The following is a 144,179-nucleotide window of genomic DNA, read 5'->3' as shown; positions in this document are numbered from 1 at the left end:
TGCCAGGTTGGCTGTGGGGTGGAAATCAGTCCAGGTTGGTGACTGAGTGGCTGACACCAGAAGGGGGCCCTCTCTGTGGGGAGGGGGCTCCCCGGGACCAGATGCGGAGACAGGGAGCCCTGCTGGCTGACAGTGATGCCAAAAGCACACGGGGCTCAGATGAGCAAGGGCTCAAAGGGCTCAGTGCAAAACAGCCCAGGGTTCGTGTATTTGTTGTAAGATGGATCCTCTGGCCAGGCTTAGCGGCGGCACACACCTGTAATCCCTGCAACTCAAGAGGCCGAGAGGCAAGAGGAGTGAAAGTTCGAGGCCAGCCTCAGCAACTTAGGGAGGTCCTGTCTCAAAACAAAATAGAAAGGCCTGGGGATGTGGCTCAGGGGTAGCATGCCCCCTGGGGTTCAGCCCCCCCAGTGCTCACTTTAAAAAAATAAATAAGGATCTTCATCCATGGCATTAATTTTTCCATTTGGGAACCTGAGACATAAAAAGATAAAAGCTCACCCTTCCTCCCCTCCATTCCTTCCCAAGTTCTTTGTTCCTGACACTGAAATGAGCATCAAAAAAAATGTCTTTTTAGTCATCACAACGCAGAGGACACATTAATGAGATGGGGACAGAGATTCTGGGTGGCAACACCGGCCTGCTGCACGCTGCCGCCGCCTCAGCCAGAGCCTCCTGCAGCAGAGGCCCCGGGCAGGGGACCCCCTCCATGGCCAAGAGCTGGACTTTCTGTCACCATCACACTTCACTTCCTGAGGCTGGATTTCAGGGCAGACCCCCCACACCAAAAAAAATGCTCTCACATTCCAACCTGCAGTGTGAACCCTGGCACAGCACTTTACTCTGAATCTCAGTTTCCTTATCTGTGAAATGGACAATGTGATGTGCCATTGAAAGGCCCCAAACAAGGGTGCACCCCACCCTTGGCTCTGCCAAGGGCTCTCTCAGCCATTCTCCTCCATCCCCACCACCATAAGAGTGGAACCAGCTTGTGGTAAAAGCTCACTGAGGTCTTATTCACTCCTTAGCAGGGATGACCATGGATTACCATGCTGGGGTCTACCCCAGTGTGAGGGCCCAGGTCTGAAATAGGTTGAGTTGTAAGTAGCAGGGGACAGCCAGCAGGTCCTCATTGTTTCCTCCTGCAAGGATGATCTGATTCAGCCCCCTGGACAGGGCCCAGGTATAGAGCAGAGAGATGTGTCAAGTTGGAATGAGAGATAACTATGGAGGGAGTTGGCTCTAACCCCAAAATCCTGAATTGCATTTTCCTCTCTGTTAAGCAAGCATTACTCATCCATCTCCCATGCTGGCGATGTTACCTGAGACCTTGAAGGGAGAGATCTGCAGCCCAAGAAACAGAAGGATGTATCTGGTGGCAGCAGGAAGGCCTCAGACTAGAGAGCAGGAACAACTTCCTACTGATGGGAGCTTGATTTTGATACTCAGATGGATGGTGGGGTGCACCCTTGTTTGGGGCCTTTCAGAACTGGTGAGAGTGGACTGAGTTAAGTTGTTCATCCCTCAGGGAGCGATGCCTTCCTATGACCTCCCCATCCAGCCTCCAACAGTGATAGGAGACGTGAGAACAGTGTGGCAGAGGGAAGATCCAAAGCAGAAGACAGGACATGCTGGTTCTCCTTGTGGCCCAGAACCCCAGGGAGGTTAAACCCTCATGGGAGCAGCCCCAGAGGGACCACATCAAGCATAAGAAGGGCCTCCTGCAAGGCACTACGCAGTCAACCCCACCTCTGAGTCTGGCCTGTCTCCTCCCTGAATCCCGAGGTCTGATCTGTGCTGATCAGAAGGGGCAGAGGCAGGTGTGACCGGAACCCTCTTAGCCCTAGACTCCTGAAGTAGGGGAAGAAGACTAGCACACCCTCCGAAGTACACATACTAGCATGCCCCTTCACACATGCAAGGATGAGGCTGTGGGCGTGCATGCGCACGCACGCGCGCATGCACACACACACACACACATACACACCCATCACCCCATCCCCCAGCGCAGACCAAACAGCCCTCTCAAACACATGGCAGCTGGTGGCTGTAATTCCATCCTGGGATCCAATGACATCATTCCTACAGGGTCAGTGACAAAGGAGAGGAGAGGATGAGGTGGTAATGGGGTGGAAAGAAGAGACCAAGGCACTGTCATGGCGGACAGCACTATGGAGGGATGCTGTGGGTGGAGCCAGCTCTGTGGAGCAAACGCTGTAAGGCCTTAGAGTCATTCAAAACCCCAGGCACCCTTCCTCATTTGCATAATCAGGCTGGTCTACAGGGATGCTTTAAATGTCCAGAGTCAGCATCCTACTATCCATCCCAATCATTTTGGTGTGTATGCAATCCCTATGTTTGCTGCTGGCAACCCCTCCAGGTAGTTCCCCAATATTCTAAATGTTGGTCAGTGTAGACATTCCACAAAGAAGACAAATCCAGTCCCCAGAATTATGGACTGTGGGGCTCCCTCCCCAGTAAAGTGCCCCCTGAGAAGGATGCCACTCAGCTCTCTGCACAGAATCCACTTATCTGTAGGGAAGGGTCCCCTTCCACCCCATGGTTCTGAGAGTCAGGGAAACCCAGGAGTCCCACACCTACCAGGAGGGCAGTGTGAAACATCTGATTATACAAACCTGCCATGGTCCCTGCTGAATATTTCATACAGGAGCAACGATCCATTAGTCACCATCAATTATTCATCCCCGTCAGGGCCAGAGCCATGGAGGCAGCAGGGAGCAGCTGAAGCTGGGACCCACCCCCACCCCACCTCCAGGCCCCCTGAGACAGTCAACAGTTTCTCCCATGTTCCACCCACCTTGGGTTTCCTGAGCATCCACTTCTGAAAAGTGTATTCAGGAGTCAGATGGATATCGCTCAACTGAACAGATGGCCCAGACACAGGCCAAGCTGAGACTGCAACCTAGAAGCTCGCAATAAGGATTTCCAAGAAAGGAGAGGCAGACATGCTCTCCTTACCCAGTTTGACGACAGGTTGATGTAGCAGAGGTAGCAGGGCAAAAGGTGCTGCATAGCGTGTCCCTGAGTGAGACACCTATTGCTTGCTCAGCTCTGGCCTCACTCTGAGGTCTCCATTCTTCAAAAGAGGTCACAGAATCATGGAATCTCAAAGCCAAAGAGAAAAGGTCCTCAAGCCATCAATGGTTCCTAAGTCCCTCCAACACCTGGCCTCTGCTTAACTGTGCCCAAGCACAAGTGTCCATATCTGAGGCAGGCCACTGAATCTCTGGACAGTGCTAATTCTACAACATCACAATTATTTACTGAATTTCAATGCACCTGGTTCTGAATGAGGCACCCGCCTGGTTTACAACTGAAACAGGCCAAGTTCTTTCTCTGTTAGAATCGCCTTCCTGACAGAGGGACAAAATCAGTCCCCAGGTTGCTGATGCTTCCCATGCCTGCTCGGAGATGGGGGAGATGTGAATCAGTTCTGCTTATACCTAAAGCCATGAGGTCCCTGCTCTAAGACTGTGGGACTCAGCCTGCTCCCCCAGGCTGGGCTTGTGCCGTGGAACTGCCCTCCTGATCTGGGCAATGGTTTCCAGAGCAGGACCTGAGCATTGGGGAGCCCTGGTTTTAGAGGTTTGAGCCCCCGTCCACCCCCTAGAACACTGTGCCCGCTCCTGTGCACCCCTGATGTCTCTGCCAGCCAAGAGTCTGCCTCCACCTCGCCCAGACCCCTTGACACCTAAGAACTAACTTTGGGTGAGGTATGTAGTGAGCCACCTGGCGGCACGAGCGGTACAGGGAAATCCTGCCTAGAATATGTTCCCCAGCAGCCTTGGCAGTGCCCGGATTCCCAGCCTGCTTACCCAGCCTTTTCTGGGTCACTTCACTGCATAGTCAACATGCAGGTGTCCCTTGGTGTGGGAAGAGAATGGGGGGGGGCGGGGGGACCATGAACCTGGGCCTAGGGCTATAAAATAAAACACACCAGACTGTTCTTCTGGCTGGAGGAGGAAGATGAGGTGAGCCTGCAAGTGACAGCAGGTGTACCTGTTATCTCTGAGGGGAGCTTAACGGCAAGAGCACCAAAAAGGTTGGTGCAGGTAACTACACACTGCCTGGAGTCTCCCCTTTGCTGTTCAGTAGGTCTGGAGGGCTCCGGGTTACCCCTCTCAGCAAACAGGCCTGTGCTGCCTTCTTGTGACTTCTGGGGATGACAATTGTGCCTTCTACCCCAGGCTAAGTGCCCTGGACAGGGGAACCAACAGGGCTTGGATTCCTAGCATGGTGAGAGATGTGGAGGTCAAGGAAAAGACACAGAAGTGGGGAAGATGGGAGGAAGAGCGAGAGGACAGAGGGGAGGGACGTCCCATCCCTGTTGGGTGACCTGAGGGCTGGGAACTGAGGGATGACCCTGTTCAGACTCATCAAGAGGCCAAAGCCTGGTGCAGCCCTGCTCCAGACACATGAGGACACAGCCACAGTCTGGCACTCAATCCTTCCTCCTACTGTCACTCCTACAGCCCCGAGCTCTGGAGAGCTGCCAGTCTCCGCCCAGCCCTGCCCTCGCATCTGGCCCCAGGCCATTCTATCCGGCTGCGCCTCCTCCTCCCTCTGCAGGATCCTCTGCAGTCCAGCCCTGTACTGAGGCAGAGCCACTGCGACAGAGTGAGGGAGGGAGGACCCTGCTCAGATACCTTGCCCCCATCGCCAAGGCAGCAAGGTCTGGATTCTCCCTCCCAATGCCTAGGTAGCCCCCTCCCCCCAGGTGTGTCTACTCTGCTCAGCCCCAGCCTGGATGGAGGCTCTACCCCACATTAAGCTTCACCTGACCCACTGCCACCACAAAGCTTGACTCTCCCAACAACCCAGGACAGGTTTTGCCCATCAGCAGAGTGGGCGGTGGGGGATCTGGAATCATGAATATGGCAGAGAAGATGGCCCTGCCCTACATGTTGGAGAAATATGCATGACACTGATTTGGGGGCCATGGCCAGGATGCAAGACCTGGGATCACATATCCTTCCCCTTACAGGCCAGAGTAGCTCTATCCACGCCTCACAGGTTGAGATCACTCATAAAGACCCTCTGGGAAAGACACTCACAGTCACTCAAGCTCACAGTAATGCAGAGTCCTGGAGTTCAGCCACCTCGTTTTACACATGAAAAAGTGAAGCCCAGAGACAGGAAGTGTCTCTGACAAGGCCTCACCTTGTAAAAAGCAGAACCAATATCCTACAACACCGGTTTTCCCTTGTCCCTGTCTCTACCTCCAATATTGGAGTCAGGATTCAGCTTAGTGGCCTTCCTGTCTAGAGGAGGGAGATGCTCAGCTCTGTCCATGGTCCTGAAACTTTTCCAAGCCTGGCTGCGCAGAGGTGCTGAGGTTTGAAGCACTGAGAAACACCCCCAGCCCTTCTTGTTTTTATTTTGAGACAGGGTCTGTCTCACTAAGTTGCTCAGGCTGGGATGGCCAGTTGAGTAGCTGGGATTAGGTGTACCACCATAGCGGGTACGGACTGCATTTCTAAGCACAGTTGGGGCTTCCAGCTTTGCAAAGGCACTATGCAAGAGACCTGAAGGCTGAGAATAATTCTAAGGGGATTAATAGGCAGACACCAAGATCACAAAGAAAAGTAGTCTAGAGTCCCAACCTCTCACTATCATCTTGAACTTGGCAGGACAACCTGGCCCTAAGACACTGAGAATCAGACCCTTTCCCAGAAGCCAAATGTGATTAAACAACATGATGGATACTAGTTAGCCAAAAGGAACACTTTCTAAAAAGGGGCTGTAGCTTAGTGGTAGAGCGCCCGCCGTGCACATGTGAGGCACTGGGTTCGATCCTCAGCACCACATAAAAAAAAATATATATATATATATATATATATATATATATATATATATATAAACTACTAGAAGGAAGGAAAGGCCAAGAGAAATTTGGAGAACATGTACCTAACAGGATATGGGGTGATTTAGGAAGGTCCTACCCCGAGGCAGGAGATTTGGTACCAGGACATTTCAAGGTCACACTTTCAAAATCCAGAATCATGATTGTGACCCTTCCTGGATTGTGGTCCCAGGAGTCAAGTTGGGAAGATCACTAAAAATATTAATGCACTGGTCATTCAGCCTCTGTGTTGGTAGTAAAGTAACCTGAGATGAGGTTTATGCATTTTCTGGCTGAGACACCCTTAGAAACATCTGGAATGACATCAGAGTTGTATTAGAAAAAGAGCTAAAGCCAGGAGGTGCACACCTGTAATCTCAGCAACTTGGAAGGCTGAGACAGGAGGATCACAGTTCAAGACCAGCCTCAGCAACTTAGGGAGATTTGTACCAAAAATAAATGAACTGGGGATATAGGTCAGTGGTGGCGCAGCCCAGGGCTCAATTCTCAATGCTGCAGAAAGAAAGAGAGACAGAGAGGGGAGGCGGGGAAGCGGAGTCTATCCTGACACCAGGCTGGAGTCCTCCTGAGTGAATCTGGAAACTGTATTCTTCACCAATCCAGGCTCTTCATGCTCCCTTCAATATTGAGGCTCAAGGATCGTGGCTTGCTGGCCGGGTAGATGCTCAGCGTGTGTAAATAGACTACACACAAAGGATGGGACACGCGGTGCCCTGAATTTAAACGGGCAGCGCTGCCAACTCAGCTGGGGCTGGAGAGTCACCTGCAGGTCCTTGTGGCAGGTTTGACTCTCCTAACTCAAGTTTCCTGACTCACACACTCACCCACACAATGTCCCTGAGCCCAGAGATAACACCATGACACTGCTAAAAAAGGGCTTCCACTCTGCTGAGCCCTGTTAGGTCCAGCATTACTCTCCTCCTGCCTCCTCCCTTCCCCCAGCTCCTCTCTCCCCTGACACTAATGCATTCACTGAACACACGTTCATGGACTGACAACTGATCTGTTCTTCCTATCTTGTCTAGACCCACACTCACACAAACCCTGGTATGGGAGAAATCTTGTCAATTTTTCCTTCCCCGATGTCTTTCCCATCTGAGGCTTCTCTTCCTGTTGAAGGATGTCTGTCTCACCACCCGCTTGGTCTTCTGTGACAATGTCTATGTTTAATGTCTGAAAATTCCTCTTTCCATCTACCTGATATTCTTCATGGTAGAGCTAATCCCATTGCCTTTCTAACAATATGAATCATGTTTTTCAGATGCACAGTATGTTCCTCAGTAGAAGCGGAGGACTTTTCAGAATCTGGGTGCAGACATGTGCATAAAGGTAACACAGCCAGGCTCGGTGGTGGTGCATGCAGTAATCCCAGCAGCTAGGGAGGCTGAGGCAGGAGGATCACTAGTTCAAGGTCAATCTCAGCAAATTAGTGAAATCAAACTCAGCAAGACCCTGACTCTAAATAAAACAAAAATGGGCTGGGGATGTGGCTCAGTGGTGAAGTGCCTCAGGTTCAATCCCTGGTACCAAAAAAAAAAAAAAAAAAAAAGTAATAATGACACACGGAGGACCTGTGTCCCTAGACAACAATTTTTTTTAAAGTCCAAGGACACAAAGGACCTTGATAAGACATGGGATCCATCCCCCTTTATCTAGAGACATAACTGCCCTGGTGCCCCCTGAGCAGAAGGCTTTATTGGCTACCCAATGCCACACCCTCGAGGAGTGCATTCTCAGACCTCGTTTCTGGGTCAGAAACATGAAATGCCTCCCAGCCCCCAGGTTGCCAAAAACTAATACACTTTTCAGAAGCCATGTTTCTATTACAGGAGGACACAAGGGCAAAGGTGTAATTGGCCTCCATTTGATTGAGGGTGACAACTGCACAGTTAGCCACATGTGTCATCAAGAGATGTGAATCAGGATAGTTTATGCTCAAAAACTCATTTCCAAGAAGACCTGACATCTTCCTCTCCCAGACACCCGGACAGCACTGACATCAGTGGCAGCGCCAGGAAAGATTCATGGACTTGTCTGAGGAGAGACCTTGTAAGGTCACCCATTGCCCCTGCCTCCACACAACCATCTCCCTCTGAAAAGCTCTTTCTCTGCTTTCTATGAAATAGCTATGACACTCACTCTCCTTCAACCTCTTTGGTCACCTGCCAGATGTCTTAGTATTATAGGCAAGAAAGTACTGCCTAATATCTAACCTAAACCCTGCTTGCTGTAGTTTTCAACCACTGCCCTGGGGTCCCGCCATTAGTACAAATCTCCCTGATTCCAGCCACTGTAGGATGCACCTGTCATACCCACACCCCTCCATTTGTGCTGTCAAAGGACCATGATCTCCTGACTCTGGCTTTTTCTCCTCCCTATCTGTCGTTCTCTGGAGTGAGTGGCTGAAGATCCCATTCCTGAGTTCCTTTCTAGGAAAGAACTATGGTTTGTCCCTTGGAAACTGATGCTTTTCTGAGATTCTGGGAAAGGACATCAGGAAATTTTGAGTAAGATTTCATTTCACAGAAGAAAGAACAGAGGTACAAAGAGAAGCGACAAGCTCAAGGTCACCTGGGGAACTAACTAAAGGCAGAGCCAGAAATTCCAGTTCTCTTTACAAGTCGGAGTGATGCTCCTGCCCATGCCTTCCAGGTGTACACACTCGGGCACTGCCAGAGAGCGGCCTGACACCCCTCAAGAAGGCCCAGGAATGCCCATGAGCTGAGGTGGCCACAAACCCATTCCCCACTATAAACCCTGGAAGCATTAGGCATTTCTCTCTGCATGCCAATGACCACAGCTGCAATTACATGAACAATTTTGTGATTCTCTTGCTTAATGTCTTGCTTCCCTTGGACAATAAGGGCCAGGAGGACAGGGACCTTCTGTCCCATCTTCCTCACCATTGTAGTGGCACACAGAGGGGTTTGCTGATTGTTGGTAGCCTGGAGGAGTGATCCCAGGGAAGGGTGGCCCTGAGGCATGTGATGACCTGGAGGCGTCCATAAGTGAAGGGCTGTGGGGCAGAGGTCCCCGTTCCTCTTCCTGGTTTCAACACTGACAAGAGTTTCCCTTTTCTACAGAATTTCAGGCACAATAAAAAAAAAAGAAAAAAAATCTTCTCACTATAGGGTGAAGCATGGATCAAGCTAGCATCTGGAGTTGGTGAAAGGACCCAAGGAATCTACACACTTTCCTACCTACCTTTCTTCCCTCCCCCTTGCCTTCTCCTCTGCCACCTCTGTCACTCAAGCAGTGACTGGAGCCACGGGCTTTGGTCCCAGATACACTGTCTCATTCACCTTTCTCCTGACTTAAGTCCCTCTCCAGAAAATGCTTCTCCCAACCTCGGTCTAGAGTCTGCAAGCAGGCCACACAACTGCCCAGCACCAAGCAGGACCCAGAGCACTGCTGAGCCAAGCTGGGACAGTGGCATGTGGACTGGGGATGGAGGCCCTGTGTCACCTGAGGAGTCTCCTCCAGAGACAACACAGAGATGAGGCCTCAGGTTGAATTTCATTCTCGATTTCCAAGGAATGAGAGAGGGAGGGCCCCTGCCCACGGGCACCCTGCCAAAACTGGGCCTAGGCGCTCTGGTGAGCTGGTGGGACGTTGTTCATCCTTCCCCCTCAGAACCAAATTTCCCAAGGTGCCATCAACCCCAGATAAGGAGATGCTTTCAGAAAGTGGGGTACAGATGGGACCCTTGCAGGAGCTGCTTTGGGAACCTGTCTCTGTTGTTTTGGAGGGGGAGGTGGCCAGAACCCTGTGCCCCAGAACGGACATGACAGGTGGGTCCTGGGGGCACCCACTTGCCCCCGAAGTCCTCATCCACACTGTGAGAAACAGAAAGTCTCGTGGTCCATTTTCAGAATACAGTATAACGCCTGAACTGGATCCGATTGGAGCCCTTCCCTTTTGCCCGCCCCAACTCTAAAATAAGCCAATCGCGTAGAAGGTAACCCCGAACTCGTTCAATCACAGTGAAGGGCAGAGCTGCGTTAGGATAAAGATAAAAGCAGGCGGGCTGCTCACCCGGGTCACTTGGTAGCCAGGTTCTAGGAGCAAGTCCTCTGCCAGGTGCAAAGATGTGCCTAGCTCACCCACTTGCCACCACGTGTTTGATTTCTTGTGGCACCTTGTTCTATCTAACACGCACACACACAAGGTATTTATGTGTGGTGATGGATGTGTTGATTAATTTTACTATGGTGAATATTACACAGTATGCACATATACCAAACCATCATATTGTATACCTTGAATAGATAGACTTTTTATTTGTCAATTATACCTCAATAGAGCTTGGGAAAAATGATTTAAAACAATTGTAATCCTGCCTAATGAGCTGCCCCAGCCCACCTCTGAGCATTTGCAAATTCAGTGTTGATTTTCCCCTACCTGACGGCTGCCAGCTCAGGGTCCTTCTACAGTGCTGCTCGATGTTGTGGAGAGGAAAGGAAAACACAGCTGGGGTTGCTAGGAGGGTGAAGGCTCAGAGACCCCACTCCTGCCATGGTTGGATAACCTCCGTGGGCAATGTCTCCCCCTCCAAAGCAATGTCCAAGGAAAGTTCAAGTGACCCTTCTCTCCCACCCGGCCCCCCATCTTTTACTATGTCTTGGTCTTTCCCATTCCTGGTCTAAAATGGGCAGTGGAAGCAGCCCTGCAGAGGCACTCAAAAGCTGGGCAGCCAGGGATGCTCATGCAGAGGAAGGAGCCGTGTGTCAGGACAATCAATTATGTCAGCCTGTTCTGCTCAGGAGCTGAGGGAGGTGAGCTCCCTGTTAGGCCAGATGTGCATGAGCAGATGTGCATGACCCCGCATGAAGGTGGCTCTTCTGCTGTCCTCCAGAGCCTCCCCGCCCTCCACTTGTCCTTCCAGGATAAACTGACCACATTTTATCAATGCCAGAGCCACAAAAGCCACAGAAGAGACACGAAAACTGCCTGGTCTTCTTGTGGAAAAAGCAATTACCTCCAAGCCTCAGAGATCAGGGTCTTGAATCTTCATTATAACAGGTAGGTGTCCAGGTAGACACAGTCCATAATCTGCATCTGGCTCTGAGTTGTTCTCTAAACTATGTACATTGACCCCCCCCAGACTCACTGGGTAGGAGAACTGGAAGAGTGGATGGGAAGTGGAAATGGTTAGTCAATGCAGCAGGAGGAATGTGGCTAGATGCCTTACCATTAGAGGTTACTAGTGTTAAGAACCAATTTTAGTTACTTCCTGAAATTTTTATTTCCCAGACCCTAGAGGACCTGCACAGCAAGGAGCTTTAGGTCTCCTGTAAATTAGGCAATGGAAGCTCCCCGTTCATGCAATTTTACCCTGGAGAAGAGCAGAGATCCAGATCTCCTCAGCATCCACAGAGCTGTGTGGCCAGAATCATGCTCAAACTGTACTGACATGACCAGCTCTTGTGACACCAGCCTTCAGGGGTGACATTTGCCCACAGCCCCCAAACAATGGACCAGCTTACCCTATTCTTTGCAGTGTGCCCTGGGGAATGTGGCACGGGAAGACAAATAAACTTGAATCTGGGTGTTAATTCTGCCACCCATTCCCAGGGTGACCTTGGAATTTATTCTACCTGAGACGGTTTCTCTATAAATGGGGTAAAACATGCTCTAAAACTGGATTCTAGTAATGATTTTCCATGCTGTAAATTTACTAGACACTATTGAAATGTGCACCTTAAACAGATGATAATGTGATCTTCAAATTCACCTCAGCAGAGCTCAGCCTTGTTATAAAGATAAAACTGGATGACACGCAGGGGGCATCAGGATGCATGCCTGACCATTTGCAGGGCCCCACCACAGAGTACCTAGGCGCTGTGGGTGGAGGCGCTCCAGTTACAAGGCACTGTCTCAGGTGTTGGTTGTGACTTGATCACTGCTGAGTTGACGGCTCACTGTGTTTTTTTGAGAAGTCACTTTCCCTTTATTGGTCTTGTCTTTAAAACAAAGGACTGGGGCAGTTGAGGGGGCCAGTCCCTGGGTATCCTCTCTCCCAACTCCAAGAAAAGCAGTCCAGGAAGAGCCCCTGCCCCAGAGGCCCTCATGAAGCCAGTAGGCTAGGTATCCCCCGGGGCTTCCTTGACCCTGGATGTGCATCTCTAGGGGCCAGCTGGTCTCATGCAGGATGCCCAGCAAGGCTACTAGGTAACCCTGGACATTTAAGACACAGAATGTCCCAGGTTCTGTCCCACAGTACCAAATCCTGGGAAGTCAGGAACTCTGAGGAGCAAGCAGTCTTTGTCTGGCATTTACTGGGTGCCCAGCTACCAGCTTGCCTTCACCTAGGATGGTGTTCTCAAATATGGTCCCAAGACCCATTGATGGAGAACCCTCCAAGAGCCTGTGGTTATGTGGGTTATAGCTACCAATAATTACCATATTATAAATTTCTAACTTTATTTTTAAATTGTAGGTGAACAATACCTTTATTTTATTTATTTATTCATTATTAATTTTTATGTGGTGCTAAGGATTAAATCCAGTGCCTCAAGTGTGCTAGGCAAGTGCTTTACCACTGAGCCACAACATCAGCCCCTAATGTTAGAAATTAAAACTGAGAAATTTCTAAATTATCATATTAAAAAAGCAATAAACTCTTTATATAGTATCATAATATAGTTCAATAAAAAGTAACTGTAGGGCTGGTCTGGGGCTCAGCAGTAGAGCACTTGCTTGGCATGTGTGAGACACTGGGTTCAATTCTCAGCACCACAAATAAGTAAATAAAATAAAGATCCATCAACAACAAATTAAAATATTTTTTTAAGTAACGATAAGCTAGGTACAGTGGTGCATGTCTGTACTCCCAGCAACTTGGGAGGCTGAGACAGGAGGATAGTAAGATTGGCACCAACCTCAGCAACTTAGTGTGATCCTGTCTCAAGACAAAAAAAAAAAAATAATAATAAAGGGCTGGAGATATAGCACAGTGGTAAAGCATTCCTGGGTTCCATTTCAAGTACCACAAAAATAAATTAATTAAAATTTTTAAAATAATTTAAAAATAAACACAAATAAAAAGGACTGGGGATATAAATGGGTGGTAGAACACTTGCTTATCATGCAGAAGGCCCTAGATTCCATCCCCAGTGTATCTCTCTCTCTCTCTCTCTCTCTCTCTCTCTCACACACACACACACACACACACACACACACACACAGTGGAAGTTCTATCTAGTAAGAAGGCCTCATTTTACATCTCCACAAATGTCTCCAATGGCTGGTTTACTAGAAGGCAGCTAAATTCTCATGCCAGCTTTTGTGTTCAATCTGTTGCAATAAGTTACTTTGATTGAAGGAGAAAAGAAAATCCAAACTTATACAGAAGTGTAGCTGTGAAAGGGGAGGAGGATTTGCTAAAGCCTTTGCAGATCACTGTGGATATTCTTCTTTGATGGGACACCAAAACTCAATACATGGTAGTTTCTTAAAAGTTTAGCGGCAGTGTGGAATCTGAAACCTTAAGTTTGGAATGGATCTTTTAACTCTGAGCATAATTTTATAACACCATAATTTATCATTTTGAAGGTACTGGTTTGCTCAGTTGTGCAGATCTTTCAGATATTGAAAAACTTCAAAATATTGACAAATCACATCCATTAATATTCTAGCTAATCTAATCAGAAGTCTTTTTTTTTCATGGCAATAGATGTGAGTTTCCCAAAATTCTAATTCTTTTGCTTGAAAGCTTGAATTTTGTCATTGGAAACAAATACTATCAGTTGATTTTCTTAAAGTCACAGTCTGTATTCATTCATTTTTGTAAAAATGCCTGCTTAACACCCAATTCTAAATAACTGTAATTTGCCCGTCATTCTTTCAAGTAAAAATGATGTCCCCCACTAAATGTGATTAGTTTAGCTTGTAACTCAAACAAATGCATAGATATTGGTGGTGAGTTTTTGTTTTGTTTTGTTGTTTAAGATACTAAGGATTGAACCCAGGATCTCGTGCTTGCTAGGCAACTGTCTACCACTGAGGTATATCCCTAATCCTTAATCTTTAGTTTATGAGAAAATTATTTCAGTATGCAGAAGCGTACTTCTCATTTCACCACAATGACTATTTATAAGATGTGTGCTCCAAGCTGGGTGTGGTGGCGCACACCTATAATCCCAGAGGCTCAGGATCCTGAGGCAGGAGGGTTGAGAGTTCAAAGCCAGTCTCAGCAACTTAGTGAGGCCCTAGGCCACTTAGTGAGACCCTGTCTGTAAATAAAACACAAAAAAGGGCTGGGGATGTGACGTGGGTTCAATCCCCAGTTCCAAAAACAAAACAAGATGTGTGCTCCAGGAGCTGGAGATATAGTTCAGCCTAGTATACGAGATCCTAGATTGGATCCCCAGCACTGCAACACACACACACACACACACACACACACACACACAAAGAGAGAGAGAGAGAGAGAGAGAGAGAGAGAGAGAGAGAAAGAGAGAGAGAGTGTACTACAGAGTCAGGATTTAATAAAACCATACCATCTGCTGCTTGATCAAAGACATTCTCAGGTGAAACTGCCATTTCCTCATTTACTGACTTATTTGCGGTGTGTGGTGGGGAAGAAGACAATGACCAGTACAGTTGATGCCACAACCTTGACTTCTGCAGAGGTGCCAGCAGTTTTGCCCACAGTTGCCTCAGTACCCATCACCATCACGTGTGAAAATGTCAATAACTTAGGGTTATTACGAAAACTTCTTTGACCTTGGGGCTCCCTCTGAAAAATTCTTGGGGGCTTCCAGGTATCTGTGGATCCCATCTGGAGAACTACTGTTGTAGGACATCACATGTAGTCTTCCAGAGCCACGTGTCCTATGTGTTACTAGCTCCATTCTCAGAAGACCTTGAGGTATAGAAAGTTTAAGTGACTTGCCTGGGGACACATGGCCAGGAGGTGGGAGTATTGGTTTAAACCTAGGCCACCTGACTCTCTGACCTACACCTTCTTTGGAGGTGTCTTTTATAACATGCAACTGGGGGCATGGAGCCAGGGGTGTCAAACGCCTCCTCTCCCCCTTCTCATTCCTCTCCTCCTGGGGTCTTTGGGGCTCACTGGACACCTCCCAGCCTTGCAGCAGTGAGAACCTGGGCTCCCGGTACTGCCTGCATCCTGGGTTCCCCGTTGCCCCTCCACCAGCAGAGCCTGGATGGTAGTGGGGGCCAGGCCTCCCCGCAGCCTCAGACCCCTGGAACTGAGCTGCCAATGGCTGGCTTAGACCTGGCTTCTTCCCTGCCTCCCACAGCAGCGGAGCACAGTTCCCAGCATCAAAGAGCTAATCTGATTTCTAGGCTGTGTCTCCCCCTTTGCCTCCTGCAACGCCAGGATTGATTTGGAACCAGGGCAGCCTTATTAAAGTGATGCTTTTTCCTCCTCCTGGGAGACTCATACTGGGAAAGAGAGGCCTCCCGCCTCACCAATTAACTCCGTGCTTCCTGCTAACTCGGATCCTAGCCACAGGCCGCCCTTGACTTTCCTGGGGTTTAACCTCTAACTTTTCTTGGCTCCTAATGGGGAGGCTGGATTTCAGACCCAGGTCTGCTTCCCCGCAGGACCCCTAGCACTGAACCAACAGATTCTCATTTTCTCCCTCCACTCCTGAGCTGTGGAGTGGGTGATCCCATTCCTCCTGGCATCTGGTCCCAAACCCTACCCTGGGACGTGTGATTTGGGTTCATCTGAGTTGGCACAATGAGTGATTCACGGTTGACAATCAAAACAGGGAACCAGACAGCCCCAGGAAGGACAGAGATAAGGGACTATGTGTTTGTTAAATATTCTCTTTCTAGATACACACAAGATGCAGAGGCACACAGAGACCTCCACCACAGTCAAGGACCCTCCATGACCCCCCTGCAGGCTGTCGCTCAGGCTCTCCTCCTTTCTAAGAAGCTAAGGAGCAGCAAGAGAAGGCGAGGTCACACATCCTTTCCATTAAGACATAAAAGCTCTTTCCCCAGACACTTTCCAAAACAGGAAGCAGCAGCCCAACACATCTGGACCATTAGTTCAGAGCAGAATCAACAGTGAGGAAAAGATACTTCTCTCAAATCCTCCACCTCTTAGGGAGCAGGGGTTGTCCAGAGGGTCCTTGGAGCACAGAGCACTGGCTGACCTTGGGGAAGCCACATCTGCTCTGGAAAGCGACAAACACGCACCGTCCACTAACTCCAAATGTCCCCTCTTGACTTGATCCTGCACCAACACATCTGGTCTCATTTGGCTTCAGAAGAAATTGAAGCCAGGAGTAGGAGTGAGAAGGGAGAGAAAAGAACAAGAGGAAAAGGGAAGGTCAGGTGTGAGGAAGGCACCGTCCCCTCTCTCACAGTTGATTAGGACTCACTGTCTGCTTCTCCTCTGCCCCATGGCTTCCACCACCACTCCCTCCGCAGCACCTGCAAGCAACCTGAGCTGAAGAAGCACATAGAATTTGAAGTTTCCCAACACATGCACACACACACACACACCCCGCACGCACACACAAAATGATAAATGTCTGAGATGCCGATTTCCCTGAGCTGATCATTACATATTGTGTCTGTGTATATATATATATATATATATATGTCACACTATATCCCATAAATATGTGTGATTACTGTGTGTGAACTAAAATTAAAAGTAATTTTTTAAAAAGGCCCAGGGTGAGCCTGGGTGATTTTATCTCAGTCACATCTTACAAATGCGACCGGCTGCTTGCATCTCCACATCATTCCTCAGCTTGGGCATGTAAAGGGTTAAGCTCTTCCCAGCCCCACCCCATGCTCAGCCTGCAAGCCCCTCACAGCATCCCTTCATTCATTTCTATCTTCCCAGATTTCTAGTGCCACGCTCATAGTCACAACCACTTACACTAGATATTAAGATGCATGGAATAGTAATGGGTAAGTTCTGCCTCTAATTGCAATATTCCCTAATTGCTAAATTCCAGAGCTACCACATCAGCCCCATTATGAAAGCCCTGCCGGTGTTCACAGCCTGACAACTTCCTGTCACACTCAGAGGCACCTGGTCCCCACAAATGCCTCCAGGGAGCCTTCCTGATTCCTCCCAGGATCCCAGATTGTGCAGTCAGGAAGCCTGGGCTGGGGGAGCAGTGGGAACCCTGCCGCCCCACACGGGCCATCACGAGTGCTCCCTCTGGGTCCTCGGGGATCCAGGACAGGGGAAAGAGTTCCATGCCCTGCCCTGGGGGAGCTCCGGGTTGGCAGAGGAGCCGTGGTTAATTTGAGCTCCCTTTGCAGCCGTGGGTACTTAGTTGAGTTGAATGGAAAGTGGAGGGAAGAGGAGGATGGTGGGAAATCGAGAAAGCACAGGGCACTGTGGCTCAGACTGTGCATGGACTCCAGCTACCCATGCATCTGAGGGTTGGTGTTGAGGCTGCGCATCCCATGGGGATCTGACCTCTCGAGCCTGGGCTCTGAGAGAGAAGCAGGCTCCAAGGAGTTCCCATTTCCCCTGCCTTTGCAGCTAATCCTAAGACCCAGCACACACACACACTCACACACACACACACACTCACAAACACACACACACACACACACACACACGTGCACACACACTGTGCCAGGCTCCACAGGCTGCCACATGTCTGGCATCTCAGACATTTATCATTTAATCACCAAACTGGGAACTTGCAGAGGCTCAGGTGCCCAGGGGATCAGTGTCCCATTACACCCAAGGTGGCTGGCAGATTCAGATTCAGCTGCAGCGGGCATCCCATCAGTCACCCCAGCAGCCTACCATGGCTCTTCCCTACCCCCTTCAGAGCAGGTGCTCCAGAAGAAGATGCCCGAGCCTTTATGGAGAATCCCAAGGAAACCCTGTGGCAGGGAAGGAGAGCCAATTCAATTTCTCCAAGTCTCACTGCCTAATTTTTTTCAAAAAATCTGCTGCCTGATTTCAAACATCTAGTCTCCAGTTTACACTCAAAGTAACAGGAACTTCATCCCCAAGGGCCCCCAAGAATTCCCCAACCCCATTCTCTGGCTCCATGCTGTAGGCAGAACTGGTGAGGATGGGGAGGGACTTGACCACAGCAGGCCAACTCCACTCTGACCAGTCATCTCCGTCCTGCAAGGACCCGTGGCCTGGAGATTTGGGATATGTCACACCATGTCTCTGGGCCCTTGCCTCTCTGTTGTAAAATGGGGACAGTGATGGCTGCTCTGAGATCTGATGGTGGTACTGGAAACCCTTTCTGAACTGCTGTCTCGTGGGCAGGCAGCATGCTGCGGGTGACAAGGGGCGTGTGTTCAGCCAAAGCTGAAATCCTGGGGCCCCAGATAAAGTGGCCAAAGAAAGACCTCTTGACTTGATGGCAGCAGGCAACTCCTCTCCCTCTCTTTCTCTCTCTGTCTCTCTGTCTCTCTCTCTCTCTTTTCCCGAACCCTCAGATGTGGGGGCAGGCTAGAGCATCCGACGCTCTGAGGTGGAATGCTTATTTCAGCGGCCCCCACTCCTCCTGCCTTCCTACAGGGCAGGATCTGGAAGGGACCTCCAGAACCCGCACTCCTGGTCCCTTCACTGGGGGACTCCGTCCTCATCTGGAAGTTCATCTGAGGCGGTTCCACGGCAGCTCTTGCTTGCCACACATTTCAGAGTCCTCCGTGGAGTTGGATCTCAGAGCCAGTCTGTAGGGGTGGTGCCACCAGTTGGGTGCCCCCTGCAGGCTGAACTCCACTCACTCATCAGGTACCTCTGGGTTTGCATCCAAATTTACTCTGGCTCCCTCTTGGAACTGTCTGTTCCAGGGATGAAGATGAAGGATTGCCAGGACAGAGCCTTCCCAGAAATCAAGCTTTGGCAAAAAACAGCTTGTTAGCCATAAAGAAGCCCCTGGAAATCGCAAGGATGAAATATTGCAGTGACCACCAAGGCAGTTAGAGCAGCATCTTCTTTGAGTTTTTAAGATGAACAGAGGTGAAATATGGTCCCTTCAGCTGAAGAACCCAGGACAGAGTCCTGTCTGTGGGCAAGGAAAGGGCTGTGAGGAGCACCATGACAGAAAAGCTTACATGACTCTCACCCTGAGCAATGCACTTTACAAGATCCAATTCATTTACTCCTCACCCACAGAAACCTAAGTCAGAGGCAGGAATGTTAGTTCCATTCTACAGATGGGAATACTGAGATTTAGAAGTTGATTAACTTGCCCAAAGTCAGAGCAAGTGGCAGAACCAGGAGGAACCCAGGCAATCTGGTGATAGTCACTCTACTGCCTCTTAGAAAAGAAAAAAAAAAAAGCCAGGCACGATGGCACCCTCCTGTAATCCCAGCAACTTGGAAGGCTGAGACAGGAGGATTGAAAGTTTAAGGCCAACCTCAGAAACATGGTGAAGCCATGAGCCATTTCGGGAGACCCTGTCTCAAAAGAAAAAAATAAAAAGGGCTGAGACTGTAGCTCTGAGACAAAGTACCCTGAGTTCAATCCCCAGTATCAAAAAAAAAAAAAAAGAATAAAGAATGACTGACACTTCTCCGATGAAACTGAAACTGTCATTTATCACAGGCTTTCTGACCCAGGACTGAATCCCAGCTTCCTGACCTGGCTTCTGACCCAGTGGAGGAAGAATAATCAACTTGTTCCCTGTGTGGAGATGATTCATGCACACAATTTAGAAATGCATCTGTCCAGTGATCCAGGGACTATTTTAAAGATGAAATTATAGTTATTTATACAATATTACCCTGTAAGGTAAATAGTATTACTTATTCTCATAGAGAAAACTCTCTAAACCTGGTCAGGCCACCCCATGAAATGCTCTCAGAGTATCCTGTATTATTGCCATGATACTTATCAGGACTGTGACGATGGATTCTTGGTGTAATTATTCATCTAATTGTTTGGTATTCACTAGATCATCAGCGCCACAGGCAGGAACCAGGTCTGTTTTGTTGCCATCTGAATCTGTTGCCTAGCATAGCTCTGGACACAGCAGACTGTCAAACAGCAAGAACTGAGTGAGTGTGGAAAGTGACATCAGGGTGGCAAAGGATACAAAATCCCAGATTGACAGGAATTTTTTGTCTATTGTGCTCACGGCTGCATCCAGTGACTAGAACATCGGCACAGAATAGGTAGAGTAGGTACTCACTAATAAAAATACTTGTGTGAATGAATGAATAAGGCCACACCACTGTAATTCAGGACCCAGGGATCTGAACCCAAGCCCAGCTGGCTCCGGGCCTCTCTACTTTGCTGCTTCCTGTTTTAACCACCATCTGTGTAAAAGCCCTCTCTGTTGCTCCCTCTGGCTGGTCCTTCCAGTTCCTAAAGAATAATCTCAGCAAACTGGACCATCTAAGATGTTTAGCTCAAGATAAGCAAATCCAGCTTTAGTAGAACCTGCCCACATCAGGAAAGTCCACACAGCAAATCCCAAAGCTGAGCAAAGCAGCATTTGTACTCAGCCGCAGCCTTCCATCATCCACCAGGTGCCTCAGTGCAAGCAAGGGATTGACATGTCATTCCTCCGGCGCACTAGGCCCAACCACCACCACCACACCTGCCCATACCCCTTCCACCACTCAGCAGAGAAAGAGGAGATCCAGGGGTGACAGGACAAAGAACAAGCAGAGGCCATTCAAGGTCAGGCACACCTAGGCTGGGGAGGACTGGGGTGGCTGGCAGGGAAGAGACTTCTCCAGCCACCTCCGAAGCCCACCCCGCCCCTCTCCACAGTATCAGGGGTGGCCTGGCTGCATCTGCCTGGAAGATGCCTGTGGAGGAAAGAGCTGGAATTAGCTCCATCTGCAGTGTAGGTCCAGCAACCCAGACCCAGCTCTGGAAAGGCCTCTCTGGCTACGCAGAGGCTATGGAAAGGTCCAGGGATGTGACCAACCCCAGTCACAGGTGAAGCCAGTCGGCCTCCTCTATGGGGAAATGGGCAAAGTGTGCACCCCCCACACCCTTGGTTTGAATGAAGACATTAAGCCCCAGAACTAAAGGAAAAAGAAATGTGCTTGCACAATCCACCCCCCTCAAAAACAATAACAACAACAACAACAACAAAAAAGATCCCAGGTTGAGTGGAAAGATCTCACGAGTAAAGCTGACTCACAACACAATGGTCTGGTCTCTGCCTCTCCAGGGACGCAAGGCCAGTCTATGGGAGGCTGTAATTGGAACACCTACCTCTGCCTCCCCCTTCGCCACTTTCCCAAATCTCTTTGCTCCTCTGTGGGCCAGGTACAGAGGAGAGATGGTGAGGAGGAAACCCAAGAAGTCCACAGTAAAAGTCAGACCCTGAGGGAAGTCCTAGATGTGTCCTAAGATGTGTCCTAGATGAGGAAGTCCTAAGGATGTGTCAGGGAGCCGAGCAGGTCAGAGGCTGGCCATAATGAGGGAGGAAGCCCAGGAGTGGGGGTGCAGCCCTCATGGGTTATTCCCCAGGGGCAGGAGGAAAAGAAGGTCTGGGGCTGGACTCCCAGGGCCAGGCCTCAGTGTGCCTGGCATGGACCCCTGACGCTGACTCACCCCCTGAGGCCCTGACACAAGCTGCAGCTTGCAGTGCCTGCCAGGCCACTGCCACTGCTCGCTGGCCAGGACGCCAGGCACGTCCCACTGCATCAGAGCCTCCCTGCCCCCTCCACCAGCCCCTTCCACTCAGCCCTAGGGGCACAGGGCATGGCTATTTTTTTCAACACCTCTGATGATCACAGAGATGTTTCCAGCAGCCCAAAAGCTGAACTTGGACTAAGTAGGGGGAGATGGCTGGAAGGACTAAGGGCCATCCTGTGCCTCCTTGTCACCCCTTGTAATGAAATGCCCAGGTTGCCAAGAGCTGGAGCGACTGGATTGAGGACAATTTATTACACAGGGAGAGGACCCCTCTGGGCAGAGGAAGGAGGAGAGGAGGTTAGCGCATCTACCCCCAGGCTTTCTGGGTCAGGCCCCAGACCACCTTCTTGCCTCGACCCCGGATGCTAAGGATTTCCTCATCTCCTGCCCACCCATTCCCACCTAGGCCTCCTGCACCCAGCCAGCCTCTGCCCTCTCCACACTGCAGTGGTCCCTCTGGGCTAGTGCCTTCTCTGTCCTTGCACTGGTTTCTTCCGCTGCGGGGAGTGTAGAGGGGAGGGCTCTCATTCCTCTACTCCAACAAGAAACCCCATGCCCACTTGGGCCGCGTGGGCCAGGGGCGGCAAGAGGCACCTGTGGAGTGTGGAAATGAAGGGAGGATGCCTGGGATTAGTGGAGGGGAAAGGATACAGCTCCTCTTTGATTCACATAACCCCGTGCCAAGGGAAAGGTAGATGGAAGAGTCCAGAAAGAAGAGTGAGGCTGTCTGCACCTGGGGACAAGGGCTGGAGCAGGAATGGGACGTCCTAGGTGATGCTGAGTCATGAGATTTGAAGGGAGGCAATGGGCTCCTCCATCCCTGCTCCTCCCTGTCCCTGCTCCTCTGGACCCTCACTTCCAGACAGTCCAGACAGTCCCTGTATCTGGCACTGCAACCGCTCCCTGATCCAGGGGCTCCGGTTCGCAGGGCTCGCGGACCCTCCCTTCTCCTCCCACGAGGGAACCCGGGGTCCCCACTTGGTCAGAGACCGTTCAGGCGGGCGGGGGAGCGCAAGATGCGCATAGGGGGGCTCCGAGAAGCAGCCAAGAGGAGCGAGGGCGCAGGGGTCGTTGGCCCCCTCTCCTCCGCAGCTCCTCTCTGGGAGGCGGGAGAGGAAATCTGCTCCCTCTTGGCCCCAAGCCCGCAGAGGAGCCGTCCCCTCGCCCCTCCTCCGGCTCCCCTAAAGGAACCTTCTTCCCCCAGACGTTCCAAACTCCCCCAGAGGCGGCGCGGGCGCCTGGACCCCTTGGCCTCAAACTTCCAGAGCGCCACCCTGCCCCCTCTAATTTGTAGCGGGGATGGAGAAACTTCGGAGGGGGAGGTCGGTGCCCCCACGGATGGGGTACGGACTTACTGGAGACAGACCCTCAAGAGGAAGGAGGGATTCGGGGTCCCCGCTGCGAGGGCGCGTCGGGTTGTAAGGATGCGGCGCTGGCGACAGTGTAGCAGCGGCGTCTGTTCCCCCGGGGCGCGGAGTCCCCGCTCCGCCTCGGCTCCAAAGTACCTTTGCCGCAAGACTTGCTGAGCTTAGCAGTCTGCGCCGAGGCGGCGGCGGGAGGGGGCCTGATCGATGGGCGAGCCCGGTGAGCGCTGCAGTGAGGGGAGGAGACCAGGCGGGCGGCGCGGGAGGGCGGGGACCGCGGAGGGAGGAGGCCCGCAGGAGGCGGAGGGAAGGACCTGCCTGCAGGGACCTGGTTGGGTCTGCGCAGCCCCCTCCGCGCTCCGCGCCCACGCCTCCTGCTCAAGGTCAAGGCGGCTGCTCCCAGGGCTGGGAGAGCAGGACAAGGAAAGGGGCTGCCTCCTCCCCACCCGCTACGGGTTGTCTCGCTTGAGACAGCGTTTTCTCCCCAATCTGCAGAACCCTCTGTAGCTCAAGGCTAAGTTATTAGGCTCAGGAACCCCCCCCCCCCGTAGCCATTTGGGGCCCCTGAATCCCTTTCTTTTCTCCCCGCCCCAGTAAGTCTACCTACAGTGGTCACCGGGATGGTGGGGGCCTTTCATTCTAAAGGATGAGTGAGGAAGAGGAGGATCTCTGGGAGAAGATAAAGGTGCCTGGAGCCTGTGACAATAGGGTGGTGTCCAGGAAGAGGGGAGGAGGTAGGGAGGAAACCCCTAAATGATGGATTTTCCCTACGTGTTAGTTTGCTGAATATGTGAGACATCCCTTTCTTAAGACATCCCTTTCTTAAGATGGGTATTATGCTTAGTTTATAGATGGGGAAACAGTTCAGGTACAGTACTGGACCAAGGAGCCACACACAGCAAGTGGTGGCACTGAGGGAGAGTCTGGGGAAAAAGAGGATTGCAAGCACAGGGTGGAGCCCTAACCTACTCAGGATCCCTGGGGGCATGAGGAGGAAGGCACACAACTCACACAATACAGCACAACTCCAATACCCACTGTAACTCTTCCAGAGTCAGTTTTTATTAGTAGTGGTATTAGTATTAGTATTTATTGATTTATTTTACCACTGAGCTGCATCCCTAGCCCTTTTCGTTTTTGAAACAGGAACTGGCTAAATTGCAGAAGCTGTCCTGGAACTTGTGATCCTCCTGCCTCAGCCTTCCAACTTGCTGCAATTACAGGTGTGCTCCACATGTGCAGAGTCAAATTTTAATCAAGGAAGATGTGACTGTCATTATGTTGTTGTTCCCATGCAAAAGAGGATGTCCAACCCCTCTCTGAGCCAGGCATATTCAAGGACTTGTTTCTTGGACACAGGGACAAGCTCTTCTCCCCTTTATCTTTCATACTCCTAATACTGACAGTGTGTAACTACAGGACTGCAGTTCCCATGCTAACGGGGCTAACACACTTCAATTCTATGGCAGTTGGCCCAGCTGCGCGCATGCAATGAAAGCCTGTGTCAATCTGGTGCCCCAACTTCTCCTAAGCTTGCCTGGGAACCTAAGGTCAGGGGAAGCCAGCCTGCCTTCCCAGACTATTAGGAAGTCAATGCTGCAATCAATTTGGTTAAATGAAAAATGTGGTGTCCCTGGCTACAGCTTTAATGTTCTTTTAATTCATCAGGACCAGTAGTGTCTGAGTTATAAACCTAATCACGAGCTCAGAATCTCTCTCGCTTATTCCCCCAGGAGCTGGAAGAGCAAAGAATGGAAAAGACATCCACTCTCTCCACACCCAACCTATTATTATTTTCAACCACTCATCATTTTTAAAAGATGAGCCCTTGTAGTCTTAGTCCATCATCACTGATTTGCATGACCACTAGGGCAAACCCTCTGCCTGTATGCAAGATCATTCTGAACCCATGAAGGTAGGGGTCTGCCCATATAACATAGAGCTATATGGGGAGAAATCTACCTCCCTTGATTACATTGTTTTGCCACTTTCTACTAAACACTGCTTCCTCATAGCTTCATTCTCTAATTTTTCTCATGTAGGAAAGAAGAGAGAGCAAGGAACCAATTGCAGCATCTCCCTCCAAACGACTCTCTGGGGATGCAGAGTCTCTGTCCCCCTCCCCCACTTGCCACTAATCGGCACATAAAGCCCAGCATTTTTGTCCCTGGTTGCTCCCAGGTCTGCTAGCACTTACACTGAACACCTAGATTGCTTCCCCCTCTATCCTGGGAAGGTCTTTGTTCTCACACAGCTTTTCAAAGCCCTGCCTGTTGTCTGTCCTTAGAGTAAACAGAAGAGATCAGGCAGGAGCACCCTCCTTCCTGTCCACCTGCAGACCTGGCCAGCTCATTCCTGCCTCCTCTCCACACACTCAAACACAAACATGGGGCCAGGGATTGCCGTTCCCATCCCCTAGCCCACAAGCATCCATCTTATCTCTGCTTGTTGTTTCCAACAATTAAGCCAATAAAGGCTGGACCCGCCTCTGAACACACCTGCCCCACTGCAGGCACTCAGTATATGGGTCTATAAAACTGACATGCGGTTCCTGTCACTGAGGTCTTCTTCACTAGTGTTTTCTGCTCAGATTTTGTACACGTAGCAAGTTTGAATATATCTTGGTTTTATTTATATATATTTATAAAGTCCACTTAATTTTTAGACATCCTATAAAAATGCTTTCAATATAGAAGACACTAATTCAAGCCAGGCACAGTGGTGCACATCTGTAATCCCAGCAGCTCAGGAGGCTGAGGCAAGAGGATCATGAGTTCAAAGCCAGCCTCAGCAAAAGCAAGGTGCTAAGCAACTCAGTGAGACCCTGTCTCTAAATAAAATACAAAATAGGGCTGGGAAGGTGGTTCAGTGGGTGACTGCCCAAGTTCAATCCCTACTACAAAAAAAAAAAAGAAAAGAAAAAGAAAGAAAAGAAAAGAAGAAAAAAGAAAGAAAGAAAAGAAAAGAAGAAAAAAGAAAGAAAGAAAAGAAAAAGAAAGAAAAAACAGAAGACACTAACTCATCAGACAGAGGAGGATGAAACATGGGTAAAATAAAGTTAAATATTGTACAATCCATGTGATATAAGATATCTTATTTTTAGTTGTAACTAAAAATAAAAATCCTGGTTTCCTAACAAGGTGGTGAAGGCCAGCTTTTCCAGGAAGGCTATTAAATGAATTGTAATTATTTATGATCTGTGCAGTGAACAAAACAATAAAACAAATAACACGGAGCACAAATAAAACTCTTAAATACAACAGAATGGGGAGGGCTATTTATTTATAATTTAACACTCCTAGAAGGAAAGTGTCTGGAAGTTTTCAGGACCATATGACATACAGAAGAAAGTTGAAAAACTAACCACAGAATTTTATTAGATCCCAGGGACGAGAGGACATCATGAGGACTTCATGTTTTCACATTCTTGTCCGAAAGTAAAAATGATTCTCACATTCAAAGGGAATAATCTAAAACACCAGAGCAGACTTCCTCCCTCCTCAGTGGAGTCCCTGTCACACAGATTTATGTCCCAGACAAGTTATACTGAGCCTAAGTTTCTGCCCTTGTAATACAGAATAGGGTTCTGGACTATTCTACCTAATGTGAAAACTGCCACTTTCCCCAGCCACTCCCCCTTACACTCTTATGGTGACTCTAAAGATGTGGAAGAGATGCTGTGCGCAGGGAGGTGCGTACCTTCTGGGACGTGAGGAACAAATCAGAACTCAGATCTACAAGGGTAGGATGTCTTTCCTTTCCAGAGGGCAACCGTGGGCTTCGAAGCTACCCATCAGAAGGAGATGAAAAGCAAGTCAGTTGAAACACTTTCTGGAGAATTAATCCTCGCCCTTTAATACCCCAGCGTCCATTAAAACCTTTCATACGTTGGGGTTGTAGCACAGAACTGCCCTTGGATGAGCCCCAGCTGTGGGAGGTGAGTACCAGAAGCCACAGCAGAGGACACCAGGGAAGAGCTCTAGGATTGACACAGTCCTCTTTTGGGTTGCCCAGGTGCATCTGCCACCCTTCTCTGCACCTCTGGAGCCAGTTCTCTTAAGCTTCAGATCATCCATGTCCCCATGGGCTACCCAGTCAGCATTTTTTCCACTCACCTCCTAGGACAAGGTCTATTAGGACCCCTGCTAGGGGCTGGCAGTGTGGAGGGGACACTTACACACCTCCAAGAGTTCACAGCCTCCTGGAAGCAGGGAGTGAGATGATCAGGGATAGGAAAGTTAAAGGTACCATGAGAATGGCAGCGAGAGTCTCCAGGTCAGCGTGGCAGGAAGGCGGAAGCCATGACAGCCTTCCCTCCTAGAGGAACCTTTCAGCTACCTCCAGAGGAAGGACTAGTTCTCTGGGGAGGCAGTGAAGTCCAAGGCCGGCCAGGCAGAGACAATCCTGGTGTAAATGGGTAGAGTGAGCTTATCAAAGCGCTTGAGCTTTGTAGGGGGAAAGCTCTGTGACCTGGGATACCTTCTGAAACCTCAGCTTCCTTATCGTTGAATGGAGACCTCACCATCTCCCTTGAGGGGTTGTTGTGAAGATTAGGTGTATGTAAAGATTGAGCAGTGCATTAGCAAAAGGTATTATGCTCAGGGAAGTAAAAATAGTTCTGTGAGGTTGGAGTGCAGAGTGGGCTTGGGGAGCAGGGAGGCCAGGGCAAGACCAGCTGTGTGGATTAGGGCCTTACATTCAGGAGAAACTTGATCCATTTGTTTTTGTTGTTGCTTTGTTTTTGTTTTTGTTTGGCGGTGCTGGGGATTGAACTCAGAGCCTCACACATGTGCTTTTACCACTGAGCCACATCCCCGCCCACACACACACACCCCTTGTTGTTTAGGTTTTCTGGTACCAGGGATTGAACCCAGGGGCGATTAACCACTGAGCCACATCCCAAGCCCCCTTTTTATATTTTATTTAGAGACAGGGTCTGCATAAATTGCTTAGGGCCTCACTAAGGCTGAAGCTGGCTTTGAGCTTGCAATCCTCCTGCCTCAGTCTCCCAAGCCACTAGGATTAGAGGCTTTTGCCACTGCCTCCACCAAAACTTGATCCACTTGATTTTAGAAAAATCACTCAGTCTGAAATTAAGTTGAAGGACCCATAAGGACCCTTTTCCTGATGGCCTCTCAAAAGAGCCCACATAGCATAGTACTCACCATTTTGGATTCTAAAGCCAAACCACCTGATTTTGAATCTCAGTTCACCTCTCTCAGGCAGTAAGACCTTGGGCAGGTTAGTTCATTTATAGAAATATGCTAAGAACCAAACTAGGTAATCTAAGTATGTTAGTCAATCTTTTCATTGCTGTGACTCCAAAAACTGACAAGAACAACTTAAGAGGAGGAAAAGTTTATTTTGGCTCATGATTTCAGAGGTTCGGTTCTTGTTGGCCAAATCCATTGCTCTAGGTCCAAGGTCAGGCAGTACATCATGGCAGAAGAGCATAGAGGAGGAAAACTATTCATCCCAGACAGACAAGAAGCAGAGAGTGCAGGACGAGCCAGGGACAAAATGCGTAATCCCAAGGTACACACCCAATGACACCGCCTGCTCTAGCCATATGCTCTACCGCATACAGATGCCACCCAGTTTGTCCATTCAAATTATCCATCATATACCAATACTGAATTGGCTGAGAAAGAAATCAGGAAAACAATTCCATTCCCAATAGCCTAAACAAACAAACAAAAAAACTAGGAATGAATCTAACCAAGGAGGTAAAAGGTCTCTACAACAAAACTATAGAATATTGAAAAAAAGAAACTAAAGAAGACCTCAAAAGATGGAAAGACCTCCCATGTTCATGGATAGGCAGAATATTGTTAAAATGGCAGAATTAATATTGTTAAAATGGCCATACTACCAAAAGCAATATACAGATTCAATGCAATCCCCATCCAAATACCAATGACATTCTTTACAGAACTAGAAAAAAACAGTCCTAAATGTTATTTGGAAGACTAAGAGATCCTGAATATCCAAAGCAATTCTAAGCCAAAAAAAAGAATGCTGGAGGCAATACCTGACTTTAAATTATACTACAGAGCTATAGTTAAAACAAAACAAAACAAACAAACAACAACAAAAAAAAAACACGCTGCCTGTTGGGCTGGGATGTATGTAGCTCAGTGGCAAAGTGCTTGCCTCACATTTGTGAAGCCCTGGGTTCAACCCCAGTTCCAAAAGGGGGAAAAAAAGACCAGAGCCAAAAAAGAAAAAAAAAATGCATGGTACTGGCATAAAAACAGATGCATAGACTATTTTACGGTCGTCTGATTCTTGACAAAGGGGCCAAAAACATACATTGGAGAAAAGACAACCTTTTTAACGAATGGTGCTGGGAAAAATGGTTAATGAAACTCTATCCTTATCTCTCAGCCTGCACAAAAATCAACTAAAAATGGATCAAAGACCTAGAAATTAGACCAAAAATTATGCAACTCTGAGAAGAAAACATAGGGTCAATACTTCAGCATATAGACACAGTAAACAACTTTCTCAACAGGACCTTAAAGCTCAGGAATAATGCTGAGAGTTAATATATGGGATGGCATCAAATTAAAAAGCTTCTGCATAGCTGAGGAAACAATTAGGAATGTGAAGAGATAGCCCACAGAATGGGAGAGAAATCTTTGTTTGCTACTCCTCTGACAGAGGATTAATATCTAGAATATATACAGAACTAAAAAAAATTTATGCCAAAATGCCAAATAATCCGATTAATAAATGGGCAAATGAATTAAATAGACATTTATCAAAGGAAGAAATGCAAATAAAAAAATGTTCAACATCATCAACAATCAAACTATTCTGAGATTTCATCTCACAACAGTCAGAATGGCAGCCATCAAGAACACAAATAATAATAAGTGCTGGAGAGGATGTGAGAAAAAGTAACTTTTACACTGTTAGTGGGAATTGTAAATTAGTACAACCACTATGGAAATCAGAATGGAGGTTCCTCAAAAGATTAGGCATGGAACCACCACAAGATCCAGCTATACAGTTCTTTGGTATTTATCCTGAAGAATTAGTCATCTTACTGCAGTGACACATGCATACCCATGTTTATAGCAGCACAATGCACAATAGCCAAACCATGAAACCAGACTAGGTGTCCCTCAATGGATGAATGGATAACAAAAATGTGTTATACATACACAATGGAGTTTTATTCAGCTGTAAAGAAGAATGAAATTATGTCATTTGCAGCAAAATGGATGGAATTTGGGACCATTATGTTAAGCAAAATAAGCCAGCTAAAAAAGTTAATGGTCATATTTTTTTCTCTCATATGCAGAAGCTAGAGAGAAAAAAAATGAAAGGAAAGGTGGGGGCAGATCTCATGAAAATCAAAGGGAGATCAGTAGAGAAAAGGAACCATGGGGTGAGTAGGGAAAGAGCTGGGGAGTGATATTGGCCAAATTGTATTGCTAAATTATGTGCATGGATTATGAATATGTAACAACAAATCCCGTCATTATGTACAACTATAATATAATAATAAAAACTGTGTGGTGGGGGAAACAAACTATTCATCAAAGCCAGATGTGATGGCACACACCTATAATCCCAGTGACTTGGGAGGCTAAGTCAGGAGAATGGCAAGTTTGAAGCCAGCCTTATCAACTTAGTGAGACCCTGTCTCTAAAGAAATAAATAAATGATTCAGAATGTAGTTCAGTGGTAAAATGCCCCAATTCAACCCCCAGAACCAATAAAAAAAATCAAATTATTCATTAAATGAATGAATCCCTAATTTGATTACAGCACTCATAACGTAATCATTTTGTCTCCGAACATTCCTACATTAACGGGAATTTGGGGGGATACCTCATAATCAACCGATAACTCTTAAGTATCCAACATGGCGGTAGATGTTGTAGCAAGAGCTGAATGAATGTTGGGCATTATGGTAACTTATTCCTTAGCTCCAGAAGGCCAGCAACTGGAGATTCCCCACATCATTTGCCTTGGAGAGGCTGAGTGACTTTCCCAAGGAAATCCAGTGAGTCTAGAAATCTGCTTACCACCTCATTCTCAGTGGCCTGGCTGGGGGAAGGTTTGAAGACCATTGAATGCCCTGAACTAGACCCCCCCACACACACACACAGAGGACATAGCATCAGATATGTCCTCCTTTCTGCATGAATGATTGCCCTGTGTGTGCAGCTAAGACCCACCAGCATGGCAGTCTGTGGGCTTGGCTACCTGGGTTCAGAGCACTGAGTGCATGCTTCTCCTGGTAAGTGTCTGCCACAAGAGAAGCTTGCCTCAGGCCTGAGGTTCTCTTCTTCCAGTCAGGCCAGTCACCTTGAGATTTTCCACTTTTACTTATGCAATTCCATCTCTAAAGGTCTGAGCTTTCTGGGACTGACTTGCTCTTTTTGCCAGGAACAATGAATATGCCTGGCCTCAGTCCCAATTGAGGTGACTTTGCTCACAGTGGCTGGAGGCTGAGGGATGTGGTGGAGCTGCCACCCATCTGCCAGCAAGTTCCTGAGGGCAAGGTCCCAGCATAGACCTGCACATCTATCTCCTGCGTGTAGCAGGCACTGGAACCTTAAAGAGGCTGCTGAATGCGTTTCCAACGTGGCTCAATTACCCGTTTAGTAAAAAAGAATGTTCACTGGGTTTTCTGAAATGAGGCTTTCATAAGCCTCACCAAACCTGGGGTAGAACAAGAAACTCACAGCCTATGGGGAGTTAGTAGCTGTGTTGGGGAGTGTTTAGGAATGGCTTATTGCTTTGGAGAGCCACATGTCGCAGAGGCGAGGCTCAGGGGTACTCAGAGGGTTTTCATTTTGCTTTTGAGGTTCAGACTCTGGGTTCAAATTCTAGTTCCTCTACGTACCAGCTAGATGGCCTTTTACTTCTCTGAATTCAAGTTTCTTATCTGTAAAGTGGGCATGATAATACTGACCCCGCTGGGATTTGGTAAAGATTGAGCCTGCATTAGGCATTGTGCTAGTTTTACCATTTTTCATGGTTATGGGTGTCATTTGAAATGCCTCTTCCTCACCTTTCCCTAAACACACACCTTCTTCTGGTCATTCCCTAAAGATACTGAACACAGACTCCTAGGACCATTTCATTTGGTTCTTCTCCACTCACATATCCAAAATTTGTTCCCAGCCTCAATACCCAAAGGTCCTCCTGGGCCAAAGCCTTTACTGGAACAATTTGCCATCAGTGCCTCTGGCTGATCTTAGGTACCACTTAAGGGAGTGGCAATCAAGCCAAACATTTAGGGAGAGGGGAAATAGGGCCTAAATGACACTGGGGATCTCATAGCCAGTCTTATTTTTCTTCTCTAGTTCTACTACAATTACGTATTCCCAGGAGAACAAGAAACTAGAATGATCTGTTTTCTTAGTTCCCTCCTGCACTCAACTTTGAGTTCCTTTGAACACAGGGCTTATATTCCTTAAGGTCATGAATCTATAAAACCCAGTGCAGGGCTACGAATATAGGAGATAGGTGCTCAATGTGCTGGGCAATTCATTGAGATCATCACTAGCTTAGGGCTTGCCTCCTATCAATCAACTGAGAGAACAAGGATTCAGAGCTTCGGTTTAAGGTCAATAACCAATCTTCTCCCAAACAGCAAGCAAGTTAGATTTAGATGATGAACTGAAAGACTACACATTGCAGAAGACAGATCCTTACCTCTGGCTAAGGGTTGGCCATGTAGATGTAAATGAATTCAGAGTGACCTTGGGTACCTAAGTGTTTCTCTCTACAAGGCCTAGCTCAGGTCTGGGAAATAGGATGGGAGAGCAGTTTAATCTTGGTCCTCTGCTGCCCTCTTCTGTTGTTTATTAGAAGTTCCTGGTGGCTTTAGCTTCACAGTCTGAAAAACACCCAATCTTCTAATACCCCTTCTCCCCACACCCTCATGGTTTCAGTGCATGAGGTTAATATTAGAAGCAAGAAAGCTGTGATTGCCACAGTTTCTAGTTCAGACTAGAAAATAGACTATGGTCTTTCCGGGCAAAAAGCACCAACATTGAGCATTTCTTCCCTTCTGAACCCTGTACTTCCCTCCACTGAGGATCTGGCAGACATGGAACAAGTACATGCATGCTCCTAAACTCTAAAGCTAATACTTAAGGGCACAATTATGCATCAAAATTCCATCCTTACCTACAGGGAAATATTACCTTGTGTTTCGAGGATTAAATATACATAAAGTCCTAGGAATAGTATCTGAGGCAGGAGGATCACAAGTTCAAAGTCCGTCTCAGCAACTTTAGTGAGGTTCTGTCTCAAAGTAAAAAGGGCTGAGGTTGCAGCTCAGTGATTAAGTCCCCATAGGTTCAATTCCTAGTACCAAAAGCAAAACAGGCTAACAAAAAAAGAGGGCCTCGACCTTATTTTCCCTTGAATTGAAAAACAAACCTATCCAAAGACACTTTGGCCCTGCATGGTGGCACAGGCCTATAACCCCACAGACTTGGAAGCTGAGGTAGGTGAATCATATGATCAAGCCAAGCCTCAGCAATTTAGTGAAAATGTATCTCAAAAGGGACCCATGGCTCAATCCCCAACACACACCCCCACCCCAATAAAAAGACTGATTTGGGCGGAAATCAATGTATAGAGACCCAATGGCTTTCTCTGCTAGATAGGGCTGGAGCCCAGCTGGGCCTGGTGACACACAACTATAATCCCAGCTACTCAGGAGACTGAAGCAGGACAATCACAAAATTGAGGTCAGCCCAAGCAATTTAGCATGACTGTTTCAAAATAAAAATTTAAACATTTTTTAAAAGGATTTGGAGGTAGCTCAGTGGTGTATTGCTGAAAAATCAAAAAACTAAAAATGGCTGGAGCCTTAAAAGCCCTAATAATCATATTGAAGTTTGCCTAAACTCACTCTAGTTTGTTTATCTCCTTGTGACCAACCTGAACAGGACCAACCTACATGGACAAGGCCAGAGGATCCATGGCACTTATAGAAAGCAAATAGTGCCATCTGGTGGCCACGCCAGGAGTGGCAGCTCCTTAAGTCTAGCAGTGGCTCAAAGAGGGTGTGCTCAATCAGTGGAAAATCATCACCGAGCTGGGAGCTTGGACACCCAGGCACATCACCTCCAAATCCTCCTCTGATTTGCTTTCTGGACAGCGCTTCTATAGTCCTATAGGATCCTGAAGGAGCTTCTTTGAGCAGTGGGTGGTATGGGGGGTGGGGGATAGAAATGGAGAGAGCAAGGAAATGAACAAAGTCCAGGAACTTGTGCCCAGGGTCTGCTTTCCCTTGTGAAACTGCCTGAGAACACCAGCAGTATCTAGTGGGGTTAGTTATGAAACACCCTGTAGTGACTATGTGTTCTCAGTCTCAGTAGGGAAAAGGAAGTAGGGTATTGGGCCTATGGAGGCGAGTGGGGGGTGGTGTCGTTCTAGTGTTAAATGCTAAATGTGGCTGCTAGTTTTCAGACATCTCTAAAACACAAAAGCACCTCCCAACCAGGGCCACAACTAAGAATCCAGTGGTTGGAGGTTAAATCCTGAGTCACATCTGTCCACTCTATTCCCTTCAGGCTGGGAGAAAGGGGAAGGTGGAAGACTTAGAAAGGAAGCAAGATCACCCACCTGAGTGCCCATATTCTTGGTTCTCTGAAACCTGTAGAAAGTTGTGGAAAGGAACCTGCAAATCAGAGCAACAGGCTCTGCCCTTAGAATAGGGTGCCTACATCAGTCTCATCTTATGCCCAAAGTTCATATCTCCTATCTTGGCAAGTTACCATCTTTCAGTTTTCAGACCTGTGAAATAGGGAAATCGGGCTCTTTGCCACATACACCCTGAAAGGTGATCCTCAGGAATAGTAGACCAGCTTTGAAGAACACAATTCCAAGCAGACTAACTACCAATGCATCACAGCTGCTGCAGAGGAGTTGCCTCATCTGTAATGGCAGTTGTCTCCTGGGAGCTTAGAACATTTTTACAAATACTGAACCACATGATGTAAAATTAGAGATTGACCCCAATCCTATTTCTACATTCCTTCTCTAACATGTGCATTCAGTCTTGGCCTGCTGAGCACTTAAGTCTGCTCAGGTCCTCATCCACAAACTAAAATTGTTTTAAAATTTAACTGAGTATTTTTCATCCTTTATTTTTGCAGTACTGGGGATTGAACCAGGCAGGGGTGCTATATTATCTAAATATATCAACCAGTCCTTTTTAGACTTTAAGACAGGGTCTTGCCAAGTTACTGAAGGTATTATCAAGTTGCAAAGGCTAGCCTTAAACTTGCAATCCTTTTGCCTCAGCCTCCTGAATCCTTGGGATTTACGAGTGGGGCAAAGAACAGCAGCTTCTAGCCAAGAAAGTTTGCCAGGAGCTGAAATTTTTGGTGTATCCTAAAACAGCAAATAATGTTTCCTTGGAAAGGCTTTTTTTTTGGGGGGGGGGGGTGCTGGGATTGACTCAGGTTCTCCTGCATGTTGGGCAAGTGCTCCACCACTGAACCGTATCCCAGACCCAGAAGGGCAATTTTTTTTTTTTAAAAAATGTCTGTTCCTCCTGAAGGGAAAGCAAAAAGAATAGTCCTTTGGCCTCCACTCACCTGAACAGATCAAATGATCTCACCATTCCAATTCCATTTTGGTAAGCAGGTTATCCTGAAAATTAAAAACACACTCAAACTCACCAGATCACAGCCCTTCACCTTATGTAATTAACCCAAAACTAAAACAGGGAGCTGGATTATCCATTCTGTTGTTGGCTCTATATATATTCCACTTATACTAAGGAAAATGTACAGGTGCATTCCAATGTCATCAGTATTTAAACATGAAAATTTGTTTACATAAATTTCAAAGTGAAATATATACTTTACAAATTGTTTATGCCTTAAAAATTGATTTACAACAGTATTGCTTTATACAATTTTTTGTTTAGGCAACTTTCAATAACATTTCTAGTACACAAGTTATACATGAAACCTCTAATGTGAAGAGGCTTAAAAAGCCACGTGCAGAGGACTGGGAACAGAGAGCCATCAGAGATGAAGCCATCGCTCAGGTGTTTCTTAGACACTAATTGAGGAAGGATCCCGGTCCTTAAAGGATTCGACACTGAGATCTTTACTGCTTTCCTCAGATCTTCCTCCCAACAGGCAGCATTTCCTCAGGAGGGAATTCAGTTTTACACAGCATCACAGCAGGGAAAAGCCAACGTAATATAGGCTGACCTCTAGCACATGTAAGTAAGCCTGTACTGAGTGAACAGCTCGGGTTCAATGCCTGGCATACAGGCAGACTCAAAATACTCAGTAATTCCATTTCCTATTACAGGAATATAGCACCTGTGATCCATTCCAGATTGAGTTGAAACCTAGGTAGGTTGAACCCACAAAGACACCCGTGGGCACTAAACACCAATCAAGGCTTATTTCAAGCTAGAAGCAGGTCTTAATGGACTGCCAAATATCAGAGGGGGGGAAAAACCACGGGGGTGGAGGGCAAGAGGTGGGGGCAGAGATCCACTACACAATGGTACATAAATGCCAAGTTTTAGCTCCTTTCAAGTTGGCATCTGCTCCGTTCTCAAGTTTATCTTCCACTGATACCCAAAAGCTTGTGTTGCTTTTTATGGTGGGTATAATGGCAAATAAGGTGCATCTCATTACTGAAGATTCAAAGCCTCAAGACCTTCACATCTTATTTTCTTAAGCTCTGCATGGCAGAATGAAATAGGGTAACAAGTCTGTACCCACCTCCACTGCCCAAAGTGGCACCTCTGCTTTAGGTTCATTCACCTTGAGACAGAAAAGTGAATCCTACCTCTTAGAGGACCAAGAAAGTTGGTGATAAAGATGTTAACCTCTCTTACAGCTAGTCCAAATGACACAGTCTTTATTTTTCCCCCAGGCTGGAGGCTTTTTTAAGAAAGCCATTTATTTAATATAAGAAATCCCTTAAGTGAGGCACAGTGGCACATGACTTTTTTCCCAGCTACTTGGGAGGTTGAGGCAGGAGGATTACAAGTTTGAGGCCAGCCTCAGCAACTTAGCAAGACCATGTCTCAAAGTAAAAAAAAAAAAAAAGTGGCTGGGATGTGGCTCAGTGGTTAAAGTGTTCCTGGGTTCAATACCTAGTACCAAAAGTGGATTGGGGTGGGGGGCGGGGGGGTCTGGGGATGTAAGCTCAGTAGCAGATCGCCCCTGGATTCAATCCACAGTACTGCAAAAAATAAATAGAAATAAAAAAGGCTAGGGACACAGTTCAGTGGCATAACACCCCTGGGTTTAATCCCTGCTATCAGTCAGGGTAGGGAAAAGAAAAAAAGGAGATCTGGAAGAAAAAGCAACCACTTCACAGGTGAAGTGACAGCACTCCTCATCTACCCTTTGCTGGCGAAGTCCCCGGACTTGCTCTTCACCAATGAGTTCCTCCTGGCTCAGGCTCTACCTCCCTCAACCCTTCTCTCTGAGCTCAGGGGGCTGCAGAACTACTGAGATGAAAACTCAAGTGTCAGTTGGTGTGTATCTTCCTCATATTTCCAGTAAGGTATGAGGTTTCTCTGGAGTCCAGGCCAGTTTTTAGATAACAAAAATTAGTCTGTGGTCACATTGGGTACGCAATGGAAGCAAAAACGTGCTCTGTTCATTTGCAGTGTTTGATAGCGTGCAAGACAGCAGAACTGAAAGAAAATGCCAGGCATTGTCATTTACTGGCAGTATAACTGTAGGCAACCGATGCTGTCTATATTTCTAGCTTCAGCACATGTTTTAAAAAAAAAATGATCAGTGGTTCCCACCTGGGGGAGGGGTGGCTCAAATACACACCTGCCTATCTTTCCCCCTCAGAGATGAAGATAATACCTCACCAAAGAGGCTATTGTTGGAGATTGTGCACAACTTACAGATGAAGAAAGACTATTGGGGTTGGATGGAGGGGAGGGGTGGGGGTGTCTTGTACAACATGGGTGAGAGCTCTCTAAAGGCATAGGCTTTATTTTAGCAGCAGTCTTCTTTGCCCCTTGCAACGCTGGGGGTGGAACCCAGGGTCCTGTGCAAGAGCTACTCCCGAGCCCAAGCTTGTCCTCTTTCAAGCTTTCTTTCTCAGTGGAAGGTGAGGACTGGGTCAGCTGGTATCTTGTTCCAACACCAGGGGTGGGGTGAGGTGGGGTTAAGAATTTGGATACTAAAAAGGCCAAACCACTGTTATTCCAGATTGTGCACTGGAAGCTATGCATTTCTTTTGGCCCCATAACCCCCATGAGACAAGGAGAGACATCACAATAACTGCAGGAAAACTGACTAGAAGTCATTCTTAAAGAGATTTAATTATTTGAATTGCATAAAAGGGGGTAGTACTTTTAAATCTCTGCTACATCACAAACTGCTTTTTGTTGTTTTATTTTATTAAAGACCCACTAGAGTTTTACGTCTGCAGGTTTATGGCTATAGAATATGGGAGAAAGAGGAGAGGAAGAGTGAGCAACAGTTTCTTCTGTTGACCAGGATGCCCTCTCCACTACAGAGGAGAGCTCTTTCAAAAGAAAAGGAGGGAAACAGATGTGGCAGTCCACGCCCCATAACCATCCAGCTCCAGATCCAGAGTTAGAAAGGGACAGGAAGGAAACCAGGAAGGCGGAGCCTGGGCGTTCACAAGTTTCCCCTTCAGCCCTCACACTAAACCCAACCCTCTATGAGGATGAAACTTCCTTAGATTTCCTTCCAATATCTTAACCCTAAATCAAGTTTCCCTGTCAACTGAAATATAATAGGTGTCATTTCCACAAGGAGGGCTGACTTGAGGGTTGACTCACCAACATTCTGAAGTTTTTATTAAAATAGAGCATGGCTTTAAAGACAGGTTCTTGTCTTCAAAGACTGAGGGGTTCTTTTAGTGGGGCCTGGAGGCATATGACCCACCAAAAAGAGCAGGATGCGAAAGAAGAAACCCCCATGTTGTTCGCAGGCATACACTCACTGCCACCACAGCCTGGCTGGGCAGAAGTCAAGGCAAGCGACCCCTTCTGGTTCTGCAAGCCCACAAGGCAGAGGAGCAAAGGAAGCTGTTCTAATGACTCTAAATAACCAGCATATAGTGTAGTATTAGGACCAAGGATTTATTCCACAATATAAACTGCAACATTTGATACAAGCTAACAAAAAATAGGGGAGGGAGGAATGGGCAGGGAGAAAGCCAAAATACAGCTGTGGCAATTACTTACAGAGCAGTCTCTTTTCTACATCACTAGTTCATCAGTGACACTAGAAACTAGACATTTGCGTTCTGTACATCAACCAAATGCTAAAGCACCAACACACTGTTCAGGAGTTTGTTTTGTTTTGTTTTAATTCCAGCCCTGAAACCAACATAGAAGTTATTGCTCAGATAAATAAACCTAGTCTACCAGAAAAAAGAAAAGTGGATAAAGAAAGGAAGAAACAAACGAAAATCCCAAAAGTGGAAAAACTTAAAATCCCCAATGTGGTAACAGAGTAAACAAGAGAAGGATTCCTCAAATGAGGATTTACTGGAATTTCTGGTGCCCCTCTGGGCACTGAAACTGAGTTGGGTCTTAATCCGGTAAATCCCAGACAGAGGTACAATTTCAATGCTGTACATGAAAAGGTGCAAGCTTCAATGCCTTCCAAATTGGTGGTAACCCCTGCAAAAAACAGTCAGCGTTTCAAACCTCAATAACCACAAACAGCTCTTAAGGAAAAAAATACAAAAAGTGTCAAAAAAATTTTTAGTTGCTTTTTCTTTTTTTCAAAGAGTTCTGGAAAAATGATCCCATGAGGAATAGAAATAGCACCATGTACAGACTGGCTTGAACACCAGTCCTGTAGCTTTGCTGAGATTTGAGGAAATCTTCTTGGTTGGAGTCCTGAATTACATTAAGTGGGGGTGTTTGTTTTGTTTTTACTTTCGGGTTGGTGCGTCCTTCCCAGTACAGCGCACACAGATGTAGTCTTCTTTCTCTGCCATCTCTGGAGAAACACCAACACAGACCTGATGAAACCACTGATTGCAGCTGCCATCACACTGGACCCAGTCCACCTGGTTACAAAGAGCAGGAAGATGGGGTGTTCAGAGGAAAGAATGCCATTCAAAATTGGGCAGGCCAGCCTCAAGATATTCAGGCCGTTTGCCATTAACAGCCACCGTCCCACCACTGGGACCAAACGAGTGTAGCTGGCCCACCAGCCAAAGCAACCGAGTCAAAGTCATCTTCAAGTCGTGACTGCTTTGGGGTTAAGACAGTGCTGCCCTGTGACAGTAAGCAAAAGGGCATTATGTCAGCATCCCTTCCACCTTCTTAGCGCCGGGACGGTGAAAGCTGGAGGAGCAAGAAAAGGAAAAAGGGAAGAAAGAGAGTTTCTTCAAGAGAAGGGAGGAGAACCAGGAACGATGGTAAGAGCAGAAATATCAGTGGGAGGAGGACTGAGCAATCCATTCAGATCAGCTCAAAGCAGATAAGCAGAAGAGAAAGTCCCAGCGAGATGAGGTCTAGCTTACAGGGTTTCTGAGTTAAGGGAAAGCACGTCCTCTACGGCCCAAACCTCACTGACCTCATCTCCTTCTGGCTGCAGGCAGCTCGCAGCTGGACAGATGGCATCTTCATCCTCAGAGTCTTCCTGTTCCGAATAGGACGTGTCTGAGGGCAGGGAATGAGTTTCAGCAGAACGAACTAACTCATAGCTACGCTCTCTCTCTCTAACTTGAAATTGTTCATGTCCTTAGGGTGGCTCAGTTTGATTTTCTTCTTTTTGGGGGTCCTCATTTTTTTAACTCGATCCCACCGTTCACTGGAGAGGCCTTCTCTCTCCAGGCGTCTCTTCAGTTTCCTCTCAAGATTGTTGATTCCATCTCTCTTTCCTCGACAGCAATCATTCTGGGTGGAAGATGAACAAATTCAATTTTAGCCTACAGTTTTCCTACTACTAAAATTAGTGAAGCTAAAGGAAATGGACGAATGAGCCTGGCATGGTGGCACACACCTGTAATCCCAGCTACTTAGGAGGCTGAGGCAGAAGGAACACAAGTTCAATACCAGTCTGGACAACTTAGTAAGTCTTTGTCTCAAAATAAAAAGGGGTGAGGATGTAGCTCTGCAGTTGAGCACCTGCCTGAAATGTGCAAGGCCCCAGATTCAATCCCCAGGACCACAGAAAGGGAAAATAGGTGAATAAAAAACCAAATTATTCCCCTGGTGAATATCCTGCATCCTAAACATCACCACCACCTTCCCCCTCCAATTCTATGGACAACCATTTGACTTTAACTTCCTTCCTTCCTCTTTGTTAGTGCTACAAAGAAGACTAGGAAAAAATAATGATTTGCCTTAAATTACTCAACCAGCACCAGGAGATGCAAGATCCTTCCAAAGATTCTTTTCATCAAATCAGGGAGTGACTGGCCACTTACATAGTTTCTATCTGGGTGTTTATGTCTACCCTTTGATCTGCTGGCTCCTAAGGAACCAGGCTATTAGTTCCTTCTTTAAAACCATACACCCCTACCCCTCATAGAAACATTATCTGAACACAATAATGGTGCTAGGGGCTGGGATTGTGGCTCAGTGGTAGAGCACTTGCCTAGCATCTGTGAGGCACTGGGTTTGATTCTCAGCACCACATATAAATAAATAAAATAAAGGTCTGCCAACAACTAATAAAAGTATTAAATAATAATAATGGTGCTATATTATTTGCTATCATAATGAAAAATAAATCCTAAATGCTGGTATTAGCCCCTGTATTATCTTTCATGAGATTCTTCCCTAATATGGCTTCAGTCTTCCTGGTAAGTTTCTATTTTCAGGGGCCTGAAGTGCCAGGTCAGTTAGTTCACTAGAAGGAAGCAGAAATAGTGCCCTTAACTTGGCTAAGAATTAGGACAGTGTAGAGAACCCTTCAAGTCAGCCAGCATTCAAGATGAGCATCCTCAATCTTCACACCAGCTGCCTTGTTCAGGGAGTAACAAAAGCATTTGTTCAATGTTGACTCTGGAATTATCTTTGATTTTTGAAATTGTTATAATTAAAAGCCCTCTCAGCTATAATTATATTTTCACCTCTTAGTATTTCTGTGATAGGACAAAAAAAAAACACTAACTCTCACTATTATCACATGGTAATGATGAAACATACACCTTACTAAAAAGAAATAAAAAAAAAAGAAATTCACACAGTCACCTCAAACAAGACCCAAACACAGGCCATAAGCTTAAACTGTAGCAAATGGTGGCTGGTGCCTACCTTCTCATGGACACCCTTAAGAGCAAGCTATAAGGCAGACACCAGGCACCCTTTTGTGGATTAAAAATATCATCTCAAAGCCTTTGTGCTTCTGCTGCCTCCAGCAGCCTCAGACACTCACCTTCTCACTGCTGGGTCTAACTGGTGAGTTTCGGTCAGTTTGGTGAGCAGGGCTTGGCTTTGCAAGTAGAGTCTGGTAAAGTTCCTGAATTTCAGGAAGGGATACCTGGAGCAACTGGGCTTCCATCAATAGCTCATTCACTTCTGGACTGATGCCTGTTTAAGACCAGACCCAATCAAAAGGATGACAACAAAGAGTGTTCACACATGTGCATTCAGGCCTATGAAATTTACAGAAGGACTGCCTTTCATAACACTTCCACCCTCTATCCTCCTTAAATGGCATTCAGTTCAAGCTAAGTTCACTTAATGTGCCCAAAGCCCCAAACTAGATTTCCTAAGACTCCTTATTACTAGAGAAGTATTAACTTCATCCCTTTGCTAATTGCTAATACAGAAAAGACAGTACCTCTACCCTGACAGCTCTATTAGAAAACTCAGAAACAAGCTGCTAGCTCAGGGCATGAATAATCTGAGTGGATCAAGGGGCTCTGACCACAAGACTAGATGCACACTGAGAAGGAGTGACGAAGGCTCAGGATTCCAACTGCAGCTTTTGGCAGAAATCATGGGGTAGTCATTTATAAGTCAGAAAAAGAAGGTAGGCCAGGCATAGTGGGGCACACCTGTAACTCTAGCTACTCAGCAGGCTGAAGCAGAAGGATCACAAGTTCAAAAGCAGCATGGGTAACTTAGCAAGACTCTGTCTCAAAAGAAAATTTTTTTAAAGGGCTGGGTGTAAATCAGTGGTGCAGCATCTGCTAGCATGCATGAGGCCCTGAATTTGATCCCAAATAAATTGGGATGGTGTAGGTTTTAAATGTGTATTATCTCTGAGATCCTCCACAAATCTCTTAGGTAATTTAATAAGACAGTCCATGACTTAGCACCTGACTTAAGTACTTTCTGCTTAATTATTAGTTGTACGGGACTGACCCTTCTGTCCCTGAAAGCAATAGACAAGGCCTTTCTCTCTGTTTCTTTCACACTTATAAAACTTAAACATTATCCCTCTTCCCTACCTAGTGAATGCACATTAACCCATATCCTACATTTAACAATGAAGTTCTGCTGGGTGCAGTGGTACATGCCTGTAATCCCAGTATTTTGGAAGGCAGAGACAGAAGGATTGCCAAGTTTGAGGTCAGCCTCAGCAATTCATCAAGACCCACGGGAACTTGAAACCCAGTCTCCAAGTAAAAAAATAAAAGGGCTGGGCATGGGGTGCAAGCCTGTAATCCCAGTAGTTAGAGAGGCTGAGACAGAGGAAAATTTTAAAGCCAGCCTCAGCAACTCAGTGAGGCCCTAAGCATCTCGTTGAGACCCTGTCTCTAAAGGACTGGCGTGGGGCTGGAATTGTAATTCAGTAGTAGAGCACTTGCCTGGCATGTGTGAGGCCCTGGGTTCAATCCTCAGCACTAAAAATAAAGATACTGTGTCCATATACAACTAAAAAACTATTTTTAAAAAGGGCTGGGGATGTGGTTAATGGTTAAGTGCCCCTGGGTTCAATCCCGGGTAGCAAAAAAATAAAAGGGGTTGGGATGTAGCTCAGTGGTAGAGCATCCTGGGTTCCATCCCTAAAAGACAGTACCTCCACCCTGACAGCTTCTACTAGAAAACTCAGAAACAAGCTGCTAGCTTGTACCAAAAGGAAGAGAAAGAAAGGGGGCTCAAAGCTGATTTTCATTTTATTTTTTCCCTACCACTGAGCTACATCTCTAGCCCTTTTTATTTTTTATTTGAGACAGGGTCTCAATAAGTTTCCCAGGCTAGCCTTGAACTTACGGTCTTCTTGCCTCAACCTCCCTAATGGAAGGATAAATTTTTTTATTGTACCTGATCCTCTACAACAAAAGACTTGGTTATATCTAGATGACCTGTTACTCTCCAGCCCTCAAAAGAGCAGTAGTAGTAGTAGTAGTGGTAGTAGTAGTAGTAGTAGTAGTAGTAGTAGTAATGATAATAATGATACACAAACCATGGAGAGGGACACAACTCCGTCCAGTAGAGAAGGGAGAGTGTAAATATGAGGTCCTATTTTCCCAGTCATCAGGCAAGGAAAAAGAGGTTGTACCAGGAGGCTGAGATACCTAATGGAAGAAAAACATCTTACAACAAGGCCTTTTCAGGATTAAAAATACTGGCACCAACCAAAGGAAAGTAACTTCTGTTATCAGGAAGGTAACTGGGAAAAAGAAAGACTAATTCTCCCAAACTGAAGAGTCTCCTGGTGTTTCTAAACTGACTAACTCAACAATTCTTTGTCAGGAAGACCAAGCCTTTAATCTTCCCAGTTTTACTTGGACTGAATTCAGAAAGGTAAAGAAGACCACTGGGAAATAAGCCACTTTCTCTGAGAACAATCATATAACCTTATGTAATTATCCTTATTGAAGATTACAATACAATAAACGTAGTCAAGTACCGCTCTGAACAGATCAAAGGAGAATTTGTCAGAATCATTCACATTCATCTCCCTATCTTCTCCTGTATTTAAAGGAAATAGGGAAACATTTCTTCGACCATGATTTAATAAATAACAGTTGTGTCCTTTGCCTTTACTGATATAATCCTAGCAAACCCTGTGTAAAAAAAACACAAGCAATTCCACGATATAGATAGCTCCAATTTATCTATGCAGTGAGTATTGAATTGATCATCTGGTATATGCCAGGCACTGTATTTTTAAGGCCTGGAAAGAAACAAAAACACAGAAACCAAGGAAACAAATATGACAAGGGCATTTTTGGTTCCTTAACCCTTAAGTTGCTGAAGATTTAATTCATTTAGTTCATGTCTGTTCTTAATGGCACAAGAGCACTATAATTATCTCAGATAGAGAAATACGTACTAGATTTAAAAGTCAAATTATAAAAAGACTGACTATTGTCATTCTGACTGTGCTTTCCTGGTATCTTCACATTCTTCTCCTGCAGCTTCAATGGAGGAAAAGACAGAAAACGGCCTACCCCTTCCAGTGATGGTCAGGGAATCTGGCTTTGGCAGAAAGAATGCACAAGGTATTGAAACCCACAGCCTTTCTACTGAAGAAATAAAGGACTCCAATACTTCCAAAAATTATTCTTTCTCAAAGGCTGAATACACAGAAGACAAAAGCTCTTCCACTCTCAGCAAATTCCATGAGGGAAAACAGGGGCAGGTGCCAAATTTGTAGTCAAACAATAATTTAAAATACATACATATGGGCTGGGGTTGCGGCTCAGTGGCAAAGCATTTGCTTAGCATATGCAAGGCATTCGGATCGATTCTCAGTACCACATACAAATTAATGAAATTAAGGTCCATTAACAACTAAAAATTTTTTTAAAAAGATATATACACACATGAAATACACATTTGGGTTAACAGACATATAAATGGAAAAAATACTTGTATATATGAAAAGGTGAACATTTGTTCTGTGGAAATGGAATGCCTAGGCAACAACTATTAGGAGCAGAGGAAACTAAAAGGATATGGCAGATGAGCACATCCTTCAAGTAGGAAGCTGTAGGTGCCACGAGTGCTGGTAACACAAGGTGATTACCAAGGGAACAAACAGTGACACCATAGCTAGTGACACCAGGATCAGGAGAAAGGTACAGAGATTCCCAAAACCTGAGGAGTCCAGACTCACCTTGTTGGTCTCTGACACCTGTCCTGCTGAGGCTTGCCATCTGCTATATAACAGTCCTGAGCCCACATGGTCTTGCACAAATTTTAGATTCCCTGACGAGAGCAGTTGCTGGGCTCTGTGTTGCCAGTTCACGGTTCTTTCGATCATGTATCGAAGTGCATCTCCCTCAGGAAGGCGAACTCGGATTCGCTGCAGGGAGGCCAGCAAGGGAAGAATTTTCTCTAATGGAGGTTTCTCTGACCTCCGACAATGGGGACAAAGCCAGATTTGGAGCCTTTGAGAAATACTGGGTACCGCCACACAGCTAGTGTGGAAAGCATCCCTGCAGAGTTCACACTGGATCATAGGGGTAGCTGGGACCTTCTGACATAGGCAGACTTTCATCTCCACATCTTGGGCAGGTGACAGCAACTTCCCTTCATTGGCAAGTCTAAGAGACTGCAAAGCTTCCATTTCCCTTAGGCGAGCTTCCCCAAGTGTTGCCATCTGAAAAGAGAGGATGGTATCATAAAGAAATTGACTTCCCCAGAACTCAAGGTCCTAGTAGTTAACAGAAAGGGCCCCACAGTAATTTATCTGCATTCAAAGCCTGGCTCAGCCTCACATTGTAGTGCAAGGAACTGTGGGGAACATATTCCACTCTCTATAAAATAGAGATGAAAATAGTGTGCACCTCACAGGACCGCAATGATGATTAGCTGTGATACGTGAGATAGATCACTCTGCCTGGGGCATAGGAAGCACAGTATGAGCAATTACTTAACATACATCACTTCTTAAAAATCCAACATCTATGTACATTTATCTCCTAGAAAATTTACTTCTCTGTAAATAGAGACTTTTTTTTTTATACTCCATGTGAGCTCATTTCTGAGACTCTCCACTTGTTTTCAGTCCCATTAGCTTTTGCATTCTTCTAGAAAGGTACATGAGATAGAGGTCTCTTAGGCCAGCCATTACATAGTACTAGTGTATTTCTAACTGCTCTTCAATGCTGAGGTCTTCCATGTGTGCTGAGTACAGCAATTACAGGCAATGAAACTAGAGTCCTCATTAAAAAAGAAAAAAAAGAAACCTTTTAACCAGATTTATTTTTTTCCTCCCTCCCTCCCTCTCTCTCCTCCTTCTTTCTTTCTTTTCCGTACCAGGGATTGAACTCAGGGGTGCTTAACCACTGAACCATGTCCCCAGCCTTTTTTTTTTTTTTGAGGCAGGGTCTCACTAAATTGCTCAGAGCCTTGCTAAATTGCTGAGGCTGGCTTTGAATTTTTAATCCTTCTGCCTCAGCTTCCAGAGTTGCTCATACAGGTGTTTACCACCACGTCCAGCTCAGATTTTATTACATGTACACATGCATACTAAACTAAGATCATTTAATGCAAACACAACAACAAGTAAACTGCAAAGCTGCTGTTCTGCAGCAAGTTGAATGTATTCATAAAGCCTTTCTTCTTTATTAAAGAAAGCCAGCACCCAGCAGAGTTCAGTCACCTTGTCTTGAAAACAAACACAATCAACTTCATAGTCATTAAGCTGAAATGACCATTTAAAGCTGCCCACAAGTGAAACTTTTTATATGCAGAGAATAAAGCACTTTCTATCTATAAGGCCTCCAGTAAATAAGCAAGCCCAAGCATTACAGATTTATTCACTATCCATCATGAAGTAAAAGTAGAGTATAAAGGTGGCAAATTCAAATTTGTACCATGTCAGAGTTGGCCATAACCTCAATCAAAAGCTGGACCATTAAAGCCTTCCTCTAGCACATTACTAAAAGAAAACAGATACATGAAGGGAAACAGATTTTTTTAAAAAGCTATCAGATGCAGGACCTATTCTATTTTCTCAAGTCTTTAAAATGTTAATTTGTCAAAGGTGAAACCATTCCTAGTGATCATATCCACCCATCCTCCTTCAGTCACACCATGAATTATAAGACCAGAATGAATTATTGTCTCTTTTTGAGATTTAGGAAGAAAAATCTATGGGGGGGGGCAAGAAAAAATAGTTCCAAAAGTATACTAAGTAACAAACCTGTGATATATTTCTTTAAAAAATCTTATTGAAAATGAACATGATGTTCAGCAATATATATGTTATCTAATAACAAGGTGTCCTCTTGTAACCAAAAAATGGAAATCAAGTGACTGACCTTTCAGGGTTCTGCCATGCGTGCATAGGAGGAGCTCTTAAACCAGAGTCCATGGACTAGATGGGCAGAGACTGACTACACACAAAGTTTCAGACAGACATATATGCATTTCAGGGAAAAGGGACTATGACTCAGTCTTTACAAAAATGAAGCACAGATATAATAGTGTAGTTCACTATTATATCTGAGAACTACAGTAACTACACCAAAATAGTGCTTGGGTTGCAGAAATATATACATATACCCCAAAGAAACAATGTGTCAAATATATAAATAAACCAATGCAATCCCACATCGATCATAAGAGGTCAGTGAGCTACAAAAAAGCAAACAGGAGAAAAGGTGCTCTGGCGCAAAGATGAACCCATCCAGTCACGTTCCAACATCAGGTTGCTTGCTACATAATGTTATGGTCAACAATAGACTGTATATATGACAGTGTTCCTGTAAGATTATACTGCCTACTGACACTGTAGCCCTATTAGTTGTAAGGGTACACCTCTATGATGTTCACCCTTCCCAGAACTTATCCCATCCTTTAGCAACAGGTGATGTATTCCTGCTCTGTAATGGGCCATACTTTGTGCCAATAAAAGCATCCAAATCAGGCTGGGAGTATAGTTTTATAGTAGAGTGCTTGCTTAGCATGTGGAAAGCTCTGGGTTCAATTCCCAGAGCCACACAAAAAACAGCTTCCAAATCATGCAGCTATCTTCTTTTACCTAATACTGTTCATTGAACATGAGCTTGACTTGACTCATTAACTTGAAGATGATATCTTGAATCAACAGTTTTACTAAATGCAGGTCAGACTCAGATAAGCAGTGCTGGGCATCAAACCCAGAGCCTTGTGAATGCCAGACAAGCACTTTACCACTAAGCTAATTCCCCCCATCCCTGACATCTTTCTGTGTTGGTCAGGTTTTTTGGTTTTGTTTATGATGATGTTGTTTTTGTTTTGTGAGATAGTCTATGTTGCCAAATCTGGTCTTGTGACACTCTTGCCTCAGCCTCCTAAGTAGTTGAGATTATAGGCATGTGCTACCATGCCAGGTATCCTGGGAAGTATAAATCTTTTATACTTGACAATTTCTAATAAAACTGAGCACTTTATTCTACTTGCCTTCCCAGTATACCTGTATATCTGAAAGGGTTAAAAATTATCCTTCCCAAGGCTGGGGCTGTAGCTCAGCAGCAGAGCTCTCACCTAGCATGTGTGAGGCACTGGATTCGATCCTTAGCACCACATTAAAAATAAACAAATAAAATAAAGGCATTCTGTCCATCTACAACTACTATGTGTGTTGTGTGTATATATATATATAAATAATATTCCAATAATAAAGGAGAAGAAAAAACCCTACTACGCACAGCTGAAGCAGTCTCTTTGCTTTCACTTAAAGCCCTCTCCAGGGCACTCAAACTCTCCAATTTGGCGCTTTTCTTCTTCCCACTTGGCAAGGGCTCCTTTAACTTTCTCTGCTTCCTTTTCAATCCCAAAAGGCCAATATCACATCGAGGACACAGCACCTAATGTGGGACAAAGCACAAACATCAGCAAAATGGGTTTCAGATAAAGCTAAATAAAAGACTAGTCTATTAAAAAAAGGAAAGAAGGAAGAATGGGGAAAGGAAAGGAAGACAGGATTGCTTACAAAATATTTACTTTGATTCCAGATTCAATTAAATAGGTAAAAATATGCAATATAGGGCTGGGGATGTGGCTCAAGTGGTAGCGCGCTCGCCTGGCATGTGTGCGGCCCGGGTTCGATTCTCAGCACCACGTACAAACAAGAATGTTGTGTCCGCCGATAACTAAAAAATAAATATCAAAAAATTCTCTCTCTCTCTCTCTCTCTCTCTCTCTCTCTCTCTCTCTCTCCTCTCTCACTCTCTCTTTAAAAAAATATGCAATATATCACAGACTCTAGTGATGGTGCATGAGCATCAGCTTAGAAAAAAATATAATAAAAAAGTACAGATAAAGCACTTTATGAAATAGGTGCTTTCTAATCTGGTAGTAATGTAAAACTAAATTTAAAAGTACAATTTCAACAAAGATAGAGGAACTTAAATGAGAACATGGTCTTTAGACACTGAATGCCAACAGGTATCCAAAAATAATTTAAGATTGCTAAAAACAATTCAGAACACAGATTCATATGTAATGATGTGATTTTTGTATATGATAGACCACATATTTTACTAAGCTAGGAGATTTTAGTGCTTCCAAGTGAGTCCGCTGTAAACTTACCTCTAAGAGAGAATATGGAGAATTTTCAGTCAAGAATGTATTAGCAGCACATTCTTTCCAAGCCTGAACTTCAGCTACTAGTGATTCCAGTCTTGGCAAAGAATTTAGACGAACTGGGATAGATCGACCTCTTGTAACAAGTTCTATGAGCGTGTCTAACACTGGCACACGTCCTCCAGCCTAATAAATTAAGAAAAATTACAGCAATTTAGGGAAGAAAAAAAATATTCCATGTAAAACAAGGAAAGAATAATTCAGATGGTCCATGATCAATGGACCAATTCAAATTACTCTGTGACTTCAACATGTTTAATTCCCAGATGTTCCAATGGAATGTCAACATGACAAACACTGTGGTGTCTCTTTGTTCTATTTATGTCATTCTACATTGACTTGTTACATTGGTCCCTATGGACTGTCTGAAAAAACTCAACAGAAATAAAAGCTTACAGTGACCCAAGCCTTTCATATGCTGACTTATATTTTAAAAAGCAACAAAAAAGTATTTTTCTCCAATCCACTCACCAATGATGAATTAAAGTAACCCAGAATAAATTATTCAGGAAACTAAAATCTGAGTTGAGAAAGCCCAGTGGTTCTTAAACTTTAGCATGCATAAGAATCATCTGGAAAGCTTGTTTAAACACAGTTTCCTGGGTCCCATCCCCAGACATTCTGATTCAGTAGGTGAGGGAAGGGTCCATGAATTTGCATTTCTAACAAGTTCCCAGGTGATGCTGCTGCTGCTGGTGATGCTAATGTTGCTGGTCCAGGAACCACAATTTGAGAATGATAATGCCAAACTGGAAGAAGAATAAAAGCATCAGGTTATGGGGGATGAACTGCACCAGTGTTGCTCTAATACAATGGTAAAACTTAACATGGCTAATGGTCAATCTTCCAGATACATCACCACCTCACATATGGATGTATTTATTCGAGTTAAACATATTTAACTCAAATCCAGCAAGACTTTGAAACTAACTTTGAAACTATAGAAGACAGAACACACCACAAAGAATCTCTTAACCAGACAAATCCAGAAGGTGGAGCATAACTCAGGAAAATTAGACTGGACAGTGAAACCAGGGAGGGGGGGGGAGAAGGGATGGGGAGAACTCCATGACTTTAAGAAAAAAAATAAAAAGAGCTATAGGTGCAATGGATTAGACAACCCTAAACGACATTTCTAGGGCAACAGGGTAAACTGGGCAGTTGAATATTTATGCTCTTTTATATTTATTCTTAAAGAAATGAATCTGTTAGGGCATAAATTTCTGATGGACATTTAAAATAAAAGCATTGACTCATGAGTCACATGCCATTCCTATCATTGTTATTCAGAAGAATATGGAGTGGCTGGGTACTGGCCACGGCCAGCGGAGGCAGCTAAACTAGAGATCTCTCAAGCGAATTTCCTAAGATATCAAATAAAACACAAATGCACATTTACCTTTAAATTCGCTCCTCTGCCCTCAGCCTCAAGCTCCCTAAGCGGGGAAGTGAGGAATATCATAAGAGGCTGGCGAGAGAGAGTGAGCATGTTTTGGAGTGGACTTTTATTGGGGGGACTCTAGATTCTTTAGAAATTTCCATCCAATGAAGGTCAAGAAGGGCAGGGTTACAAGGACAGGTAAGGTAACTCAATTCCTGGGGAAAGAGGAAGGCACGCCCATGCATGGAGACACATTTGGCTGCATTTTTACTACCCTCAAGATTGGGGCTACCATCTTCAGCCACTTAAAAGTAGCCAGATCAACAGGGATGACTGATAGTGCCTCAACCGATCAGGAGGGAAAAACGCTGGTCACATGATGTGACAGCCCTCCCACAGCTGGGCACAGCTGTGCATGCTTATAATTCCAGTGGCTCCAGAGGCTGAGGCAGGAAAAAGAATACTCCATAACCTTCTAAAATAAATAATCTAACTATCAAGTGGATTGGTTTCCTGTTGTTAATCAAATCTATGTAAGAAAAGGCAAGGCTATTTTTTTTCAAGTAAGAAGCAAAACTTGCTTTTTGGTCTTAAGGACACTATTGCAAAGAAATGAATGCAATATACCTATCCAGAAGCATTTCCTTGCTTTCTGATTTAAACAAGCTAGCCTCTCCATTTGCATAACCTCACCTTCTGGTTGCTACCAATCACTGAGTGAAAAGAGGGCCATGACTACAACTAATTACTATAACATCAACAACTATTGAGAAGAGCCTGCAACTACAACTCCTTGGGCGTTTACATGCATGTAAAATACTTTTGTCTTGCTAGGATTACATTTTAATTACATAATATCCCTCAAACAATGTATCTTCTTTTAAGCCCTGTTAACCAGAACAGAGGCCCAGATATTTTGTTGCAAACATTTATCTACAAATGTCCCATTTGGTATTTCTTATTAACAAGTGGTCAATAAGCATCAATTAAAATTACACAAATATTTAGAAAACAAGAGTGTCTTATTACTAGAATCTGAAAAGAAAGCTTGAGGCTCTTTTTCCTCCCTCAAAAGGTCCATCAAATCTACAATAATTACAAAGATAAAAGAAGACACCCATTTCCCCCACCAACTGCTTTTCAAATTGTTATCCAGCTAAAAATTGGGTAAATCATAGAAGGCATTTTTTCTGAACCTTACTAATGTTTCAAGTGAACTGGAGTTGGGGGTGGAAGGAAACACAGCAGACAGTACTGAGGATTGAACACAAGAGCTCATGTATTTTAGGCAAGGCCTCTATCACTTAGCTACATTCCTAGCCCAAATATAACTCTCTTTTTAAAACTTTATATCCAAGTCAATAACATCTAGCAAAAGGCCACATAATTACTTAATTGGTGATAATTACTTTGGATATAACTTTGAAACCCATTTTCTTTTGGTGGGGGGGGGTGAGAGGATAACCTTTTTCTCTCAACAACTTTTTCTTTTCTTTTTTTTCCCTTGATCTGCAACCAAGTACTCAAGAAAGACTCCAAAAAGTGGGTTGAATTGTCTATGCTTTAAATATTTGATCCAATTGGTCAGGATAATAACAGGTAAGTATATCCCAAAAGGCTGAAAAGAATCAGTATTTGGGTCTCAACTCTTAAAAAGAAAACATTCTGTGCAGTGAAATAAGATTCCACACACCATCCTTAATAACATGTCAATTATTAGCTGGGAGCCATGGCACACACATGTAATCTTAGTGACTCAGGAGGCTGATATGGGAGGATCCCAAGTTCAAAGCCAGCCTCAGCAACTTAGCGAGGGCCTAAACAAATGAGCAAAATCCTGTTTCAAAATAAAACATAAAAAGGGCTGGGGAATGTGGCTCAGTGACTAAGACCCTTGGGTTCAATCCCTAATACCAAAAAAATATATATCCTACTGTAATTTTATTACTCCAAAACAGGACTGCCTACCACTAACTGAAGATTCTATTCCATTTATTTCTAGTACCAAAAAACAAAATCCAAAAACCAACATGTGTGCGTGCGCGCGCACACACACACACACACACACACACACACAAACACACATACACACCCTCTCCCCCCAAAAAACCTGCTTGTCAATTATTGCTCTTCATAGATGCACTTACAAATCTGGGACATTTTCTTTTGTTTTTAAACCAACCTGCAGAGCCTCGACATCCTGAAGCCAGTCTCTGGCTTTTTGCACTGAATCTTTCAGGGCTGCACCATTGGGCAGATATGCGGGGATCTCCTGGATCTCCTTTACAGCTGTAGCAAGGCTGTTCAACGAATGCCATGGTCTACATAAATTAAACAAAAAGACTTCTCAGCATTTTCTATGAAGGTTCATTTTTCTTAAAGCTAAAACAAACCCTCATTTTAAAAAATAAGAAATTAAGTATGGCAAATAAATCTGCAAATGCAAATGGCACTGGTTATTAGATATAAAATTAAACTTTAATTGCTCTATAATCACAAATAGGATTAAAAAGCAAATGATTCAGTAAAGCATTTAAGCTCTATTTGGACCTGATCTTATGATGGTATAAACTCAAACTTCCATCTGCACAAGGTAAACAACTTACTGACAGACATCTCTTCTACGTTAAACTAGATAAACTGTCAGAATTGAGAGTTTCACTAAGGACAAAGTGAAATTCTACAGGATATTAACACATTCAAAGCAGAGTACCAAAAATTGCTCTGTTCAAAGACCTCTATTTTAGGATTACAAAAGAATGTCTATAACCTAGATAATTTCAATGCTTTATGTTGTCAAGAGGACCAACAAAAATCTATCAGAAACAGCAAGAGCAGGAAGAAGCTTCATTCTCTCTTCTCCCTCAGATGGTTAGCCTGTGTATAATCTAAATCTAAACCTCAAAAACAGATAAAAGTATCCTGAATTACTAAATCAACAGCACAAATGTACAGTCCTGTTTCTATAGAAAAGTTGCATTATCTACATGTTATCTCTCAGCTCTTTCTCTTAAGACTTCCTGACACCCCTCTTATTGGTTTAAACATTTCCACCTATTTGTAAATGTTTTCTTCTCTTGAAGACAGTCTCATTGGGATCCAGAAAAATTTCATTAAATCTTATCCCTAGAAGAGGTAGTTCATTTAAATCATTAATTTCATCATGAGTAAAATAAAATAATAATAATAATAATAATAATAATAATAATAATAATAATAATATTCTTCACCTAAGTTGCAAAGTAGGCCAAAATATCTAAGCTATTTCCACATGTATTCTATATGCATTTTAGTAACTGAACACTTGCAAAATGCCAACAAATATGCTCTCTGTGCTTTAAAATGTAACTATCATCCAACCTTCCCCAAGATAGGGATATGGGTTTACTATTTTTACCTGACCTTGAGAAGACTCTTGGCTTTGTCATCCCAGTGCTCTGACACTGTAAGCAGTTCTTGCAGCCGGGCCATAGCTTTCTCCACTCCCGAATATGGGGCCAGCCCCACTCCCAGGTCTATGAGACGTCTCATATCATCTAAAGTAAGGGAGCTGGGATCTAGATAAGCTTGCTGAACTTCTTCTAGCCAATGGGCCTGCTCCAGGCGTATCCGCATCTCAGCAAGCTGTGGAAGTTCAACGTCAAATTCAAAGCTAACATCTAGCAAGTCCTGTAGCTCAGCAGCACTAGGCATTTTCTCAGAGAGTAGTTTCTGGCTGTGTTGTTGGAAGTCTTCTACACGGTTCAAGAGATCCTAAAAGGAAAAAAGCAAACAAAAACAAATTGCATTTGGTGCAAATGCAACAAATTACAAGCTGTCCCACCAAAGTAGTAATTTCAAAGCCAGACGTGGTGGTGTACACCTGTAACCCAGCAAATTGGGAGGCTGAGACAGGAGGATCCCAAGTTCAAGGCCAGCTTGAGCAACTCAGCAAGGTCCTAAACAACTAAGCAAGACCCTATCTGGAAAAAGATAAAATAAAATAAGGGCTTAGGATATGATTTGGTGGTTAAACACCCTTGAGTTTAATTGCTAATAAATAAACAAGTAATTTCAGGAATTGGCTCCTTTCAGACTTAGAATCTTTAATTCACATTCAATGTGATCCTCTGACATCATCCCTCCTTGATTTTACTAATAATATAAGTAAATGAGGCAACTAACATAAGCCAACTGTAGCAAGTTTCTTGCTAAAACAAGAGACTATGTTTTTTTTTTTTTTTTTTTTTACCTTACACCAACTGTAAGAACTAGCTGGTGGTCACTTTCAAAATAAAAATTTTGAATTTTCTCTCTCTTCTACAGACATATTATAATTTCTTTATGTGCACCCAATTTTAATGTATATTAAAATTTATTTGAAATAAATGAACAAAGTAATTAGGGAAGAGAATTTAATGATTAAAGTTTATTTACAGAACACAGAATTAATAATGTACTCCCACACATCCTCTATAATTACCGTTAGCAGTGGTGTTTGACTGAGGACACATGGAAGAGCATACAACTGTGTCACAAATTGTCGGAGTTCATTCACTGTCAACTGATTTTGGGATTTTCCTCCACCAGATCGATATCTGCAAAAAAAAAAAAAGTCCAAGGAAGCTGTATGAGAACCTTATTCATCACTCACAGGTTCCAATGTCAAAGAAATCTGGGACAGAAGGAAAAATCAGTTAAAACAGGTTTCCAAGTTTAGGTGACAAAAATGATCAGAAGTACATACGTAGTTTGCCTTTTGCCATTAAGCAACTGCTGGGCAACAGAGGCACACTTTTCTGCATCTTGTGTGACTAAGCGAAGGTGATGCAAAAGATCATTATCTGGGAATTTCTTCATTTCCGATTCTTCAATTAAAGACTTAAAGCTGACAAGATCTAGGAATAAAGAAAAAAGTCACCTTTTTATAATTATTATATTTAGTAGTACTGTCATAGAACTGAGAGGGAGAGATTGCTTTTATCTACTCTTATCTATAAACATAACTTGAACACTATTGCAATGGTCATTAATAAATTTGTTCATTTGAAGTGGGCATAATGGCATAAGCCTGCAATCCCAGCAACTTGAGAAAAGCTGAGGCTGGAGGGCTGCAAGTTCAAGACCAGCCTCAGCAATTTAGTGAGGCCCTAAGCAACTTAGTGAGACTATCTGAAAATAAAACATAAAAAAGGGGGTTGAAGATGTGGGTCAGTGTTTCGATGCCATTGGTATCAATCCCCAATACCAAAACGTAAAAAGAAATTGATTACTTAAATAAACTTATTCATTTGAGTGGGGGGTGGGGGTGGCAGCTGGGCAAGAAACTGACTGGCAGGGGTGCAGTGCAGGAGGTACTGGGGATTGAACCCAGTGCCTCACACATGTGAGACAAGGGTTCTACCAATAAGTTACAATCCCAGTTACAAGGGTTCTACCAATAAGTTACAATCCCTGTAACCCTTTTGATTTTGAGACACAGTCTCACTTAGGCTGGCCTCAAACTTGTGATACTCCTGTCTCAGACTCCCAAGTCACTGAAATTACAGGCATGCACCACCACGCCTGGCTGGAGAAAAAGATTTTAAACAACTGTTTAGATGTGGTCTTCAATATGAAAATATTAAGATCTACTCAAGATGGTACACACCTGTATGTATATGAGGCTGAGGCAGGAGGACTCTAAGTTCAAGATCAATGTGGACTACTTAGCAAGACCCTATCTCAAAGGAAGAAAATAAAAAGATAGGGATATAGCTCAGTGCTAAAGTGCCTCTAGCTTCAATACCACAAAATAATTAATAAATAAAAGCTTTCCCAAGATTCTATGTGAAATGTAAAATGCTTTCATCTCTGAAACAAAGAGGTGTAAAAGGTTATTGTGTTTCCTAACAATATTGTTAAATAAACTATCAAGCACAATTCATATACTAAGTCATCACTTTGATGTAAGGGCATCTGCTTTATTCACTCTTGGGTTTTAAATGTGTTGCCAATGCTCTAGAAACCTGGCTGCACAGAGGTGGTAACCAACGATGACTTCAGCTCTTTCTAATAATCTGTTTTGTTGATAACTTTAAGTTGTCTGCATCATAATCAGCCCCAATTTGCTATTCAGCAAGCCCCACTTTCTGTGCCACATACTTTTCTTCTTATTGATTTTTTGCCTCCAAAGCTTCGTTCACATTCAAGGCCCATTCATTGTAAGATTCTGCTCGAAGCTTCAATGCATTCATCATAGGGTAGAGATCATCCAGAGTGTATTGATAACTGGAAAGAGAATACCAGACAGCTTTGAGACACATGGCTCTGGAGAAAACTTAATGTTTTATACTTACCATTTTAGCCCAAGAACAAGAAGATCACTGAGCTTTTAATAAAGATTCCATGCTATTCATAAAGGGGGGAAATCATTCCTCTTACATACCGCAGTTTATATTTATAAGGAGGACAGGAACACAATTCCTTTACATGATGCAAGCAAACAAGCAGGCCAGGTTTACAAGAGCAGGAGATGGCAGACATGAAGCATGTTGTTTTGCATTTTATACACTGTCGCTCATCATCTGGCAACAACTCAAAATCCATTCTCTCCGAATCAATTACTCCCTAAAATGAAGTAGACTTTAGAGACGTCTAAAGGACAATAATCTCCTTGCCCCCAAGACTAAACAAAAAAAAAAAGTCTTACCAAAATACAGAAGCAGGGCAAAAATGTGTGGAATACAAAGTAACAAGGACCTCCACCTTTTTGAATAACATAAGGTCTTATGTTTGGCTTTTCTGATCTAAGTATAAAAACAGAATGTACTAACAATGAGTAGCTGCTTATCCTACTCCAAAATGGCCTTGTCCACGTCTTCAGCAAAGATGGGGATAAAAGAAATAGATAAGCTTTCTATTTATGAGAAAATGCTACATAGAGCTTCATAGTGATATTCCTGGATAATTTATAAAAAGAATAAAAATAAAAGAGCAAGTGGGAAAGATACCCAAGTAGTAACTGTTTACTAAGTGGTCTCTTAATTTTTTACAGAAAAAGTTATCTGCAGTGATATCATTATCTCATGAGGTTATAAAATGTGTGTAATAGAAGAGACTAATTTCAAAGTAAGACTCTCAAGGGAAAATAGTCTTAAGCAGTGAATTTCACCTATATCCTACACCATCCAATTTTTAGAGGGCCCTAGTGGGATGTATCTTTTGCCACTCAAAGCCTAAACTCTACCACCTATTCTAATTATCTGCTTCTAGATCCAAATCCAACTTGAAAATGCCAGTCCTGAGCCTTCTGTTTTATTTTAACCTTTTGGCTATTTCACTTCTAGCAAATATATTGACCAACAAAAACAAGGAGAGTAAGGAAAATGCTAATTAATGTTTTTTATAAAGATGTAATTTTTTGGTCTTACATCTATAATTGAGAATGTCATGAATGGAGACAGTTGAAATTTTTTGTTTAAAATAAGATTAGCTACAATTACTAATGTATGAACTTAGTAGGTCACTTAAATCCTCTGGGCATAGCTTCCCCAACTATAAAGTATCAGGGGAAGGTAGATATCCTGCAACTAATTCATAATGGACCTCAGAGAGTCAACATTTCAGCATACACCCAAAAAAGGCACATTTTTAAAAAAATTAACTAAATTCTACTTGAAGACTTGTCCCCAAAGATATCCATTAAAAATCTATTAGAGGGGTTGGGGATGTGGCTCAAGCAGTAGCGCCCTCGCCTGACATGTGTGCGGCCCGGGTTCGATCCTCAACACCACATACAAAAAAAGATGTTGTGTCCACCGAAAACTAAAAATTAGATATTAAAATTCTCTCTCTCTCTCTCTCTCTCTCTCTCTCTCTCTCTCACTCTTTAAAAAAAAAATGTAAAGAATCGTTGACAGCCTATACTTGTACAGTTGTTTTTTGTTTTTTGTTTTTAAATCTACTAGAGGGCTGGGGTTGTGGCTCAGTGGTAGAATGCTTGCTTCGCACGTGTGAGGCACTGAGTTTGATCCTCAGCACCACATAAAAAGATAACAAAAAAGGTACTAAAAAAATCTACTAGAAATGGCCAGGCGCAGTGGTGCATGCCTGTAATCCTAGTGGCTTGGAAGGCTGACACAGGAGAATCGTGAGTTCAAAGCCAGCCTAGGCAACACAATGTGCTAAGCAACTCAGTTGAGACCCTGTCTCTAATATAAAATAGGGCTGGGCTCAGTGGCTGAGTGCCCCTGTGTTCAATCCTGGTACCCCACCCCACCCCCGCAAAAAAAAAATCTACTAGAAATTAAAAGTGAGTTTAGTGAGGTTGCAGAATACAATTAATCAGTTGTATTTTTACATGTTAGCAATTAGAAAATAAAAAACTTTAAAGTGCCACTTATAATAACGCCAAAAAAGAGAAAAACATAACTATACCATGTTCATGAACTAAAAGACTCAGTATTGTTAAAAGTATCAATTATCCCCAAACTATTTATAGGTTTAATAAAGTCCCAAACAAAATCCTAATGAGTCATTCTTGTAGAAATCAATCAGCTAATTAAAAGAAAATAAAAGAGACAAAACTATTTTTAAAATAAAGAACAAAGTTGTAAACCAGGCAAAGTGGTGCACACCTGTAATCCCAGAAACTTGGGAGGGTGAATAAAGAGGACTGCAAGTGAGACCTTGGCTCAGAATGCAAAATACATAGGGGCTGGTGATGTGGCTCAGTGTTAAAATGTTTGCGTTCACCCTGGGTTGAACCCCCAGCCCCCAGTAGGGGAGGCAGGGGTGGTTTTGTAAGATACAAAATTTTAAAACTTCTAAGAAAATTACAATAATGAGGAGCATATGGCATTAGCAATAGGACAGATCTACATATGTATGAAGTTATTTTCAACCAATATGCCAAGGTAACAATGAACAGAGATACTTTTTTCAAAATATGATGCTGGAACAACTAGACATCCACATGAAAAAAAAAAATAACTTTGACCAATACCTTATTACACAACAAAAATTACTTGAAATGGATCAAAGGCCTAAATATAGTCTTCAAACTATAAGATTCTAGCCAGGAGTGGTGGCACACGTTTATCATCCAGCCACTCAGGAGACTGACAGGAGAATCTAAAGTTCAAGACCAGTCCCAGCAACTCAACAAAAAAAACCCTGGGGGGGGAGGGTAGTGCTGGGGATGCAGCAAAGATAGGAAAGTAGGACCCATACCCCCCACCCCCCACCCCATGATCTACAAAAGGAAGAAATCTGGCTGGGGATATAGCTAAGTTGGCTGAGTGCACACCTCGAATGCACAAAACCCCGGATTCAATCCCTAGCACAGCAACAACAAAGGAAGACATAAAATGGACTTCATTAAAATGAATACATTCTATTCTGTGAAAGACAGTGCTAGGAGAACCAAAGATAAATCAGACTGGGAGAAAATATTAGCAGAACACTTATCTGATAAAGGACTGGTATACACAATATATAATGTACTCTTAGAATAATCTAATTTAATAAATAAAAAGGGCCTAATATGGGCTGGGGTTGTGGCTCACTGTGAGGCACTGGGTTTTATCCTCAGCACCACTTAAAAAAAAATAAAATAAAAGGTATTATGCCCATCTACAATTAAAAATATTTTAAAGGAGGGGTACAAACATTTGAATACAAAGATAGAGAAATAGGTGGCAAATAAGTCCACAATAAGTTAGGCAGTAAATAAAAACAAAAATGATACATTACTATACATCTACTAGAATGGCTTTCAAGGAAATTAAATACACTAAAAAAGACTTCTTAAAGTGTGTAAGAACTTTAATAAGTTATACCCGGATGACATGCAATTAGGTGAGGAGAAACCTTACCAATTTACGAACAGTCTCCCTTAAGGCTTTCTCATCTTCAATCATAATGGCCATGTCTTCCTGAACAGTTGAAGCCACTACAACATCTAGTACATCAGCCTTAGACACCATATTACATATCATCTCATCATGGGAAAACACACAGTAACGGTGAAGCAGGCGGTAATGCTCCACACACTGTCGGCCTAATGGCAGCTGTGTTGAAAGAAAGGAGGAGATACACTCATCTTCTATTTCCCAAAACTTCTAACTTGTACTATCAGTTAATCAAATGTCGCATTCTGGGTTAAAACATTTATCAACTCTAAAACCAGACTAAGATACCAAGACTACACCCAGACCTTATATATCTTTGGATCTCAAAGATCTAGCATATTGGGTACCTTAGTTGAAAAGTGGTATTAAAAATATCACCAAATATCACACTATAAAATATCATACTAGCATGTATGAAGGCAATGGAATCTCAGCACCACATATTTAAAAAAAAAAAGGTCCATCAACAACTAAAATATACTTTTTTAAAGTATTCAACTTTATAACTTAAGGAAACCAAATGTGTCAGTAAATTGCAATACTGTGAATAATTTAAACCAGTATGGACAAAGTTTCAGACCAGAGTTGCAGAATATTAATCAATAGCCTCCTTTCATCATTAAGTCAGGATACTGAAGAGGCTAAAGAAGGTCACTTGAGCCCTGGAACTTGAGGTGAGCCTGGGCAACATAGTGAAACCCCATCTCAAAAGAACAATAATCAAAAACAAAAAACAAACAAACAAAAAGTCACAACAACAACAAAAAATAAAGTCTTGCTACAAAAGAAAGAAAAAGTTAGTGGAATTAAATATTTGTGATTATATTACATATGCTTGATTTACAATGTGGTACAAAGAGCCTTATCTCTTTATGGACTGGAAAACAATTTGCAGACTGTCCAGCTGAACATCAACGGGTTATAGTAACAATATACAGGGCAGGTTTGAAAGCATTATATTCCATTTCCACAGTTAGAAAAAGCTCACTAATTTGTAATTACATACCCAGTCAACAGTGCAGAAGTTAACAGCCTCAGCAAAATTAAACCCTTGGTTAAAACCACTGTGGTAAGCTCTTGGAAATGTAATCACAAACTCTCCAGCACACTGATTTGTTCGATAAACCTGAAAAGACAGACAATTAGAGATTTTTGAGGTTCTCAATTACACTCTCACCAAAGATAATTTGGACATAAACTATTAGGTGATTCTCCAAAACATGAAGCTTTCTGCCAGTTAAAACTGAAGAAAAAAAGAAAAGAAAAATTATAGATAGAATGTCACCTAATTTCTGCCACAAGATGGAGCAAGTACCCCAGGCTACCATTGTTAGTTACTCTGAACAAAAAATATGGCTTCCAATACAAAACTTTGACCACATCCAGGATCGATTTTTTGATCATTTTTCTAAATACAGCTACCATAAAGAATATCCTACTGAGTATGATGGTGTAATCCCATTATCTCAGAAGGTTGAGGCAGGATGATCACAAATTCAAGGGCATACTCTGGAAGCCAAGCAAATTGGCAAGACCCTGTCTCAAAATTTTTTAAAAAATTAAAAAATTTAAAAATAAAAGGGTTGGGGATGTGGCTCAGTGGTTAAGCATCCCTGATATCATTAAAAAAAATCCTAATGTAATTTGATTAGCCCCAAACAGGATAACCTACCACCAGCTGAAGATTCTATTTCAAGAATATCATAATAGGGCTGGGGTTGTGGCTCCGTGGTAGAGCGCTTGCCTAGCTCGTGGGAGGCCCTGGGCTTGATCCTCAGCACCACATAAAAACAAATAAATAAAGACATTGTGTCCAACTACAATTAAAATATATATATATATATATTTTTTTAAGGAATCTCATACGGAGCTCTTCCTGATTTGGATCTCAAATTTACTTCCTAACATTCCACTCTTTGGATTAACCAAACACCAAAAGCACCTGTATTATTCAAGGCACACAACTTTTACACTGAACTTACATAAGAGCACACAGCTTTTTAAGCCTCTGTATCTCGAATTTATGGTTGTTCCAACTGTGGTCAAGACCCCAAAAAAATCAGAAATTCTAGTGATGGGGCCCAGACATATGCATGGTAATGACTCTATTGGGGTTCTCATAAAGACAGACTGTGTCACATGAGCAAAATCCTTTCTATCTGAACTACTTTCTTCCTCTCCTACTCTTTGCCAAACACTGATAAGCAGAAGTTCAAACTCCTACTTCAGATGGCATCTAATTTATAAGCCCTTTCTGAATCTCAATAGTCTACTTGACACTAACAAACCACACCACCCTTTCCATTTTCTACATAAACTTTGTCCCTTTTCCCCTTAAATTGTGAATCCGTATTGCACAAGGAGCTCACAAGGAGCTCATTCATCTATTTTGTTTGTTTGGGGTACAGGGCATTAAACTCAGGAGTGCAAATTGGCAAGACCCTTTTATTTTTGAGACAGGGTGTCTCACTAAGCTGCTTGGGACCTCACTAAATTGCTGAGGCTGGCTTTGAACTTGTGATCCTCCAGCCTTAGCCTCCTGGATCACTGGGATTATAGGTGTGAGCCACTGCACCCAGCTTATTCATCTACTTCTGTAGGTCCAGAATGTAGTCTTGCATGATTTGCTCAAATACTAAAGAACTAGAGCCAAGTCTTGCATTGAGCAAGCTACTTTTGACAAATGGGGCAAGACCAATCCACATTGGGGGGGGGCAGGGATAAATGAGCAAAGTACTAACAATGAAAGTATGGAAGAATTTTAGTACTTATTGGTCATTATTTTATCAGTTATAGCCCATACATAACTTATGATACCTCAATGAAATGTCTTTTCAGTCTATTCCCATTGACTAACTAACTTGTGATGCCAAAACAGATAAAATTTAGGTCACAGCAAGATCAAGAACTCACTTTAGGGCTGGGGTTGTAGCTAAGTCACAGAGCATTTGCCTAGTACATGTAAGGTATTGAATTCAATCCTCAGCACCACATATAAATAAATAAGTAAAACAAAGGTATTGTGTTCATCTACAATTAAAAAAAATAAAAATAAAAATAATTCATTTTAACACTATTAGTCTATCATTTACATTTTATTTAGCTAATTAGGATGGACTCTTCAATTCCATACATCTCAATATAGACTCCCAGGCTGGGGATATGGCTCAGTTGGTAGAGTGCTTGCCTTGTATACACAAGTGCACAAGGCCCTGGGTTATATCCCAAGCACCAAAAAAAAAAAAAAAAAATCAATATAGACTCCCAAAATATCTTCAGAGTATTATCCAAAAGAAAGCAAGCATATGAATGTTACTTTATGTAACAGCAATCTCAGAGAAAATATCCACAGCACCTTCCAAGTCAAGACTGGGAGCCCTGAACAAGCTCAAGACCTAGAAGTAAATTTTCACTTAAAATAAAACTTGGGGATAGGGGTACAATATAAATAATTTCTGTTAAGAATGATAGTTTGGTTCACCATTCAAAATGAAGATCATAAAGATTCAATATAATTATTTTTCAAATAGGGACAGAATATAAAGAATTCTAACACCACTCTCTTTATAACAAAATCTAGCCATTTTCATAGTAAACTATGTATACTGACAGATCATTTAAGTTTTTGTTTTAGGGCTGGGGTTGTGGCTCAGCAGTAGAGTGTGCAAGGCCTTGGGTTTGATCCTCAGCACCACATAAAAATAATAAAATAAAGGTATTGTGTCCAACTACAACTAAAAAATATTTTTTAAAAAAAGTTTTTGTTTTATTGATTGTAAGACTGAAGTCATAAAAAAATTCAGTCTAGAACATATTAGTGGTGAGAGTTGCACAACCTATGAATATACTAAAGCCATTGAATGAACAATGAAAAAGAAAAAAAGAAAAATATCACACTTTTTTTTTTTTTTTTGGCAAAGCAAGGCCATTCAGTTATCCAGGTATTAGCTGCAACAAATCAGTTTCTGTGGTATTTGAGTGACTACCCCCACTGGGTTAATGCTATATATATAATACCAACTTGCATCAAGCACCTGTTTCTGCTATGAAGTATCCCATGGAAAACAGGTAACCAAATCAACTTCATTAAAAAGTAAATAATAGGGAATAAGTGGTGAATTAGTAAGTCGGAGTGATAAGAGGATTAACCAGAACATACAGGCACTTCATGAGTCATCAGGGTATTGGGGTTCATGATGGTCACAAGCTGATGGAGGAGATCTGGTTGGGACACAAAGAGCTCTGGAGCTAGTTTCTTCATTACATTTTCCAGCTGCTCAGCAGCATACCCTGGGACTCCATACAGGTTTTTGGCTCACCCCTGGAAAGAGATTATAAAAATAAATCAATCTGCAATACCAACACAAAACAAAATGTTAATCAGTTCGTATTTTTCAGACCTTGCTGTGTAAGACTTAGTTACAAAGGAATGTTCAAATTGAGGAAGTATCATTATAAATGTGATCTGAACATATGTAATGCATTTTCTACCTTCAAGTATAAGTGTAAGCATGAGACTTTCTAGCTGAGGTCCATTCCTCTCCCAGCTCCCACTTTTAACTAACTAACCCTTTAAAAAATGCAGATATTCAGAATTTTTAATAATAAGGGATCTACAGGATATGAAGTTCCACGGTTTCCTACAGCAACTGACAAGAGATGGCAACTCTCCATCTTCCTCTTCCCTTGCCCATTCTGACAGATGAGGTTACATCAAAAATGATAAGGCAATTAGCACTTCTAAAAAGCTGTTATTCTTCAAAGCATTTTCAATTGTCAACCAATTAATCTGTAACATCCCTGTGAGATATGATAAATATCATCTTCACTTTACAACTGGGAGTAACTGCCCAGGGAGGAAGAACTGATGCCATACATATATATACCATCTCTTCTTTCTTGTGGTACATTCTTGAATTCCTTATATAAGGATTTAAGTGAATTATGAATCTTCAAATATTTTTATATTTAGAAGCAAGATGAATAAAAGGGGAAAAACAGATGTGAAGAAATGGCTTTGAGAATAGAGGTCCAAGTATCTGCATTCACAAAATTCACAGACACAAGGATGAGGTTCCCTCAAAGTGTTGTGGTGACAGAATTCCACCCAACAAAAAGGAAGCTGGCATCCCAAGGACCTGGAAGATACTATGTACCTATAGCCTGCCTCTATTCCCAAATTGCCATTGAATACAATTTTCTATAGGAAAGTACAGTCCAAAGCTTTTTAACCATTCTATGAGTAAAAACTTACTCCACAAAAACAGGCTACACTTCTCAGGCTACAGTGTACAATTTAGAGGATCCATGTACTTTCTAGGAAGCTTTATAAACTACTACTGCCTTAATAGGATGCCTATTATAATAGCAGTGAAAAAAACTAGCTCATCAGTCTTCAAACATAGCTGAGACATATTTGAGAGGAACAGAAAGTTTTTCTACCCGGTTTACATACTGCTTATAATTTCTATGTGGGATTTCTCACCAGTGCAGGTAGTTGATGAAATAGCTCCAATGGTCTTCAATATGCCAACAGAATGAAGAAAAGCACATTCCCACATACAACTAAGGGAGTTTCATGCCACATATATCAGCAGTAATATGGGCAAGGACAGACTGCTCCATCACTGGCATATTGTTCAAATTCCAGCCACTATCAAGATATTCCTAAAAATAAGAAAAATGAGGGTAAAGTTTTAGCTGTACCATGTTAATACTTTAGAATTCTATTTCCAAAGGCTGTCTGGAAAATAATTTCCTTCCAAATAAAAGGGAGTGGGAAGTAGAGGGGTCAACATGCTCAATTTTAGGATGCCCGTAGATTAGTTCTGCCTCATTTAAAGCTTTATATAAATGGACTTGTTCCAGGATTGGTGGAAAAGGCTGTAATCCCAGTGACTCAAGAGGCTGCTGCAGGAAGACTGCAATTTCAAAGCCAGTCTGGGTAATCTAACAAGACCCTGGATACAGAGATACTAAAGTTCAAAAATAGGCAAAGTAATCTTCGGTATTGGAAGTCAGAATAGTGGTTATCCTGAAAGAGGTAAAGTAATGAAGGAGAGAGGGCAAAGGGGGAGTTGGGCACGGATTCTTAATTCTTATTCGACTGCTGGTTACATGGGTGTGCTTAGTTTGTGAAAATTCATCAAGCTATAGATATAGGATTACCCATTTCCTGTGTGTGTTAGAATATATTTATATATTTATTTTTTTGTTTACTTCCTAACAGGATAGAATTTTTTTAAAGAAACCTGATGGTGTAGAAAACAATAGACTCATAGACATAATTTTAAGATAAATAAATAAATAAAACTCTTAGATTTTCTTCAGAAGGAGAAATTAAGTTATACAATCTGAAGGCAAAGTTATTTTCCCTTATCACCATGATATAAAATGTAGTGGTACAATTAGGACTAGAATTGTTCTATTGTCTTCCAACTTTTCTTGAAATCACTAAAAATCTGATAATTAAGGATCTGCTGAAAGTAATAATAAATTACTTCAAGGACCAAACAGAATTTCAATAAGTACTTAAACTTTCAAGCCACATACATGGACTTTCATTTTTTATAATAAGGATGCTGGGGTTGGGGGGTGCTGGCTGGGGTTGTGGCTCAGCAGTAGAGCCCTTGCCTCACATGTGCAAGACCCTGGGTTTGATCCTCAGCACCACACAAAAATAAGTGAAATAAAGGTTTAAAAAAATGATCCCATTAAAAAATAATAATAATAATAATAATAATAAGGATGCTATTAATCCAGTAGCAGGCTCTTTAGATCAAGGATATGCTGAATCATAGCTTTAAATGCACAAGTCTCCCTCAAACTAAAAGTTCCTTACTACTTGGGCCTACCTCGTCCTCAGGTGAAAGTTTGATTTTTCCATCTCGAACAGGAAAACCACTTCCAAATTCCTTTGAAGCAATATCAGCTCCATATTCCACTGTGACATCCTCTTCGATAGTGCCTACCAATCGCCAGAATTCTTTCTCCACCAGTTCTGTGGGAACCATCTAAAAATATAATAAGAGGAAAAGGTGAGTTTTCTTACTCATTTACAAACTGCCTATGACTGATGTAACTAGGTAAATTAATGACAGGAATCATGGACCAGACTTCTAAGGGAAGATTCTCTCCATATCATTCCATAATTGATCCCAGGCAATTCAGGAAACATCTTTATATTCTAAAAGGAATTTTATAATTAAGGAGCATTAAGAGTTGGGTACAATGGTGCAATGCTTATAATCCCAGAGACTCAGTCTAAAGCAAAGATTGTAAGTTCCAGGCCAACCTGAGCACCTTTGTGAGACCCTGTCTTAAAATATAAAATACAAAGGGGCCAAGGATGAAGCTCAGTGGTAATACATGCTGTGTTCCATCCTGGTTACCAAAAAAAGAAAAGAAACGGCAACATAAAAATTAAGAATTCAGAGGCTGGGGATGTGGCTCAAGCAATAGCGCGCTCGCCTGGCATGCGTGTGGCCTGGGTTTGATCGTCAGCACCACATACAAAGAAAGGTGTTGTGTCCACTGAAAACTAAAAAAATATATATATATATATTTTTTTAAATTCTAAAAAAAAAAAAAATTAAGAATTCATGTTCCTCTATCATGAACCTGGCTATGATTATAAAAAGTAGCTAAAGAATGTAAAATGCTGATATTCAAAAATTGGGAATGTTTGTCTTATCAGAAATGTAGTACACAACTTGGTTGAGGACAGTATAAAAATAATGGTCATCTGTGTTTAGAATGATGCTTTATACTTCAAGAGGCTTTTGAACACATTGTCTTTGAGTCCATCCATTTTTTTTACTAGATATGAAAAGAAGAGTAAAGTAGGCAATGATGATTAAAAAAAAGAGACAAGGGTGCAGAGTATGAACAAAAAGAACAATTAATTTGGGCAGAATGCCCTATAAAAAGGCACCAGACTGTCAAGTATCTGTTGATATCTGACTTGAGTACACAGTCAAGTAAGTAACTTAAACATCTTTCATCTTTTAATTAAAATAAAAAGCCAACCATAGATAGGTTGCAAGTCACTAGAATTGGCTGAGCAAAAACTGGCAAATACTATAATATACAAGGAAACGAAAGACCTAAAAATTCAAATGGAGAATAAACATAAGCCAATTAAATAAACAAACATTTTAGCTAATGTTGGTGATAATAAAGAAAAACAGGCTCATTAATATATACTGCTGGATGTTGGGACTGGGAATATAGCTCAGTTGGTAGAGTGCTTGCCTTGCATGTACAAGGTTCTGGGTTCAAATCCCAGCACCACACACACACACACACACACACACACACACAAGTAAAGCTGGAGTGCCATAAATTGATGGACCTGTGGGGGTAGGGTAAGGAATAAATATTCTTATTTATGAGAACATTAGATCTCAGCAATCATTCAAAGAACATAATTCAATTACAGAGATCAACATGGATGAAGTGTTTGCTATAGCATTTATTTAGAACTGAGGAAGACCCCAGCTTTAAATACCCAGAATTACTAAAGGAAACCATTTAGTTTTGTCATATTCATTTGATAGACTATTAAATGCTGAATGAAGCATGCTTATAGTGCTAGGTGAACCAGGGAGAATTAAAACCAGAATCCTATGAAGTTCATAATACTAACTTACATGCAACTAGCTAATATACAACAAATGCATTCCCAAGGCAAAGCACACAGCTTGGCACATAGTAAGTTGTCAGTAAATTTTTGCTGTATTCTTTAAATTACATGCATTGGGCTAAAGGGACTGTAGGTGATTTTCTTTATTGCTATTTTTACTACTGCTACTGTATAATCTCTGTGAAAAAGGTATCTCTAGTGAAATTCTTAGATGAATCAGAAAGAATTTTATTGTGGAATTTTAATATCATTAAAAATTAAAAGTGTCATTTCTGTCTCCAAAGTTATTAAAATCCTCTATCAAAGCAGTAAATGTGTACATACATGGACTGGCATGTTGAAGTAATCAGATTTGAATGCATCTGCCATTTCCCCAAAAGTACGAAGGGTGTAGTCCCTGGCTGTTTGTTCAAAGTCAAATTCTTCTTGTGGTTTACTACATTCCTGCAAATAAAAAAGAAAGTTTGTGTTCTAGGTGGCACCTGAAAATGTCAAGTCTACAAGTCTATCTGGTCAATCATCAAAAGGACAGATTTTCTTTAAAAAAAAAAAAGTTTTTTTTTTTTTTTTTTACTTCTATGCAATGTCTCCGTTTAAAAAAAAATCAATCTGCCTGAAATTTGAAGGGTGTTCTAGCAAGCAAATAAATTTACTTAAATAATCACATCTTTGAATAATTTAAATCTCTATAAAGAAGCATCCTAGGCTGGGCATGGGGAAGCTGAAACAGAAGGATAACAACTACCAGGCCAGCCTGGGCAAATAAGTGAGATCCTATCTCAAAATAATAAATTTAAATGGGGGGATATAAAGCAGTGACTAGGAATATAGCTCAGTGGTACAGTTACCTGAGTTCAATCACCAATTATTAACTCTTTGTCCCCAAACCCACATACACACACAGAAAAGAGGCAGCCTAAAACCTTGCTTCTTTCAGAACCAAAAAAAATGTTTTCAATAATGAGAGGAATAATGTCCTTCAGAGAGTTAAAACTAAGAAAAAAATCAACACGTAATATATCATCAAAATAGAGATAAAACACTTGATGGAAGTAGAATGGCTCTCTGAACAGCATTAGTTAATTATATCCTAACTATGCCATCAAAAACAAACACTGAGCCAGGCACAGTGGTGCATGCCTATAACCCCAGCAACTTGGGAGACTGAGATAGGAGAATCCCAAGTTCAAGGGCAGCCTCACCAACTTAGCAAGGCCCTAAGCATCTTAGTAAAATCCTGTCTCAAAATAAAAAATAGAAAGGATCAGCAATGTAGTTAATTGGTAAAGCAGCCCTAGGTTCAATCCCCAGTACTAAAAAAATAAAACTAAACATTGAGAAGTTAGCAGGCAGTTACAGGTGGCCCTAGATTATAGAAAATTAATGAATTTGAATATTCCAGACCATCTTGCAAGTTCAACCCTATTTTTTTCAAAATATTTTTTAGTTGTTGATGGACCTTTATTTTATTTATTTGTATGTAGTGCTGAGAATCAAACCCAGTGCTACCACTGAGCCACAACCCCAGCCAAGTTCATCCCTATTATCCACCTTATTATATAATCTAATCCTAACGCAAACATAGTATTTAAGTGACTGCTTCATTATAAATAGTATAAAATAATCTTCATAAAAAGTGATGGCAAGTATCAGTAAATTCACAAAAATACTTTAAGAAGTAGATCACTAAAATTGCTTATGTAATGTAATTTCATTTGTTTAAAATAGAAGAGAGTCTGGATGAATATACACTGATATGATGGTTATCTATTCACTGTGAACTATCTCTATTTTCAGTTGTTCAGTGTTTCAAGAATTCTTGCTAAGAATATGCAGTGCTTTTTACAATGAGATTTTTTTTAAAGCAATGTAATTATATCTTACATTTTTTTACTTCCCCCCCACTTTCTCAGCCACACTGTGGAATTTACTTCTAAGACTTCTATCCTATTCATGGTCAATCCAATTTTCTTCCTGAACTTCACTATTATCCATTGCCAAATCTAAACCACCAGGCAAAGAAAAAGTACTCCAGAAGACATTTTCTAATGTTACCACTGTCTTTAATTTTTACCTGAGCCAAACACTTAGGACACCTCCAGTCTCCCTTGGGAACATCATGGAGTGGTGGAATCAAGCAAAAGGTATGGTAACTGTCATCACAGCCATCACATAAGAGAAGCCGGTCCTCATCATTGCCACTGCCACACAAGAGGCAGACATACAGGTCCACCTGCATCAATGAAAAAGAGGGTAGAACAAAGCAGAATGAGCTATTACTTGATTTAGTGAAACTGTAAGAATGAAATGGATCTAAGACATGTATGTAGTCTTTCCAGCCTGCTTCCAGTTGTACAACTTCTATAAGGGATATTTAAAATTAAAAAAACCCTTCGTTTTCTATAAAAGGTATTTCATAATACTTCAATGCAACCTCAGTTCCAAAATGTGATCTCCCAAGTTTCTGAATATTTTTTCTCAATTGTCCTATATTTACATTGCTACCTTTTGGTAGTTTAAAAATAAGTCTTTCAGGGGTGAGGTTGTGGCTCAGTGGTAGAGTGCTTGCCTAGCCCCTGTGCGGCACTGGGTTCTATCCTCAGCACTGTGTTTATATACAATTAAAACAAGTATTTTTTAAAAAGCTTATGACCCAACCTTAAAAGAAAAAAAATGTCTTCTAGAAGAATAAGGTGCTAGGTAATAATTACCCGCTAACCAAAAGTAGAATTTATGAAGGAAAAATTCAATTTTGCCATATTTAAAAGGAGAGAAGTTTTAAAGTTAATTAACTACATTAAACTACCACTTCAAATTCTAATTAAGTAAGGGTCAGTGTTTAAAAGTTCCCCCAAAATACCCAGTGGTGAGGTATATTTACCGGTTTGGGAGCAGAAAAAGAGGGCAATCAGAGCCTAACACTCTAGTTTCACTTTAAACAAAAGTGTCTAACAGAGTAAACAGCTCCCCATCTCTGCCATGTCCTACCCACTAATCCCTAGGCTTCTTTCTTCTTCTTTCCTTCCTTTCTCTGTTTTATATTTCATTTCTTTTTTCTGTTCCTTTCCCTTGCTAGATGGAAAGTTGGAAAACACCAAACTGATTTTTGACATAGCCTTCAGCTCATTTGAAGGTAGGTTCGTTGATTCAATATATGATACAGCTCATTTACTATTAAGTGCTCAACAGAATGTACTCTAGAAAAACAGCTGCCCCTACCACCTCCCCATATTACTACACTGTCTTTATAAGGTTCTCGTGTATTTCTTCATTTACAAACTGATAGTATAAACTGACTCAAAAAGATCTTTTCATTGTCAGGCAGTAAGTTAACCTAACCTAAGTACGGCACAAAAGTATAAGCTTCAGGGTAAAGAGACTCAAAAGGAAGAAATGAAAGGAGAAAAGAAGAAATAGGGGAAAAGAGAAAGGAAGAAATCAACTCACAGCATTGGTGGATTTTTTAGATCGACTCTTGGGCTTTTCCTTCTCACTTTCTACAATATAATCTTTCTTCTCAGTGAGTTCTTGCTTGACGTTACTTTTCATTTCTTTGTCTGTGGGAGGCAATCCAAAGTTAGATCTTTCTGTATTATGCTGTTCTCTGCTTCCTTCTTCACCCCATCACCTCCTTCATCCTTCTTTTTTTATATTGGGGATTGAACCCAGAGCTTCCCAAATCTAGGTAAGCACTGAGCTACATCCCAGGAAATTTTATTTTATTTTGAGACAGGTCTCACTATGTTGCATAGGCTGGTCTCAAACTTGTGATCCTCCTGCCTCAACATCCTAAGTAGCTGGGAATACACCGTACTCAGCTATGTTTTCTTTCTTATTCATGAATAAACTTTCTTACCATTTTCACATTTTAGAGTTGGACAACCCATTCGACGTCTCAGATTATGAGTTCTGGCTTCTGTTGTCTCTTCTGGCTCTACTTTAATATTCATGGCCTAAAAGAAATTATCATATACATGAATACTTTCTTTAAAAAGAAAGAAATCTTTAAAGAATATAAACTGTACAGGTTTATATAATCTTACAAACTATATCTGTTAATCAGGAATTCAAAACACACTTCTCTCTTCCCTTGGAGACCACCTCATCTTTGAAACAACTCTTTTTTTTAATGTTTTTTAGTTGTAGATGGACACAATAATTTTATTTATCTTTATGTGGTGCTGAGGATTGAACTCAGTGCCTCACTCATGCTAGGTGAGGGCTCTACCACTAAGCCACAACACCAGTCCTGACACAACTCTTACTTAAGGTATAAAGGAGAAACTTAGAAGTTAACAGAGTATTCTCCACTATTTTATGTTTTAAAAAATAAAAATAAAATAAAATAGGCCCTTTCCCCACCAAAAAATAACAATGAAAAATCAGGAACAAATTATGGGAAATATTACTACTCAAATTGGAAACAACTCTTATTTTCCTCCTGGAAGCTTATTTATTTTTGTTGACTTCTTTTCAAGGTCTACCAGTATTCACAGAAAATTCAGCTTCTAAAATTTTCTTCAATTCTTTTTGCAAACCATCATTATAAACTATACTTTTAACATCAATAAACTATTAAGGACTTCCTTCTCATTGAGGGTATATAAGCCAGTCTTGGTTTCTATTGTTTCTCAAAGTACTAATATTTATTGGGTTTTGTTGTTGTTGTTGTTGTTTGTTTCTTTTTGTGGTGCTGGGGATTAGAACCGAGGGCCTTATGCATGCAAAGCAAGCACTCTTACCAATAGAACTATATCCCCAGCCCAGTACTGATATTTTTTGGGGAAAAAAAAAACAAAATTATTTTTGTGATCTGTTAACCAAGTAGTGTTTCTGAAACTATATATCACTTTGCCCTTGTTCATTCAGGTATATTAAGGATGTCCATAAGTAAGAGATTTTCTTCTAAAGGTGTCACTGAGGTAAGATGTAGGCATCCATATCCCAGGACATGTGTCTCAGTTATTTCATTATTTCTTTTATCTTTTTTTCCCCCTTTGGAGGGGGGTGTCCAGGGATTGAACTGAAGGGCACGTGACCACTAAACCACATCCCCAGCCCTATTTATATTTTATTTGCAGACAGTGTCCCACTTAGAGTCTCACTAAGTTGCTGAGGCTATCTTTGAAATTGTGATCCTCCTACCTCAGCCTCTCTAGCTGCTAGGATTACAGGCATGTGTCTCCACACCTGACTATTATTTATTTTTTTTGAAGTAATGAGAATTGAACCAAGGGGCCTTGCTCATGCTAAGCAAACATTCTGCTACTGAGCTATATCCCTAACCCTTATTTATTTTGAGAAAGGGTCTCACCTATGCCAGATTGGAGTGAAACCTGTGGTTCTCCTGCCTTAGGCCTCCTAAATAGCTAGAATTGCAAGGGTGTGCCACCATGCCCAGCTTATCTACACAATTATTTTTATTAGAGCATTATAGTTACACATAGTACTTAGGTTTATTAAAGATCAAGGATATGCTCAAAAAAACTGATTTTTCAACTAACAAACTTAATATGTTTATGGCTTTTGAATAACTATTTTCCTATTCTAGATAGTTTCCCTCATTCAAAAAATGGGGTTACTAAAGTTTTTCATATTTCCAACTTATCAAAGTAAAAAAACACTTCTCTTATTTATTCATTTTCTCAGAAAGCAAAATGGCTGAGTCTTTTTTTTCCATCTTTGTCAATGATTATTAAATAGTCAAGAGATTGAGAAGTGTGGTTACTGCAATATGAAGCTTCTCATTTCTAAATGTTCCCTATATATTCTGAATCCTAAAACATACATGCTATCAGACAGACTATACAGGAATCCAAAAAGTTTACACCTCTGTATGGAACAAGATAACTGAAAAAATATTCTTTCTTTTCCAGGGAAACTTCTTATCAGTCTTTTTACTATTCTCCTGATTTTCCTTTTATTTCACCTCATATATTTAATGCTACTTTAAGCTTCCCAATTCTCTCTCAGCTAAGTATTTGACATTGGCTCCATGCTACTTTTCAGTAAGTCTAAGAATTATGGCTTTCACTCTCTAACCTGTTTTAAAAAACAAACAACTCCCCATCTTCACATCTCCCACCCTTAATCTCCAATGTATATCACCTTTGAAAGTACAGTGGGCAGGCTGGGGTTGTAGCTCAGTGACAGAACACTTGCCTAGCACATGTAAGGCACTGGGTTTGATCGTCAGCACCACATAAAAATAAATAAATGAATGTATTGTGTCCATATACAACTAAAAATTGAAAAAAAAAGAAAGAAAGAAAGGGCAATGGGCAATCCAAATAGAAGCACAAGAACACCCATTCTTCCTAAGTATTGACTAGTTACAACTCAGCAGCTATCCAGGCAACATAAGCCCAGAAAAAGCTCTTCAATTTCTTATCCCTTTGCTGGCACAGTTCCCACCACCCCCACCCCACAAGTGTAAATGCTGGAATACACAAAGCCTCCTTGTGTGAGATGAATAAGGTTCAAAACTATAAAAAGCATAGGTACAGTTGTTGGACAGCCGTAGCACCACAATTCCACAATGCCTGCTAATGGACCTGGAGAAGCTCTCACCTCAGCTCTCATGCGTTTTGCTCTTCGGGCTGGGGGACAGGTTTCTGAGGGCTGCACAGACTGCCTCTGGGGAATATCATGGGGTTTGTACTCCTTGTCCTTTGTGTCTGTGGTCAGGTTGGGCTTCTGTAGACACTAAACATAAAATAAATTGCATTAATGAATCTCCCTTCTTTTTTTTTAATCTGGTTTTGATGTATTTTTACATGGTACAATTATTTATGTAGATAACATACAGGTCTATTTTTTAAAATCTAAATACAAAGACAAGTTTGCATCTGTTTTAAAAAACTAACAACTAATAATATACACACATATAATAAGTACAACAGCTTAAATTTTTTTAAACAACTAAATTTGGTTTCTTCAATTTATTTCATTGATCTCATTAAGTCACAGGAAACCACAGCAGGTTCCAGACACTCCCAAAGAGCCATTTGCAATTCCCCTTGCTTGCAACTGTCAATTAATTGAAGACAAGTTGTTAAAAAGACCCCTAATATGTTCCAAAAATAATTTCCTACATTAAGACTATCTTATTTTTCAAAAAGTGTTTGGAGTAATAAAAAGGGGAATCCAATAGGTTTTTTACAATTTTACCATCTTGCAGTTTTAGAAATAACTAAGCAATGCTGTCACCAAAATATACCACCTGAATTGAGAAAACAGGACATGTGACAAGCATTGCAAGGTTTGCATATCTCCAACAAAGTCTAACTCACAAATCAAAGATTAATCAGTAGCTCAAAGCAATAACTGGCTCATCATACAAGTCTCTACTTATTCACTTTCTCCTTTAGTTTAATTCTAAGCTGGCTAAAACATGGTATTTAATGCCAATACAGCATAACACAACAAAGTATCACCACTGAAGCTAATATGAATTTTAAGTTAGCACTTCCATTTCATAAGAGAACCCACAAACATCTTAAGCTTTCGGGAGGTGGAGATAGAGGAGATTAAACCCAGGATACCTTATCATTAAGCTACATCCACAGTTCTTTTATTTTATTTTGAGACAGGGTCTCACTAGGTTGCTTAGGGCCTTACTGTTTTAAGTTGCTGAGGGTAGCCTGCAACTTTAGATCCTCCTGCCAGAGGCCCAGAGTTGCTGGGATTATAGGTGTGCACCATCCTACCTTGCATGCAAAGCATTTTTTTCCCGCCAGAAAGGTAATATGCCATGTCGTAACAAGGTTGAGAGGGAGGCACATCTCACACAGGAGCATGAACACCCAATCGTCACGCTTATGAACCGAAGGATCATGGCAAGCATTTTTTTAAAGTGAGTTCCAGCTAGGCAAAGTATGCACATTTATAATCCCAGCAACTCAGAAGGATCAAAAGTTTCAGGACAGCCTCAGTACCTTAGTGAGACCCATCTCAAAATATAAAATAAAAAGGGATGAGATAGTAGCTCAGTGGTAAAGTTCCCCTGGTTTCAATCCCCTATACCAGCTGTGCAACATCCCCTGCAAAATGTTCCAAAATGTAACCATCTAGAGGTTTTATATCATTTGTATTTGGTATGATAGGTACCAAAATAACAAAATTCCAGAATTATTGGCATTATGGATACCACTATTACCATATAGTCTTATTTACACGTTTAGCTCCTTTTCCTTTACATTTGCAGAGAAAATAGAGATGCTGTGGGGAGAATAAACAAAAGAAACCATAGAGAAACAAATTATCAGTCTATTTTCTAATGTTTAAGAAATATAATATATAAAACAGAACATCAAGTGATTACTTAATATCAAGTGAGGAATATACCAAAGACACAACAACATAGCAATACTAAATATTTTGTTCTTTCTAAGTGATTTTATTTGGAAGTCAATTATTATATCATTAATATTATAATTAAACAGTCTGAAAAACTTATGAATAAAATACCAGTAATAAGTGAGAGAACCTGAGTTTTTAAAAAAATTGTTATGAAATAATATCTACCATTCTATAACAAGTCTTCTATTGAGCATCTGGAGCACATTTAAAGAAAGCAAACAGAGAAGAATAAACTTGCCCATCACATAAATTAACCCATTTATGTGTTCTATGAACTCTCTATTTGAGACACCAAAGTTGGGAAATACTAATTACTGTAAGGATGGTCAGAAATTCAGATACTAAATATTGGGACCATATTTATTTCCCACTAGTTTCAATGATTTCCATTATCTATGATCAGTTCAGTTCTATAGGGACTCTATATATTAAGACCTACGAGCTTAGCAGCTTTTTAGAATATACATGAAGAGGGCTGGGGATGTGGCTCAAGCGGTAGCACGCTCGCCTGGCATGCTTGCAGCCCGGGTTCTATCTTCAGCACCACATACAAACAAAGATGTTGTGTCCGCCAAAAACTAAAAAATAAATATTAAAATCCTCTCTCTCTATATATATATATAAAAGAAATATGCATGAAGAGCTTCATTATTTTGTTCTGAACCTAATTCAAAACACACACCTGAAGCCTTGGTTTTATATCTAATGCTACCACAAACACTAATTTTAACCTTTACTTGAGAAACAGAAATTTACAAATGATTAATAGCATCACACCATAAGCACATCATCCCACAGAGTAATCCCTTAAGACATTTAAAAAACATGATGATGCAAGATGGAGACCTGTGTTCTATAATGCCCATATATCATTGCTCAACTTTACTCAAGTTTCTCCAAATTTAGGCAATAAATTTGCAATAAATCCTTCATTATGTGCACTTCTTTTTTAAAACTCTATATTTTCTAATTCTCCTTTACCATAAAAACAAATTTTGACAATGAGAAATGAGCATAGGGGCTAGAGGTGTAGCTCAGTGGTATGGCTCCTGCTCATCATGTGTGAGACCCTAGGTTCAATCCCAGAACCCCCATTCCCTGTCCACGCCCCCCCGTCAAAAAAAGGGGGACCAATATAAACCAATATAAACTTTCAATAGTAGGAGAAATTAAATCAAGACCTGGATATAAAATGGAAAGCCACCATCATTCAAAACTGTGTTTTTAAAAACATTTAATGACATAGCAGATGCTCATGTCGAAAAGACAGGATAACAATATTGTATAGGAAGAACCCATTGCCAATTTGTATATACATGCATAAAAAACAGCCAAGAGAAGTAACAAGCAGGAGGATTGGGGGAAATTTATTTTCATGATACTTCCCTGTGTTTTTAAATGCTTTTTAAACAACAAAACTCCACTGCCTAAGTATACAGATGTCATATTTCTAAAATGTTGGAACTTTAAAGCAGGAACTTTCTCTCCCCTGAGTCACTGCAACCTCCACACTTCAGATTCAAAAAGAGAAAATCTATATGGACAACTCTATCTAGGTCTGATTATAAAACAGAACCATAAAAGTTCCAAAATCAATATTGTTTTTAATTTCATCCATGGACTCACTAACCACTCATGTAATATACATTAAAACAGCTGGGCATGGTGGCACATGCCTGTAATTCCAGCTACACAGAAGGCTGAGGCAGGAGGATCAAGTTTGAAGTCAGCCTCAGCAACTTAAAAAAAAGACCCTGCCTCAAAATTGGGGGGAAAAAAAAGTAAAGGAAAAAAAGGTGGGGGGCGGGTGGTAGGGTAAGGATGTAGCTTAGTAATAAAAGCACCCTTGGGTTCAGTTCCCAGTAACAAAAATAGACACATAGCTTTCTGAATATCAGATTGTTCACTTTCTTCTAGGCTAAAATGAAAATTTACTTGAAATCAAGAAATGAGAAAGGGAAGAAAATCTATAGGATTTAAGCATTACAAATGGTACTAGATTATAATATTAGAACAGGGTTTTGATTACTGGTTTGCCCTCAGAAACCATGTTATTATCTACCTTTCTATAACATAGAAGCAACTTTTAAAATTATAGGGCTCACTGCTCTAGTCTTAGAATAACTCAAAGGATTTAAATAAATTATGACTCTCTTTTTTGCCAGAATCTTGAAATAGGTGGGAAGTTTCTACAATATTGTTTTACCTTAATTAATGAGAACAAAAGTGTTTATCTGAGTAAATTCACAAGTACCATTTCTATATGGAAACAAACATGGCTAGGTAAGAACTACTGAAAAAGGAACGCATTAGCTTCAAAGCTTTTGGGGTTTTTTGGTTTTGTTTTGAATTGTGGTACAGAGGATGGAACCAGGAATGGCATATGCTAGGCGAATCTTCTACCACTGAGCTACATTCTCAGCCTTTTTTTTAAATTTGATTTTGAGATAGGACATCATTAAATTGCCCAGGTGGTCCTAAATTTTGTATTCTTTCTCCTTCAGCCTCCCATTAACTGGATTACAATTTTAAATCCCACCACACACCCTGAAGCTATGCAGTATTTTTAAGTTCCTTCTCCTTTACAAATATAAGCATTCTACATGACCCTTTCCTTGGGAATCTCTGCTGGCAAAAAAGAACAAATACATTATTTTCCAAGTTATACTTTCATAATATGGGAACCAGGGATGCTTTAAATAGCAAGCAAATGCAAAAGTATAAGCCTAACAGTATACAATAATTAACTTCTTGCTGTAAATAAACACCTGTTGTGGAGTAAATACAGATTTCAGGTTTTGACAGTAAAATAACATGTCCTCTATAATCTCACTCATTCTAAAAACAAATGTCTAAGTATGGTTGCTCTCAAAACAGAATAACAACGCTGGATAAAACAACCAAAAACCAAGGTCTTCTGAATAGTGTAATTCAAACACAACTAAGGCTTTTTTATTCCCCCTAAAAGATAATATACCAACAAGCAGTGAATGAAACAGGTATGTGGCGAGCCCCAAAACTCACCCTCAGACTGTCTCCAGACAGGAATAAATTGTAAGGGTTGAGAATTCGTTCATAATGCCCTCTGATATGTGAACCCACAGCTTTGCCAGGAGCAAAACCCATCTTGGTGGCAATTTTGGTCCATTTTCTATCCTTGCAAACAACTGCAAATCCACCTTCTCCTGCAACTAACTGTTAAAATAGCAAAAGTTAGAAACACTTATGTGGAAATCATGCCTAGGTAGACTCCAAGAACAAAATGTTCTTGGCTAATGTTATATTTTAAAAATACTTTTCCCAAGTAAAAGAAAAAATGCATGTGCTGTTAATATCAAGCTAGACAATTAAAACATTTCTTTTAACAATATGTTCATAAACATTTTGTCCCTCCCAAAATGACTTCTTGCTTCCCCAAAGCAGTCATCTTAAAAGAATCATAATCAAATCTCTACTAAAGCAAAGGCCCTAGGTACTTGGTCCTACTCCGTGACCCTTAAAATCTCCACAAACTAAGGGACAGAAAGCCTGAAATAATGTTTGGTGGAAAGAATGCAGGCTTTAGATTAAAGTGGGACCTGGGGGGCTGGGGTTGTGGCTCAAGTGGTAGTGTGCCCGCCTGGCATGGGTGCGTCCCGGGTTTGATCCTCAGCACCACATACAAAGATGTTGTGTCTGCCGAAAAATAAAATGTAAATAAAATATTAAAAAAAAAAAGTGGGACCTGGAATTTAACTATGAGCTCAGCCATTTTAGCTGGGTCGTTTTTTTGTTTGTTGGTTGGTTTGTTTAAATCCCCATGAGCTTCAGTTTGTCTGTCTATACTAAAATGGAAAGAAATAGTTTACAGAATTATTGGTGAGTTTAAAAATGACAAAAACGGGTGGCAGCAAAATACTGGTGGAACCTGATTCTTATCACTCAACTGAACTAAAAATCTCACTTTACTTTGATTTTGGTACCAGGGATTGAACTCAGGGGTGTTTTACCACTGAGGCACATCCCTTTTTATTATATTCAATTATTTAGAGACAGGGCCTTGCTGAGTTGCTTAGGGCCTTGCTAAGTTGCTAAGGTTGGCTTTGAACTAACGATTTTCCTGCCTCAGCCTCCCCAGTTGCTGGGATTACAGGAGTGTGCCATTTCACCCAGCTTCACTTTATATATTTTAAACAAGTTTCTTCACAAGGCAAAGAAAACCAAATGCACTGTTCACAATTATATAAATGAGTAAGATGGTCATTAGCCCTTTACCTTATTTAGCTGAAACAAGTCCAAGATCTTCCTCTCCACGCGTGGAATTTTTAGAGTACTTCCCTGTAACTCCCAGTACTTTGCAATCTGGTCCAGGAAATTCAATTTTACACGAGTTTGAGCCTAAATGACAAAAAACTGAGCATTAACCTCAGATATTTTGTTTATGTCTTTGTTTACTTATTTTTGGACATGTCTCACTATGTTGCCCAAGATGAGCTTGAATCCCTGGGATCAAGGGATCCTCCCACCTTAGCTTCCTGAATAGCTCAGACCACAGGCACATATGCCTGCTTATAAAATAAACTTACCTAGTTTTATTTTAAAGCTCATGTCTATTACCTGCCTGTGCCACATTTTCATTCTTAGAATATTTAAATGCAAAACTATTTCTGAATTCAAGAGAAATAATCAAAGGATACAAGATAAAGCTGATTAAACAATCATACTTTAATAGAGAAATAGCTGAAAGTAAATAAATGAAGTTGGCTAAAAACTTATATACTAACTCAACAAAACCTTAATTTAGCCCTTATCATGCATGTGTCAGGCAAGGAGTTCTACACTCAATAAACAGTCTTATAACATAAGTTCTTACCCTAAAAGGTGCTTCATTTAAGAGGTACCAGAGTAAACACAATTTCATTTTACAGCTTAAGTTACGTGACAAGTTTTTATATGCCCACCTTGGTCTTTTTACAACAAGATTTCAAAGGCTTGTTGCAAGTAGAAATTTTCTTACTTGCTCAAACACAAATCTAAAACCAGATTTATAATAGTGCTTCTATAGCAAATTTTTTTCAATGGTCCTGGGGATTGGATTCTGGGCCTTGTGCATGCTAGATAAACACTGTACTGCTGAGCTACATACATCCCCAGCTCTGATTCTCCTAGCTCAGCCACCCAAGTATCTGGGATTATAAACATGCAACACCAGATGCAGTCTATATCAGTTTTTAAAAAATATATATATTTTTGGTTGTTAGAAGATCTTTATTTTTATTCATTTATTTATACTCGGTGCTGACAATCAAACCCAGTACCTCTCACATGCCAGGCAAATGCTCTACCATTGAGCCACAACCCCAGCCCCCATATCAATTTTTAAAAGTACCTATAATTTAAAGATAAAAAAGGTAACTTTTTGAACATATTATTACTATACAGTCATTTTTATTTTTACTCTCCTTGCCAAATATAAGCTGGACAGTTTGGGGAGATTTAACTTGAAGCCAGACCAAAATTTGGATCAATATTCAGATATTCTCAATCATACCAAGATTTCAAGTTAATAATTATCTTCTGTTTTCAGGTTTAATTTGAATTTGAAAATACACTGAAATTATTTACAATATACACATTTTAATCCTATTATCAATGTCTATAAAATTCTGTTGGATATGTGCTCTGTTTCAGTTAAGGATGTTTAGTTCAATATTAAAATCAGATTTTAAAACTAACAAAAAACACAAGTCTTATCTACCCTGCTCTTGGTGGCTAGAAACTGAAAAAAACATCTGTTCTCTAGAGAATGTTCTGTGTTCCTCACTCTTCCTTAGGAAACTAAAGTGTTATTAAATCTATGTGACAAAGTTATGCATTTTGAAGAAATTAGGACTATAGAATCTGTTCTACTGTGTAATTCTTTTCAAAACCTAAATTCTAATGATTATCACCTTAATATAGGATTTACTAACAGACCAAAAAGTATCTGACAAGTATCATTGCTTTTAATAAAATTTGTCTGTTTCAATGGCCTTAATGCAAATTGTTTTACCATGATCATCAACTATTGGACATAATTTATTTCCCTACCAGATTGGTGACAAAGCCTATTCAAAGTGGACCCCTCAGGAATACAGGAAACAGGAACAATAGTAAAGACATTACCTCCAATTCATTCAGCCTCTGGATCCGTGGAGTAAAATGAAGTTTATCAACATCACATGCAAAAGGTGGCTGCCAATCCTAGGAGAGAGCAAAAGCTCTTATTAGAAGAATTTATAATTATTTGACATTTAGTAGCAGAGTATATACACGAATGAATGATATATCACATATACTCCCCCCCTTCCCTGCTGAGCCCAGCAACATCACTAAGCCCCAGCCTGTGTTGAAAAAACAGGTTTAGGTAAAGAGACTCTAAATTCTTATTTACTACAGAAGTATCTTACTACAAAACAGCTATATCAACACCACAATATATATTTTTATATATTTAAACTTCTAGTCACATTAGCTTTTATTAAAAAGTTGAAGATAAGTTCTTCAATAGGGGGAAGGAGAAACTGACATCCCAAACCAATTTTCACTATCCTTAATATGTCTATTCATATAGATACCTGATCTCTAGAGAATCCTTCTATACTGGGAGAACTGAGATCATGAGGAAAGAATCAAGCAAGAAGAAAAACATATAAATTTACCTATGTGGAGCTAAATACAAACAAAAATCTACAATAAGGTAAGAGCTAAAATATTTTAAAAATGCTTTTTAATGAATTTCATTTGAAATAATAATGAAAAAGTCCAGAGATGGATAGCAGTGATAGTTGCACAACAATGTAAATGTATTCAACCAAAACAATCATAATCATAATTATAGGAACAGGGAAATCAATAAAGTAGATCAAGGAGATCAGGCAAAAAAGAAAAAGAGGCTTTGAAATAGAAAAATAAAATATTGAAAAGATATAATTCAAGGAAGTTCATATCCTTTAACCGAATTTCATACACAGAAATTTATCCTAAGAGAATAATTCAACCAGAGTGAACAAATTTCATGTGTGAAATTAACTGCAGTATTATGTTAGGAAGAAATATTAGGATATTAAAATAACAATGAATAACATACAGCATTTGCAAGTGCCAGATTTATAAAGAATCTCTGATCAATAAGAAAAAATTGGGGGGGGAAACTAGGGTGTAGCTCAGTAGTGAGAGAGCATGCTTAGCATGCACAAGGCCCTAGGTTTAATCCCCCGAACCAAATTTTTAAAAAGAAATGGAAAATGACCAATCATCCCAAGATTAGTGTCCAAATTAATTCCAAATAAGAAATAATCAAAGCTTATATTGTTTCTACCTATCTTACTTAGCAAAGACTAAAAATACACATACCATCGATATTATAAATTTGTGACAAACTGTGCACTCTTAATGGTAAGATATTTAGGAAGCTTATTAAGGCATATGCCCTCTGACCCAGAAATTCCCTGACAGCAATTTACAAATATGCATTAGTATTCACAATAACAAGATGTAGACACAGGAAATTCACTGTAGAATTGTTTCAACTTAAAACCAAATACATGGGCCGGGATTGTAACTCAGTGGTAGCATACTTAACTAGCATGTGTGAGGTACTGGGTTCAATTTGCAGTACCACATATAAATGAGTAAAATAAAGGTCCATCAACAACTAAAAATAAACATATAAATTAAAAATTATTTAAAAAAAAACCACACCCAAATACACTAAGATGGGCTTGGTGATACACACACATGTGATCCCAGCTAATTGGGAGGGTGAGATAGAGGAAAGCCAGCTTGAGCAAAATAAACAGAAAGCACTGGGGACATAGCTCAGCAGTAGACAGCCCCTACGTTCAGTCCTAAGTAAACAAAACAAAAATAAATGACAACAAAGCCCTAATATGTATCAGTGAGGAGTAAGTTAAACAAATGTTGGTACATCTGTAAATAATAAAACTAATCAGCGGCAATAAATAAAATATCTAGACATTCAAGATTGAAAATAGCTAAGATTCAATGAGTAAACAAAAACAAAACATGAAAAATTGTGTTCACAGTTTTATGTACTTTAAAGACTACCATAACAGGAAGAAGGAAGAAAGGCTTTTTCACCTTTCGAACCTATACTGCAGGAATTTATCACTATAGTTTTTTGTTTAAAAATAAAACAAGCCAGGCATGACAGAGCAACTCAGGAGGCTGAGGCAGGAGGATTAAGTTCCAGGATAACAACAGGGCAATTTAATGAGACTGTCAAGAAACTGGGGATGAAGCTCAGTGGTAGAGCACACTGGCATTCAATTCCCAGTGGTACTAGGGATGGGGGTGGGGGGTAACAAAAAATAGAAGTTTAGTTTTGTTTTAGTGATATAAAAGACTTCAGTTGAAATGCCCACCTGCAAGTTCTAACACGTGAGGGTTAGTTGTTTAAGAATACAATGTTTAATGTAATTTCAGTCACACTGCCTTCTGAATAAAGACTATGACATCCCAGCAGCTCAGGAGGCTGAGACAGGAGGATCACAAGTTCAAAGACAGCCCCAGCAACAGCGAGGCGCTAAGCAACAGTTGAGACTCTGCCTCTAAATAGAATACAAAATAGGGCTGGGAATATGATTAAGTGGCCGAGTGCCCCTGTTTTCAATCCCCGGTACCAAATAAATAAATAAATAAAGACTATGGCTAATATTTGAATGGTAGTTATGTTCAAGTTAAAAATACTCCATACTAGGGCTGGGGATGTGGTTCAAGCGGTAGCGCGGTCGCCTGGCATGCATGCGGCCCGGGTTTGATCTTCAGCACCACATATAAAGATGTTGTGTCCGCCAAAAACTAAAAAATAAATATTAAAAATTCTCTCTCTCTTTTTAAAATAATAAAAAAATAAAAATACTCCATTACTAGTCAAAAATATGAAAGTCTAGGGGCTGGAATTCTAGCTTAGTGGTAGAGTGCTTGCCTAGCATGTGTGAGACCCTGGGATGAATCCCAGGCACCACTTAAAACTAAATAAAATAAAGGTGTTGTGTCCATCTTTTTAAAGATGAAAGTTAAAAATACTCCATACTAGTCAAAAAGATGAAAGTCTAGGGGCTGGTGGTAGAGCACTTTCCTAGCATGTGTGAGACCCTGGGATGAATCTCAGGCACCACTTAAAACTAAATAAACAAAATAAAGGTGCTGTGTCCATCTTTTTAAAGATGAAAGTCTGCCAGGTGCAGTGGCACACACCTATAATCCCAACAGCTCAGTAGGCTGAGGCAGAAGGATGGCAAGATTGAGGAAAGACTCAGCAACTCAGTGAGACCTTGTCTCTAAATAAATACAAAATAGGGCTGGGGAGGTGGCTCAATGGTTGAACGTCCCTGGTTTCTATCCCTGTATCACATATACGAACAAGTGATCAAATATTTAGTTTTATCATACCATCCAAAAGGATTTGAAGGTGATATAAATTATTCCCTGACTGATCAGATAGATAATAAGCCTTCTAATCCCTAAACATAAACACATGATATAGAAATTTCATGTCCTGATAAGCCTGAAAAACTTTGAAAAATTAAAGTATATCTTTATATTTCTATAAGTAATTTATGCTTATTTTAGCCTGTAGCCTCAAATAAAATGAATACTAAAAGTGACACATCAAGAGTCCCTTCAATTATATTTTATAATGACACATCAATTAAAATTTATAATTAAAGGTTTCAAAAATCATTTTTTTCATTTTAAAATATCTACTGAAATGTTTGCCTCCTCTTTCAGTTGCAAATTAGAGGAAAAAAGATAAATGCCATTCCTTTTGGGACTTTCATTTTCAGTAACAAAGGTGTACTCCAATAAAAAAAAAAAAAAGAACTGCATGGTGCGGTGGCATGTGCCTGTAATCCCAGAGGCTCAGGAGGCTAAGGCAGGAGGACCACAAAGCCAGCCTCATCAACTAGAGGTCCTAAGCAACTTAGTGAGACTGTCTCTAAATAAGATACAAACTAGGGCTGGGGATGTAGCTCAGTGGATGAGTGCCAGAGTTCAATCCCCAGTGTTAAAAAAACAACAACACAAGAACTGCACATTATTTGAATGCTCACTATCATGGGGAACCCAAGAGAGCCTTGGAAAAGTCTGGCCTCATTGGGTCATGTGTTTTAAATAAGGATGGGAAAGCCATTAAGAAAGAAAGATAAGAAACCATAATAAAAAGGCTCTAATAAGTAAAAATTAGGGGAAATGATTTTCAAATTAAGAAGTCAAATAATAAGATCTCCACTTACAAACATTTTGAAATTTTCTAACTCAACACTTAATCTAAAAGGAATATATCATGTAACCTAATCAATAAAGTGATTAAAGGCTGGGAATGCGGCTCAGCGGTAGTGGGCTTCCCTAGCATGAATGAAGCTGTGGGATTCATCCATGGCAATACAGAAAAAAGATTTTTTAAAAATTTTAGCCAGGCATGGTGATGCAATATGCCTGTAATCACAGCAACTGGGGAGGCTGAGACAGGAGGATCACAAGTTCAAGGACAGCCTCAGCAACTCAGTGAGGCCATAAGCAATTTAGCAAGAATTCAATCTCAAAAAATAATAATGGTTGGGGGGGGTATATCATTGGTGAAGTGCCCCTGGGTTCAATTCCCTGTACACCCAAAAACAAAAAGTGTCATTTTTAATTTTTTAATAGTTGTACACAATACTTTAATTTTGTTTATTTTTATGTGGTGTTGAGGATTGAACCCAGAGCCTCGAACATGCTAGGCAAGCCTGCAACCCCAGCCCAAAAATAAACCATTTTTCTTACAGAAAAACAATATTTTCAGTCCATAAAGTAATAAGAAATCATAGATTACAAGCGGTTCTAAATAAATTCCCTGCTGAGATTTAATTTCCTTCATTTTTAAAACTTTAAAATATAGTTTTAACTTTCAAAATAAAAACTACAAGAACTATATTATTTAACACTTTCCTGTTTTCATATATGTATACACGACCAATGTAACTCCAAATCATGTACAACCACAAGAATGGAAAGGTAGGCCAGGCACAGTGGCGCACAGCTATAATCCCAGCTGCTTGGGAGCTGAGACAGGACAATTTCGAGTTCAAAGCCAGCCTCAGCGACAGCAAGGCACTAATTAATCAGTGAGACAGACCCTGTCTCTAAATAAAATACAAAAATACTTCTGGGAATGGACACAGTGGTTGACTGCCCCTGAGTTCAATCCCCAGTACAAAAAAAGAAAAGGAATGGTACATAATGGTAGGATTCATTGCTAACACATATGTTCATATATCATTCCCCAGGATCTCCTCTTAACCTTCTCCTCCCTCTCACTGGTCCCTTTATTTTACTCTACTGATCTCCCTTCCATTTTCATGAGACCCCTTCCCCCAACCTTTCTTTTCCTTTCTCCTCTCTAGCTTCCACATGAGTGAAAACATACTGACCCTCTAACATTCTGAGTTTGTCTTACTTTGCTTAATATAGTGTTCTCAAGTTCCATCCATCTTCCCGCAAATGACACAATTTCATCCCGCTTTATCACTGAATAAAACCTCAATAAAACTCCCATTATGTTTACACCGCATTTTCTGTATCTATTCATCCACTGAGAGACACCTAGGCTAAGGTTCCATAGTTTGGTTATTGTGAATGGTGCTTCTATAAACATGAGCATGCGTGTATCAGTACAGTTTTCGAACTTTAATTCTTTAAGATAAATAGGAGTGGTCTAGCAGGATCATATGATGGTTTCTCCATGCTGATTTCCATAGTGGTTTTGCTAATTTACAATCCCACCAAAAGTTTAAAAGTGTTACTTTTTCCTCCCATCCTCTCCAGCTTGTATTATTACTTGTATTTTCTTTCCTTTTTTTTTTTTTGGTGTGTGTGCGGGGGGGGGGGGGTAATTAAACCCAGGTGGGCTCCAAGACTGAGCTACCTCACCAATCCTTTTTGTTTTTTTGAGACAGGATCTCTCTAAGTTGATTAGAGCTTCACTAAATTGCTGAGGTGGCCTTGCACTTGATCCTCCTACTTCAACCTCCCAAATCACAGCTGTATTGTTGTGTTTTGATTTGCATTTCCCTAATTGCTAAAGATGCTAAGCATTTTTTCCCATATATTTGTTGGTCATTTGTATGCTTCTTTTGAGAAGTATCTGGTTTAATTGTTTCGAGAAGTATCTGCTTAACTCATTTATTAATTGGATTAATTTTGGGGCCTGGGGTGTTAATTTTAAATTGAGTTGTTTAAATTCCCTTTTCACCACTTTTAACAAAACTTGGTAATTGGGCTGGGTTTGTAGCCACTTAGGCCCTGGGTTCAATCTTCAGAACAATAAAAAGTACATATATATGCATATATATATATATATATATATATATAAACTTGGCAATTACATGTCCTCAAAACCAGAAGAAAATATAAAATGGCCCTCAGAGATCTTTTTTCATCAAACCTCAAAGAAATAGTTTCCTGTCAGGTCACTTTATAGGAACTAGCCAAGTATCATGTTGTTCATAAACAGTAGAGTAAGGGAGCTAACTAGACCACATAGATACCTTACCATTCCCAAATGTACTCATCAGAAGTCTCCCAAAATCACCTACTGAAATGATTCATAGAGATTTTGGCATATCCTCGAAAGTCTTTTTTTTTTTTTTTAGAGAATTTTAATATTTATTTATTAGCTTTTGGCAGACACAACATCTTTGTTTGTATGTGGTGCTGAGGATCAAACCTGGGCCGCAAGCATGCCAGTCGAGCGTGCTACCGCTTGAGCCACATCCCCAGCCCCTCCTTGAAAGTCTTAACAGGCCTATAATGGAAATATCTTTTTTAAAATTCATGAAGAAGGATTCTAAAAAAGCTAACTGAATCCCTAGAACAAATCACCTTCTACCCAAATGGACTGATAATCATGATGTGGGCTAATCATGACAAGTTAACAGAAAACTAATATTTCTTTTTGGTCACTCATAGTTATGATATGTAAATCACTGGATGGGACCATAAGAAACTTTAGATTCTTCTTCCCTACTGTTACCATTACAGGCACACATTATTTATTTTGGAATGCTAACACCAAGTCAGATTGTGACCAAATAGTCAGATTGTGACCAAATGGCTGTAACACCACAGCTTTTCTCTCAAGGAAGTTATTATTTATTTATTTATTTATTTATTTTAAAGACCAGCCAAGACCTTGTCTTTCTTTCTTTTTTTTTAATATTTATTTTTTAGTTATCGGCGGACACAACATCTTTGTTTGTACATGGTGCTGAGAATCCAACCCGGGCCGCTCGCATGCCAGGCAAGCGCGCTACCACTTGAACCACATCCCCAGCCCCAGAAGTTATTATTTAATAAGTAGTTTTGGTTCAGTTTTCTTCCATACTTAAGATCCCGGTAAGGAAAAAACAATGTCTGGCAGAAAATTGAAGTTATCAAGGTTTAGAAAAGACCTGTTAATTTACCATCTTAAGTGGATGTGCATCATCTTAAATGTTTGTGTCTCAATACATCCTTTATTCTTTCAAACGGGCATCTATCCTTGAAGCCTGGTCACTGTCTTAATGTGTTTATGCTGCTAAAACAAAATCCTGGAGACTGGGTAACTTGTAAATAATAGAACTTTATTTTTCACAGTTCTTGGTAGGTTTTGATATTTGGTGAGGGTTAGGTCTCTGTTTCCAAGATGGTGTTTTGAATGCTGTGTTCTACTTGGGTGGAAGGGTAAAAGGGTCTGGGCTAGTTCCTCCAACCCTTTTATAAGATTTCTAATCCTATTATAAGTACTCTGCCCTTGTGATTTAATCACTTCCCAAAGGGCCCTACCCCTTAATACTATCACTTTGGTGATTAAATTTTAACAAATGAGTTTTGGGAGGGGCACAGACAATGAAACCATAGCAATCAGAATCTATTAATATTTTGAATGGACTAGCAGTTTGCCTTGTTAAACATTTAACAGTAGTGGGGTGAGCTAAGCAATTTCCAAGCTAATTTCAGTTCAGGTTTAAGTTTAGCCTTTGACTTTAAATATGACTATTAGGGATCATATGTGGGGTTTAAGAATGTTTCCACTTTGAATGTTAGGCTTAAAGTTAATGAATCTTAATTGTAGGAGGGCTAAGTATTTGCTGTTAAATATTTGCATCTATTAAAATAGATTACCATTTAACTTCCTTTTTTGAATACAATTACAAATGTATGTTTAGTTGAGACATCAACACAACAACAAAGTTTTGTGTTCTTTTTCTATCTTTTCTGAAGCTCAAGATGATTTTTAGTCTTTCTAATATCCCTTTCCTGACCCTGGCTTTGAATCTCTTTAAAAGTGATTAGTTCATAAAAGACCAAAGGTAGAGCTTGTGTTTACAGTCTAATGAGACCTTAAAAATAGGGTGTGGGATGTTTGACTTTTCCTGCCTTTGGTGTCCAGGTAGGTTTGGGTGTTGCTTCGGGAAGGATGTTGGGGCAGAGTTCAACCTGAACCCCATTCCTCATGAGAACGAATCATTTTTAGCTTGTAGGTGAATTCTAAAAAAGCAAACACAGCCAGGAGTTTATGAAGGAAGGGTTATGAATTGTTGCCTGATAAGAACTATCACAAAAGGCTCTGCTAGAACCATTAACTTGCACAGAGGCCACCAAAAAACTCATGCAAAAAGTACTTCCACAAGGTCATCTGCCCAGCAACCGTCTGTTCAAACTTGGATTGGTGCCACACTTGTTATTAACCCTTGTGACTAAGGATTATTGTTTTGAAATATATGAGGTAATCCTCTTCATTTTTATCTTTAAAAACTTCCCCTGGCATCAGTGTCTTTGAATAGGCCCATTATTTCCTACAACAGGCATAGTCCCCTTGCAATACTCTGCCATTTCCAAATAAATATTAGTATTTTAGAGTCACCTCTGTTTTATTTAGGTAGATAGTTCCATAAATAGGGGGCAAATTCTGGTTGCAAAGTGAAAGACATTAAAATGGTTCAGATGCATTTGGGAAGAAGATATAATAATCTCTGCCATTCCATTATCTCATACTGCTTTGAAATCTATTTTTCCCTCCATTTGAATCTAGGCTTACTGTCTTTGGCCGATAGAATGTGATGGGAATGACACCTTGTAATTCTTTTTTTTCCTTTTTTTTAAAGAGAGAGTGAGAGAGGGAGAGAGAGAGAGAGAGAATTTTAATATTTATTTTTTAGTATTTGGTGGACACAACATCTCTGTTTGTATGTGGTGCTGAGGATCGAACCCGGGCCGCACGCATGGCAGGCGAGCGCGCTACTGCTTGAGCCACATCCCCAGCCCCACCTTGTAATTCTAGACACAGGTCTTATATTCAGCTTTTAACTTCTCTGAGTCCTCACCTATCCTACTGGATAAAGAACATGGAGATGGGTAGAGGTCCAGCCAGCCATCCCCCTGCTGTTCCAGCCATTCAAGCTGAGACACCACATACGTGAATGAATTCCATTCATCAGCTAGCTGTGCACTCCAACTGACCCTGATCACTAGCTGATAACCCAGATGAATACAGCCAAATGCTCAATCCCAGAAAATACCACAAGGAACAGAGGAAATACCCAGTCAAGCACACCTACCCCTTATTTCCTGACCTATAAAATCTTAGGCAAATAAAACTGTTCTGGATTTAAGCCATTAAATATTGGGATAGATAGTTGAGTAACAAAAGATAACAAAAACAAACCTGACACTAATTAAATTTCATAATGACCAATTATAGAATGCCTACACTTGAGGTGATCTATGACCTGTTTACCTTCAATAAGTTACTTTATGGAAAACCATGCTGAAGTCTGGAATATTCAAGTGATATGCTTCTAATTTTAAACATTGTTCTTTTGATAATTTATAGTTTGATATTAATTTAAAGCAAATCTAATACAGTTAATACAAAGTAGCATATGTAAAGTTCACAATTATCTACAAGTTTATCATGAATTCAGGTTTATAATTATTAAAATTAGCCATTTGATCATCACATAAAAAAGCAATTACATTGTTCTGTGGAATGTAGTATTCATGTCTCTAAAACATATTTTCCAAATAACAGGAAAATATATTTAACACATAGCCAATTGAATTGAAAGAATTGTTGCCAAGGTGGGTATAAAATTATGCCATATGAAACTATTTATAAGTGTTTGATATAGCTGATTTTTAATTTAATCATAGCTTATTTGAGGTTGGTCTAATGTTTTCTTGATGTTTTCTCTTCAAGTCAGGAAAAAATGAAACTAACTACTTAAATGGTAACACAAATTGATGTTAATAAATTAGTACATTCATAAAAGGACTCCCAGTTTTACTGCTAAAAGCACTCCATTATTTGCAGCATTATGTAGTTTAAAAGGCACACTGATAAGTGCCTGTATTCAAATCCTTTCCTGTGCCCTTTGTGTTCTTATCTTCCCTGGGCCAGCAGACAATCCTGCTTTTCACTAACCTTTGGCACTCCACCATCAGCAATAAACTGAGAGCTCCTTCCTAGTCCCTGAGCTTCCTTAATTAGCATCACCTGTGTACTTTCCATTTGGAGCAACCCCATCAGCAGTGCACACCTGCTTTAGAGCCTGCAGGTAGAACAAGACTCAGTGTCTCTGGGCTCTGGGGAGTCCATCTGCTTGCCCTAAAGCCATAACTGAATACCTATCATCCTCAACAAGCTTACAGTAGCCTCTAATCTGGGTAATTGTGCCACCATAATGTCAAAGTGAAATGATAAACAAGAAACTAAACAGACCCACATAGAGTGGCCCAACAAAGAAAGTAAAACGATTCCTTCTTTTTCAAAATAAAAGATATTTATCTTTACAAAAAAAGTAAAGTATTTTTCTGCCCATTTCAAGATGAAACATTTTTATATTTAGATTTGCTCTAAACCTCTCACAAGACAGATGAATTGCAAACATTTTAATCTTTTCTGTCACAGTATATTTTTAAGCACAAATTTTGAAGTATGTCTTTAAAAAATTCAAGATCATGTTTTTCCTTAAAATATTTTAATGGTATAAAGCACTTTGCATTTATGTTAAAAGGGTACAATTGACACATCTTTAAAATAAAAAAGCTAGCAATGAATCATAAGAAAAAAAACGTAAAGAATGTCTTTTACTGAACAATGGATAAAACATAGGCATTTAAACCAAAGGAATTTTAAAAGGCTTAATTTGTGTTCTTCTCATGAACTCGCACTTTTCTTTTTTGTACCTTTTTTCTTTGCCAAGAAGAATTTAGCTGTGACAATTAATGGGTATATTTTGTTGAAGCTAAGTTCTTTTAATGTCAAGCTATTATATCTTCTACATACAGAGGAGGGAAGGTGCCAAGATTTCTAACAAGTAGGTACACATTCTTCTTTAAACAAAAACGCACTAAAAAGCATTGTGCTCCTAGATTGATGTGTTGAAAGATATGCAACTGCATTCCGAATCTATTAATCTAAAGACTATTTTGATAGAGAAAAATTTCTATAGATGAACACACACTAAAAACAAGATTCTCTGGTCTCCTTGCCCAATTTGTATTTAAAAATAATATTTTAACCAGAAATAATTTGAGTCTGAAGGTAGGGAAGAAATGTTTTCTTATTATATGAAGTCTCACTTAATAAACATCTAGTCTATTTCAAATGTTAATATTTATGTTTTAGATAAATGTTGAGAAAATATAGAAATGCTAATTTTTTGTTTCATGATTTTTATTTGCAATAAGAATGGCTCATATATGTATAAAGAAATACTTATTCTTAATCCTTATTAAGTTTTGATTTCACATCTTACACTCAGAATATATAAATCATACAGTCTTCATCTTTTATATAAGAAACTGAGGCCCATAAAATGAACTGCCAAAAGTTGTACTGCCAATATTATTTAAACTCTCATTCCTTAAACCTCAGTCTAATGCTATTTCCATTGTAATATGCCATCTTCCTTCACTGAACTTGAGTTCCTGAATGTCAAATGAAAAAATTATATTTTAAAAACAACCAGTATAAATAAGAGCACCAGATTACATGTGATTTTGCATGGGTATGGGATGTTTTCTAACCACTTACATAGTGGTTAAAAAACAATATAGTGTTCTAGTTTCCAAAGCACAGCCAATGCTTCAGCATGTCAAAAATGGTCATCAACCTATTTGGAAGTTTTTTCAATAAAGCAAGAGAAAACTCACATAATATTCTAACTCTACAAAGCAGCAGAAGATAAAGAAAGTAGAATGCACAAAGAGAAATTTGCATGTATTATAGCAATCCACTTTATCAAAATACCGGCAATGATAAATAAAATTTAAGATCAACGATTCTTGCTTATTCATGCAACATTTAGGTAGACTTTTTCAAAATATAGTTTGCACAAGGCATGTTTCTCAGGATATGAATAGGGTGTAAAAGTGAAAACAAAAATTTCCAACTTAAATATACTTGAGTGAAACTTATGAAATATCTCTTCATGATGTGCACACTTCGTATGCCCATAAGACACATTCTGCTAAGTTATATAGTAAAACTATCCAATTAACTTTGTTTCACTGTTTCTCCAAATTCTTTTTCCATAGAACCCCTTATGAAATAAGAACATTGCATAAAGTGCAATGAGTGATGCAAAATTAATGCATATTGTGTGTACAGAGAAACTACAGTAAAGTCCTATCTACATTTCCAAGCCGAAGTATAATTTCCAATCACTTCCCTGAAAAATAAAAACTGCACAAAATATTATTTCATGATAATCATCCCTTTTTTAGTTTCTCCTTTCCTTTCCTGAGCCAAAAAATTAAAAACCCACAAAAGATAAAAATAGTCAAAAACATTGAATGAAACTGCTTCAATATGAAAAAGATGGAACTCACATCTTGGTTTCATTCATTTTTTACTGAATGAATGAATACAGGTCACTGCATCTGTCCGGAGAGCCAATCTTAAGATTATGGTTCCCCCCTCCCCATCCCAAACACGTACAGACAGGCAACAGTCTATTTCTTGTCTATATGAATTAAATCTGACAGAACTCTATACGGGTGGGTAATATTAGGGTACTTCTTAAGATTTTTTTACTTTATTTTTCTACTCTATTTATTTTTACTTGAGAGTTTTTACTTTATTTTTCTACTCTATTTACTTTATTTTTCAACTCTACTCTGTTGGTATGATAGGAAAATAGCACATTTCTTTCCTACAAAAAAACCAAAAATAAAAATTAAAAAAATTCAAAACAGATAAACTATACACACCCAAAAAATAGGACCCCTGTGAAACAGAAGTTTTTATTTGAGAAAGAACATAAAGACATATCTGGCAAAATGGATCTGTAAATTGTTCCTAAGAACTGGCCAAGGAGTGGATCTGGCCAGATAATAGTAACTCAAAGTAATTGCAAATGAGCACTCTAATTCACTGCTGATTCAAGGTCTAAACTACTAAGGTCCTGTTAGGATTATAAGCGTTTAGTCTTCAGTATAGGGTCTATATCTATTAGATTACATGAGACAGTGTAAAGTATGGTTATTTAGAATTTTTCTTCCCTATACAATTTGCACAAGACAGGTGTAGGAATAAGTATGTCTGCCTTGTAATCCAAGGCTCCTTTTGTTAATGGATGGCAGAATGAGCAGAAGAGATCAAATATGCAGGGTATTGTTGCACTTGCTAATTGAGTCAGTCCAAATTTAATATTGACTTATAGAGAGATTCAGGGTAATCTTTAAATATGATTTTAATCAAGTATTACCAACAATTTAGCATTACCTTAGTACTGAATTACAAGCTTCAGAGTAAACCAAATTTCATTGATGAAACTATAAATGGTTTCCCTCTGTGTTTAAATACATATATTTACATCCTCAACAATTCACTGGGCATTGAGTTAGAGCTCTGTTTAATGCAAAATCTGGTCATGTGAAAAATATGGGCACTGAAGTGGAAAATATTTTGCATTATCCTATGCCAGTGTTGCCCCTTTCTGTCAAGTTACACATTCGCGTGTCCACAATGGGAGCGATATTTACAAGCCACATTTTACATAATTCTGGGGACTGACTATCTACTCTTCCACTGAGGAGAATTCCCTTGGCACGCCCGCTTGCCATTTCGTCCTGCTGGTTCGTTTGTTCTATTGTACATCCTGCAGCATCTTTGCCCGATGTAGCTGAAGCAGAGTCATCCATCATTGCAATCAAAGGAACTGAGGGCCTTATGGACTGGGAGTAAATTATGAAGCTATGAGGAAGATGATCATTTTTGCAGAAACAGCTATTTTATGTTTCTGTTCTCCACACCATCTTTCCTTTCTTGTTTGGGATAATGAAAGAGTAAAAGCCACAGGGCCAGTTTTTGTCCTTTGGATTCACGCTGAAGAAAGAAAATACAATCAATAAAAATGCACTTAACGAGCCTAAGATTGACTAGTTTTTTTTTATTGTTTATTTTTAATTTCAGATGTGATTCTCTGTTGACCTGCTGTTAATATTCTGTAGCTGCAGATTTCCCAGATTTTAATACGTTATAAATGGATAAACTTCACCATGTGGGATGATTTAAAGTAACTGATTTACCACCCAGGCTGGGCACTACAAAGGGAAAGTTGTCAATTATCTTTGTGAATTTCAGTCATGTTCAGTCAAACTAGATAGCATTCCCTTTCTCCCTCTTATCCCTCCCCTTCTCCTACAGTGGAAGCATCAATTAATGGCTGGAAACATAATCTAAATTCATAAGTTACTTGGAAACTTACCATTTTGCTTCTTATAATTTACATAAGCCTTTATTTTAAACTAGCAAATTTAGAATCAGTTTAACATTCATAATATGGGGAAGATATGCCTAGGTAATCTCAAAAAAAAGTGATTTACTTCCCAAATATTCTTAAAGAAAATTGAAATTGAGGATTTAATCATAAAATTTAAATAGTTCTAGTGCATGTTCAATGGGACTAAAATTTATTTGTTCTATCTTCAGTTATTCTACAGTTCTACAGTTTGATATTATAAAATATACCTATATTGATTTGCTGAGTTTCTCACAGATCATTGGCTATTTCTTTTTCTTTCTCTATTGGTGCATCATAATTCTACACAATAGTGGGTTTTGTTCTTACATATTCACACACTAACATGATAAAATAATATAATTTGGCTAAAATTATTCCCCAGTATTTCTCCTTTCCCTCACCTTCTTTCTGACCCTGGTCCCTTTCCTCTACTGATCTCTGATTTTCCTAAGATTCCTCTACACAACTTTATATTTTTCCTCTCTAGCTTCCACATATTAGAGAGAACATGAGACCTTGACTTTCTGAGTTTGTTTTATTTTGTTTAACATAATATTCTAAGTTCAATCCATTTTCCTGAAAAAATGGCATTATTTCCTGTGCTTTCGGGCCTCCTAATGAAAAAGTGTGACCTATGTATGTAAGTTGGAATATTTACCATCTATTTTTTCTAGAGTTTGCTTAATTTCTGATCTCATTCCTAAGGCTTTGATCTGTTTTGAGTTTATTTTTGTGACGGCTAAGATACAAGAATGTAGTCTCAATATTTTACACACAGGTAACCAGTTTTCCCAGCATCATTTTGTTAAAAAGTCTCTTTTCTCCAGTGTATGTTTCTAGTACCTTTTTTAAGGATCAGACCCTATCTGTGGATTTCTCTGTGTTCTGTTCTGTACCATTGGTCTATATGTCTGACTTTATGTCAGTATGATGCAGTTTTTGTTAATACAGCTCTGTTGTATTATTTGAAGTCAGATATCATGATGCCTCCAGCACAACTTTTTGGCTTAGAATTGCTTTGGCTATTCTGAGTCATTTATTCTTCCAAATTAATTTTATGACTTTTTTTTTTTTCAGTTCTGTAAAGAATGCCATTTGTATTTTGAACATTGACTCTGTACATTGAATTTGTACATTGCTTTAAGTAGACTGGCCCTGTAAAAAAATACTAACTCTGCCTATCCATAAACATGGAGGTCTTGGAAGTCTTTTCATTTTCTTGTGTCTTCTTCAATTTCTTTCTTTAGTGTTCTACAGCTTTCATTGTGGAGGTCTTTCACCTATTTGATCAGGTACTTTTTCTTTGAGTGTATTGTGAAAGGGATTTTTTTTTAGTACTTTCTTAGCAGATTCATTATTTGTTTATAGGAAAGCTACTGATTTTTGTATATTAATTGTGTAAACTTCTCCTTTGCTAAATTTGTTTATTAGTTCAAGTAATCTTCTGTGGATATTTATGGATCTTTTAAGTATAGAATCACATCAGCTGTAAACATTGATATTTGATTTCTTCTTTTCCTATGTTAATCCCTTTTATTTCCTTCTCTTGCCTAATCACTCTGACTAGAATTTCAAGTACTATATTGAACAGGTGACAGTAGACATAATTGTATTGTTCTGGATATTAAAGGAAATACTTTCATCTTTCCCCCATTCACTATGGCTTTGCTTTGGGTTTGTCATATACAATTTTTATGATTTTAGATAATTTTTTCTCTCCCTACTTTCTTCAGTGTTTTTGTTATAAATGGGTAGTGATTTTTTTGCTTTCTCTGCATTTTTGAGATGACTACAGGATTTTTTTCCTTCATTCTATTTATACGGTGAATTACATTTATTAATTTGCATATTTTAAACCATTGTTGCATTCCTGGGATAAAACTATCTGGGTTACAATGTGCAATCATCTTACCATATGTGTTGAATATGATTTGCTAATAGCCTATTAGGGACTTTCTAAGTTGATCAGGAATATTGTTCTATAGTTTTCTTTCCTTGATGTGTCCTTATCTGGTTTCAGTTTGAGGGCAACACTGGTTTCATGGAATGAATTTGAAAGTGTTTCATCACTTTCTATTTCATGTAATAATTTGAGGAGCATTTGCATGAGTCTTTCTTTAAATATCTAGTAGAGGCTATTTTCTTATTGAAGAGTTAGTACTTTTATCACAAATATTATTTTCTTAATAATTATTTTTCAAATTAAGAAGTGATTGTTTTTTATTAGAGAAGCTAAATAGTCTCACTTTGAAGACTTATTTTTTCTTTAATATAAATAATATGCTGACTCCTCATTATAGTTGCTGTGAAATATTCTAAACCATAACAGTATGCTATATGTAAGTCAACAATGCAAACAATAAAATATAATACAAGAAATAAAAATAAAATGTTTTAAATTTGGAAGCTATGTTGTTGTATGGACAATAAAACATTAAAGGAAACATTTTAATTGAATGTTAAATACTGGGAAGAGACTCTATCAATGTTACATCTGGTTGTTGTATATGAGAGATAAATATTTAACACAAATTAAGCTAGCATTTTTGAAACAAATATTTACCTTTTATTTTAGGTGACCACACTCCACATACATTTTGTACTATAGTTACTGACTGTTTATGCAAAATGCAACAAACACAGTAGTAATAAAGCATGAATGTTGGAAAGAAAGTAAGCTTTCTTTGTATAGAAAAAAGTGTGTGTGTGTGTGTGTGTATACACACACACACATATATATGACATTAAAGTAAATACATATATGATTTGTAGCAGAGCAAGATAATCTTACTATATATGAATGAAAATTTTACCAAGACAAACCAAAGGCACGAAAAGGTAGGCATGGTAACTTTATTTTAAACTATTTATTGGCTTCAGCTGCTATGTTTTTGATGCAACCAGTTTGTTTCTTCTACTCTATTGGCCACAGACTATGCTCAATTTTCCACTAAGAAACATAATGTTCACTATCCCCAAAGAATATGCACATGCATTACCTGTCTTACAAAGTTAGTAAAATTATTAAAGGGTTAGTCTATGTAAAAAAAAAATAATTAAATTCGTACATTTTAAGCTAAAGTTTGAAAGCTTAGACATTTAGAAATACAGGAATTATAGAAACATTAACTAAATATAGATGATTCCTGAAACTCTCTTAAATATTGTATCCATCATTTTCAGTTTTGTGGAGAAGGGTATTCATCCAAGGGTATACTTTAAAATTTTTTCTACAATGAGCAATAGACCAATTCTGCCCTCAATAGACCAAGGTTCTAGGATTTCACATGTCTTTGCAATGCAATACTCTGACTCCCATTTCAAAGACAGATTTATAGGCATGTATGTAACCTAAGTTGTTCAAATTTCACATGAACATCCTAAACTTGATTAAATTCACATGGTTTTCTGTGTGAGATATAAAACAGCTTTAGAAGTTCCACCTCCTTGTGTCTGTTTTTCCTAAAATATAAGTAGCACAATCCAGTTAGTGGCCTCTGATTTCAATTACCCATAACCACCACCTCTCAGGATAAACATGAGTCTCCATAAAGGTTGACATGGTTAAGAAAACTCATTCAAACTATAGATGACCCAGAACTGGCCTAAATTTACCTGACCCATCCCCACTTTGAGCAAACCTGAATGGAATTTCCTTTGACATTGATAAAATTAATCTACTTTTCAGACTGTTTTCCCCTGTCTTTTACCAAATTCATATATGATTAATGTAAACATGTTAAGACATATTTTATGGAGAATATCCAAAGAATGAAAAGATTATATACTTTATCCCCTCTGCCCACTTAGGACCACTACTTTATTCTAAAGTTAATTTAGTTAGAGTCAAAAAGTCTTACAATGTTTTAAATTAATTATAATAAATGTTTATGAGAATTATTTTAAAATAAGGTAAATCTATATATATAATTATATTTTGATGCAAAGATAATAAGACTGCACAAATTAGAATTTCAAAGCTATAATTCTAAATGCTTATGGGAAAAAAGTATTACTTTTATTTTCACAAGTAGTATTACATAACACATTATATATTGTATAGCAAGATTAATGATAAAATTTCCAGACTTACCAAAAGATATTGAATGTACTCAGTCAAAGTCTCAGCAACTTTTCTGGTGTTTTTAACTGCTCTGTTGTAAATAAAAGTTGTAGCACCATGGTTCCAGTCTACTACAATTACATTAATATCTTCTTTATGCAATAAACTCCTTACAAAATTTGAAAGCCATGATGGGGTGGAGCCCATTGGTCTGTATCCAAGAATCAGCCAGACTGTTTTCTTTTGTGTGTTGAAATTAACATTGAGTGAGTTATTGAGCCCTAAAAGTGGCTCAGCACAGTTCAGCTTGTTCCTTGTATACATCATCAGAACTATCTTTAATCTGGGAATAAACAAATCTTTTCAGGAATTCTTTACACTTAGATGAGAGAATTCAATGCATGGTCTTTTATTCTCTGAAATTAAAATTTAAAAAGTCAATCAAGCTGAGAACTTAGATATTATTGGATTCTTGGTGCTGTTATAAAGAACAGAATTGAATATGAGGGTTGGGGGATTTCAAAATTTTCTTAGCAATCAAATATAATTCACTAATCAACTGCACTGTTCAAAGTAATGCACTGATCAGGCAAAAAAATATAATTTCTAAACTAGAAATAATAAAAAAGTTACAATAGAAAATATAAATAAATATGATTGGTTAAAAATCATGAGTTGTTTATCTGTATAAAATAGGAAATTATAGCAATGTTTGTGACTAAAGTCATGAATATTGCTAATAAAGAAGTGATGAGCCCACCACCAATAAGATAGATAAATTGATTTTGAATTATGAACTTTAACAATAGCTTTATGGAATAGTGCTTATATATGAATAATAAGCTTTAGGTAAAAAGACATTTTACTTGACCAGTTCTCTAATGAATATGAATAAAAACAAGATAACATTTTCTATCAAATAAAAATAGAAAAATCTTCCTATACCATTGATAAGGGTAAATACCAAATGACTGATAAACACAGTGAGAACATATAAAATGACACACTCTTTGAAAAATTTATATTTATGTGTGTATCTCCATATGTGTGCATGACACACTTATTCTTGGCACAAAATTATAAATCACTTTAAATGTCATTATGAAACTATATGTGTTCTCTCTCCCTCTCTCTCTCCCTCTCTCTTTCTCTTTCTTTTTCTCTCCCTTTATAATTCCCAGAAGAAACCAAGGCAGAAAATAAAATAACTAAGAAAGATTAAAAATGCTCATTGCCACATAGTAAAACAACAGCCGCTTTTTATTTTCTCTTTCATTGATTTTCAGAATTGTAACTCTTTTCATAATAACAACATAATCCCAAAAGTTTTTTTCCAAATAAACTTTTAATGAGAATGTGTGCTTATATTCCTTCTTGAACATTAACTCTATAATATTTGGAAGAGAATTTGTCAACATATATGAAATATTCACAAATGTGTTAGTATATTTTATCTCAGCAAATCTACTTCTAAGAATCTATCAGAAAAAAAAAAACAAAAGGAAATGAACTAACAAATATTATTTTATTACTGGACATATATATTTTATAATAATCTTAATTGTGAATATATATTTGCAATATTGTCATAATCACTGAGGTACAGTAAAAGGAGAAAGACATTGAAGGAGAAGCAAGTTATACATTCAATTCCCAGACAAAAAAACTAAGGTATCCTTGGAAAGTTAAAACCTTGATTCTTTATATGTTTTAAGTACTAGAGAATGAGGAAGTAAGAGAAGGAATAGATTGAATCATAGTGCCTATGAATGCTTGCTACACTGTTCAAGTTGTGTAAGAAATTCTGTACCTCCACCTTATCTTATCAGCAGAACTTGGACAAGGGCCAAATGCAATCAATGAATCCAAACTGCTGACCCACTCCAAATCTAGGTAGCTGTTACATGGCCCTAGAATGAATAATGGGGAGTTATTCAGTAGGATTACTGTGAAAAAAATAAAGGAAAGAAATTATCATCCAAAACCACCAGCAGAGAAATATGTTATTTATTACCAGATGTACAAATAATTGCAGAAATAATTTCTATAGAGATAGCATCCCCATTGGAATGCGAAGAAAAATCTCATTTCAGAAACACAAAGCAGGAAGCCATTAAGAGAAAATTAACTGAGATTAAAAAAGAAAAAAAAACACAGCATCACATGGAGAACAGAATAATGAAATATTCTAGTTTATGAAAGTAAAAAGAAGCAATTGCAGAATTAAAATTCACATTATAAATGTTATAACAAACATGGAACTCTCTTATAGCAAGAAATAAAACAAGAAAAAATTAAAATTATGAAGGGAAACATACATACAAGAGAAAGAAAGATGATTCAAATTTTAAAATGTTGTTGTTCCATGGGCTGGGGCATTGGGGAGGGGGTGGGTAGAAACTACAAAAATTAAGGGAATTGCATACCAGGAGTTGCAAACTGAGAAGGTTCACTACAATGCAGAGAAAGTCAGTTAATCAGACGCACCAAGAGGTTTCCTAGAAATTCGTTTGGAGTTCCATGAAAGAGAGAAATATCCTAAAAATAGTAAGGCAGAAAATATAGGTTACAAACAGAGGAATGAAGTAATGATGACTTCATGTTTTCCTTTAAATGAATACATCAGACAGACAAAAGTTATAAGTGGAAAGTTTGGGGCCTAAGAAGTCTATGTCTTTCTAGAGGACTCTACTAAGAATAATACAGCACACTTTCTGAATCATCATTGTTACTTAAAAATGTTAGATTTATTGGAGATAGATAAGATCGACAGAATTTCATAGTATGAAAAAGATTGAAACTGAATGTGCAAATAAGGTGAACACTGATTTAGGTTGAATGTTACAAAATTGGATAAAACAGAAAAGCAATAACAAAAGTTAGTTCTGTATGTCCAAATTAAACTAATAAGACAGAAGCATATATTAAAAGGAGTATAGAGGAAGTGGGCTTGGTGCAAAAAGTTCTTAATAGAGGAGGAATTTGTAAAAATTCAAAATTTTTAACTGTAGAAATAGAAAAATAGGGTATTAATAAATATTGAAAACCCAAATGTCAACTGCTATGCTATGCAAAACATAACACATAAATTTCTAAATATAAAAATATTTAGAATATAAATTAAATATTTACTCATATAACAAAAATAAAAGAAAATTTGAAAATTGAAGTAATGAAACTAGAAAGCATAAGACAATGATAAAGTTATACTAGAGAAAAATATATGATATGTAAATAGACATGTAACTGTAAAGTTGGCCTATTAAAAATTAATCAATTTCAGCTTTTGTAAAAATAAATAAATAAATAAGAATAACACATCTAGAATAAGAACACAGGGCTGGGGTCGTGGCTTAGTGGTAAGAGTGCTTGCCTAGCATGCATGGCATTGCATGCATGAGGTGCTAGGTTTGTTCCCCAGCACCACATAAAAAAATCAAAGAAACAAAATAAAGATATTGTATCCATCTACACCTAAAAATATTTTAAAAATAAATAAGAATATAAATGGACAGATAAGTATATTCCTCACAAAAGGGGCATAGGTAGCTTTGTTAGAGCTCAATGATGGCTCCAATTCATCACCCTTTCCCAAGTCTGGGCCATTTACTGTGTCACTTTGAGGTATTCTCTCATTTAAGTGGGGTGATTTGCCCCAAACCCACAATGAAGAAACAAAAATAGGACTTTCTTTGACAAATAGTACCTTATGAGACTTGAAGGAAGCAGAGGCTTGAAATGGACTTGTACCAGGCGACTGGTCTGTCCAGCTAGAAGATGAGACATGTGTGGAAAAGTTTATTTCCTCAGTTGTGCTAGGCACTAGTCAGTCCAGATGATAGCCACTCAACAGTCAGACATGCTGGTGATCACAAACAAAAGCAGGAATAATAATTGTTCCTTATTATGTTCACTGAGTCCACAGGTGAGAATAATGGATTCACATCAAGTGCCACTAAGGATGTTAGCATTTACTTTGTTTTGGCTTTATTTTTGCCTGATTATAATATTGTAGGAAAGAGAGTGAAAACAAGAGATACCAAATAATACAAAAGAGTTAACATAGTGTATTGTTAGACTTAAAGAACATTAAATTGATTTAATTCTAGATCTTTGGAGTAGAAAGAAGAATAAAATTCTAGGCATCAAAAATATATCAGAATCCTCATAAAATTATCCTTAACAATTAGGTATAAATTGAAATATTCCCAAACAAGCTGGAAGCTCCTTTACTTACTAGACTTGCCCTATAAGAAATGCTGATGCATCTTTCAAATTGAAATAAAAGTCCACTAGACAGTAATTTGAAGTCATGAAAATATAAAGTTCTCCAGTAAAGACAAAACACACGACAAATACAGAAAACAATACTATCATAATTTTGGTTTATAACTTTACTTTTCTGTAAAAGCATGTCAGTATGAAAATCAACTAAACATAAGAAAAGGTAATAATGTAGAAAATGAGGGACAAAAAAGGATTTAAAAGACAAATGAATAGAAATAACTGTAACTGCATGTTCAAGGGTAGACAATGTATAAAGACAAAAGTTTTGTCATCAGTAACATTAAGTAGGGTAGTGTGGAACTTTAGAGAGGTAGTATTTTTATGGGATTGAATTTAAGTTAGTATCAGTTTAAGTTGGATTGGTATAATTTTAGTATGTTATTTGTGGTCTCCATGGTAACCTCATAAAAACTATCTATAGGATTTATAAGAAAGGGAATGAGACTAAAAGCATGTCAGTATGAAAGCCAACTAAACCCAACAAAAGGCACTGATGTAGGAAATGAGGAACAAAAAATACTTGAAGACATGTAGAAAACTAATGTCAAAAGAGTAGATCACCACAGGTGAATGTAGATGTATTGAAACCCCTAATCTAAAGGTTTACATTGGCAGAATGGGAAACAAACAAACAAAACAAAACAAAACAAAGAATCCAGCCTCCAACTATATTCTATCTATAACAGACTCATTTTGTCAAAATATGAAAAAAAATATTCAATTCAAAAGAGAGTAGAAATGCTACACTAATACCAGACAAAATTGCTTTAAATTAAAAATTGTTAAAAGATTAGGAAAAACACTATAAAGCTTAAACAAAAAAAACCTCCAAAAAAAAAAAAAAGAAATAGAAAACTTTATTAGATTGGATTTAGCACTGATTCCCTGATTTCTCAAAGAATACCAAAAAGATTTGAAAAAGCACAAGCAATGAGAGCAAAAATAGATAAGTTTAGTTTTATTAAAATTAAAAGCTTTTGTGCATTAAAGGACAGAATCAACAAAGTGAAAAGACAACCCACAGAATGGGAAAATATATTCATCAAAAAGCAGATAATTTTCAGATGAATACCACAATGTAACAAATAAAAATCAAACACTCAATTTAAAAAAATAAATGGGCAGAGGAGTAGGATAGACATATCAATGAGGAAAAGTAAATGGTCAATAAACTGATTTAAAAAATACTAAATTTAAGAAAATTAAATTAAAACTATAATTGAATATCACTTCCAACTCTTTAGAACCTCTACTGTTTTTTAAAACATCAAAAAATACAACTATTGATGAAGATACGAAAAAATGGAATTCTTGTGCATTGATGGTGGGAATGCAAAATGGTACCACTGCTGTGGAAACAATATGATGTCTTCTCAAAAAAAAATTAAATAGAATTACCACAATGTGTTCCCTGAAAGAAGAGAAACAAATCCAGTAATTCCATTCTTAGGTAAATAACCAAATAATTGAAGGCTGAGGCTTATGGCAGTATTATTTACAATAGCTAAAGAGTGGAAACAACCTACATACCCATCAATAAATTAATGGATTAGCGAAATCTCTAATATACAATGGAATGTTATTCAACCTTAAAAAGGAAGAAAATTTTACACATGTTGCAATATGGGAAAACCTTGACTAGATATGATACAGTGAAAATACAAAAGTCAAAAATAGATCAAATATTCTATGGTTCCACTTACATGATCAACCTAGTTTCAATGACCAAAATAGTTGATTTCAGAGAGAAAGTAGAATGGTGGTTTCCAGAGGCTGAACAGAAAGCGGTAAAGGGGAGTTAATGTTTCAAAGGAACATTGTTTCAGTTTGGGAAGGAGAAAAAGTTCTGGAGATGGTTAGTGATGATGGTTACATGACAATATTTTTATACTTAATGCCACAGAATTATACAGTTGAAATGGCTAAAATGTAAATTTTTTATGTGTTTTACCTCAATTAAGAACAAAAATAAATGGATAAGTAAATGCTTTACAGAATCCAATTCCTGTCATGATGGATATCCATTGCAGATATTTCTCTAAAAACAGAACACTGGATAAGAATTGGAACAAATAAGTTTAAAATTTGACAACAACAATCACAGGAATGTGTTCCCTGAAAGAAGAGAAACAAATTATTTGAATCCTATAATCTAATATCTTTCTGCTAGGAGGTCCTTTCTTGACTGCAGTGTAGGAAGGGTGAATCCAGTTAGAGCATGGCGATCTTGCTAACATAGGAGAAAGCTGGAGTTTGGCCATTGAAGTTTGAACAGCAGAATGCTAGAGAGGAAGAAGCCATGAAGAAGAAGAGCTTTGAAATTTATAGGGCAGTTTCTTTGTGTCTGGTGCTGTATACAAACCTACACATGCATAGAATAAAGCCCAAGGAGCTACAAGCTGAACAACTCCAGAGGTCATGCAGGGAAAGAAGACACTAATGTCTCAACTAGATAGAGTAGAAGGACATTAGTGAAAAGCATATCCATCCTCTAGAGACCCCAGAAAGTCAGACATTAGTTGCCATGCTGCTAAACCACATATAAAGTAAAAGATAACTTTGACAAGCCCTTTCGCCCTCTCATGTTTTCAACTCTACTTGCTTTGATTCAGTCTCATTTAATGGCAGAAAGCAGAATATGTGTATGAATTGAGAGAAAACATTAACGATCTTGAGTGAAGCCAGGATTTCTCAAATAAGAAACTGCAAGAATGAAACAAAAAAGAAACAAGTGATATATTGGACCTTCTCATAATGAAACCGATTTGCTCCTCAAATAACAGTGTCAAGGATACAAACATGCAGACCTGCAATATGTATATCTGACAAGTACTTGGGCTCAAACGATTTGTGTGTGTGAGTGTGTGTAGAATATACATATAATAATAAAACACACCAATATTTTAATAGACAAAAGAACTGAAGACATTTAACAGAAGATTGTAATAATGGCCAAGAATCTCAAGAAATGGTGCTCAATGTCTTTAGTCATTCAAAAAATGCAAATTAAAAACAAAATAATACACCACTACTCAACCACTAGAATTTTAAAAAACTGGCAAAAGCAAGCTGAAACCATTCTACATTAATGAAGAAAAAGGACAAAATAATACAATACTTTGGGGAAAAAGGTTGATAGCTTTTTTATAATGCTAAATATGTAATTTACATAACCACAAAAAGCTCACATCTAGGTATTAACCCTTGAGAACTGAAAATATGTCCTCACCACAACATGTACATTTTCATAGTAGCACTTTTTCTTTTCTTTTTCGGTACTAGGGATGGAACTCAAAAATGTTCAACTACTGAGCAACACCCCAGCCCTTTTTATTTTTAATTTGGAGACAGGACTCAAAATAAGTTGCTGAGGTGGCTTTGAACATGCAATTCACCCACCTCAGCCTCCTGAGTTGTTGGGATCACAGGCATGTACCACTCAGTAGTATTTTTTCATATAAACTCTAAATTGGAAAGAACCCATATGCTAATCAAGAAGTGCATGAATAAACAAAGTGTGATTATCTATATAATGTAAGGCCACCAGCAATATAAAGGAATAGAGTATTTATTCATGAACAACTTTGATGAATCACAAAAAATATATTCTAAGCAAAACTATAGGTATAAAACCTATAGAAAAGAAGATTTCATTTATATGAAATTCTAGAAAAGGATCTTGAATCTAGAATGTCAGAAAATATGTCCAGTTTATAAGGAATCAGAGAAGGAAAGGGAATTAATTGCAAAGAGCTAACTTTTAGGGTACAATAAATGTTTAAATCTTAATATGTTTTTACTAAGACTTATAAAACCATACACATATATATTCATGGTTCATCAAAATATAATTAAAGTATATATTTTACTGTATTTAAATTATACCTCAATAACCTTAATTTTATAAAAATGTCATAGTAAGTACCCAATATTTAGCAGCAAATAGAAAAAAAAAACTTTTAAAATCACTTTAAATAGTTCAATAACCTTAATACCAAACATGAAAATAAGACAAAGACACACATGCACAAAGCGCATGCACGCACACACACACACAAACACACACACACACACACAGACACACAGAGATACATGAATTAGAAATTATTCTAAGTCATGCAACACCTCAAAAGCAAAATGCCTAAATAACATATTGACAAAAATACACAGCATTAGACAAAATTAAAAAAAAAAACATTTTAATGGATCAACAATGATGCTTGTTAGTTTATACTCAAAGGGCTTAAAAATCAGCATACTACAGTGATGCAGCCACATCAATGTTTATAGCAGCACAATCACAATAACTAAACTTTGGAACCAACCTAGATGCCCTTCAACAGTTGAATGGTTAAATAAACAGTGATTTATATACACAATGGAATATTACTCAGCATTAAAAGAGAATAAAATCATGGCATTTACAAGTAAATGGATGGAGTTGGAGAATATATTGCTAAGTGAATTATGCCCATCCCAAAAAAGCAAAGACCAAATGTTCTCTCTAATAAGTAGACGCTGATCCTTAATGGGGGTTGGGAGAGGCATGGGAGGAATAGAGAAACTTTAGATAGGGCAAAGGCAAAGAAGGGAAAGGGAGAAGGCATAGGGATAGGAAAGATGGTGAATGAGACAGACATCAATACCCTACATACATGTATGGTGACATAAATGGTTTGACTCTACATTTTGTACAACCAGAAAAATGAAAATTTGTGCACCACTTGTGTACTATGAACTGAAATGCATTCTGTTGTGTGCATAACTAATTAGAACAAATAAATTTTACAAAGTATTCTACATAAGTTAAAACAGATATTATTTATTAAAATGAGAAAATCCTGTGAATTTCATGCTAAGAGTCATAATCCTATTAATGAGGAAATAATAATAGCATATATCCATTAAAATAATATAAAAAATATAAAAATAAATACTATTATATTATGCATTTTTAATATTTTTAAATTAGCAATAAGAAAAAGAAATATGATGTAATCAAAAGAATGCAGATATTATTCTTTATTATTGCATATGACATGATATTTTACCAAAAATAAGAAGATGGCAACTGAAAAAGTAATCCAGTGAGAAACTTTAGTGTTAATATATAAAAGTCAATAACTTGGCTCACAGCAACAGTAGTCAATATAAAATATAATTTTAAAAATATTCAGAACCACAAAAAATATTAATTAATATTACTATCTGTATAATTTGTTTTTCAGCTCTCCTGCCTTACATTTTTGGAAACTTCTCCCAATCCTAATTGATTTTTTTAAGCTAATTTGCAAAGGTGCATTCTCTCTCCATCTCAGTGAACTCTGAATACTCAAACAGAGTATTGGATTGGATCCACAGGAGTGTGTGAAATCTAAGCAGACCCACTTAGGAACCTTTTGAGAGAGACATTGAAATAAAAAGTGCCTTTATTCTTTTGAGAGCTCAAGCTAGAAGGAAATACATCCTGAAGCTATTATTTCCTGAGTACTTGTATTCAGTGGTATTTCATGCAAAACTCTTTAAGTTATAGAAGATAATAAACTCCTGTTTTTGTTTAACCTAGTTTGAACAAGGTTCTATGATTTGCAAGTCAACTAGTTCTTTCAAAAAAAGAAGAGGAAGCAGAGTGTAAGGAGAAAGGAGAAAGAATAAGAGGTATTAGGAGAAAACAACAACAAAACATTATAGACAGATAGATAGATAGATTGATTGATTGATTTTAGGTGATTTTTTTGCTTGATGAGGTATTAATATCAGAGGGCCATCTTGATAGAAGAACAGTTGAAAAAAGCAATAAGGCATAAAGGCAGGTGTGCAGTAAGTATAAGAAGTAAGGAACAGGAAAATAGAAATCATGATGAAAAGAAGAACAAAGCAAGTCATTTTCCACAATAAGATTACCATTTTTTTAAAAATCAGTAGATAATGTTATGGCAGTAGATATTGTTATGGTTTCAAATTTTATGATGATGAATAACAATGTATATTTTGTGCAATGAAAAAATACTTCAAAACCTTTAAAAAAAGAATAAGAGGAAGAAAAGGAGGAAGAAAGGAAAAAAAACAAAGACAAAAATATATACAATTAACATTTTTTTAAATGAAAACAAAGCTACGAAGCCAAAGAAACTGTACATAGAAATAGAATGGATTCAAATATCACTAAGATATACCACAATCCAGAATGGAAGATTTAATATGAAATAATTTTTATTCAAGTTAATTTTACAATTCTAAAATTAAGATGTTAATAAGATGTCACAGGAAGGGGAAAATGTATTTAAAAAAGAATGACCTTTTGAAGATAATAAGGGGCATGGTTAAAATTATCCCAATATTATAAATAAAGAGGCCTGTGAAATTGAATCAAGAACTAATAGATGAAACAAAATGAGGACACCAATAAGTATATCATGTTAGCTATGAAAACGAGGGCAATTAAAACAGTCAAAGGCAGTAGATTTTTAAATAAACAATGCTAAGATGATTATTTGAGTCTAGCTATACTAAATCATTCCATGTAAAAGCCAAGTTGTGTGAACTAGAAGGATACAATTAATACAATTACAGACTGAGAAATGATCTTAAGCATAAAAACAAAGGTGGAAATATAAATACAAGCCAACATATTCCACAGTACATAAACTTAAAATGTCTGTATATAGAAACTATAAACTAGCTAAAATATAAAAAATAAATTAGAAAAATATTTTCAATATAAGGTAGAAAAGAAAAATATATATGCATTTTTTTAAAAAACCATAAATGAGTAAAGGAAAATGATACATGCAAGCAAAGGAAAAACAGATACTATCCAAAGTAAAGGGCTCACAAAATTATTAAAATATGATCAAAGAAATAAAATTTAACTAAAATATTACCATATTATTTTTACTATCATACCAATTGACCTTATTAGTATCAATACATCAAAATGTACTATAATTTTAATGGTCAGTATTTAGGAATCAACTAAATTATAGCAATGAGAGACTAATAAAATAAATTATAGTGGATCCTTAAGATGAAGGCTATGAAACAAATTAAAAATCATTTATAAAAACTAGTGATAAACTATAAAACTTTTTATATAAAATAAAATAAAAAGCAAGATTACAAAAACATATAAATAAATCACATAAATATATTTCTATGTGTAGTCCATAGGTATAGTCCTAATTTCATCTGTAATACTTAATGTATGTGTATGCACAATACAAATATACACATGTACATGTTCACATACACAACCATACATATTTATTGTAATAGAACCAGGATACAGACCCATAAAGTATAGTTTATGGCGATGCTACTATTACAGCGATTTTTTTCTCCTTATTTGTACTTTTGTCTTTTCTATTTCCTGTATTTCTATATTTTCTTAGATTTTTGAATCTAAAATATTCACGTTTTGGTGTTATCGTGAAGAAAAATGGTTTAAAAAGACCCCACTAAATTAAAATTGAAAACGCCAAAAAGTAATGTTATTGGAAAAAAAAAAGTCAAAGAAATCAAAGCAGAAAAAGAAATATTAATTTTTGAATAACAAACTGAGGGTCTGAGGATTAGATTATGTAACATTATTGTGATTAAAAATTGAGAATTGGGAAACAATATAGGAGTTTATTGCTAGTTCTTAGGAAGATAATGATTCTGGAAATTGTCAAAAGAGAGGTACACTGATAAAGAATGCTGAAAATCATTTTAGGTTTCAAATTTTAAATAAAGTAGCAGAAAAATGTTTAAAAAATGTCAGATACATGGTGAAGTTAGGGAAAATTGTTCTACACTGTGCAACTGTATCTTCACAATACATTCTCATTACAGTTACAATGGCTGTAATAATGAGAACAGAATGATCACAACATTCCAAAGAATGAACAGTGCCCTTGGCATGAGCAGCTAAAACCCAAGGGCCTCTAGTCCCTCTCATACTTCCCTTACAGCTCTGAACAAATTCTTATGCCTCTCAACCCTGAGCCTGGGTTTCTTCACTTTTTGAAATATTTTATTGCCTTACTTTATGTAATCAACCATATAATAATTGCATGTTTATGGAGTACATTTCAACACATACATACACTGAATAACTGGCACATGCCTGTAAAGAGGCTGAAGCAGAAGGATTACAAATTCAAGGTCAGTCTGAACAACTTAGTGAGAACTTGTCTCAAAATAAAAAATAAAAAGGCTATTGATATACATCAGTCATAGTGTGCCCCTGGTTTCAATGCCTAAACCTTTAAAAAAAAAACTGAATCAGATTGGCATATATAGTACCTCAATCGTTAGTACCTCTTTCTGGTGATAAGTCTAGATCCTTTTTTCTAGCTATCTTGAAATATACAATATATTATTAGATATTGTCACCCTAACAGGTGATAAAACACCAGTGCTTATTCTTATCCAATTGTAACTTTGGATGTGTTGACCTACTTTTCCCGGATCTTCCTTTCCCACTTCCCCTCCCAATTCTCTGGTAACCATTATCCAACTCTCAACCTCTACAAGATAACTTTTTAAAGATTCCACATATGAATAAGATCATGCCATGAGACATTTATCTTTCTGACTTACTCACTTAATATAATAATGCCCTCATCTTTAAATGGAAGGAGTTGAGACAAATGTCCTCTACTACTATAATATTATTTGACTCCAAACACATTTTCCTGGTTGGTAAACTACTAAGACAAATGATTTTATCTTGTGACTTTTAGTGTTGACCAACACTTGCATAAAAAGTTACAAATCCTCACACATATCCTGAATTTAATCCATTGTTCTATGATAATCCCCTTAAACCACAATCTCATCCCAAAAAGTGTACCCAAAAATCTCCTTCCTTCTCTTTCCCTATTTCTGAAAACAAAATGGATTTGTTATCAACAGCATTCATATCAACAATAATCATATGGCATATGATTATTTAGCACTCACTCCATGCCAAGTCCTGTGTTGTTTTATATTTCCTTACTCTTCACATATTCTACATATTAATAAAGTGATGATTAAACAGATTAAATGACCTAAGGTCATAAAATAAGAAACAACAGAACATTTTCAGGTGAAATCCAAAAAAGCCATAGCAACATATTTATGGTATAAGCTATTTTGTACGCATTTGAGCAACACAAATAAGACCTCCATCAGAAGTTCACTAGTCCATTTGCCTATTTGTGTGTATCAAGAATAAAGAGCCTTTGGGGACAGCAGAATCCCAAACCTGAAACAATTGACCCACTGATGTCACCAAGACAGGTGTTTATGTGGTTATAGCAGCAGTTAAAATAAAATTGTATAGGTGAAACTCTAAGATCCCTCAAGGATAGAGGCCAAAAGCAAAAGTAAAGGCAAAAATGTATTTTAAATTTTAGTTCTGAGCCACCAATGCAAATTCAGAAAATAAATATTGATTCAATGTGTTATACAAAATCAAGATATTCAATCACTTATTTATAAAAATATGTGGACAATGACTGACAAGAAATCTGACTACACAAGCAAAACAAACTAGGATTTCCCAAGCATAGGTTTAAAAAACTGTGTGAAAAAATACTGGGTACGTTTGTTCAGAATGTGGTTTCCTGGGGCAATTTCCAGAGATTCTGATTGGTAGGTAGATTTGCATTTTTAAATGTATAACCTAGGAGATTCAAGTAGTCCATGAAACTGCATGGAGAAGATCTACAGTTGGAAATTATTCGACAGAATTAAAAGAAAATGCATTTAAAGGGAAAACAGTGGATTATTGCTTTACAATCTATCATATCACACATTTACATTATCTCATTTGAGCTTCACAATTCTATGAGGTAGTATTGTAACTATTCTTTTCAATTAAAAATGAGCAAACTGAAGTTCATGGAGGCTGAGTCACTTAGCCCTGATATCTAGCCACCAGGACATGAATTTAAAATTACACTTTGCATGTTCTTTCACAACACCCTTGTGATAAAGTGACTTTAGTACAGTAAATTAGTCATTTGTATGCACTTGATTTTCATAAGTCAACAGTAATAAATTACTGGACACATCAGAAGTGTATTGGTACAATTTAGACAAATATAATAATTTTGTTTGAGACAATGAGCTCAGAATCCCATGGGTCTTGGAAAAGTCACTGTCCTACATACTGGCTATTAAGGTTGCATGACTTGCTATGCTATTCCCTTGCTACTTGAAGTGTGCTTCAGTACCCATGCATCACCTAACAGCTTAATAGCAATGCAGAAACTGGGGCTTCCTCTCCAGCCCATGAATGAGAGTTTGCATTTTACCAAGTTTGCTAAGCGTACTTTACCATAAATGCAAGTTTCATGATTTTTAGGAAAATGACTCAATTTCCTATATTTCACTTTTCACATCTATGAAATGAGAAAGCTGAATTGATCTATCTTTTACATCTTTGCCAGAATATTAGAACACAGGATTTGGAAAACTATATCCTATGAGACAAATACTGTCAGAAATCTAAGAATAGCTTTCATATTGTTAAATGACAGAAATAATAGCAACAACAAAAACTGCCATTTTTACAGGTAGTATGAGTCAGCAACTATACTACAAATATATATGCATATAATTAGAATATACATAGAGAGACATATAAATTATATATTGTTTTTATTGTTACCTCTCCACTTCCATTATATTCATTTTTCTTAAAATACCTGACTAGTTTCACTTATCAGATTTTTTTTCCTTTTAAAAAGACAGATGTAATCAATGATTTCTCATGTCAACAAGAGCAAAGCATGCCATCCTAGAGGTAAATATCTAGGGGTTTAGGAAGAGCAGTTATGATTTGAATAAAACAATCATGTGAAATAATCTACTGAAAATTCAACACAATTCCCTTATCAAGTATAGATTCAAGGAAGATGAGAGAAATCTTAAGAGTTTGCATGGGTTGAAAATGATTTCAAGACACACCAAAATTTTTGATTACCTTATTTTCTTTTTGCTATTGTTAATAAATAAAGGTTCTATTATATTTTAATCATTATCATACATGAATGAAACTGTCAACAGAGAAACATATTGAGTAATATACTTTGAGTTTTCCTAATTAAAAAACTCAGGCAACTGACTAAAGCTTTAATCAAAACAATCTCAGGAAGTCTGCCCAACAGTTCATAGTGAAACTACAATATGAAAATGATCACAAACTATGACATTAAAATGACACATAAGTTTAAGAGCCCAGAGTTCAAATTTCCCTAACTTTTAAAGTGCCCAAGTTAAGTACTACATAAACAAACACTTATTAAGAGACTTATGCAACAGAATATAAATATAAATGATAAAATAAATATGATAAACTGTACACTACTATTCTTTATATTATAACTGTTAGGCATGATCAGGTGTAGGTATCCATCTCTCTTGTGTGTTATAAGATCTAAATCATTCACTATCCATTAGTATATATTATGAATTCTATCTTGGCTTCCTAGGTTTCTTGCTTATTTTATCCCTCACAGTTCTGTTGCTATTAATAAACTGCTAATTTACTTACAATCTACACTAAGCATTTTTAAGAATTTTGTTCATCCTGTTTGTTTTCTTGTTGTCTTTGACAGAACTGAATATTTTCAAATAAACTAATAATAACCAAACATCCTATCCCTTGTTAACTGTATCAGCCCCCTAAGGCATGGGAGAGTGACCTTTTGGGACTGGCAAATACCCAGAATTATCTTTGGCAGAAGTACTAAACCCCAAATAAGTGTGCTCCATATTTTTATTCTCCCCAGAATTTCTATATTGGGGAGAATAAAGAGAACTTAATAAAGTAGGTAATAAAATCAGATTGCCTGGATTTGAATTCTGCCAGTGCCACTTTATTAATGCTGTGACTCTGAGGAGGTTATTTTACCTTTCTGTTTCCTTATCTCTAAAATTAAAATAATACTTAAAAAGTTTTTATGAAAATAAAATTTTATAATAAATACAAGGTACTTAAAATACTGAATATATTGTAAGTATTCAACAAAAGGAAAATTACTACTAAGATAGGGAAATCATTATAGACTTATGGATTGAGCCATATATGTGATGTAATAACTTCCCCTCTTCTTTAATACCAAGAGCAAAAAACTACTTCATTTTCTTTGGGTTTGGGAAAAGAACAAAATATTTGTAGGATTTGGAGTTTAAAAGAATAGATAGGCAATAGAAGATTGCAGTATAACTATCTTATGTTTGATACATGGTTTGTAAATCATCTCAGAGTCTAGACTATAATGTCAAAAAAGTCATATGTATATCCCATGACACTACATTTCATTGGTAGTACTTTTTTCTAGTATTTGGTATTTCATAAAGGAAGTATGAGAATGAGTTATCATGTCCTGGTTGTGATGTGCAAATGTAATCTAGTCTTCATTAGTCTTCCTTGTAAATGGTTTTTTTGACTTCTTATTGCCTCTTATGCCTTGCTCTTTATTGAACTAATTTTCAATTTGCTAGAGCCATTGTAACAACATACTATAGAGTGCCTAAACAACAGAAATTAATTGTCTTAAAATTTCAGAGGCTAGACATCCAGGATCAAAATATTAGAAGCACTGGTTTCTTCTAAGCTACGAAGAAGAATCTATCCCATGCCTCTCCCCTATTCTTCTGTTGTTTTGATAGCATTGCTTGGTATTCCTTGAATGACAGAAGCTTTACCCACATTTCTGCCTTTATTTTCACATGTTGTTCTTCTGTTTTTATCTCCAAATATTCCTTTTTTATATGAATACCAGTCATAAAGGGTTATGGATCCATCCTATTCCAGTATTAACATGTCTTAACCAATGACATGTGCAATGATCCTGTTTTCAAATATGGCCACATTCTAAGGTACTGAGGGTTTCATTAACTGAAAATGAAGAGAATGTATCAATCCATAACAGTTTTTAATTTACATGAGATTCCTCCATGCAGACAACTATGTGTCCAAAGATTCACGTGGGAAAAATACTGGTTTTAGACAATTGACACTTGTTTTCATAATGCAGCTTATCTCACCTCTGCTGTGGAGTCTTCCCTACTCTGTAATTTCCCTTCACCTTTCACCTTGTCTCCTTACTGGGCTCCCATATTTTTCTTCTTCCTCTCACTAATAAATATTTTTATCTTTCACATCCTTTCTTCCTGTTCATTTTTTAACCCCACTGTTATATGAGAGCTACTCTTTTTAAGGTGATGAGAACTTTCTGATCAGCCATTCAGCAGCCTCAATGTTTATTCAGTTTACCCCTATGAAACAACTTATATTTTTCTAATTTCTTTCTTAATGAAGTATGGACTTCTGACTTCTACTGACTTCTGGGATACTACTCTCAGTATTTATAAATGGAGTCTCCCCCATCCATCTGACTACATTCTGTCATTTCTTCCCATCTGCCAGTGCTGATTTCAGCCTCCCTTAGAGTATGCTTCCTACCCTAAGGATTAGTGGTTAGCATTAAAATTAGGGTATACTATAGAGCTAGTAGACTATTGAAGAGTAGCTGCAGAACCTAGCCAGGATTTATAACATCTCCATAAGAGCAACGATCACATGTATAAATGAAATTTGGGGAACACCACAGTTTTTTAATTAGAGATGTTTTGATTATCTTAATGCCTGGAAGATATCAGTCAACATGTTTATGTTAACATTAGTAGTCCATTTAGGAAGGAGTACAGTTTATATATTTACATAGTAAAGATACTTTAAAAATAAATTGATGATAATTTCTCCCTCTTTGTTTTTATATCTGTAGAAGATTGAACTGTATGTCCAGTGATGATTAATGACTTGCTATTGTTCTGTTACTATCTAAATGTTGTATGTCTTTATATAAATACAAGCACTGGTCTAACATTTTCATATCAGAAAACCAAATGTGACTCTGAATGTTGAAATTTCAATATTTAGTAATGAAATAATTAATTAATGTATTGTTTTGACACTACATTATCAATATAATAACATTATTTGCATGTGTTTGTTAAAGATATTTAATTCTAACTGCTACCAGAGAAGATCTTTCTGTCTCTGTTTCTGATTATGAACAACCCTTGTTAAGTTGTTAAGAGAAAAGAGTATTTGTACCTAAGATTTTTAAGGAGTTTTTTTGCTTTCCATTTTATTTCTCAAAAGGAATGAAGAAATCTTGGGCAGATCTTCCTTTCCCATGCAGTTTTTTTCCCATTAATAATACTGCTTTACCTCAAGAATATTTTTTCTTTCATAAATTGGTAAGTTTGATACCCATTTAGTTTAGCATATATATGACACAAATTTATGAAGAACATGAAAAACATTCATAGTATTTGGTGCTCATATAGTTAATATTAATGAACAACCACTCATTACCTGAAACTATGAAAGTATTTTTCCCAACATATTCCATTCTATTCTCTCTCTCTCTCTCTCTCTCTCTCTCTCTCTCTCTCTCTCTCTCTCTTTCTCCCCCCCCCTCTCTGGTAGAGATGGAAGTGAGTTGAAAGACAAGTTCAAGGTATCACAGTTTATTTCTAATCTGCTGTGAGTAGTTAGAAATTTTAGTTATCATGTCTTTATCATATATTGAGATTAAGACATTTGTAAAAATTTTTATCTGTTTCATTTTATTCTTATATTGTGGCTCCTAGAAGAGTTAAAACTACATATGTGGTTTGCATTATATTTCTTTGATAATCTATATTGTAGTAAACTAATAAACCTTTAAATGTTTATGTTAAGGATTTAAGGAAGCTCCCACATTCCTACTATGAAGTCACTGCCTTTCTTATACCAAAATACAATTTGATTTACTCATGACTATTTGCATAATTCATGTTACTTTTAACATGCATTAGACTTTTTAATGTGCATTTAACTTAGCATTTTGGATTTGTTTTGGTATATAAGTTGACTTTTTTTCCCCCCACAGCAGCGGCATGCACATAATCCAGTGCTGCAGCTTCCTTACTATGAGATGACAGCCCAACTTCCCAGTAGCACGTCTGGGTCTTCCTCACTGAGTCATGTTCCAGATCTAGATGCTGGACCTAGCTCCTATGAATGGACTATTCAACAACCAAGTGACTCTGACCTTTATTAGATGAATACCCGAAAGAGGCAAAAGCAAACCAGTGACATTGATAGTAGCACAAGAAACAATAGAGGAAATGAATTCAGCCAAAAATTCCGAAATTGTAAGAAAAAGAAAAGATATTGGTATTACCTTCAGATAATACGTATCTTCATTGATCTCAATTCTGTTTAAAGAAAACTGACCAATTTCTTGAGTGTCTTGTCGTTTTTGAAATATATGAAAACATGACTTATCTGATTTGCTATTCAATTTTTGCCTCAAATGATAAAAGCTTTTAAAAATAATATAATGTACTACTTTTGTATGTCATAATATATTTGACCCATTGCCAATAAAAAATATACTTTGTATCATTTTATTTTAGTACTGATGATGAAATTTCATTAAACTATTAACTAAAAGTCAGCTACTGAACACTTGTGGATAAGGTACTGTGATTTCTCTATATTGTTAATATAATATTCAAGTACAATTAGGCTGTAATTAGGAACATTAGATTTGCCAAAAGAAAGTAATGCAAATATTTAAGAGTTGCATGTGGTTCCTAGTGAATATGTTATAAATAGACTTTGTTTCCTTTGTTAATAACATTTTATTTTTTACATTCACTCAAGTTTTTTCTGTGCCTTAATGTACTTCAGGTTTATTTTATCAAATGAAGACATATGACAGTGATACCAAAGGAAAGATTATTATCATGGGATTGGCTTTTGAGTCATTAACTTGTTATATGAGTTCAATGGGGATTCCTGCCTCTTTACTTCTTACTTGTTTATAATGAACATTAAGTTGGCTATGTAAGTATTACATTATCTACCTCTTTTGCCAGCCAGGTTTGAGAGAATATGTTTAATGTATTTAAATCTTGATAATTAATAAGTAAATAGAATGATATTTCATTAATGTTTGATATCTAATACTTAATTGTCCAAAAAATGTTTCTATTTTGGGTTCATTTATTTTAGAAGATAGAATACACATTAAACAAATTGGGATTTTTAAAAACATTTTTGTTAATTTTATAGCCCACCATAAATTAGAGTGATAAGAATTATATTTATTAAAGCTAATTGAAAGAATCATGCAACTCCTTTGTGAGTAGAGCACCAAATTTAGTAGGAAGGGCCATGCTTAGATGTTTCTTTTGCATGTTGAATAGCACTTTATAGATACTTACTGTTTAAAAGAATAAAGATCTGTTTTTAACAAAAGGAGTAACTGAATTTAACTAAGTATAGTAGAATTTAGAACAAACATTAATCTTCTTTAATCTGATCAATATGAAAACCTGACCTGTGCTTTATGTAGTTTTAACTATGTTTTCTTGGCTTTTGAAACACATACTCTTCTCGTTTTACATTCACATTTTTTTTTTCAATTTAGAATCAAGCCAAAGGGAAAAATGGCTTCTGCATAATTAGGAAATAGCATATCTTTAAAAAGCTTAGCTTCACCTTCACCTCAATCTTTTCTTTAATTCTGTAACTTACCTTAAACCTAAATTATTTTGTTGTGATTGGTATTATTGGAAGTATATAAAAAAATGTTTCTTAGCAATTCAGAATAGCTTTGTGTAAGAAATATATCTTGAAATACTATTACTTTAATTAAAATGTTAGAACTGCAAGATATTTTTGTTAAATTCTTCCATCATAGACAGATAAGTGCACGTTGTGATTTAGATATGTTGGGTCCACAAAGACCCATGTGTTTGAAGATGTGGTCCCAAATGCAGCAGTATCCAAAGTGGGAATCCTTGGGATGTGAATATATCATGAGGTCTCTGCCGTCATCTGTGGGTTAAGTGAGAGACTAACGATTTGAATGGACTATTGGGAGGTAGTGGACAGTGTAGGAAGTGGGACCTAGTAAAAATGAGTGCATCCTTGGGGATTTACTCTTGGGGACTTTATCTTGTCCCTGTTTCTCTCTCTCTCTCTCTCTGTCTCCCTCCCCATCCTACCCTTTATCTGTCTCTATCTACCTATTTATCTGTCTCTCTCTGCCCCTCTCCCTATCTCTTTCCCTTTCTCTCTTTCCTCTCTTTTTCTCTCTTCCCCCTCCTTCTGCTGCCATGAGTTGACCAGCTGTCCTCCACCATCACCTTTCTCATGATGATCTGCCTCATCTCAGGCCCAGAGCAATGGAGCCAGCTGACCATGGACTGAAATCTCTGAAACTATAAGTCAAAATGAATCTTTCTTCCTCTAAGTTATTCATGTCAGGCACCTTTTCTTCACAGCAATGAAAAGCTAATACAGTATCTCAGTATTAACTTGAACAAGTCAACCAACTTGAAACACATGGAAGACTAGAAAAGTCACCTTTACCATGGTGTATTTCATTATTAAAAAATATAAAATAGGGGCTGGAGTTGTGGCTCAGCAGTAGAGCACTTCCCTGGCATGTGTGAGGCCCTGGGTTCGCACCTCAGCACTGCACATAAATAAATAAAATAAAAGATCTAAACAACTAAAAAAAATACATATATAAAAAAATATAAAATATGCCTGGAAATATCTGTCACCATCCTATAAAATTTTGAGTTATCAGTTTTCCCCAATGCTGTATATTTGAGTTAAGAATTATTAAAATTATTTAACTTTGGGGATTTTATTTTCCAATTTTTAATCTCTCACTCTCAAAATCTGTTCACTTTTAAGTAAGCCTGAATCCATTCTACTATGCTGCAAGAATCTTAAATATGAGAACAAAATTAGACAGTATGCATATTCTCATATTTTCTAATTTTTATAAATCAATATCTAATGCATGAGGAAGTGGCAAAATCAGAAAAATTACCTACAATCACAGTCCCAAACAGACAGATTAACAGAAAAGTTTAGAGCATATGAGAACACTCTATAAAAAGTGGCTCCAAGGGCAGCCAGGGTAAATGTTTATATACAAACTTAACTAAAGACAATGAGTTTGGGGATTCAGTGGTAACATATGGCAGGTTCCATTGGGAGCCTTCCATTTTTCACCCAGACACTGATGGGCTGTCTCCTTCCTGGCTGGGAGCTCACCAGGGAAGGATTTATGGCAAGTGAACTCTCACCTTCCAGTGCTAAGAGTCAAAGAGGGAGATTTTTGGCAGCTGTGCATTCAGAAGGCTCTGGTTAACTCCATGAAGATAAGCTTGGAAAGGTTTCTTTCAATGACTGTTGTTTGTTCATATGTTTTCAACTTAAAGTCATTTTTATGCCATTCTGGTGAGTTGGTGGTTACTTCATTTCCCCTACTTGAAACTTCACAAGAAGTTTCACAAAGAGCTGAACCAATTGCTATGGAAAGAAAAGTCAAGTTCATATTTATATTGTATGATATCTGAAAAGAAAAATAATAATATAGATTAAAAGAATGAATAAGCAAGAAGGAACAAATCTAAACACATTTCCCCACCCCCATTGAAGCAGTCTTCTAGTTCTGGGAATGGGTCAATGCAATTAAATGGCTATGTCTCCTTAATGTGATATAGAATATTACCATCTTTGAAATGGTGTAAATCAGATGCTACTTGTCCATTCTGATTTAAAAACAATCAGAAGTGTTCACTGCAGACTGCACAACCTTCTCCTTGTTGGGTAGTCAGTGTATCTGAGATGGGATGATTTCAGAGTACAACTGGAAGCTTCCAAGAACCACATAGAGACATTAAATATCTATATAATTGCTTTGTAAATTCTTATAATTGTTCTTTCTAAATCATAAGTTCTCAATTTGGAAAAACTATCCACATTATTGAATGAAACTTGATGTTTCAGTTCAAAAGTGAGTTTTCTAGGATGACTTACCTGGTACATCTACACTGTGATGTTTGTGTACAAAGGACCTCACACTTTGGCATTTAAGGCAGGATATCTGGTGAAGAAAGTGGCACCAGGTATCTGAGTCTACATTGCCCTGACCACTTGAGTAATAACCTTTTATATACTTGATTGTCATAACAAATAAAGAGATCAAGGTTGAACATGACCAAGGTCAGTCTAGAATCTGTGACCCACAAGGATGAGGTCTGGTGACTTATGACATTTATCATCAGCTGTATTAACATCTATATATTTCCATATTCCCTGCACCTCCATCAGGCTACAATAGCAAAATCAAATTGAGAAATAGAAGGTAGAGGAAACCTTCAGCTTAGCCTCCACAGAGGAAATATTACCCAATCAGGATACTCCAGATCTTAAATGTACTCATCTATATTTCTGGTCACCAGGAAAGATAAGAATAGGTAAGCTCTATTCCATGTTCCCTTGGTAGAGCCTTAAGCCCAGGAATATTTTCCTGTGATTGAGTAAATATCCATCTAAATGTCATTCTCTTTCCCTGTGATATTATTAGAGAACTGAAAGAAACCTACTTTGCAGTCAAATTATAGAGAATGATTATAGTATTTATTTGATATTTTTTACTTAAGAACAGTTCAATGCCATTTATGTTTTCAATTCAAAGGAAGAAATTTCCTTCCAGTAATTTTACCTCAATGAAATGTAGACCATGCTGAGATGGTGGAGCACATCTGTAATCTCCGTGACTTGGGAGGCCAAAGTAGCAGGATCACAAATTCAAGCCCAGCCTAGGAAATTTGGTGGGTCAATGCCCCAAAATAAAAAATAAAGGACTGGAAAAAGTGCTCCTGGGTTCAACTCTTAGTACCTAGATCTAAAATTTTTTTTTAAAGTACTGGAGATACAGCTCAGTGGGAGAGCACCCCTGCATTCAATACTCAGTACTGCTAAAATGCTTCCGCAAAGCAAAGGAAAGGGTCAATAAAATAAAATAGTAATCTACCATTTGGGAAAAATTTCGTTACAACCATATATCTAAAAAGGGGCTAATGTCTAAATTTTAGAAGGAAATCATACAATTCAATAACAGGAAAAAAACTTATGGGAAAGGATTTTAATATACACATTTATCTAAAATGACACTAACATAGTCAGATGTTAATGAAAAGGTGCTTAACATTACTCATGAAAAAAATGCAAATCAAAAGTACTGTCAGATATAACCTCACAGCCAGTAGGATAGCTAGTACCAAAACATCAGGAAAGAACAAGTATTAGCTATGTGGAGAAAAAAAAACCCTTTCGCACTGTGGGTGATAATGTAGATTAATGCAGCTATTGTGGAAAAAAAGTAGGAGATTCCTAAAGAAATTAAAAATTGAACTATCATGTGCATCAGCAATTGTCCTTTTAGGTATACACCCACAGGAAATGTATTTAGCACCTTGATGCGATATCTGTACTCCCATGTTCATTTCAGCGTTATTCACAATATCCAAGATATGCACACAATCTAAGTGTTTATCGGTGGACAAATGATTCAGAAACTGTGGTGTGTGTATGTTTAATATGGAATATTATTGAGCCTTAAAAAGGAGACTCTGTTATTTGTCACAACATGAATGGACCTAGAAAACATTATGCTAAATGAAATAAGCCAGACAAAAAAGGAAAATATTTCATAATCTCTCTGATTATGGGATCCAAAATAGAAGTCAAACATACAGAGTTTAGAGAACAGTTACCTGGGTTAGGATTCAGAGGAAATGGAAAAATGGATATAGGTCAAGGGATTACAAAGATTTAGGATGCACGAGTCTAGAGACTAGTGTACGACATGAGAAACCATAGTTGGAAAAATTGAATTGCATTAGGGATTTCTGCTAAATGAGTAGAGTTTGCCATACACACACACACACACACACATACACACACACACACACACACACACACAAAGGTAACTATGAGATGATGAACACAGTAATTTGCTTCACTATAGTAATTATTGTAGCATTTCTATGTGTCCCATAGCCCTCTGTTGTATAACTTAAATATACACTATAACATTTATTTAAAATAAATAAATAGAAACTTTGATATGTACTCTATCTCCTCATTGAAAAAGATGGCAGGATTTGTCAGTGGGTAGAAGCCACACTTTTTATACCTGTTGATGATACATTCCAAGTATATATATATATATATATATATATATATATATATATATATATATATATATGGTATATAAATAGACATCATAACAACTCTTCATTGAGAATCCAATAATGCTTGCTTAATCCTGGAATGAGAGGCTTAGAGATGCCTGGCTATAGGACAACCAAAAGCTAATTCAAACAGGGTGAATCCATGTCTCCTATTTGGGTAGTCTAGATTTGCATGTGTGTGAGTGTACCAGGGATTGAACCCAGGGGCATGCACTTAACCACTGAACCACATTCCTAGTTTGTTAGAGTCTGTAAACAAGTCTGGATGGCACCTGGCAAAATGCCAGAGGGAATAGTTTGTAAAGTAACAAAAGCGAGCCATTAAGTGTGAAGATTCCTGATTGGTTGACTGCTGTATCTAGTTTATGCTAATTAAGATAAGCTGTGCAAAATGTATAAATACCTCTGTTATCCTACAATAAAGGGCTTCCATTCCTGCTGCATCAACGTACACAAGTCATTCGTCACCCCCCGGTTATTTTGCCCAGCCAGCCGGGCTGCGGCACTAGTTCTTTCTTTATTTTGAGACAAGATCTGGCTAAGTTTTTTCAGCCTCACTAAGTTGCTGAGGCTGACTTTGAACTTGGGTTCTTCCTGCCTCACCTTCAAGAGCTGCTGGGATGTGCCACCACACCCAGTGTTGGACTGGATTTTTATAAAAGGAGAAAGAGGAGAGAGGTAATGCTTCTCTGCTTCTGAGGTTTGAGAATGATAGGAGATATTAAATTTCAATGACTACCCTAGTATTTTTCATCAAAATTATTTCTACACTAACGTGGCTTGATCTGATTTGATCTATAAAAGAATGCCAAAATAAGGGAAAACATCAGTTTTTATTTTTTTCACCACTATTTTAGAATCAGCATATCTGGTCTGATAGTTTCAGTTAGTCCACCAAACAGACAGACAATAACCAAAGAGTAAGAATATGCAAAGGCTGGAGATAAATTTTTAGAGTATACTTGGACTACTGCCAAGAGCAGAATGTGTCTTAAATAATTCCATGAAATATGATGATAACTTCCAGAAACTTATTGAGATTAACAAACAATGCATTGGGAAGTGGCTTGGTCAGAATGTTTGGGATTTTAGGAAAGAACCAATTGTCATTAAGTTTCCTGACCTCCTCTCTTTTTTACATATGTCCTATTAGATGGGAGATAAAAGTCAAAGGATAGGGAGCTACAGCATGTGCATTTGTTCCAATGTATAATAAACACATCTAATCATTGTTTGGCAGCCTTTGATAGCCATTTGTCTTTTTCAGGTTGTTCAACACTTGCCTGATAGTAATATCAAGGACAAATGCAGGATACTTTCAGCAGCTTTTTAAGCCCCATTGTTTCTTAGAGATTATTAGTTTTATTGGTGTGTGCTGAACAATAGCAAGTTCAGTAGGAAGATGAATAGTCTATCATAGGTCAGCATAAGAAACCATTTCCAAAAACCAGTAAAAGAAAGGAAATAAAATCAGAGCTAAAATTAACAAACTTTAAAATAAAAAATAATCCAAAGGATTAATGAAATAAAGATTTGGTTCTTTGAAAAGATAACCAAGATTGATAAACCCCTGGAGGAAATAACCAAAAGAAAAAAAGAGAAAAAAACCCACAAATTATCAAAATTAGAGATGAAAAAGAAAATCACCACAGACATCTCAAAAATCCAGCAAATCCTTAAGGACTATTTTGAAACCCTATACTCCACTAAATTGTAAAAACCAGAAGAAATGTCTACATTTCTAAACAAATGCAATCTGCCAAGACTGAATCAAGAGGACATAGAAAACCTAAAGAGACTGATAACTTTAATGAGAGAAAAACAGTAATAAAAAAACTCCCAACAAAGAAAAGCCCAGCACCATATAGAGTCTCAGCTATCTAAATGTGGATATTTAACTGAAAATATTTCTACTAAAAGTACTGGAGGTGCAGCCTGGTTTATTCTTACTACTTTAGTAAAATGTGACAAGACAAAAAATGGAATTAATAATATCTGTTAATCAAAAGGGAACTAGGACTAGATGACAGGGAGTGTTGTCAGCCTATCTAGGTATATCAGAGATGCTAAATTAGAGATTCATTGTCAGAAAGTGGCTTGGCTTTGTATAAACTGAAAGGTGTGGCTGTATAACATTTTGCTAGTATCTCTGAACAATGTACAAAGTTCAAATTGTAGCTGGGATGTGGTGTGTGCCTGTAAACTCAGCAATTTAGAAAGCTGAAGTAGGAGGATGGCAAGTTGAAGGATAGCCTCAGTAATTTAGCAAGACCTTCAGCAAATGAGCAAGACCCTGACTCAAAGTGAAAAATAAAAAGGACTGAGGTTGTAGCTCAGTGGTAAAGCACCTCTGACTTTAACCTCTAGTAATATAAAGAGAAAGTCAAAACGCTGAGATACAGAGACTTTTGAAGATTCTTGATATGAATTTCCTCAAATCCCTGATCCATCTCAGGAGAAGAGACCCTCTGTCTCCTAAAACTTGACATCTGTTTTAGTCAGCTTTTTCACTGCTGTGACGAAAGGACATGGCCAGCACAAAAATTATAGAGGAGGAAAGATTTATTTTGGGCTCACAGTTTCAGAGGACAAGGTATATGGAGAGGTGACTGTATTCCTCAGGGCTCAAGGTGAGGCAGGACATCATGGCAGGAGAAGGTATCAGGGTGAAGCAGCTCATATCATGGTGATCAAGAAGCAAAGAGAAAGACTCCACTTTCTAGATACAAATATAGACACCAAAGACATACCCTAATTTCTACTACCTCCAGCCTACCACTTCAGTTACCACTCAGTTAATCCCTATCAGAGGATTAAATCACTGATTGGGTTGATTCTTACAATGCAATCATTTTTTCCCCTGAGTCTTTTTTCATTGTCTCACATGTGAGATTTTGGGGGACACCACATCCAAACCATAACAACATTCTTCTCACATGCAATATTTTCACCCCATTGCAAGGTCTTGAACATTTTAAACTCATTAAACGATCAATTTAAATCTAAAAATCTCATAAATCTCATCAAATCAAAATTCTCAAATCTCATGGTTTCAATCGTCTCAATTAGGGGTGGCTGAGACTCTAGCTCTAACCCAGCTTACAGCATAAATCCTGAATTTTAGAGACCATTTTGTACTTCTTCAAATTTTTGTTTGTTTGTGTTGAACCACTAATCCTCTAGTAACTTTTTAAAGCAGCAATTAGAAACTATAAAGGAAAATTTACAAGTTTAAAATTTTAATGCTAATATTTTGTGAGCCTTCCGAATTTTTTTTTAAAAAGGTCTTATTTTAAATGGAGATTTAACCCACAAATGCTAAAAATTTAGTTAAAATTTTTTTAAGCCAACAAAATGGAAAAAAAATTGCAGGTTAGTAGGGACTGAGTGAAGAGAGTCTGTCTCACATAATATATTTTCATCTTTGAATAAAAACTAAGATATTCTTTTAAATCTAATGTCATTATATTAATTTAGGTCAGAAATCTTTGACATGCTACTTAACTTTTCTGAGTTCAGATTGCTAATGTATAAAAGAAGCACAATAACAATATCTAATTTATGAGTTATCAGTGGAGATCATATTACATCATTTTAAAATGATAGCAATGTTAATCATTTATTACTTTCATCTTTCTTCACTATTTCTTTTATATATTTTTGCACATATATGTATGTATTTATATAAATCATTTTTTGACAAGACAGGAGAAAAGAAAGTTTATATTACATGAAAATTTATTTTTGGAGATTAGGTAAACACCCATGATTATTATCATTATAATAAATAAAAATTTTAAAAACTCAGACTCTTTATTTTTTAATTCATTTTAATTAGTTATTGTGACAACAGAATGCATTCTGATGCATTCTACACAAATGGAACACAATTTCTCATTCCTCTGTCTGTACTTGGTACAGAGTCACACAGTTAGTGTAAACATACATGTATGCCAGATAATAACATCCATCTAATTTCACAGCCCTTCCCATCCCCACACTTCTTCCCCTCCCCTCACTCCTCTCTGCAGAATCCAAAATTCCTTCATTATGCCCTACCCCTCTCCCTATTATGGATCAACATCCCTGTATCAGAGAAAACATTCAGCCTTTGGTTGTTAGGATTTGGCTTATATCACTTCACGTGATATTCTCCAGCTCCACTCATTTACCTGCAAATACCATAATTTTATTTAAGAATGAGTAATATTCCATTGTGTGTGTGTATATGTATATATCACATTGTCTTTATCTATTCATCTGTTGAAGGGCATCCAGGTTGATGCCATAGTTTAGCTATTGTGAATTGAGGTGCTATAAACATGATGTGGCTATGTCACTATAGTAGGTTGATTTTAAGTCCTTTGGGTATAAACCAAGGAGTGGCATAGCTGGGTCAAATGGTGGTTCCATTCCAAGTTTTCAGAGGAATCTTCATACTGTTTTACATAGTGGATGTACCAATTTGCAGTGCCATCCGCAATGTATGAGTGTACATTTTCCCCACATCTTTGCCAACACTTATTATTGCTTGTATTCTTTTTTATAACTTTTAAAAAATATCTTAAATAATTTTTAATATTTGTTTTAATTATACATGACAGTAGAATGCATTTATGCACTTTGATATATCATACAAAGATGGGATATAATTTCTCATTGTTCTGAGTGTATGTTTTGTAGAATCATTTTGGTCATGCAGTCATATATATACATAAGTTAATAATAACTATTTTATTCTACTATCTTTCCTATCCCCACATCCTATCCTATCCCCTCCCCTCCCCTCCTCATTCACATCCCTTTATCTAATCTAAAGTAACTCTATTCTTCTCTAGTGTCCCGCCTTATTGTGAATTAGCATCCACATACTAGAGAAAATATTTGGCCTTTCTTTTTTTGGGATTGGCTTATTTTGCTTAGCATGATATTCATCAACTCCATTCATTTACTGGCAAATACCATAATTTAATTCTTCTTTAAAGCTGAGTAATATTCCATTGGACACACACACACACACACACACACACCACATTTTCCTTATCCATTCATCTATTGAAGGACACTTGGGTGGGTTCCATAGTTCCATATTGTGAATTGAGCTGCTATAAATATTGATATGGCTGCATCATTGTAGTATGCTGATTTAAAGTCCTTTGGGTATAAACTGAGAAGTGGGATAGATGGGTCAAATTGTGGTTCCATTACAAGTTTTCTGAATAATCTCCATTCCGCTTTCCACAGTGGTCGTACCAATTTGCAATCCCACCAGCAATGTATGAGTGGACCTTATTCTGCACGTCCTTGCCAACATTTATTGTTGCCTGTATTTCTTGATTATTGCTATTCTGACTGGAGTGAGAAATCTTAGTGTAATTTTAATTTGCATTTCTCTAATTGCTGGAAATGATGACCATTTTTTCATATATTTGTTGATCCACTGTATTTCTTCTTCTGAGAATCATCTGTTCAGTTCCTTAAGTCATTTATTGATTGGGTTTTTTTTTGCTGTTAAGTTTTTTGAGTTCTTTATATATCCTGGAGATTAGTGCTCTGTGTTAGGTAAAGATTATCTCCCATTCAATAGGTTCTCTCTTCGGGTTATTGACTGTTTCCTTTGCTGAAAAGATTTTTAGTTTAAATCTATCCCATTTATTGGTTCTAAAAATAGCATGGTATTGGCTCCAAAATAGACATGTAGACAAATGGTACAGAATAGAAGACAGAGACAAACTTACATAGATAGGGTTATCTCATAGTAGATAAGGGCACCAAAATCATACATTGGAGAAAATATAACTTATTCAACAAATGGTGCTGGGAAAATTGGAAATCCATGTGTAATAAAATAAAATTAAGCCTCTATTAAATTAAACCCTTCACAAAAATCAACTCAAAGTGGATCAAAGACTTAGGCACTAGAACAGGTACCTACACCAAATAGAAGAAAAATTAGGCCCAAATATTCCTCAGCATCTTTATTTTTATACGTGAATTGTTAACAATTAATGATAGAATTTCAGGCAGACCTTATTTTAAGGACATTAGTTTTATGATATCCCATCCCTACAGAACAGATCAACGAATTATTATTTATTTTTAAATAATCACCCATGAGCTCCTTTCAATAGCCATTGGAAGAAAGAAATTTACATTTAAATATTAAGTGTCTATGATACAATATTTTAAATAGCTAGGTTTGTGTGATGAGGTATTCTCTGGAATCAATTTGTTTTCTTTCCATGTATGTACATTTTCTTTAACTTAAAGAAATTCCCATCATGTATACAAAGGCTATGTTTAGCTCATAATGAATATTCAGGAGACTGTATGTTATTAATAATCTCAGAGTTGTTTGCTTTAAACTTCTGAATTTCCCTTACATCTAGCATTACAAGAGATATATTTCTAGATGAGCACTGTTATGTATTTCCTACCTTGGATTAGAGAAAATGTGTTTTAAATTAATTTTATTGCTAACAATTTTGTTCCAATTAAAAATAAATATGTTAAACAAGATATACACACACATATATAATCTTTTATTATGAGTTGTTTTGTACACACACACACACACACTTTCCATGTTTCAATTACCCATAGTCAACTACAGTTCAAAACATTAAATGAATAAAATCACAAAAATAAACAGAGATAACATTCACATTGTAACAGTAATTCACTTGCAGGTCAGCATGGGAAAAGAGAGAAGAAGAAGAAGCATAGCAAGCAAAGCAGCAGCAGAAAAAAAAAGTTCTTTATTGTGTACAAGCAATCTTTGTATAGTATTGTGAACAAAGAAGGCAGCCTTCCAACGTCAATAAATCAGGTCTTTCAGCTAATTAAACATAGCATACAGAAGTTTTACTTTCTAATCAGAAGTGACCCGCTTCTCATGGCTAATCTACTTTCAGCCCGGAGTATGTTGAGCTCTGCTCTTTGTTAAGAACAGATAATAAAATTTTTCTCAGCGCCCTCCTACCCCACTTGGCAGAACATCCCGTTTGCAGGCAAGTCCTCCCAAGGACAGCAAACACCTCGTTATTCAAGCATGTCCGCTGTTACCTTATCTAAACCTTGAAGGAGCCTCTCGTTTGCGAGTAGGCATGTCCGCTGTTACCTATCTATACCCTGACTGAATATCCCGTTTGAAGGCAGACTCCATCAAGGACAGTAATAGTAACACAGTCACATCTGATTCTCCACACACATAAATTTTATTTCAGTATATTTGTATGCATATAACTGTTTGATTCTACCATTTGTGATTGTTGCCAGTTTCTTACCATGCCAAATTTATAAATTAAAATTTATCATTCATATGCACCTGTGGGGGGAAAAAAAAACCTCTTAATATATTGTAGGATTCAGTACTATCTGCAGTTCCAGGCATCCACTGGTTCTCTCTTGGAATGCATCTTTCTTGAATATATTTATATATTTATTTCACATATACATATATATTCATATATATTATCAAAATATGATATCCACTTGAATATGAAATTAGAATTGGTACTGAAATTTGTCATTATCAGAACACTAGAAGCAGAAACAGAAATCCTCAGAATAATGCTATAAGACATATCTGCCTAACTTTAGACTTATAATCTTATTACTTAGAAAATCAATAAATCTCCTTTTTGATTTGAAAAGGTGAAAGCATTAAAACTTTTTGAATCCTATAAACTTGGAAGTTCTTTTTATCATCATCATTATTCATATACAATTTAATCACTACTGAATCTTAGGTGATATTCCCATAATAAAATTTTCTATATTTAGTCTTACTATGCCATCATTTTTATTTATGTTTATAGTAGAACATATGTTTGGTTGATATTTTAAAGGTGCTTACACTGAAATAGGCTGACAAATGTTACTTGAAACTGCATATAACTAAAATTAATAAATATCAAGATGTATAACAATAATACTAAGTGATATTTACATTGTTAAAAAAAAGACTACCTGAGTTACATAAACATAATTCACTGTTAAATAGCTTTATATAACAAGAAAATACTTTCAGAATTTCATATAAAAATAATCCATTATTAATGTATATAGCAAAACATTACCTTAGAACAAAAGGTGTGTTGCAGTATGAATAAAAATCTGACCCAATAAATAAAGCGTAATACTCTTTCTAGAAAGCAGAAATTGTTTTAACTTCAGCTTTCTATCAAGAGCAGCAATTTAAATACAACTAAGAGCAATGTTCATGAGAAGTATGGCAGATGGGAGGCACCCATCACTTGGTGCATCTCTACAAAATACAACCAAACATCAGTTGTATAGCTGCATGTTGAGGTAAGTGGTTATAGGAGAGTGAGGCAGTTCAAGAGAAGAGTCAGTGGCCAGGTGAAGCCTAGAGATTTTGGATATTAGAATAGTTCAGAGAAAAAGAGTGCCCCAGCATCAAGCATTTGACCCTCAGCAAGAAAGTGCCCCTTGGTTGGATATAGGTGAAGGAGACAGAGTCACAGCATACCCCACAAGTATAGAATATAGCATTTTGCAAACATGTAGTCTCGGGAAATAAGAGTTCTGTTATCTATATAGCAAGGAAGTGTTGAGGAAGAAGTTTTCTGCATTACCCAATATGTTCACATGGTGCTAAAGCAGGAGCCATTTGAGAAGGACCCTGCTCTGAGGATCAGAAGTCCTTGCATTTTCTATCTCCAGGACTCAATGACCTCTCCTCTATACTGATCAAGGAAGTGGCCACCTTGTGCCATGGTTTGGTCTCAAGACAGTGACTCTGACACAAATCCATTGAGAATTCTACATGGTGGGAAACATACACTGTGGTGTGGTGAGATGGAAAAGGACTTCCCTCTAAAATTGGCAATTTGGGAAATCTGCTATTTTTATACAGCCGTGTGAACAGTGAATTTTCATTTAATATAGGATCCAAATTTGTGGGCTTTGAGATTTGGGACTGTGAGTGTCATGGAAACTGCCATCCCTGTCTCAGCACAAATCTTTGCAACTTTGTGGCCTCCCTCCACCTACAGAAGCAACTGGAATATGCATCAGCACTTGCCCCATTCTGAGTGTAGCCCAGGGAGCTCCAGAGAGAATCTTGGCTTAATAAGTTATGCATTTCAGGGGCTGGGGATGTGGCTCAGCAATAGAACACTTGCCTAGCATGGCAAGACCCTGGGTTCGATCCTCAGCACCACAAAAAGATAAATAAAATAAAGGTATTGTGTTCAACTACAACTAAAAAAATAAAATAAAATAAATAAGATATGCATTCAATATTTGATAGTAAACAGGTCACAGAGGCAGCTTGTCCCAACCCTCAGAGTACATAGCCCCGTAGAGAGTCTTAGCCTAGTGAGATCCACATTCTGCAACTGGCTCATTAACATGCAGCGGCACCAGCACTGGTCATGCCCTTGAAGTATACAACCCAAGAAACTATGAAGAGAGATATTACCTCGTAAGTTCCAACTCCACACTAGCCTATTCTAATGGGAAAAGCAGCAGAAAGGAACCCTAACTAACTACAGCATCAAATAACTCCCACTTGTCACCTGGTGAGCACCATTCGGAAAGAATTGGGTACACGAACAATCCTCAGCATCCACTCTTTTTTTTTTTTATGCTGTTATTATTTCCTTCTTTTTTCTTTTCTCTTTTTTTATTTTGCCACTTTTAATTTTTCTCCTTCTTTTCCTCTTATTAATTTTCACTTTTGTCTTCCTTCCTTTATTGTCTTTTTCTATTCTTTTGCCCTTTCTTTTCTGTTGTGGTTGCAGCTGTGGTTTTGCTGTTTTCTTGCTGGTCTGTAGATCAAGCCCATTCATGCACAGCAGGCACGTGCTCTGCCACTGAACTCTGCTCCCAGCACAGAGAAGACTAATTGCAAGTAGTTGCAGCCATGACTCAGGACTTCTTGAACCTTGATGGATACTTCAATTTAGAGAATAAGAGAGACAAAAGCCCCCGGCCAATGACTGACATGTCCCCAAGTCAGCACAGCATATGGGGTCTGATGTCCTTCTCCTCGATAGTCACACCCACAGTAACAGCAAAGACAGATAACATAACTATGTGAATCCTGAACCAATGAGGTTCCTCAGAATCAGCTGCTCTCACACACACAGTGAGATCACACCCTACTGACAACACTAGAGTGTTGTGAGTGCCAAACACAGCAAGCTCTTATCCCAGCTCTCACCTATCCACATGAAACACCAGGAACTTCATCAGTGTCTGAACAGAGTCCTTCACTACATTTGGAATAGCCAGTATCAGAATCTTTTTCAAGAGTCAAAATCAACAGTGCTTATGGAAAACCACACCACCTAAGATGGGCTTCCACTCCCATTGTGGGAGTATCTATATAGGTTGCACCCACATGCTGATGTTACACTTCACTAATCTCAGTTATCAGAGAGTCCCTGGACCACCAGGAGCCTCCGCACAGACAAAACCTTAGCTTCCAAGTTGATCACATGACCAAGAGCATCTGACTTCCAAAAACAAGAAGGTTCTATAAAGGATAAAGGGGCAGGTTTCCCACACCCAGTTTTTTGCAATATTTATAGTGATGAGGAAGTGGGGAGGGTAGCATTGTTAACTAGTGGAGCTCCCCCCACAGTGTGCAAGAAACTTTGAGGAAAATCAAATAAATGTTCTTCTGTCCAGAGTGAGTATTCACTAATCCCATGCACAAAAAATATGCATGAATGCAGTTCAGATTTTTTTAAAAGGCACAAGAGGATGTAACAAAAAAATTCAATAAAGGAATATAAATATCCTAACATCTGGATAATCTTTGGCATCCCCTGTGTGTACTGGACCCAAGTCCCCACAAGTGATTTTTTGGAAAAATCTATACAGGCAGGCATACCTGATTTTTGTTATAATCTCTTAAACTGATCTAGGAAAGTAAGTGTGCAGTTTACTAAAATAACTTAGACAAAGATTTATTTTTTTCTCCCAATTAGGTCTATCTTTGAGTGAGTTGTACATTTTCTCCCTGTTCTTTCATCCCAAGAGGAGACTTTATAACGAATTTGTTTTCTCTTAAGTCTCTAGTTTTGAGTTTTTAATGCAATAATGACTCTTATATCTTAGTCATCTTACAGAATTGGGTTTTCAAGTATAAACAAAATTCCTATTCATTTATTCATAAATGAGAATATCACAGAAGTTTTAAGCCCTGTTTCTATCTTTCGATAGAGCTATGACTAAATATAGTTAAATTTTTTTGGTCTCTATCATTTAGATTGAACTATTGCATCAAATAGCCTTGTCTTTAGTATATTTCCTATTAGGCATCATTCCGATTCTTCTTTGCCAATTTTATTATATATATATATATATATATATATATATATATATATATATATATATATCACTCTGCTGACACCCACAGTAACAGCAAAGACAGATAACACAACTAAACACACACACATGCCTTGATGAAAAGTTTTAAGATTAAATTAAAGAATATATAACTAATTTAAAATAATGAACTCAATTTTTATTAATTTTAGATTTATGTAAATAAATCTCCGTGAGATTCCTATGTGTTTATTTGCATATGAAAATCAATAATTGTAAACCAATTTGGAAAAACAGAAAGTGTGTTTGTTGGTTGGAAAAATAGAAAGTGTGTGTGTTGGCAGGGGGGATTGTAGAATGGTTGAAAATTTCCACACTTTACTCAGAACTTTTTTTCTGACACACAGAAAGCATCTAACTATTGCATGCTAATCCATCACTACTGAGAGTTTAGTTTACACACCAGCAGCAGCATCTAGGAAATTCCTAGTAATTCAAGTTTGGGGTCACACCCCTGATCTACTGAATTGGCAATTAAACTTTAACAAGGACCCCAGTAGTTCTCATAGACGTTACATCCGAAGAATCACTATATTCATAATCCCTGTTTTATTGGTTGAATTGTTGAGAATCTATATCTAAAAATCAGATGTTCTTGATTTATCTCAAGGAAGAGGGGTTGAAGCTGGTCTGGAGAATAATAAAGTTAACTTTTGGAGGGGAAAGAAGGGCTTCCACATGTGGAAAGGTTAAGGGATCACCCCGCCTGCAAATAGGCTATATGAAAGATGAAGCAGCTGTGATCAAAGCTTATAAAACCATGAAAGCAGAGAGCATGGTCCCCAGTATCACTGTCAGGGAACAGCCTATGCTGGAGAAATATGTCCAGCCTCCTTGCCAACACATGTAGATTAAATGTCTGCTACTCAGACAAAAAACCACCTGTTTGTAGTTATCAAGGGCTTACCTGCACGCTAGGTTCAGTTAGGACTGAATCTCAACCAAGTGAGAGTAATATAAAGGCAGTGGAGGCCAAGACAGGAAGCTGGCTCTGTGTCAAGTCCTCCTTCAATTCCCTCCCCATTGTCAAACACCCTTCTTCCTTATCCTTTCTATATGGTTCTCAACAATTACCTTTTCCTGCCTGCCAGTAATGTCAGATAATTTAGCTGGACTTGGGCACTCTATTTTTCTGCTCAGTGGTATGGATGTTCTCTTGATGGCTTTTGCTTATCTGATCGCTGACTGACAACTGCCCAAACTCCCCAGCTTATCAGCCTCTGACATTCCTTCAAGTCATTTCAGTTCTTGTTGCCTGGTGATCCAGGGTTATTAGTTACAGGGCATTCCTTGTACCCTAGAGCCCTGGACTTCATTTTAACAATGAAAAGCATTTCTCCATATAACAGTAAATCCTGTTAAGTGGTAAACTACAAAAGTATGAAGATCATTATATATTTAAATCCATGGAAATGCTTAAAGAAAGAGATGAGAATTAAATATTTCTAATTAACATAGAGGATGACTTTCCATAAAACAGATCTAAATATCCAGAGGTATAATGCTGAGAAGATGAAACATGTTCTCATCCAGTATGACATATTTCAATCCTAATTTATAAATTAGCAACATTATCTTGTTCTAATCTATCATGGTTAAGGAATCAGGGACAAAATAAAATATTTACTGATATTTAGAATAGGTACTTTTCTAAATTGTTTCTAAAAACAATGGAGATCCTTTTCCATTTTCCACACACTCAATATTTTATCACTTTAATGATGTTTATCTTAACCAAATTCTCCTTACTTTTTAACAATTTTGGAAGCAGATGGGTTGACAAAAATGTAAAGGAATCTGTGATATGATATATTTATATAAGAGGACATTTATAGAAATGAATTTGTGGGCAAGCAAGGGATATAGTATATTTCCAATTCCAGAACATTCTAGAAATGGCAAAACCATAAAAAGAGTAAAAACATCAGTAGTGCCAGACTCTGGGGAGTGAGAGATGGGCAAAAAGCAAAGTGGATTTTGGAACAATGAAGATATTTTGTATGATACAATAATGGTAGATACATGTAAACCTGAATCTGTCCAAACCACAGAATGTACCACATGATAAGTAAACCCTGTGGAAAATGATGCATTCTGGGAGATAATGATGTGCCAATGCAAGTTCATCAACTAGAATAAGTGCACCAGCTTGGTGAGAGATGATAGGAGATTATGCATATGTGAAAGTTGGGATAAATCACTATGCTTTTCTTCATTTTCTTGTGAACCAAAAACTGGTCTATAAAACTAAAATCTCTTTTTAAAGTAACCCCAAATTTATCATCCTTTTTTCCCAACAGTTATGTGTTAGGGTCCTGACTTTATTTCATATAGCATACAATTCAGTAGATTGATATTAAGTAAATTATTAAAAATACAGGGTACTATAGAATTGATTTGGAAGGCCTAATATTGTTTTGGGGTTGGTCAAGGCTACAGTGATCACTGAAAAGAGAAAATTTTAAGTGACATATGTGGAAGGAAAATGGTATTGGAACAATTCAGATAGTTCCTTACATGGCAATATCTTCCAAAGAAAGAAAAAAAATGGGCACAGGTGAAGCAGAGCACCACTTACATTTTTTTTTTCTATGAAAATATGAGAATGGTCTACCAATTTTATTTCTCTTATCTATTCTGTTTATTAAATATATTTAATCTTTAGTCTACCTTTAGGATAGGTTTTATAGTTTCTCAACATGAATCTTCTGCTCAAACTAAATTGGTTTGTCTCCTCTTGTCTACGTACTTTTCTGGTAGGTTTGTTTATAGAATCCAAGTTATTCAAATAAACTGGATGCCTCCAAATTTACCTATCTTAATCTCATAAATCCTCAAGCTATAGGTGAAATCTCATATCTTTATAAAGATTTCCTTGATGAGGCCAACTAGCATTGCTAAACTACTCTTCTTAACTGGTGCTGACAATATTTTTCTACATTTATTTGAAAATTGATTATGAACCGTCTAATGTTCTTTCCAATGTTGGACTCTTTAACACTTTAAATTATTTTTGTATTTACTTTTCACATGTTTATGGTATCTTTTTCTCAAGTGGATTTAAGCTACCTTAGAGTTATAACATGGAACTGTTCTTGTTCTGTTGCCCCTAACAGTATACCTTAAAAATAGTAGGTTATAAGCATATTTACTGATTTGAAATGAAAACACACAAATTGATTAATTAATAAAAATGCTTAGGTTTATTTTCTTACTTAACTTTAAATGTCATATTATTAACTCAAACAAAAAAAATATACTAGAAAGCTAATCATTAAATAATTGTCCTTTTTCAGTATAGAATGTGTTTACCATTGTACTTCATCAATTAAATTTACATTTACTTTGTAAAATTCAGTAGAAAAGAGCACATTTATTTTTGTGTCAGAAAGTCATAATTGCACTTTCTTTACTTACATTGGTTTATTCCCAGATATATTATACTTTTAAATAGAAAACTATATATTTAATTTTTCAAATGAAATTAGCCAGTTATCTCCTAAAATTTGTGTAGTCCATAAATAGTAAACTGTTCTTATTTTCAATAATCTACTAGAGATATACCTATGGAATGAAAACACAAAATGAACATAAGAGAAAGGAAAAGTGTATGGTATATGCATCACATGTGTTAAGGTAACAGAAAAAAACATGGTAGTAAGTTGTATTAGATTCATTTTTATTATTCAAATAATATCAGGCAAAGAAGTGTCTAAACATTAAAACATTATTTTTAATACTATGTAAATGCATTGCATTGTGTATTAAATGACTAAAACATATTTCATCACCTATCTCATTAACATACTATATATTTTATCACCAATTCTTCTACGTCCTTTTTCAAAGTTACTCTAGAACTTTAATATACCAACTCTGTATATAAGTCTACATGCAGTATATAAGCAAAGCTGGGAAAAGTCCATGGATTCAAAGTGATTTGTACCAACATTAGATAAATAAACAAAGAAGGAAAGAATATCCAAAGAAGAAAAATATG

At 38.5% G+C, this 144,179-nt stretch overlaps 1 non-coding gene and 1 pseudogene across 1 annotated transcript; both read right to left on the bottom strand.

Annotated features, from left to right (window-relative positions):
* Positions 1–39,630: 39,630 nt before the first annotated feature.
* LOC143387612 (lysine-specific demethylase 5B-like) lies at positions 39,631–95,135 on the bottom strand (annotated as a pseudogene).
* Positions 77,917–78,017, bottom strand: LOC143640252 (small nucleolar RNA U13). The gene has a single exon (XR_013154906.1). It is a non-coding gene; the product is annotated as a small nucleolar RNA U13 (small nucleolar RNA).
* Positions 95,136–144,179: the final 49,044 nt, after the last annotated feature.

Source organism: Callospermophilus lateralis, unplaced genomic scaffold (genome assembly GCF_048772815.1).
Source record: "Callospermophilus lateralis isolate mCalLat2 unplaced genomic scaffold, mCalLat2.hap1 Scaffold_146, whole genome shotgun sequence".
In the NCBI taxonomy this organism is placed as follows: domain Eukaryota; kingdom Metazoa; phylum Chordata; class Mammalia; order Rodentia; family Sciuridae; genus Callospermophilus; species Callospermophilus lateralis.
This window is presented reverse-complemented; position numbering and strand designations above follow the sequence as displayed.